The sequence below is a fragment of the Rattus norvegicus genome, chromosome 9 (assembly GCF_021556685.1).
Source record: "Rattus norvegicus strain SHRSP/BbbUtx chromosome 9, alternate assembly SHRSP_T2T, whole genome shotgun sequence".
NCBI classification, from domain to species: Eukaryota; Metazoa; Chordata; class Mammalia; order Rodentia; family Muridae; genus Rattus; species Rattus norvegicus.
In genome coordinates this window covers 44,156,344-44,300,522 of record NC_141542.1, presented here as the reverse complement: position 1 = coordinate 44,300,522, position 144,179 = coordinate 44,156,344, and the positions used below count along the sequence as shown (strand labels likewise).

General features: G+C 36.8%; 1 protein-coding gene, 1 long non-coding RNA gene and 1 pseudogene across 3 annotated transcripts; 2 read left to right on the top strand and 1 right to left on the bottom strand.

Annotated features, from left to right (window-relative positions):
• The first annotated feature begins 68,006 nt into the window (after positions 1–68,006).
• Positions 68,007–120,506, top strand: LOC148003667 (uncharacterized). Of its 2 annotated transcripts, XR_015629946.1 has the most exons (7): positions 68,007–68,125; positions 74,495–74,562; positions 74,880–74,916; positions 82,626–82,729; positions 102,279–102,401; positions 104,032–104,413; positions 118,532–120,506. It is a non-coding gene; the product is annotated as an uncharacterized LOC148003667 (long non-coding RNA). The 2 variants fall into 2 exon arrangements; XR_015629947.1 differs by lacking the exon at positions 82,626–82,729 and having other exon boundaries at positions 104,032–104,119.
• On the bottom strand, positions 81,988–82,295 carry Rplp1-ps3 (ribosomal protein lateral stalk subunit P1, pseudogene 3; annotated as a pseudogene).
• A 17,431-nt stretch (positions 120,507–137,937) lies between the features above and the next one.
• Positions 137,938–143,562, top strand: Spata31e1l1 (SPATA31 subfamily E, member 1 like 1). Its single transcript, XM_087568153.1, has 2 exons — positions 137,938–138,155; positions 139,444–143,562. The coding sequence occupies exons 1-2, from the start codon at positions 137,970–137,972 to the stop codon at positions 143,362–143,364; spliced, it is 4,107 nt and encodes a 1,368-aa protein (XP_087424279.1). The 5' UTR covers positions 137,938–137,969; the 3' UTR covers positions 143,365–143,562.
• The last annotated feature ends 617 nt before the right edge of the window (positions 143,563–144,179 follow it).

Sequence of the window (144,179 nt, the reverse complement as noted above, 5' to 3'; positions counted from 1 at the left end):
TTAAACTGAGAAAAGGGCCCCAGTGGAGGAGTGAGAGGAAGGACTAAGGTAACTGAGGGGGTTTGCAACCCCATAGGAAGAACAACAATATCAACCAACCAGACAACCCAGAGCTCACAGAGACTAGATCACCAACTAAAGAGTACACATGAAATTACTCATGGCTCCAGCTGCATACATAGCACAGGGTGGCCTTGTTGGACATCAATGGGTAAAGAAAAGCTTGGTTCTGTGAAGGCTCGATGCCCTAGTGTAGGGAATTGCTAGGCTAGGGAGGCAGGAGGGAATGGGTAGGTGGTTTTGGGAACATCCTGATGGAGACATGGCGGGTGGGATAGGGTATTTCTGGAGGAGAAATCAGGAAGGGGAATAATATTTGAAATGTCCATAAAGAAATATCCAATCACAAAATGACAAAAGAAAGATTTTATTTTGTTAATTTGTTAAAAATATTTTCTGTATCTTTGATCTGGCTTTCCTTTCTGTTTTCTCTCCTTATTATTTGTAGGTTTCATTGTTTCCTAGTGCCATTTTAGCTGGATTTTTATACCTAGATTTTCTTTCTGGATTTCACAATGTTTTTTATTGACTTATTAATTTCTAACTTCTAACTTTTCACCAAAGTTGGAAATTCTTGTTTCCGTTCTTACAATCAGTTAATGTGGCTTATCTCTGAAGATTTTGTTTGACCTTCTAATATTGTAATGTCCAGCTTTGTTTCAATTTGTATTTTCTTTAGTGGTTCTATGTCTATATTTATGTTTTGAATTGTTTTTGCTATTCCATTCAGCTGGATATGTTTTTGTTTTTAATGGTCTTCATATATGCATTTATTAATATCCTCATAATTGCTAATTTGGCATCTTTGTCTTGTGCTTAAGCTAAGATGTATTTCTCAGGGATAACTACAGTTTACAGGTTTATTGGAGAAGCATATTTTCTTGGCTATCTTTTATTGATACTGGGATATTATTTTATTGATTTTATTTATATTTATTTTATTTTATTGATTTATCTTTTTTTATACTGGGATTCAGGAACATCATGTTATGCTATATGAGGCAATTCTTGGTTTATATATCTTCTCTTGTCTTTGTTGAGGGGGTAGTTTTTGTTTCATTAGTTGCTGGGGCATACATAGATTCTAGACATGTTTGGTGGCTACAAGGTCTCTAATAGAGTTAGTAGATGATACAAAGGAACTGGAAACATGAAGAAGTAAGGATTATTTGTTCCTATAGCATCTGCCTGTTTGCATGTAGTAACATCCTCCAGACTCTGAAGCAGATAAATACTAAATTCAAGTTCAGACCCAGTAATAGATTCCTGTCTCAAAAAGGGGGCAGGGGACAGGGCACAATAGAAATTTACCAGGCTATAGCCCTCCACAAATTGATAGTAAGGCCTTATTGCTGAAGACAATGTCTATACAACTCATTGGACACGGAGAACTTAAGCTGGTTATTGTCTAAGCCCTCAATCTTATGTAACAGTGTTAATGCTACTGGAAGTTATTTTACATGATACCACAGGAGAAATGTAGCAACCAACCCAACTGCAAACTCATCCATTTACAAGGGTGACTTGCCTGCAAGATGCACTAAGTACAATAGTATCACAAAGCTTGTGGGACTAACCAACTAATATCCGATCATATTTCAAACCCAATCCAGATGGAACCTATACCATATACTCTTCAGTTGGCTGAAGTGAACATGAATAAACAGAAGATCTATGACAAAGCCAAATAGTTTGATACTGTTTTGCTCCCCTCTGCTGTTTTTCTGATTTGATACTCTAAAGGAACATAGCAATGACGTGACTCACAATGACATTCTGCTACACTCATTCATCAGTGCTTTGTTCTACCATCATCACACAATCTTCTTCCTGGAGCTGTTTTGAATGAATGCAGAGACCCAAGTTGAACAATGTACAGAGAAGGAGAGCTGGAAGTCCTGCCAAACCATGGGTAGGGGGAGCCAGAAATTCTATAAGACATAAAGGGGATAGAGGATATTAAGGAAATGAGGCTCTCTCATCACAACAGTACCAATATACGCATAACTCACAGAGACTGTGGTAGCATACATGGGGTCTGCATGGAACGGGTCTGTGTCAAATGGTGCCCTAGAGCTAAAGGTAAAGTATAAAAATACCTCATCCTTAATGCAGAAACTATTTCCTGATAAGCATTTATGAATGAAAAAATATTTCTCACTGAATATATAAACTATCCTTAAGGATAGTCTCCAGGAACAGCATACATGGCCAAGAGGAAAGGAACTAATTGGTACCTTTAGGGTTTCTTTGTCTCTGTCTCATGTTTTGCCATTGCATTTCTTTTGTTTTTTATTTTATAGAAGTAACTTATTTATAGTTGTGGGTGATATACACATTGCATGACTACCAAAATGTAGATTTTAAAAATTCTGTGGCACAAATGCCTAAAACTCTGAAATCCAGTGAATATTTAAAAGATATAGTTTCATATCCTTATATTGATTCAAGTATTTAAATGCATATTTTGGTACAAAACACCTCAAGTTTTAATTTAAGATTTGATTTTCTTTGTATAAGTATGTATGTATGAGGACATGAGTGCAATGCTTGTGGATGCTAGAAGAGAGCACCTAATTACCTGGCGATGCAGTTACAGGAAGATATGGAGTACCCAATACGGATGTTAGGAACTGAACTCAGATCAGGTGAATTCAGGTCCTCTGCAAGCTCAGTTAGTGTTCTCAATATTGGTCCTCCTGTCCAGACGCACAACATTTTTTCATCACAAAGAAACATTTGACTACCATTCATTGCATGAAGATGAATATTAAAAGTAACTGTAAAGTTGAGCTCATTGTTAAGGGAAAATCAGAATCGTCACTTGTATCTCTCCAGGCAGAGGAAATAGTGTATATTATTCTCAAACTAATAAGACTGAACAAACTGGCAGAGTGTGTCTGGATCATCTGTGAACATGCTATTAATGGATTAACATGTGCTCTGCAATGGTTATGCTTTTCACTGGCTGACATTCAGGAAAAAAGTAGCTGATACTGATTGTTTGGATGGAACAGAAATTTAACTGAGAAAAATATTAGATGATCAGTTCCATGAGGAGGAATTCAGTCTGCAGATATTTGTCACCATAGCTACAGAGGAAAAGTTTCTTCTTTGTGTTAGATCATCTTTTATAATTTCCACTTTCACATTCTCATTTTCAATTAAGAAAATTGTCAGGAAGTATTACAAAATGGTTAGGGAGGCAGCTCCATGTGCACAGTTCTTGCTGCACAAGCATGAGGGCCTAAGTTTGTATTCATGGACCCATATAAAATGCCAAGTAGGGTGGCATACTCTGAAATCCCAATAGTAGGGTGGGAGTGGGCAGAGACTGGAGGTATGTGGGATTTACTGTTCAACCAGATGAGATTAATCAATAGTTCCAGGTTCAGTAATAGACATTATCTCAATAAATAAGTTGAATCATGATTAAGGGACTCAGCATCTAATTCCAGACTTCACGTCCATGTGATTATACATGCAATGCACCCCACACACATAGAAATAAGAAAAATACCAGGTAGGATTGTTAAATTCTATTGAGCATGATGTCTCTACTCCACTTGAGAAACAGCAAGAGGAAGATTGAAAGTTCAAAGTCATCCTTGACTACATAGGGAATTTGCAACGTATAGGCCTCAAGGAATCATAACATCCTCTGCCTCCTTCTCCATTTTTAAACAAGAATAGGAATAAAAGTAAATAATTTACTAATTTTCACTCCTGCTAATCCTCCCTTTGCTGGGATTTCCATAAATACCAATGTTTATGTTTTGGCATCCTTTATAATTATTGCATTTTCTATTTTTATCTGTTAAAGTGTTGAAAGCTGTAACATGACGCCAAAGATAATTTCAGAATTCTTATTTGGAGAAACTGAAAAACTGTGAGACAATTCTTTAAATCAAAATGAGAAGAACCTACAGTGCTCATGAGACTTGATGAAGATCTGGGAGGCATGACTGTCAGGAGGCCTGAATAAAGGATTATTAAATTCAGCACAGAATGTACTGGTCTATATCCCAGCACTTGATTCTCAGTTACTTTGCATCTAATGCTTAGGGATACAGTGTTTTAAGAAGAGCAATTTTGTACAAATTCTTTAAATTTCCCATTAAGTTCAAACTCTTTCCATCTTTATCTAAAGAAAGGTTAACACATTTTTCTATGACAATAGGAATTTAATCATTATAAATGGAGAAATGTTCCTAGTGTTGACTTTATAGAATAACCATTATTTAAAGGAATATGTGCAGTTAAAATTAGAATAAGATTCCCAGCAGTTTGTTTTGTGTTAATTGTTTCTACTATAGTTCCCAGCTATGAGAGTCAATACTACATGCTTCTGGGAAGGTATTTTGTTAAATATAATTAGCATCTAAAATGAGAGGCTGAATATTGTAAGTAACTTATGCTTCATTCAGTCAATTGAATGTCTTAGAAAACTGTTGACTTGATAAAGAATAAACTATGCCTTTAAATACACATTTCTCAGGGCACAAAATTTTCTCTCTTATCTCATACATTTGGATTTGCCTTTCTCATAGTCAGTGCCTGAGAACTCTTCTCTGACTCTGCCATCAAGGTTCATATGTTTATAATATCCATCCTGGTGTAGATCACTTCCTGATACCAATCAGTGCAGTGATGTTTGACTATCCAGTGGCACAGACGTATCTTCTGGTTTGATTTCTGTTGCTGGCATAGAATGCTGAGTAACCTAGCTTTGGGGAGGAAGCAATCGTTTGATTCAATAGTTATGCATCATCATTAAGGAAAGTGAAGGAACTCAAAGGCAGGAATCTGGATCAGAGACCCTGGAGAAATACTGCCTAATACCCTGTTTTCTCTGGTTTGTTCAATTCTCTTTCATAAATAGCCTGTGCCTGTCATCATGTTGATGGTTCTGCCCACAGTGAACAGATCTATTCCAAATTAATTAGCCATAGAGGAAATGTCTCTACACACATGCACACAGACTGGTACAAGGGAGACCAACCCTCAATTGAGGTTTTCTCTTGCTAGGTGTCTCTGGTTTGTGTCAAGTTAACAAAATGTAGCCAGTAGAAAACTATGTTATATATATAAAACATTTAAACATTTAAAGTAATGTCACCTTAATTTTCTTTCTCTTCCAAAAAATATACATAAGGATAAATAGCATGCAAGAAAAAAAAACACATACACATACGAACACACATAAATTATGTAAGTTCTTGATCTTCTTCATTCAGTAGCATAGAACTATTCCTGAGGCAGGAGTGGGTTGGTGGGTGCCTCTTAGAGGCAAAGAGGGATGGGGTAGGGTTTTGCAGAGGGGAGACCAATAAAGGGACGATGTTTGAAATGTAAATAAATAAAATAACAAATTAATAAATAAATAAAAGAAACAGATTGTAAAATCTACTGAGCTCTCTGTGTCTCTCTCTTCTTCTGTAAGAAGCTTTTTATTGTGTTTTGAGGAGGAAGAAATATCAACTACTTTGTCTTCTTTCTTGCTTATAGTCCCTGATGTGTCTCTGTCAAACTGATGGTATCAAGTGCACTATTGAAAGTGTGCTGGTAAAAAGTGACTAAGGACAGTGAAGGTTGATCAAATGTATGTGACAAATAGTATGGCATCCTATCCACCTCAGCTTATAAACATAGCATTGGAGGAGGGAAATTGGCAAAATTTGCACAGGAGAAGAAAGAGTAGAAGGGAACAGAATGTACTCGTGGAGTTTGTTATTTATGGTATATATAAAATGCTAACTACTCCTGTCTGTCATCTCAATGAACTCTTAACATGGACCAATAATATCACTACCTTAACTTTATAATAAAAATGCTCAAAATTACAGAAATAATTTGTTCAATACCATTTAAAAAGGTCTTCATTAATCTAGGTTTAGCATTGTTATATGCATGTGGCCATAGGACATAAATGGACAGAAATTTCTATTATCATTTTGATCTATATTGTATAGACTTGAAAAAACTGACAGTAATCAGGAGTAGCACACTGTTTAAAAGTTCACTATATTCAACTGTATTGGAGGTAAGAAAATCTATGCACTTGGTAAATTACTTAATAACATGCTTTACAAAGCTGGTCAAAAAATAAAGGCAGAACACAGATTTCTTTGTGGCTGAACTTTCTGACATCTTTAATTTTATAGACAGTGTTATAATTCTGTTATTCTAGATACAAAGTAGGCGTTCTCTATCTTTAATTAGAAAGATGAATACATATCAAACTGGAGCTCATTTCTACCTGGTTCACTAACCAAATTTGAAGAACCATGGAGGTGATTCAATGGCAGATTGTTTGCCTATCAAGTTCAAGGCCATATGTTCTATCTCAGCACAATAACCTATAACAAAATATGAACAGATAGGAACTGTATTTTAAAGAAGCAAAACAGTAAGGTGGCATATGCCTGATTTGGATTATGTGAACTTCCCTAAGCTAGGAAAATAGAAAACACAGTACTTGGCTTGACCTGGTTCACACAGTCATTACTCTTGCAAGACGTTTTATTTTCAAAGGCCAAACTTCAAGCCTTACTCAAATCAGTTCATATCAAGGAAACCATGCTTTGCTTTAGGACGTATGGGTAGATAAGAACATACAATGCCTAAGATAACAAACAAAACAGGATTGTAGACTACAGCTTTCCATTTAGGACCTACATATGAGGCTCATGAATGTAATCAGTGCTGCCTGTTCTGTTTCCGAACTTATTTAAAATCACTGGGATCTTGGGGTCGTTATTTTTCCTTTTGTAGCTTTACCTCTGGCAATGCAAATTTTGAGTTGTAGGTCATGAGAAATTCTGTTGGGCACAGTGGTAGAGTTTCTAAGAGTGTTTGTATAGTTTGACACAAATAAAAAAGCCACCCCAGGGACTATGCCTATTCTAAAGGTACTTTGGACACGTTCATATTTATTTGAAAACAAAGCAGTTATCATAGTATATTGGATCAGTAGAATATGGCGCTTACAGGCAAACCTCATTATCTGAGTTTGATCCCTGAATCCAACATAATAAAAGGAAACAAACCAAATTCCACAAATTGTTTCTTCATCTCCACAAGAATGCTTTGATGTGTGTGTGTTTGTGGGAGGGGTGAACACACATGCAATGTGTGCACTTATGACTGTATGTACACACAGCAAACAAAATTCAAAACTAAATAAATTTAATAGAGCATTTGTTTGGGTAATAGGTCTCTGAGAATTTTAATTTACCAGAAGAAGATACTTATCTCTTCTTTATCTTACTGGTATACTCATTTGTGACAACAAAATACACTGCATTCCTCTATATAGTTCATAAAGGGCAGCAGTGATCTTAGAAGATCTAGAAGATTGTCAAGAACAGACTACTATCAGAATAACATTTCACAAATAGTAGAATTGCTTGGCAGGATAGCATTGGGTCTACTTACTCTCTTATAGGTATCTTCCCTCTACTGTCAAACAGAGAAAAAACCAAAATGCATAATGTTATTTTTTAAAGATTTCAATGTTTTATTGGATATTTTGTGTATTTACATTTCAAACGTTATAACCACCCCTCTCCCCGTCCCCCTCTTCCTTCCTCCTACTCTATGAAGAACTTCCACTATCACCCGCCCACTCCCACCACAACACCCTGGCATTCCCCTACACTGGAGAAATGAGCTTTCACTGGACCAAGGGCTTCTCCTTCTATTGATGCCAGACAATGCCATCCTCTGTTACATAAGTGGCTGGCACTATGGGTCCCTCCATGTTTGGTTGGTAGTTTAGTCCCTGGGAGCTCTGGAGGCTCTGGTTAGATGATATTGTTGTTCTTCCTATGGGGTTGCAAACTCCTTCAGTCCTTTCTCTAATTCCTCCAATGGGGTCCCTCAGCTCAGTCTGACAGTTAGCTGCAAGCATCCTCATTTTATCAGAAAGGCTCTGGCAGAGACTCTCAGGAGACATCCATATCAGGCTCCTATAAGCAAGCAATTCTGAGCATTAGCAATAGTGACTAAGTTTGGTGGCTGAATATAAGAAGAATCCTCAGGTGGCACACACTCTGGATGGCCTTCAGTTTCTGCAGAGCACTTTCTCTCCGTATTTCTGCCTGTGTGTATTTTGTTCCCCTTCTAAGAAGTAGTGAAGCGTCCACACTTTGGTCTTTCTTTTTCTTGAGTTTCATGTTGTCTGTGAACCTATAACTGGGTTTTCAGAGCTTTCATGCTAAAATCCACTTATCAGTGAGTGTTCTTTCATGACTGAGTTACCTCATTCAGGATGCTGTTTTCTAGTTTCATCCATTTGCCTAAGAATTTTACATAGTCATTTTTTTTTTTAATTTTTTTCATCTTTATTAGCTTGGGTATTTCTTATTTACGTTTCGATTGTTATTCCCTTTCCCGGTTTCTGGGCAAACATCCTCCTAACCCCTCCTCCTCCCCTTCTCTATGGGTGTTCCCCTCCCCATCCTCCACGCATTACCACCCTCCCCCCAACAATCACATTCACTGGGGGTTCAGTCTTGGCAGGACCAAGGGCTTCCCCTTCCACTGGTGCTCTTACTAAGCTATTCATTGCTACCTATGAGGCTGGAGCCCAGGGTCGGTCCATGTACAGTCTTTGGGTGGCTTAGTCCCTGGAAGTTCTGGTTGGTTGACATTCTTGTTCATATGGGGTCTCAAGCCCTTAAAGCTCTTTCAGTCCTTTCTAAGATTCCTTCAGTGGGGGTCCCGTTCTCAGTGCAGTGGTTTGCTGCTGGCATTCGCCTATGTATTTGCTGTATTCTGGCTGTGTCTCTCAGGAGAGATCTACATCCGGTTCCTGTCAGACTGCACTTCTTTGCTTCATCCATCTTATCTAGTTTGGTGGCTGTATATGTATGGGCCACATGTGGGACAGGCTCTGAATGGGTGTTCCTTCTGCCTCTGTTCTAAACTTTGCCTCTCTATTCCCTCCCAAGGGTATTCTTGTTCCCCTTTTAACGAAGGAGTGCATTTTAGTCATTGTTTTTAGTAGTTGAGTAGTGTTCCATTTTATAAATGTACCACCATCTCTGTATCCATTTCTTCAGCTGCTGCCGGTTCTAAATAAGGCTGCTATGAACATAGTGAAGCATGTGTCCTTGTTATATGTTGGAGCATCTTTTGGGTGTATGCCTAGGAGGGGCATAGCTATGTCCTTAGGTAGTACTATGTCTAATAATCTGAGGAACCAAAGACAGATTTCCAGAGTGATTGTACCAGCTTGCAATCCCACTAACAATAGAGGAGTCTTTCTCTACATCCTTGCCAGCATGTGCTCTCACCTGAACTTTTAAACTTAGCCATTCTTACTAGTGTGATGCAGTATCTCAGTGTTGTTTGATTTGCATTTTCCTCATGACTAAGGATGTTGAACATATCTTTAGGTGCTTCTCAGCCACTTGATATTCTTCGGTTGGGAATTCTATGTTTAGCTCTGTACCCCATTTTTAATAGGATTATTTGGTTCTCTGGAGTCTAACATCTTGAGCTCTTTGTATATATTAGATATTAGTTCTCCATCAGATATAGGATTGGTAAAGATCTTTTCCTAATCTATTGGTTGAAGTTTTGTCTTAAGACAGAATTTTACAAAGACTTTTAATGTGATGAGCATAGCATTTCCTAGGGAGAGATCCTTGGATAGAAAGTTCCTATCAACCTAAGATCCAAATGACTGCCATCTCAAGAGAAGTATCTGTTTTCCAACTTGGATATAAATATAGCTCAAGAATAGAACATGTTGACTATCCCAAGTCATTCAGGATCCTCATATTATATGTGTGTGTTCTTAGTTCACAGTGTGTTGTAGACAACATTCACCAAAAATAAGTGTTAAAAAGTAGAGCACTGCTTTTTTTATTAAATTTAATTCTGACAAGAAATCAGTTGTGGTAGTAGGAGCAAAGGAGTAGAAATATTTATATAGTATATTATAGTAGTGATAGCTTCAACATCATTGGAAATATTTTGACCAGTAAATAAGACTTTCAGTCAAACACCAAAAGGTCTGGAGAGGAGTCATGTCAAAGAAACAGGACAACTTTTTGCCTGGAAATACATAAACAACATAGAATCTCTATCTGTAATATGGTTTAGGAATTTATTTTATTTTCTTTCTTGCATATATTCTTTCCATCAAAAATTGAAAATATCAATGTATCATAATGAAGTTCCCTTTCCTTGCCTTATGACCTCATATTCCTTCTTGATGCTAGTAAATTATATGGCAAGCAAGTGGAATATTGATAAATGGCTTCCATACTGTGACTCCATATCTCTCACCATAATTATGATGAAATGTTTTTAACATCTGCTCTGAGATTTTATATATAATAACCTTTCCCATTTCATGTACTGAATGCTCAATAAAACCAAACACTCCCAAAGCTTTCACATCAGAGAAGAAGGGTTCAAGAATGGGGTGCCTGTTCCCAATAACAAATATGAACAAAGGGGCTGATATGCTAGCTCAGTGGTTAAAGAAGTTTTCCATCAAAGCTGAAGATGTGTGGATTTCTGGAACACACATGGTAGAAAATTTTATCCTGGTGAGTTGTCCTCTGATCTCTAAAATTATAGAATCACAATAACCATCAAACACTCAAACACACAGAAGGCTAAAAGGGACTATTTTGAAGATTGTGTTGTGTAAACAGTGTATCTGGGCTTATACATCATGAAGAGTTTATGGCTTTTTGATACATGAAAGAAAGACAACTTAGAAGAAAAGCATAATCATAAACTCTAAAATGGCACACATTATTAAAGATTCATTCATGCTTTCATGTATGTATGTGCATCATTTGAGTGCCTGGTGCTTACAGAGACTAGAGGAAGGTATTGAATATCCTACTTGATATAGGTGCAGGAAACTGATCAGGAATCTTCCAGAAGAACAGTAAGCATTCTTAATCTCTGAGCCATGTCTCCAATCCAGCTTATATAGGATTTGAAACTAAATTAATATTCACTTGCTATAGGGTGGTAAAAAACAAATGGTAAAATTCCTACTACCATAAAGCTACAGGAAAATTTATATATCTATGTTCATGTTTGTGTGTGTACACATTTGAGGGCAATAGAGGTCATCCTTGGATATCTTTTCTTTAAGATCCATCCTTTCTGTGAGTGTGTGTGTGTATGTGTGCATGTGTGTTGAGATAGTTTCATATTGGTTGTCCTGAAGCTCACTGATTAGGTTAGTCTGTCTGTCCATTATGTCTCAGGGATCTTCATGTCTCTACTTCCCTGGTGCTAGAATTAGAGCTATGCAACAGTGTGTTTACATTTTAACAAGAAGCTTGCGATCAAATATTGATCCTCATCTTCCTGTGATGAGGATCTGATACACTGAGGCATCTCCCCAGATCCAAGAAAAACGTGTTATAAACTACTTATGCTGTAATTAATAATGAAACACTGAAAAACATTCCAGAGAAAGCAATTTTGCCTTTTAACATCCAAAATCTTAATTCTGCAATATAAAATAGCATACTTGCGGGTCTACCTTGTGTTCTGGATTTTGTGACTCATAAAAAGGCACAGAAGGCCTATTTATAAGGGTCTGGCTCCAAGGGACCTTTGAAACATCTGCCCCTGTTCTTACTCAGGTACAGGATAATCAGAATAAAGTAAACTTAAAAAGGTAAACAAGATTTGTTGGGCTACAGGATCCAATAGAGGCAAGAACAAAAGCCTCTATATACTATACCCTCAGACAACCATGCAGCATATAAGATTGGGGGCCACATATGGTATGCCCCTCCAACAAAAGATGCAGTAAAAAAGTTAGATTGGCTGGAGTTACCTCTGTCAAACACAGGAGCTTATACTGATGGACAAAGAACAATGTGCAAAAATAATAAAAGTATTACAAATAAAAACCTCCCTTTCTTAGAAAAGGTAACTCACACGGGGCCACTGTGGTATCCTATAACCAAGGATCAAAGAATACCAAGATTAGACAGATAAATACATTTTATGAACATACAAAAATGTGAACTTTTAATGTGCCAGAAGTTGATAACAGCTGTAGCACTATTGGCCTGAAATTTTTTTGTTGGACCTAATGACAAACAGCATCCTGACCATTGAAGTTGGTCACTGGTCTGGACATGTCTATTTTCCTAGGCTACCTTGAAGATTTACTTTCTGTCTAGTTCTCTTAAAATGACAAGATTCTTAAAGGGTGGATCATAGGATTGATGGGGAAAAATGATTGTAGAAGATAACTGTTTTGTCATGGTTTATAAATGATGACTGAATTTATGACCAAGAGGATGTTAAAATACATGTCCAGGACCAAAAAATTATGATATATGTTTTCAAACAACATGAATCTATCCCTACTCTACTGAGTTCTGTATAAGAAGCACTTTGACTGCCCATCAGTCAGGCTGCAATATTACCCAGACCGGCATGAATGATTCTTTCCTCTCTCACCAACTCCTTACCTCCTTTGTGGGACCTAGTCATCACTGGAGTTGGCCATGAACACTTAAACACTTGGCCTGTTGAGTCTCAGATTCTTGGTCGCTTAAGCAGTATAAGGAGTGGGTTGCATTTGGTAGAAAAGGCCTTAAAAATAATCAGAGTAAGTGTTTATCCCTACAACGTGTGTATCACTACTATATTGGCATAAATACAGGCAGGTCACTGTTGTAGATTGCAGGGATTGTAGTTGGGTTAGAATTTACCTTTCTTCTCTATTACCAAGAAGAATACTTTGAACACTAGCAAGTAGTGGTGAAGGCTCTATTTAGCACAGCCAAGTCTATATTCAATTAGATATATTATCTTTGATAATAGGGCTTTATCACAAGGTGTTAGGGAACAACCAACAATCTTAATAGACAACATGTTAGGGTATTTCCATGGAAATAGTTTGGCTAATGAATCAATTAGAAGTAATTTATATCTAATTGGAGCATTGTCTACCCTATTATTGGATGACCCCATTTATACTGCTTCATATATATATATATATATCATATGCTATATGATTCAATATATAGATATATAGATATATAGATGGATATGATTCTACACTATTATGCTTCCACATGATCTCACAAAATTTTCCTTAGAGTTAGTGGTTCTCCCCTATATTTCCTCCTTCATCCCTCTCTTGCATCCTCCTCCCCCATTTTACTTTCTCACTAAAGTCTTCCCCCTTTTTACCTATTAATATATATTCTATTTACCCTTCCTTGGAAGATCCTCTTCTCATCCCTAGTTCATTACTCTATACCTAACATCTGTGGTTATGTGAATTACAGCAACATATCAAAAGTTTAAAACTAATATCCATATATAAGATGATACATACATTATTTTTCCTTTGTGGTCTGGATTGCCTTCCTCAGGATAATGGCTTTTTTTTCTAACTTTTTCTTTCATCTGTGAATTTAATTTTCTAAACTAAAAATAGTATGTGGTGTAAATATTCCACATCATCCATTCATTATCCAGTCATCTGCTGATGGATATCTATGCTGAGCCCAATTTCTGACTATTATGAATAGAGGAGTAAATATCACTGAAGAAGAATGTAGAGTTATTTGGATATTTGCCCAAGAGTGATGCAATGGATCTTGAACTTTCTGCATGCAATTTTTCTTGTTCACGTAATTTTAGTATAAACTTTTTATACTTAATCAGATTTATATACGTAGAACTTTTACCTGGGTATATTGTTTTCAGCCTCTCTTAAACAATGAAATTATCTGAGCGTGTTTACCCCTTCACATGTCAAGAACTAGCTCAGCAAAGTAACGATTGCTTACCCAGATAAACGTCATGCTTTCTAGCCTGCCACAAATGGGGACAACCTGTATTTCCCCTGCCCAGCTGCACTTGATTCCCCTGGGGCTTTGTAGATATGTACATGTTGGTTCCGCATCACATGGACTGATCACAGAGGATCAGTTTCCTGCCTTAGAATTGTACTCCACTCACTCTGTCTTTAGAATTATTCTGACTTGCAGGTAATAGCCTGGTTGAGTCACCTACAGAAACAATCCTCTTTGCATTACTATAATTTTTTTTTAAAGTCACCTTTTACCACACAGCCTTTGAAATCATTCAAGCGTATATTAAGCAGGCCACCCCCTCTGACCAGTTACATTATAGTTTGCACCTTTTTATTTATGCTCTCTATGTATTCACATACACTTTCAGCTCATTTTACATTTCATTGGAGCTTCACATTGAATGTACCCACATGGAAACTATTAGCAGTGTATACTTTTACATGCATACCATGATGCTTCAGGGCTGTACCATGCTCAAACTAAAAAATGGGCTTTCCTAAGCTTTCTATACGATTTCTTAGCTTTAACCATATTTAGCTTTGTTTCATGCTACACTCAATCCCAGTCTTCATAAAAGGTACATCTCCAAGGTGAGTCAGTCATAGAAATGAGTGTGCTGTCTTCATTTTAAATATAACTCTGCTTTTCTCCGTGACAAATATGGTAGAAATTTTCACTGAGTTATGAAACCACAATATAGTTTTAGGGAGAAAAACTGAATTACAGTTTCAACAGTGGGCTAATAAGTCAATCAGTAGCAAAACCACTTTATTAAAGTGTAACAAAGATTGACACCAGAGAGAGAGAGAGAGAGAGGGAGAGAGAGAGAGAGAGAGAGAGAGAGAGAGAGAGAGAGAGAGAGAGAGAGAGTTAGAAGAAAACTGGCAGATAGTTGATGGACTATTCTTGTAAAGAAAATAGTGAATTTCTTTCTGTCTTTGGCCTTTCTCTTTCTTTCTAAATCTCCTATCTCTTATGTACCATTTTTTATTTTCTAGGTATTATTTTTGCTTATCATGTTTTTCATGTTTTTTTACCTCCATGTTTGTAAATAAATCACTTCTGCCCACTAACTTTGCAATTAAATTAAAACAAGGCTCTGGTTTGGCATTAGATGCTAGGAAAGCTAGATCTCTTAGCATATTCTCTCCCTGTCTGATGTTATAGATCTCATATGCCATCCTCTGCCTGAGTCTGCCACCTGGAGCAACTGCTTCCGAAGCCTGCAGTGCACTTCTTTACTTCTTTGGGGCACTGTAACTTCAACGTCTACCATCTTCCTTAGCGAGGCTATCCAACCTCTTTTTCCAAGGCTTCTCTGATATCTGATATTATATATATATACTGATATCAGCAGTGTTCATTCCCCACTCTAAGTCAATATTATCTTCTGTTTCTTCAAACTGACCTTCAAACTTCTACCAAATCGGATAGCTTTGCTTCTCATTCCTGAGCCAGTATATAGGGTTGGCGTGTGACACTTTCCAAACCTTGGGATTACAGGACTATCCTGCTACCCCTATATGGATTCCTCTTGTATATTTCTGAACACATTTCAATTTTTTAAGCTATCAAGTTCCACTCCATATGAGAACAATTTTGTTATTGCAACAACCATTTCTTCATTTTCAGAAAACAGAAAATGTAGTGAATTCTCCTCTATTCCAGCACTTGGATCTACACCTTTCTGTTTGCTACATGCTTTAATTTGTCATCAGTGTCCATATCTGTGTATCAGCAGTGCATCTGTGTCTTAGAAGATATAGTAACATCTTTTAGGAGTGTTTGAAGATCTTTATTTGGATTTAAGTCAATATAAGCAATGAACACTAAAATGTTTGTGCATTTGGATACTGTATAAAATATGTAAGCCTCTTTAATTCTCTTATATTACTTGCTGTAGGCTTTCAAATTCTAATTTTTCATAATGTACCATTCTAATACATTTTAGTGTAGAGATTTAAAGTATAACTAGATATGCATTGTAACCATCGCTGTATCAGTAGGTGTGGTTTATGACTCTGAGGGCAAGAATTTCAACTCTTTTAACAATAAAAGTTTCTTTTTAGAGTCACCTTATATGCATTAAAATGAGGAGAGCCCTCCTCAAAATAGCAATACAATTATAGCAATTATCAATAAATTGGGCATTTTATTTTACTACTTCAGAAAATATCCTTTATTTACTTATAGTCATCTATACGCCTAGCTTTAGGTAACCACTGTCCCAAACTCCATCATTTCAGTTTAATATTATCTTTTTAAAGAGGTGAAATGATTCAATATTTAATACCTTACAATACTTTTCATTCAGTGTCATGATTTTGTGTTCATTACACTTTATATACTAATACGTCCTTCTTTCTTGTTCATCTGTTTGCATATTAGTAAAGTTGTCCTTCGTTGTGAAAAGAAAAATAGCACTCAGCATTTTTATTTCAACCGTGAACCCTCTTAAAACTTGGAATGTTTCTTTTTATAATCATCCATGTATTTCCCTTTACATACATCCAGGGACTTGTTTTAACATTCCATATTCTAGCTAAAGTACTAGTTTCCTTTTAATATGTGAACAATGACTAAAAGTATGAGGGATTTATTTTAGCTTAAGTTTTTCATTCTGGCAGAAGTGTGTGGCCAATGAGACACACACATTGAATAGCATTACTCTTAGAAACGAGAGAAAATTCACATTCAAGAAGGAATCCTAGAGTGGAATACAGCCCACAAGAACATGTCCTCAGTAACGGGCTCCTGAACGGCAGACACTGCCTACTTTTCACTCTCTCTCTAAAAGAGCATCAGACTATGAGTCTCTGTACTGTCCCATCCATTCAGTCAGAGTTCTCATGGTCTAATTGTTTCCTGACTTATCTCCCAAACAGATCCAGAGAAAGGAGCATTAGTTCTTCTTTAAATGCTAATCTAATCAGATTGACAATCAAAATTAAAGATGACATATGATAAATTTTAAAGGAATGCAAATGTATGATAAATTTATATAGTGAATTAAACTGGCAATTTGGATCGCTTATTAGATTTGAATTCTTTATGGGCTATTTCCTTTCAGCTCAGCATGATAATTATCAGAGTGCATTTCATCAGCTCATCTCCTGTGATTCTTTGTGCCTCTTCTTGTTTCAACTCAGATATGTTATTGTTTCCAGATTAAAGTTCATATATTCCATATTAAAAGGAGTCATGTAGACTTGAAAGAGAAGTGAGCCTCTTGCTGCTCAGTGCTAGGGACTACCAAAGATATGCTCAGGCCAGGCATAAACTATGAAAAATTTTAAAACATTGCTTAATGATTTTTGCAGTGTGATAAACGGATGTTTTGCAACTTCTAAAATACCAAGCTGCGAGTTTTACCGGGTGTCAGGAACAGTGTCTGATAAGCTTTACTTGCTGTTAAATGTCAATGTCCTTACCTTATCTGAGAGAGTATATTATCTAACAGCAGTACAGGTAACGTTAAGTGGAATCATTACTTCACAAATGTGTCATGACATCGTGACTTTCAACAATATTAAGACTATTCATATTAGTGTAAGTGTTTTGAATGAGAGCTTGCACACACACAGAGACACAAACACACACACACACACACACACACACTCACACTCACACAACTTAGCAAGCTGTGTTGGCATATCATCTTACAATAAAATGGCCAAGAGCTCTGTAACCTGGGATGAGATTAGGTCAAAACTAATGTTTCAGGTTGCTCCCATGAAATATGGCACTTGAGGCAGGAATTTTAAATAGTGAGACATCATCCATTTAGGGCAAAATCCCATGTAGAATAAAATTCCATCTGCAATGTAACAACCAGAGTATTCCATGTGTTTCTAGGCAGCATATGAATCACTGCCAAGAAGAAGTTTCAGAAACTAGAGCCAACCATCACCAGCTATATAAAACACAGCCATTTTTCTTTAATAATCATGCCACTTCCCACACGATCATCTGTCAAGTGTTGGTCAGGCCTGCCTGGTCTTGTGTGAGGAAGAAAGAAGTATTAAATTGGATGAGGAGGAAAGCTGTTGAAATTATATATAAAAATGAAATTGTTCCTTAATACCTAAGAGTGAACTAAAAAAGTTCTGGGGTTTTCCTGAAACATTACATAAGCAGAGAACTGGGATAACTGATGGCATTTTTAAAAGCCACCAATAGAGAGGAATAAGACCTTTTTCTACACTAAAGCCTGTCAAGGGCAGTCTATTCATTCTGTCTTTGACCATGAATAAAACATACTAGTAGAATCATGTGCAGCTTATTTTTAATAATAAGCAGTCGAACTGCACGATCCCTGTCCTATATAGCCCAGGTTATCGCAATTCTCTATAGGATTTCACATACTACTTAAACCAAGATACATAAAATAATTTCTACTGTAGTGTGATCAGGAAGACAAATTATTTTGCTTAACTAATGGAAAAAGAATAGAATAATATGAGCATGTTAATGATGTGGATGTAGCTTCCAAAACATTTGTGTGTACACCTGAAATAGTAGTAAAAGCATTTTTACAGTGTTCTTCTTCTCCACAGATAGAGACACTGTTCTGACCAGACTGGGGAAAATAGTCAAAGACTACTTAAAAAAATATAAAGTCAAGAAAAACACTTTCTAATGATATGCTGTCATACTCATATATCAGTGGCTAGGCCACTGATTAAAGAGTGTGATTAAACTGATTTAACATTATTAAAGAGACTAACTCTGGCATAGAGCTGAAGAAGATGTAGAGACACACTACCAACTATTAGGAGCTCAGAGAACCTCTTAGAAAAGGCAGAGGAAAGATTGGAGGAATCAGAAGGTATGGATGACACCAGTAGAACAGGTCATGGTCACACATTTCTGGTCATTTCAGTTTTAAAAATATAATCCAGTTATTGGATGGCCCAGTCTCAGTCTCCGTTTCATCCTCATCACTGCTTTTCCTATAGACAGGATAAATTTTGGGCTGACGTTTTGTGGAAGGGTTGATGTCCCTAGTGATCTATTGGGCTTCCGGGCCACAGGAAGTAGCCTCTTCAGGATAAATATCCCCACTGTTGTCAGTGTCGACTAAGGTCACCCCATTGTTTCCTGGGAACCTTATCCAACCCAGGTCTCTGGTGTGTTCTGGAGATAATTCTCACACCTTCCCCTACCATCTACAGATTTCCATTCATTCTCCTGGCCCTCTGGCCCTCTAGTCCTCTCTCCTGTCTTCCCCACATTTGATCCTGAGACCTTCATCCCCTCTGTAACCAGATCACTTCTTCAATTTTATTCCTCCTTTTAAGGGAAATTCATGCATCCTCTCTTAGGCCTTACTTCTTGTTTAGTTTCCTTGGATTTGTGGAGTCTGGCACAGTTATCCTGTATTTTATGGCTAATATTCACTTGTAAGTGAGTTTACACTAAGCATGTCCTTTTGGATCTGGGTTAACTCACTAAGGGTGATAGTCTCATGATCTATCTACTTGCCTACAAAATTCATATCCCACATTTTCTTTATCCATTCTTCAGTTGACAGATATCTGATTGATTCTATTTTCTGGCTATTACAAATAAAGCTTCTATGAACATAGTTGAACCAATGTCTTTGTGGGATGGTGGAACATCTTTTGGATATATGCCTATGGGTGGTATAGTTAGGTCTTGAGGAGGTACTATTCCCAGTTTTCTGAGAAACTGCTAAATTGAGTTTAAGAGTGATTGTACAAATCTGTACACCCACCAAGAGTGGAGGAGTATGGCTCCATGTCCACACCAACATGTGCTATCTCTTGAGATTTTGCTCTTAGCCATTCTCCCAGTTGTAAGATCCAATCTCAGGGTCATTTCCTTTTTCATTTCCCTGATGACTAAGGGTGTTGACATTTCTTTAAGTGCTTTTTGGCCATTTGCGATTCCTCTGTTGAAAATTCTTTTTTTTTAGCTCTGTATTCCATTTATAACTGGGTTAATTGGATTGTAGGTCCCTAATTCTTGAGTTCCTTATATATTTTGAATATATAAGATGCACAGTTTGGTGAAGATCTTTTTCCAATCTGTTGTCTGCTGTTTTGTCCTAATGATGGTATCTTTTGACCTACAGAAGCTTTTCGGTTTTATGTGGCCCAACTTGAGACCCGTCCCATGTGCAAGCACGAATCCCTGACATGATTAACAATACTCTGTTAAGCCTGCAGATAGGAGCATAACATAGTTCTCTGAGAGGCTCCAACAAGCAGCTGACTGAAACAGATGCAGAGACCCATAGCCAAACTTTGAATAGAACTCCTGGGATCTTATAGAAGAGTTGGTGGGTTGGAGATTGAGGGCCAGAAAAAGCATTAGGAACTCCACACAAAAACCAATAGAGCCAACTAATCTGGATCCTTAGGCAGAGTCTCAGAGACTGAACTGCCAACCAAAACACATTCATGATCTAGGCCTTGCCCCAACACCCAACCCCCAACCCCTGTGCATAAGTTGCAGACACGTAGCATGGTCTTTATGCAGATAACCCAACAATTGTAGCAGGAACTGTCCCTTAAACTGTAGCCTACCTGTGGAATACATGTTTCCAACTGTACTGCATTGTCTGAACTCAGTGGCAGAGGATGCACATAGCCCTCTCAGATAAGACTGGAGGGGGACATAAGGGTAGGGAGTTTGTGAGGGGGAAGTGAGATAGGAACAGCAATTGGTGTGTAAACGCTATATATTATTATATCATATATAGTATATATAGTCTATATTATATAATATGTTTAAAATGGATCATGATTTCAATAGCTGGGCACTACTGAAATTGATTAGAAGTCTGATTATAAATGTAAACTTTGAGACCTATTTTCATTTTCAGCATAATTATTTATGTTTTCCAACTTAAAAGAAATTTAAAAATAGTTCTGCTTTTTGCTTTTATATCTGCACAGACTAACTAGATAAAAAAGAAGAGATTTGATGCAGTCACATTCAAAACGCTGTTCCTTCCTATTTCCCTAAATGCCTCTCCCTGTTCTTCTATTCACAGATGCTTCTTTAATTATTATTGCCTGCATATATATATACATATATATATATATGCACATTTATATTCCTAAATATAACCTGTTCAGCCCATATACGTTTATTATATGTATGTTTTCATGGTTAACAATTTCTTATTAGGTAAGTTGCCATGCTCTTTCATGGAAAAGATCAAATTACCCACTCCTAGCTTTCTTAAGTTGCCTATCCTTTGTGTAAGCTTGAGGCTTCATGGGCTTTCCCTTGGCCAGTTTGGAGTAACAACTGATGCTGTATTGGTTCTGATCACATCTGGGTAGTCAATGTTGGTGAGACTTTATGGGTGTAGCTTCTGATGTTCTAGGACAAAAAATCTCACAGCAAAATATCACATTTTCAGGCTCCTAAACTCTATTGCCCACTCTTTCACAATGTTGCCTGAGCCTTAGTTGTTACACTGAATCCATTATTTCTCTTCACCCCAACTCAGCATTTTGATTTCTTGTGGCCTCTGTTACAAAGAGAAGTTGGCTAGCTGAGCACTGAAGAATACACTGATTGGTGGGAGTAATAAATGTACTTACACTGTTTTAGAGATTATGATGGTTTATTGTTAGTGATGATAGATTCTCCTTCAATGACCATTACTTCCTTCTCACTGACTAGTTTTCAAAGTTTCTCTTACCAGACGTGGACTCTCACTTGTTGATTCTGTCTTCTGTCCGACAGAAGAGCTGTTGGTTGTCACCAAGCTAGGTATGCCACTAATGCACCCTTAGGGTTATTCTGCTATGCTAGTTATTGATGGGGTTCCTAAATGTCATGGCAAGTTAGGATTGTGAAATGGTTGGCTCTCTAGAAAGAGGTAATATAGACAAGGTAAATATAGTCGAATCAGGGAACAAGATAAAGGGAATAGGAAGGTACAATTAATTTGATAGGGAAAAGAGCAATAGGGGCTCTTTAGGGAGGAAGAACTAGTAAATACAGAAGGCCTTGATACAGCTAAAATAACAATAAGGGATGTCTGAAAAAAGCCAAAAGGATTCACACTATTAGCTATTTACTCAAAAGCAGTATAGAATGCATATAATTGGTGTATTAATACATATATACATATATATTAATACATATATATTAATACATATATAGTTTTAATGATTTTTTTTGTCCAAGATCACAGTGCTACAAAGTCTACCTAATAAAAATAATCCCATTTTATAACCCCACATTCCTTCTGTGTTTCTAAAAATGTACAAGAGGAACACATCAATGTCCCTAAACACGGGTCAATTGTTTTCACCTTTTAGGAGAGGATGTGCACCAGGTGATCCAAAATAATATGCTCACACATCATGTATGAAGGATTATTTTCAAGTGTGTACAAGGAATACACATACACATTTAAATACATACAGAATATAGAAATAGCAGTTAAAGTTTACGAAACATGCCAGTATAGCAGTAGGATAGGCATATGAATATCTGAGCGTTTGGACCTATGTATGTAGAGGTCAGAAGAGGACTTATATTGTCTTGTATCATTTTTCCTTATCACTTTGAGATAGGGTCTGTCGCTGAACCAGAAACTCAACTTTGGAAGGCTGGTTGGCCAAAGGGCTCCAAAATTTGTCAGTTTAAGGTCTACAGGAAAAAGTAGACCTGCCTAGCTTTTAATGCAGATACCCAAAATTCAAACTCAGGTCCTCTTATTTACCTAGAAGTACTCTTACTAACTGAGCACTGTGTGTATGTGTGTGTGTGTGTGTGTGTGTGTGTGTGTGTGTGTGTGTGTGTGTATGTGTACAAGACTAGGCACCTTCTCGACATGGAACACATGTATGTCAGAAGACCATCTCACTGGCCACACATTTATCTTTGCTTGAGGCAAGATTTCTTCTTCCTTCTCTGTATACTAGCTGTCTTACAAGTTTCAAGGGATTTTCCTGCCTCTTTTTCCCATCTTTCCACAGGAATGCTGGAATACCATCTCCATACTAAGTCCTCTTCAAGTATATTCTGAAGATGCCAACTCATGTCTTCCCAATTTGTGGCGGTGACTGGTCTACCTACTGAGTCATTTCCCCAGCTCCACTCTAGGCCTCCCAACCCCAGGATTCTGGTTGTGTCATCAGATAACATTTTACAATGATGGGATGAAAACAGAGAGAGACGAATTTTGCTCGCTCTTCTTCCAGTTCAGATTTTTTCTACATGTCATCTCTTAAGGAACCCTTCTCTGATAATTCGTATTAGTATCTTTGTTTAGATTTTTTTCCCTGAAGTCTAGATCTACAAGTCTAACCACTTTTCTCCAAGGAACAACCTGTGGTGCCTTAGTAGAAATTGTCTCACACAAACCCATTGCATAGTAAATGATCCAATAAAAAAAAAGTCACATTGGTTCATGTGATACTTCCCAGCATGCTTTATATTGAAGTAATCAGTAACAAGTTTCACAGTAAAATGAAAGCTTTAATAACACAAGAAGATCTGCAAATGTTGAAAAAAATCTACAAAAAAATGCAAACAAAGACTGGCTTTATAACTTTTGGCTTCTTCAGGCGTCAGTTGTGGCTGAGAGATGAAAACAGTTTGAGGTGATGCCTAGAAATCTTTGCATTATATAAAAGAATATAACCAAGATTAGAATTTTAATTTTGAAAGAACCTCCTCACAATAACCTCTTGAATCAAGAGCAATACATTTATTTACTTTAGGCTGCAAATTATCTACTGACTAGAATTAAGAACAAATGCCTGCGGGGATTTTTTTCTGGCATTTTAATGAGAACAGTTACTGTTCTGTTCATGTTTATTCCCTTTTGTGCTGTTGCTATGTTCCAAGTGTTGAATACCCCTTCATTTTACTTTTTGCTATAAATTCTACCATTTTCTCTGTGACTACAGAGCAGTAGACATTTTATAAATGTGTTTGCAGCATACTAACCAAAACACCATTATATTCATATTCCAAATTATGACCTGAGCCACTCCTCCTCAATTAGTCTATCCTAGAGAGCTCCTTATTTCAGTGACTTTTAATTAAACTGCTTCCACAATTAAGAATTAATCATTCGATACCTTCCTTGATGCTCCAACTCATAGGTGTGTACATTAAAGTGGTTGAGGATTTATTGCCTGTATCTTTTTACTCATGTGTACCAACTTAGTTGTCATGATGTGATTGTTTGCATGTTTAATGGAGATTACATCAGTGTATGCCTTGACTAATATCTATTTCAAAGTTTGTAATTTTCTTTATGATGGAAATAGGATTGTTGGGGCTGGTTGTTTTCTAAAATACAGATACACCATCAATAATGTTTGAAAATATGATGAAAAAAATCGGCCAGATATAAGATACAGTCTTATAGAGGCTGTGTAATTTATTGTTAAAGGGGTCTTTTTTGGCTCAAAAAAGAATAAAACTGTATAAATGATATTGCTAAAAAAAATAAAGACAATGCTTCCAAATCAATTAATGGATAAAACCTTAGATTTATATTTTCAATACTAGTGAACTTTCTATTAGAGGAATAAAGTGGAAAATTAAGTAACTATGAAATGTTTACACATAGAAACCATCAAAATATGAATTTAGAAAGATGTTAAAGACAGAACTTAATAGTTTCAGTTTTCCATATGATCAGGCAAAAACGATTGGGAGGATTGTGAGGTAAAACTTCTTTTAATGTGATAAAACATCGTGAGCTACTGTCCAATTTAACTTCCTCTATCATAAAGTCAGCAGTTCTGGCCCATGATGGCAAAGCTTTGAAATTTTTGCAAAGTTAACAGCTTCTAGAAAATGATAAAGAAATAGACTGCTCTTGCCTGTCCCCATTCAAACTATTTTCAAATGAATATAGGATTGGGTTTAAACAAAATAAATCCTAAAATACTCCTATTATATCAGCAAATATAAAATTAATGACTAAACTATTTCCTAGTACAGCATCAGAAAAATTTAGGCTATGTTTGGGAGTTATATTGGATTATTAAGATGAATACTCGCTGGATAAAACAAACATAAGGTGCAAGATCCCACCCACTCTATGTAATTCATTAAAAAATGAAGATATGTACATAAAGATATGAGCATATTTGGAAAGTTTCTAAGAAAGTATTAACTGCAATTGTAATTTTTAATTGACACTGGGCAAAATATATACAGAGATATAGGCACATAGAAGTTACATTTATAGTATTATCATGCATAGTTATCACAGCTCAGGTATGACTGTGTCTCAGATACCCTAAACCAGTTTTGCCCAGTTTACTTAGGCTCTAAATAATCAGCTCTACTTGTAAAATTATTGTTATGTGTTTATTGATTAATTGAATGTTTTAATGTGTTGTGATGCTGTGTGGTACTGTGTGTGTAAGGCAGAAGGCAACTGTAGGACGTGGTTATCCTCTGGCCCATAGATTGTCAGAGTCTAATGCAGATTGTCAGCCTTTGGCATACACCTTCACTTGATGAACTATCTCTTTTGAACTATCTTTTTCGGCCCATAATTTCTCTTTTGGATGAAAAACTTTAAGGGGAAAGAGATATTTTTCTACCGAGTCCTTAGTTACTATGCTCAGTGTTGTACTGAATGCATTATGATTTTCCCCTAGAGTTTACTTCAGTCTTTGTCACAAGTAAATGACCTACCACTGTGATTAGCATTTTAAGGATAAGTGGGGAGAAAAGTTTATTCAACAAAGTATTGAAAGCTAGAGAAATTGAGAATAAATGACTATTGACCACCCACTCTGGAAATATATCTGTCATTTTGCTTTGAGTAAAAGGAAGTAAGTAGTGTAGGCTAAGTGTGAATATTTTATGACTTATTCATTAAGAAATTTTCATTTCGTTGAGACCTCTACATTTTTTGCTACCAACAAACGAAAAGTCAAGAGGTGGGCATACACACATAGCCTGGTAAATACTCGGATTTGGCTCACAAGTATTTTTTTTTATTCCACCACATGTTGAGTATAGTTTTTTTTTATTCTTTTCTTTTTTTTTAAACATCTGTTTTTCTGAAAGCCTGAATTTACTAATATAATTCTGTCTCCTGGGTTATTTGAACTTTGAAGCACAGCTCTTTTCTTATTATTTTTACAATTTACTTATTTTTTGATAAATTCATTTCATGAGCATGTTGACTAGAATTTTGTAATCCAAGTTAGACCCATAAAATAAAATTAACATTTGCTATCAGAAGCAAGAAACAAAATAACTCTTTAGAAATGAAATTTTATAACCGTAATAGACAATTAACAAATAAGATTTCAGATAATACTTTTAAAATCTCATTTTGACAAACAAAACCAAAAGCAATTTTGACAATAATTCCCATCTTTTTCTCTAAGCATTTTTCGCTACTTTCCCTTTACTATTTCTGGGCACAAATTTCTCCTACGGACAATAGTAATTGAATTGTGTAAGTCATGGGTTCAGAGGGGCAAAATGGCGATCCAGAGAGCTCTTACTAACCATCAAGCATTTCCCTTAGTTTCTTCTAAGAAGCACCAGGCAATTAAGTCAATTCATCTTCCCAGTGCTTATATTAAATTATACTGATGTGCTACACTGAGTCCCCCTAAGTGACGACTACATATCAGTTAGTTAGTAGAAAAAATGTTTAGAATTGTAAACGATCACTTTTACCCTCAAATTTGCTTTGCTCACACATTCTATTGTTCAATCAGTTCTGCACAGAACTATCATTATTGTATATTTAGGTCATCAAATGAACCTCTGATCACATTCTGTTATTGCTTTTTGCCTTAAACCTTGCATTCAGTTTATTGAAACTCAGGAACAAAACAACGGACACTTGGTCGGTAATCTTGCTTTTTATGCATGAGTAAATATATAAAATAAAATTCACAGCCTGAGGCTCCAGACACATATATAGCAGAGGACTGCTTAGTCTGGCCTCGCTGGGAGAAGATGCGTCTAACCCTGCTGAGATTTAAGTCCCCAGGAAGTAGGGAGGACTGCTGGGATAGGGGTGTGGGGATGGGGATATCCTCTTGGAGATAGGGGATGACCTGCAACAATCAACTGTCAGAGGAGGCTGACCTGGAGGGGATAATGAGTGGACTGTAAAGAAAGAATAAAGATAATTAAAATACATTCACAGTTACCAAATTTTGTTAGGTGTTTCTCACTGATAAGAACTGGGTCAGGAAAAGAAAACTGTGACATCAGTATTTTAAATCGATAGGAGAAACACAAAATTTGGATATGAAAGTAGGAATTTTTAATTATTTGTTTTATTTATTGACATTCAATAAATGCCCTTTTCTCTGGGGCATCAAGTCTCTACACTATTAGGTATAGCATCTTCCAGTGAGGTCAGACAAGGCAGCCCAGTGCTACGTATATGGAGGTGCGCAGACCCTTGGAGCTTCCAGGAGTTCAGGTTAGTGGAAACTATAAGTTTTTCTGTGGGATTGCCCTGAGCGAGTTGAGACAAGAGAGAAGGTAATGGGACTTTTGTAATGTTTGATCTACTCTATGATTTTTGAATACTATCAACACACTTATCTCCTCAAATGTTTATCACTCATTTCTGACAAAACTTTACAAAGTTCTCATCCCATGGGAGAGTAGAATTACAGAATCCGTTATTGCAGATTTAAAAAGAAAAAAGTACCTTCGCCTTATTTGATTATTTCTACGCATTCTACGGTTTTTGAGCCTAGCAAGCCGGTCAAGAACTTTGGTAAAAGAAAAGAGAGATATTTTGAAGGCAAACAGAGAAGACTGTGAAAATAGGAAAGAAATGATAGAAAGTAGAAAGTATGTAATTAACTAAATTCCTTTTGAGCAGGACAGATGGAAATCTGCCATTGACCTACTTTCCACACTTCTATTTTTTTCCGTAGTGGGATCTATCTTCTTCCGGCATTCAAAGAAGAACACAGTCCCTTAATTAGCTTATTTTAGTTACCATCCTCGAGATCTCAGCAGCTTTTCCTGTCCTTCTTTCTACACGTATTTTTAACATCTTCCTCTGCTCTTCCATCAGTAAGATTTTTTTCCTAAACATTAAGTTGAAAGAATGGTAGCTTATACATTATTTTAAATTTGGAATATTATTTAAGTACTTCATCAATAAAACTGTTGATAGTTTTAGAAACTGCATTCAATCCTGTTTTCCAGGGATGTATAAAATCAAATCAAACAGAAATGTTTTTAAACTGGTCCTTCTTAATCTTTCTAAGATGGATCCCATCTATTCAACCCAACTGATTTATCATATCAACTGGAGTCAGCTCACAGTTTTTAATAATAAAAAATTGATTCGTAATTCTTAATATTGTTCTTTAAAATAAATACTTTAGTTTTTGCTCTCTTGCTCTTTCCCATTGTTCCTGATCACTTACCCTCTTCCCACTCCCTCCACCTCTCCAAATGGTCATGACCGGCCTCTCCCTCTGGTCCCTCTCCCTCTGGCCCCTCTCTCTCTGGCCCCACTCCCTCTCCCTCTCCCTCTCCCTCTCCCTCTCCCTCTCCCTCTCCCTCTCGCCCCTCCCTCTCCCTCTCCCTCTCCCTCTAGTCCTTCTCCTTCTCCCTCTGGCCCCTCCCCTCCCCTCCCTCTCCCTCTCCCTTTCCTTCTCCCTCTCCCTTCCTTTTTCTGTCTCTAATACCTTCTCAACTCCCCTCCCCATGCCCTGAATAAAATCTATTACATACTAAGAAACAAAACCTTCCATATTTTAACTTGTATTTTTGTTGTTGAAATTCTGTCTGCATACTGAATCTTAGATATATCAAGTAATTGGTATACTTATTTTAAAATTATTTTCATAAAGATTTATGCTTCAAATTATTTACACTAGTTTCATTATAGTCACTTTTATTTTTTCATTTATTAATCATCTTTCAAAATGACTTTGTAATAAAGAATAAGAGAAAGTGAAACAAAAAGATCTCTTAAATAGCAGGAGATAAGATCACTGGTAGAAATTTAACAGTCTTGAAATCTTATTGGCGGGGCTGGGGATTTAGCTCAGTGGTAGAGCGCTTACCTAGGAAGCGCAAGGCCCTGGGTTCGGTCCCCAGCTCCGAAAAAAAGAACCAAAAAAAAAAAAAAAGAAATCTTATTGGCTCAGTTATTCAGTATTTCCTGTATAGTGTTATTGAATACTAAATTAAAAATGGATAAATGTTAAAATTTGTTTATGTTAACATGATACATATTTTTATTCCTAGGTGATTGACCTTTATGAATGTTTATATATAGCAACTGTATTATATCCCATTCCTATAGCATTCCAGACATAATGTAACAGTGATGAATTTAGCTAATCATTCTGAGTGTTGGGATTTAGTTTGGTCTTTTCTTGGGAAGTTCTGCTACCCTCACTTAGGATTATGCATGACTTTGCAGTCAGCGTGTCTGGCCGGCCTTCTGAATGGTTTCCATTCCACCTTCCTCTTTCTCAGTAGGTGATTAAAACTTAGTATTTTGACCATGACACATCTGTTAATAATTCTGATTCATCATAGAAAGGTTTCCATATTCCTGCGATCCATGACTATTTGTTTAATTTTTTTTCAGTCAATACCATCTCCTGCATCCACATTGCTCCCCTTTCTCTAAAATGACAGCCGATCTGTTTTCCCCTGTATGGTACCTATTGGTTTGTTTATTTGTTAGCGCTTTGAGTGATGGATTTTCTTTTTTTTTTTTAATTAGGTATATTTCTTTACTTACATTTCAAATGTCATTCCCCTTCCTGGTTTCCTGTCCATAAGCACTCATTACCTCCCCCCCTCCCCCTCCCCCTCTCCCATACGGGTATTCTCCCTATACATCCCCCTTATCACGCCCCATATTCCGCTGTACTGGGGATCCAACCTTCGTAGAACCAAGGGCTTCCACTTCCACTGGTGCCCCAACAAGGCTATTCTCAGTTGGAGCCCTGGGTCAGTCCATGTATAGTCTTTCAGTAGTGGTTTATTCCCTGGAAGCTCTGGTTGGTTGGCATTGTTGTTTTTATGGGGTTGCAAGCTCTTTCAACTCTTTCAATCCTTCCTTTAATTGCCCCAAGGGGATTTTCTTGTCTAAAAATATGCTCTATTTAATAGGGAATTTTAATTTTTCTATGTTCAGAAATTTAGCAGATGAAATCCAATAGCACATAACTCAGAATTAGTTAAAGAATATTCTTTTGAATATTGCATTTTATTTGTCAAGTCTTTGCTTACTTGGCATTGCTTGTGTGTTGGGAATTTAAGATGGTGTGGTAAAGTTTTGCTTGTTCCAGATAATAACATCTATTCTTATTGTGTTTTGAAAACCAAAAGCATAGATATCTGATACCATTCCATTTAAATTATTAAATTTTGTGGAAAATATGTTTACAGAAATTATCATGTTCATAGAAATCATATTATAAAATATGTTTTAATTGTTCCCTATATTAAAATGTTTCACATTTCGAATTATTTATTTAGCAAATGGAATATTTAAAACATGTTGCTTAGCATTCCTATTAAAGCCTTGTATAAGGGGAAGACTGATTTCAACTTGAAACATGGAAAAATAATATAGTCTGTGGATTATGGATGATAAAAATCAATAAAAACACACTTTTTGCAATATAACTGTATTTGACAAAATATTTGCCTAAATGATCAATATTAATGATTTTCCACTGTGACATTTTCTTTGTGAACACAGCCTATAATTTTTAATAGTGCAGAAATATAATGTAAATTACTTCATCTTTCATATAATGATATTTTATGTGAACTTATTTATTGACATCAAGGAGAATAGAATTAAAGAAACGGCAAAATATTGTAGTTGTCTTCAACATCCATATTTTCAGTCATGATAATCAGAATAATTGATGTTATTTTTGCACGATTAAATTTACCCTGATTTATATATGTTTGTATAGTAAAATTTCTAAGAGAATCTGTATCCTCATGATATTTTCCATTTATGTATTTCGGTCCTGATCTTATAAAAATATTTAATAATCTTGCTGAGTTTTAAAGGTCTCAAGCTAAGTAGGCTTAATGTATTGAGATGTTGTTGTATGAAGTAAAGCTTCAGTGAAGATATATCCATATTTTAGATTGTATACGTATATGGACTAGAATTGACTAAGTTTTTCAAGCATGGTCCCAATGACTTAAAGGTATTTATTTAAACCTCACCTTGTAAAGATTCCACAAAGCCTGTGTTTGATACACAGTTCATTAGGAACATCCAATAATAAGTTGTAGTAATTAGTCAGGAGCTATGTAATTAAAGTCATAATAAATGAAAGCTTAAAATATGGACACAGCACTTACACAATGCTCACCACATCCCTGAATGTCTTGATGTCATTTAGAGTTTGAGCTGAAAACTCAGCTCAAAACCGGAAGAAAAGTGGCAAGAGGACATTCAACAGGAAGATCGAAGTCAACTCTTCCTCCTGCTGTCTGTTGACTAATTCTTGGGGCTATCTATTTGATATGCTATATTTAGTTGTCCTTTATAGAACTGTAAATACTTGTGTAGAAAGCTAAGGGAATGTAAAGACAAGCCCAAGTTCACACAAAATGCACACTCCAAGACTCACAGATTAGTGTTACAACCTTGACTCTGGTGTTGAGGCTAAACCACAAATGTTTCTCAGGGCCATCTTACAAAGAAAAGAAAATTTATAATGAGCTCATAAACATGAATGTGTCAGAGTGGTCAGCACTGACTCTACCAATTTGGCTAGCTAATCAGAACGGTTCTAACTCACTTTTATTTTGATTGGACCTAAGTGAAGCTATGGTTGTGGAATTTAATAAAATTGACCAACTTCAGGTTATAACAGGGTATGTAGTCAGCATGATCCTGCTCTGAAAGAAGCTATATTTTTACATCAATGACTGACAGGCATCAAATAAAATGGCTACAGCTATGCTAGGTGGGCAAGAGTATCTATCTATCTACCTATCTAGATATACATATATATTTATACAAATATATATGTGTGTATATATACATTTATATAATTATGTATATATGCACACATTTATAATTTGAGTGACTATTAAAGAAGATATTTATGTGTTAAATTATATATTGTAGCTAGAAATAACAAATTATTAGTCCAATCTTCTACATTTTCCCCATAAACTTAGAATGAACAAAAATTCAGTCAAATGTAAACAAATCAGAATAAGGAAGGACAGTCATTGCAAAAGTTAAATTTAAAAAAATTAAATAAATCAACTGCTCCCAAACCCCGTGGGAGAGAGAGCTCACCGCCTGGACAGGTGGGCGCTCCTGAGACTGCAGAGCGGAAGAGACCACCAACACTGCCCACCCCTGCCCACATCCCTGGCACAAGAGGAAACTGTATATGGCCTCTGGGTTCCCTTGGATAAGGACACAGGAGCACCAAGTCCACTGCGTCTGAGACACCGCCGGAACCTGAAGGGACCGACCAGATGAACAGTTCTCTACACCCAAATACTGTGGGAGGGAGAGCTAAACCTTCAGAGAGGCAGACACGCCGCGGAAACCAGAAGAGACTACACTCTGCCCACATCTCTGATTCCAAAGAAAAACACCTAATGCCATCTGGGACTATGGTGCACGGGGGCTCCCGGAGATGATGGCGCCAATCCTCCTGGTTGCTGCCCCCATGGAGAGCTCATAAGCAACACCCCACGAGCAAACTTGAACCTCAGGACCACAGGTAAGACGAACTTTTCTGCAGCAAGGGACCTGCCAGTTGATCTCAGGACACAGGCCCACAGGAACAGCTGAAGACCTGTAGATAGAAAAAATTACACGCCCGAAAGCAGAACACTCTGTCCCCATAACAGGCTGAAAGAAAACAGGAAAACAGGTCTACAGCACTCCTGACACACAGGCTTATAGGACAGTCTAGCCACTGTCAGAAATAGCAGAACAAAGTAACACTAGAGATAATCTGATGGCGAGAGACAAGCACAGGAATCCAAGCAACAGAAACCAAGACTACATGGCATCATCAGAGCCCAATTCTCCCACCAAAGCAAACACGGAATATCCAAACACACCAGAAAAGCAAGATCTAGATTCAAAATCATATTTGATCATGATGCTGGAGGACTTCAAGAAAGACATGAACTCCCTTAGAGAAATGCAGAAAAACATAAATAAACAAGTAGAAGTCTACAGAGATGAATCACAAAAATCACTGAGAGAATTCCAGGAAAACACAATCAAACAGTTGAAGGAATTAAAAATGGAAATAGAAGCAATCAAGAAAAAACACATGGAAACAACCCTGGATATAGAAAACCAAAGGAAGAGAGAAGGAGCTGTAGAAACAAGCATCACCAACAGAATACAAGAGATAGAAGAGAGAATCTCAGGAGCAGAGATTCCATAGAAATCATCGACTCAATTGGCAAAGATAATGTAAAGTGGGAAAAGCTACTGGTCCAAAACATACAGGAAATCCAGGACTCAATGAGAAGATCAAACCTATGGATAATAGGGATAGAAGAGAGTGAAGACTCCCAGCTCAAAGGACCAGTAAATATCTTCAACAAAATCATAGAAGAAAACTTTCCTAACCTAAAGAAAGAGATACCCATAAGCGTACAACAGCCTACAGAACTCCAAATAGATTGGACCAGAAAAGAAATTCCTCTTGTCACATAATAGACAAAACACCAAATGCACAAAATAAAGAAAGAATATTAAAAGAAGTAAAGGAAAAAGATCAAGTAACATATAAAGGCAGACCTATCAGAATCACACCAGACTTTTCGCCAGAGACTATGAAAGCCAGAAGATCCTGGACTGATGTGATACAAACACTAAGAAAATACAAAGCCAGCCCAAGTTACTGTATCCTGCAAAACTCTCAATTAACATAGATGGAGAAAACAAGATATTCCATGACAAAACCAAATTTACACAATATATTTCTAAAAATCCAGCACTAAAAAGGATAATAAATGGTAAAGCCCAATATAAGGAGGCAAGCTACACCCTAGAAAAAGCAAGAAACTAATCGTTTGGCAACAAAACAAAGAGAAGAAAAGCACACAAACATAACCTCACATCCAAATATGAATATAACAGGAAGCAATAATCACTATTCCTTAAGATCTCTCAACATCAAAGATCTCAACTCCCTAATAAAAAGACATAGAGTAACAAACTGGATACGCAATGAGGACTCTGCATTCTGCTGCCTACAGGAAACACACCTCAGAGACAAAGATAGACACTACCTCAGAGTGAAAGGCTGGAAAACAACTTTCCAAGCAAATGATCTGAAGAAGCAAGCTGGAGTAGCCACTGTAATATCAAATAAAATCAATTTTCAACTAAAAGTCATCAAAAAGATAAGGAAGGACACTTCATATTCATCAAAGAAAAAATCCACCAAGATGAAGTCTCAATCCTAAATATCTATGCCCCAAATACAAGGGCACCTATATACGTAAAAGAAACCTTACTAAAGCTCAAAACACACATTGCACCTCACATAATAATAGTAGGAGATTTCAACACCCCACTCTCATCAATGTACAGATCATGGAAACAGAAAATAAACAGAGATGTAGACAGACTAAGAGTAGTCATGAACCAAATGGACTTAACAGATATTTATAGAACATTCTATACTACAACAAAAGGATATACCTTCTTCTCACCACCTCATGGTACTTTCTCCAAAATTGACCATATAATTGGTCAAAAAATGGGCCTCAACAGGTACAGAAAGATAGAAATAATCCCATGCGTGCTATCAGACCACCAGGGCCTAAAGCTGGTCTTCAATAACAATTAGGGAAGAATGCTCACATATACGTGGAAGTTGAACAATGCTCTACTCAACGATACCCTGGTCAAGGAAGTAATAAAGAAAGAAATTAAAGACTTCTTACAATTTAATGAAAATGAAGGTACAATATACCCAAACTTATGGGACACAATGAAAGCTGTGCTAAGAGGAAAACTCATAGCTCTGAGTGTCTGCAGAAAGAAACAGGAGAGAGCATATGTCAGCAACTTGACAGAACACCTAAAAGCTCTAGAACAAAAAGAAGCAAATCCACCCAGGAGGAGTAGAAGGCAGGAAATAATCAAACTCAGAGCTGAAATCAACCAAGTAGAAACAAAAAGGACAATAAAAAGAATCAGCAGAACCAAAAGTTGGTTCTTTGAGAAAATCAACAAGATCGATAAACCCTTAGCCAGACTAACGAGAGGACACAGAGACTGTGTCCAAATTAACAAAATCAGAAATGAAAAGGGAGACATTACTACAGATTCAGAGGAAATTCAAAAAATCATCAGATATTACTATAAAAGCCTATATTCAACAAAACTTGAAAATCTGCAGGAAATGGACAATTTCCTAGACAGATACCAGGTACCGAAGTTAAATCAGGAATAGATAAACCAGTTAAACAACCCCATAACTCCTAAGGAAATAGAAGCAGTCATTAAAGGTCTCCCAACCAAAAAGAGCCCAGGTCCAGACTGGTTTAGTGCAGAATTCTATCAAACCTTCATAGAAGACCTCATACCAATATTATCCAAACTATTCCACAAAATTGAAACAGATGGATCACTACCGAATTCCTTCTATGAAGCCACAATTACTCTTATACCTAAACCACACAAAGACCCAACAAAAAAAGAGAACTTCAAACCAATTTCCCTTATGAATATCGACGCAAAACTACTCAATAAAATTCTGGCAAACCGAATCCAAGAGCACATCAAAACTATCATCTACCATGATCAAGTAGGCTTCCTCTCAGGCATGCAGGGATGGTTTAATATACAGAAAACCATCAACGTGATCCATTATATAAACAAACTGAAAGAACAAAACCACATGATCATTTCATTAGATGCTGAGAAAGCATTTGACAAAATTCAACACCCCTTCATGATACAAGTCCTGGAAAGAATAGGAATTCAAGGCCCATACCTAAACATAGTAAAAGCCATATACAGCAAACCAGTTGCTAACATTAAACTAAATGGAGAGAAACTTGGAGCAATCCCACTAAAATTAGGGACTAGACAAGGCTGCCCACTCTCTCCCTACTTATTCAATATAGTTCTTGAAGTTCTAGCCAGAGCAATCAGAAAACACAAGGAAATCAAGGGGATACAGATTGGTAAGGAAGAAGTCAAAATATCACTATTTGCAGATGATATGATAGTATATTTAAGTGATCCCAAAAGTTCCACCAGAGAACTACTAAAGCTGATAAACAACTTCAGCAATGTGGCTGGGTATAAAATTAACTCAAATAAATCAGTAACCTTCCTCTACACAAAAGAGAAACAAGCCTAGAAAGAAATAAGGGAAACGACACCCTTCATAATAGACCCAAACAATATAAAGTACCTCGGTGTGACTTTAACCAAGCAAGTGAAAGATCTGTACTATAAGAACTTCAAGACTCTGAAGAAAGAAATTGAAGAAGACCTCAGAAGATGGAAAGATCTCCCATGCTCATGGATTGGCAGGATTAATATAGCAAAAATGTTCATTTTACCAAAAGCGATTTACAGATTCAATGCAATCCCCATCAAAATACCAATTCAATTCTTCAAAGAGTTCGACAGAACAATTTGCAAATTCATCTGGAATAACAAAAAACCCAGGATAGCTAAAACTATTCTCAACAATAAAAGGACTTCAGGGGGAATCACTATCCCTGAATTCAAGCAGTATTACAGAGCAATACTGATTAAAAACTGCATGGTATTGGTACAGAGACAGACAGATAGACCAATGGAACAGAATTGAAGACCCAGAAATGAACCCACACACCTATGGGCACTTGATTTTTGACAAAGGATCCAAAACCATTCAATGGAAAAAGATAGCATTTTCAGCAAATGGTGCTGGTTCTACTGGAGGTCAACATGTAGAAGAATGCAAATCGACCCATGCTTATCACCCTGTACAAAGCTTAATTCCAAGTGGATCAAGGACCTCCACATCAAACAAGATACACTCAAACTAATAGAAGAAAAACTGGGGCAGCATCTCGAACACATGGGTACTGGAAAAAATTTCCTGAACAAAACACCAATGGCTTATGCTCTAAGATCAAGAATCGACAAATGGGATCTCATAAAACTACAAAGCTTCTGTAAGGTGAAGGACACTGTGGTTAGAACAAAACAGCAACCAACAGATTGGGAGAATATCTTTACCAATCCTACAACAGATAGAAGGCTTATATCCAAAATATACAAAAACTAAAGAAGTTAGACTGCAGGGAGACAAATAACCCTATTAAAAAATGGAGTTCAGAACTAAACAAAGAATTCACAGCTGAGGAATGCCGAATGGCTGAGAAACACCTAAAGAAATGTTCAACATCTTTAGTCATAAGGAAAATGCAAATCAAAACAACCCTGAGATTTCACCTCATACCAGTGAGAATGGCTAAGATCAAAAACTCAGGTGACAACAAATGCTGGCGCGGATGTGGAGAAAGAGGAACACTCCTCCATTGTTGGTGGGATTGCAGACTGGTACAACCATTCTGGAAATCAGTCTGGAGAATCCTCAGAAAATTGGACATTGAACTACCTGAGGATCCAACTATACCTCTCTTGGGCATATACCCAAAAGATGCCCCAACATATAAAAAAGACATGTGCTCCTCTATGTTCATAGCAACCTTATTTATAATAGCCAGAAGCTGGAAAGAACCCAGATGCCCTTCAACGGAGGAATGGATACAGAAAATGTGGTACATCTACACAATGGAATATTACTCAGCTATCAAAAACAATGACTTTATGAAATTCATAGGCAAATGGATGGATCTGGAAAATACCATACTGAGTGAGGTAACCCAATCACAGAAAAACACACATGGTATGCACTCATTGATAAGTGGCTATTAGCCCAAATGCTTGAATTACCCTTGATGCACGGGACACATGAAACTCAAGACGGATGATCAAAATGTGAATGCTTCACTCCTTCTTTAAAAGGGGAACAAGAATACCCTTGGTAGGGAATAGAGAGGCAAAGGTTAAAACAGACACAGAAGGAACACCCATTCAGAGCCTGCCCCACCTGTGGCCCATAGGTATACAGCCACCCAATTAAACAAGATGGATGAAGGAAAGAAGTGCAGGCCGACAGGAGCTGGATGTAGATCCCTCCTGAGAGACATAGCCAGAATGCAGCAAATACAGAGGCGAATGCCAGCAGCAAACCACTGAACTGAGAATAGGACCCCCGTTGAAGGAATCAGAGAAAGAACTGGAAGAGCTTGAAGGGGCTTGAGTCCCCTTATGTACAACAATGCCAAGCAACCAGAGCTTCCAGGGACTAAGCCACTACCTAAAGACTATACATGGACTGACCCTGGACTCTGACCTCATAGGTAGCATTGAATATCCTAGTAAGAGCACCAGTGGAAGGCGAAGCCCTGGATCCTGCTAAGACTGAACCCCCAGTGAACTAGTCTGTTGGGGGTAGAGCGGCAATGGGGGGAGGGTGGGGAGGGTAACACCCATAAGGAAGGGGAGGGGGAGGGATTAGGGGGATGTTGGCCCAGAAACTGGGTAAGGGAATAACACTACAAATGTAAATAAGAAATACTTATGTTAATAAAAAGTAATAAAAAAGTTAAATAAATCTGTTAGTTTTCTTTCAAATTCTTACTCTTATATTTTATGCCCTCATTTTTAAACTAATTAAAAAAATTTAAGCATTCTTGTCAATGAGTATTTTCAAGATGACACATATGTGGAGAACAAGATTGTAATATGCAAAGTCAATATATTACAAAGAAAAATGTATAAGGAGTCATATAGAAGAATAAAAATAGAATAAGAAAAAAATCTGAAAATTTAATAATTACATAAAAGAGAATTGAAATCAGATTTATTCTGCATCTACAAAGACTTGAAAGGAATGGATATCAATTTCTGTTGGTCTCAATAGACTTTTAAAATTTGACATTTTCTTACTGTGGGGGAGGAAGGGTTTACAACAGTTAAAGCATTCCTTTGTAATCTATCATTGAGATAAATTATGGAAGGAACTCAAACAGTACAGAAACTTTGAATCAGGAACTGATGCAGAGACCACAGAGGAATGTTGCTTACTGGGTCTCTCGTCTTGGCTTGCTTACTCTCCATTCTCTCTTATCTGTATACATGCCCATAAGCATCCACTTATTCATGTGCTGTCAAAATAGAACAACATGTATATCACTTATTTTTTCATTCTACACGTATTATTTAATATGCACTGGGCATTTCAAATTTCATTGCTTTTAATCTTTCAATAGTCATTAATCTAAGGAATGCTTAACTTTTATGTTAAGACCGCAAGAAGATAAAAATTATAAAATTTGCCTGAAGTCATGAGACTTATAAATGTCACAGTTTGAATGGAGGTTCTAATGCTGACATATTCAAATTTATCTCCTCTGTTTCTCTGTCTCTGTCTCTTTCTTGTGTGTATGTGTGTGTGTGTTATGAAATATATATAAATCTGTATTTTGAAATACTCTGCAACAACAATCACCAACTTTACTAGGACTAACAAAATCAAGCAGGGAAATACACAAGGCTTGGAAACAGAATTCACCTAACCTAATTTTTGCTCATAACTATAATTTCTCAATTCACCTAAGTTCACATAAGTGTTCTTTGAATTAATTAATTGCACCTTGGAATATTCTTGATTAATTGCAAAATGAAATTTAAAATGCCTATTTGTCACAATTTATAGGAAGAACTGTTTCAATCTAACTTCTTGTCACATAGTATAATTGTAAGGATCAGATAATTTTAGTATAATTTGTATAGTTATCTGTGACTAATATGTATGAAACTAAATACTAATATTTTTAAGACAGGAAAACACATACTCACATGTATTTGTATTAATAACTCATGTTCGTTTATGTAAATAAATGATAATAATGCAACTTCAGTAAGGGTGTTTGTATATATATATTTGGTATATAAATAGACATATTTATATACCAAAATAGAACAATATATATATAAATATATACATATATATATATATATATATGTGTGTGTGTGTGTGTGTGTGTGTGTGTGTGTGTGTGTGTGTATACAACATACTCAGTTTATATACTGAAGCTGTAACATTTGTTTAATCTTGATTGGAAAAGTGTAATAAAAAATTCCTTGAAGAAAGAACTAACATGAACAAATTATCTAAAAATTGGTATTTTTGAAAAATAGAATTTCCATTCTATGGCACTTTATAAATAAGGAAGATCATTCGGAATAGGTACATGAGAGAAACTTGTTTAAGTTTAATGTGCTCACAATACTGACAGCAACATTAAGATTTTGAATACTATATGTATAATTTCAAACTAATAAAATAAACATGAGTCACCCATACATTATGAATGCCTTTTATAAATAAATATATACTCTTCATGGCATTAGCATTAACTCCTTGTGACTTGGTGTTATTCTTTGAGGCATTCTTTTAAAATGTGAAATGGAAAATCAAAGGATTTAAAATAATTTTGCCATATCATCTATTACAGTTAGAAGTATATAGATGGTAAAATTCAAAAACCTCATTATAAGAAGATTAAGAACTGTGCTCTGTGCAGCACTGAACTTTTCATTGAAGAGTATAAACTGAAATTAAATGATAAGATTAAAGACGATGCAATTTGAAGGCATAAGGAAGAATTTTTGCTGTATTTTTAAATGAAACTTCAGAATATCGAGTTGCTTCATTTTCTACTGAAGTAAATACACAACTAGAAAGGTATGTCAACATTTTACATATATTTTGTTTCATCAGTTGTGATAGTTGTGAATTTCTTCTTTAATGCCAACTCTAGAAACAGTGTACATATTAATTATTATAGTGACCAGCAGATTAGGTGTATAAAGCCCTAATAAAATTCACTGCTGTGATTTCAATACACCTATAATTTATACTTTTAATCCAATGTTTTCAGCCCAAATGAATGGATCAATTTTGAATGAGAACCAGTACAGACCATAAAATAACTCGATGTAAATGTTGCATAATTCAGAAATCTTCAGTTACATATCTGAAGTATTCTCTTTTGGCAGCCTCTGAATTCTTTGAAAGAGAGCAGATGCATAGATTTAATCTCCTGTGGACACTTTCTGGATTCTCCTGAGATGTGGGATCGAATTAGGCTGCAGTTTGCCTCCTGACAGATCCGGTCTGCATGCCATCATTCTGATACCACTCTCTGTCAACTGCCAGTTTGGTAACACGATTTGCCTCACTAATGCTTGTCTATCTGTTAATTTGTGATAAACCCGAGGTGATGGTGTCTGTCAGGTCAAATTTCTTATGACAGTGTCTGGCAGAAATTTAAAACAGGAGTATAGATGAATCATCAATGAATTTCTCTTCTAACATCAATCATAACTATTATTTTTATTTAAACTTCTACAAACAGATATAAAATTTTGCTATGGAAACAATGCCCTTGTCTTTATTCCAATGTTTTTGCCTAGTATGTTGGTAGATTGTTCTAGCAATAGAAGCATTCGTGCATATTGATGGAAAAACAAAGGAAAGCATTTATATTTTCTACTTCCAAATGAAACTACTTCAAATTATTCTTAGAAAAGGAAGATAAAAATATATTTGAAATGTATAAAAAGATGTCACATATTAACATTAGTCTGCACCTTACTGTTTGCTACACTTAGCATATTTTAAGAATGTTCTAGACTGCTAAATTTCATTCTCTCCAGAAAGCACTACTGTTCATAAGTGCAACAGAAATCACTTATAAAGCAAAATTACTATTTATTATCATGCCATGAATGAAATGATAAGATATTAAACAGATGGTTTGATTCCTAAGGGAAGAGCTGTTCCTCTATCAGTTCTGAATGTTCAATGCCCTTTTACCCATCTTAGGAATGTTTTCTGATGACAATTTACATATTAACAGTGAATGAATGGAAAAATTCTACAGAAGTCAGGACATAGCTTTTAAATTAAAAGAGTTTTAACCTACAGCATGCATAGGAATTGGTAAAGACATATTGATACCATCAAAGTGATGAATATGGGAACACGTGAAATACATAAATGAAGGCATTCATTTAAATTGTCAATATTAATTAAGGAAAATATAAAAACTTTGAAGTTGTGTGAGTTTCACTAATGTAGGCAGTATTTAGAAATATATTACATATTATGAAAAAAGTTTCTAAAGTTTTAAGCAATGATAACTCTCCAATACTTCTCCAGTTCCTCCTCAGAACAGGATGTCCCCTAAGCAACATTTTCACAGTTATTAATGGCCTAATTTATGTCAGAGAGCTCACATAGCAAAACCAAAATTTAAAAAGTTCTAAACTCAACTCGAGGTTTGAGATATAATATTCACTAACGCTTGGTAATGATGTTGATGTTACTTTTAAAATTCAAAATAATACATACTGATAGCTACGTTGAATATTTTAATCAATTACTGTGAATATCAGTGAGCTAATTCTTAGGCATCAATATTCTTAAAATTCTCCCTGAGAGGTGGTGATAGTATGAACTAAAAATTACTCATTTTGCAAAATCAAAAGTGAAATATATTATACCTTTAAAATATATGTTCTGTAGACTTTGTTTACTTATTTATATTATAGAAAGTAAGATTGCCATTTATTAAAAGAATGCAGCTAAAAACATTGTATTAGACTGCATCTATCTATCTATATATATATATCTAACTTTTATTCCATAAAAAAACAAAACCAAATGTACTTTAGAGCCATCTATACCACAGAGTTTACAGAATACTTCAATGTGGTGAAGAAAGGTGGCTTTATTAAACCTACTTTTTCCCATCAAATATCAAGAGGTACCTCAATCTCATCTTTCTCAATTTCTGTACCTGAATTCGCCACAAAACTTATGTAAACACAGTAGATATTGTGGAGAGCAGTAGAGTTGAGGAGAGTAGAGCAGCACAAAGAGGGAGAAGGAGGCAGTTTTCCTAGGAGAAGCTTACACCACAGATTGAAGAGAGAACGAGCTACAAATGGGCAAAGACAGAGTGAGCAGGAGAACGAGAAGGAGCCAAAAGATTAGAAACAATCGCTACAGTTAATTTGAGGACAAGCAGAGCAATTCAGAGGCCAAGAGAAAAGCAAGATTGAATAAGTCAGTCAGGAAAGGAGTTTGTGTCAGAATGACTGAGTTGAATCAGCCAGCTAGAGTTCAGAAAGATCAGTAAGGGTGAGCTTATTCCGTAGCAAATCTCAGAGACGGAAAACATTCCGGGCCTAGATTATATTGTACGGAGGCTAAACGCTTCCAGGACAAGGGCAGTCAGCCTCCCAGAGAACAACTACTACAGGAGAATAAAAGTTAATTTTGCATACTTATTTCCAGTTATGATTACTTAACTATTTTTAGATATGTCACGTCCCGTTTTTAGGTAAGCATAGCTGTGTTTTACACTTCAAGTTGTTCTTAAATTCACAATCTGACTGTCTTAGTTTTCTGATTGCTGGAACAATAGGTGACTAATCGATTCTTAAGTGAATTTTGGTAATTTCAATCTAAAGAGTCTAGAAATATTAGCTGAAATGCAATAGAAGAGGACTCTGCTCGCTAAGCTCAGCAAACTGGTAAAATCAAGGCAACATTAGTTCACACTGCCGATGTAAGCTTTGAGGTTTGAAACCTCTATTCTCTTACTACGTTATATTTTTAATAAAAAAATTTACATATGTATTTTCTTGTCCCCAGAATTTAAAGGTTCCACCACCCCTAATAACATCCCAGCAAGGAAGAATAGGCTTACACAGGCTGATACCCACGTCCTACATAGCTTCCCTCAAGGGTTAATGAAGCCTGCAACACATGCTTTCCCCTCTCCACCTGGCTGAATGTCTGAAAGCACGCTAGCTTTTGTTTCACAGGACCCAAGATGTGAATGTAAACCACAACTTCCTAGAGGTCTGTTTAATCGCTCATCTTTTCATATCTAGCCGTTTTCTTAAGACATAAAATGCTTTGAATCGAATTTGTTACTTAGGGGTAAATTTGCTAATTAACTTTGTTTTGCACAAAAGTTCATCCTGAGAGTTTGAGATGTCCTTTCAGTTTAAGCATTATGAAACAAGCAGACTCTGGTGTCAGAATTCTACCAGTTTTGCTTTTCAGGAGCTTACCGTAGATGATTCTTGAAGAGGATTTTTCTTCTGCTCTCAAATCTCCCTAAACCTTTGAACTGCGGAAAACACTTTCCGCAGCAAAGATTTTAGGATCAGTGATCAAGAAATGAGAAATGCAACTGCTCAGCCATTGGAGGCTAAGGCTCACAACCAAAAAGACAAAATCCACACAAGGATTTTGTGGACCCATGGTTGTTTTTAATTTCCCCATGGGTGGTGCTATCTTGCTATCTTATGCCTTCTAAAAAGCCTTGAGCTTTCTAACCCTTTCCTTTCCCTAGATGACATTACTTTTCTTAGTGTAGCGTAAGCTATCCACTGTTTGTCAAATAGAAGCAGAATAGATGTTATATCAATATTTCTGAAGAATGTAAAAGAGCATATGATTTTATCAGATAACTAAGATATCAGCAAAATAATTGTTTAATTGAATAGTACACTTAGGTTGCAAATATATACTTGGATCCTAAATTCTCACATTATTGCAGAAGTCAAGATTACTCCAGATAGCCTAAAATTGAGCCTATATTGCAAATGCACACCACAGTATTAAAGACAAAGACAAATACTCAAACACACCTGAAAATTAGTTAACAAATAATTGAAGTAAATTTTAATTGTAAACAAGAACTTTAAAATGTAAACTTAAAAGTTTTAGTAGTACATTTTTCTGAAGATTTGATTTTTCACTCCAGCCAATAACTCTTTTCTTTTAAAGTGTTCTCCTTATTTAAACACATACAATTTATTCCTTTTAATAAAGTCTATTAGTTTTATTGTATTTTGCTCTAAGAAATATTTACTATTTTGAATCTTTTCTCTTTCTTACCTACACTCTCTTTTTGTAATGCATAAAATATATTACAGAATTAACTTTAGATTACTTTTATAAATATCTATAATCTCTATCAAACAGTTTTGAAATAATTCATAGGAAAATTTTCTTACTAAAGAAACAGTTATTTTTAAATGTTCCATATGCATTTAATTACATATGCATATATTATAATGTACATACACATCTCTGCATGCAGGCATAGGTACTTTCAGAATTTCTAAATCAAATTGTTTTCTATTCCACCTGGCTGCTTTTCAAAGTTTACAGGCACTTTTACTCCCACTAGAAAATTTCTGTTCCCCCTACTACTGCCGTTTGAAAGGAAACTCTTTTCTTTTGTGTTGATGTAATGAGAGTGTTGCTATGTTACCTAGGTAGAGCTTGATGTTAATTAGTTTCGTTGAACTTACATCACACATTAAGAATAAGTAGGCATATTGGTAATTTTCTGTATTTTAAAGGAGACACTGACTGATATCTGTTGATACTCCTTCTGAACCTCTAGAGTGAATTCAGCACATTTTCTCTCCGATGCTATTGTCGCTGTTTGTGTGCGCTATGTGCTCACGTTATGCTGGATGTCTAACGTGAATCTCTTAATCTTTTGCTAAGTCGGCTTTGCAGTTTGAGCCCTCTAACTTCGTACTGCGTTAATCTGTGATAGATAAAGCACATATGCACTTACACAGCACCCATGCAACCACTCTATTAGTCCCTTCCGGCAAAAACCTCTTAGATACTAATTTTTATTATCATAAATAGAAATATTGACAAATGAAGGAGTATGAACTATTGGTTTTTTTCTTGGTGATGGTAAAGGAAAACCCAGAGACTGAGGTCCTTGTAGCTTCGCCACCTCACATGACTGTGTTTGTATGACTGATGGTGTTATTTGCAGAAAGAGGCCTGGGCAAGTATAATCCACAGTCATATCTCTCCATGTGCTTGATAAGACCCTGAGAGAGCTCCTCGGCTCTCTGGGTTTTACAAGGGCTCTCTCCAGTTCTACAAAGCCCCGTAAGCTTCTTGCCTCTAAGAGCCTTGCGTGTTACCCGCAATGCAAATGCAGTCATCCCTCTCACGACCACAGGAGGCCAAATGGCCAAACTGCTGGCGCTCAGCTAAGGGCCCTCCAATGTCTATTCATCAAAACTGCTAGAGCTCAGGAGATCTGTGCCTGTCACTTAGTAACCGAGCAAACCTGAAAGGATGGCAGAGTAAACACTGCTATCTCATTCCTTTCAGTTCTCTTCTTCTGTTTGTTTACTTTGTATCTATTTTGTGATTCTAACAATAAATCCAGAACCCTGTTGTTGCCAGGAATGTGCCCATCATGGAGCTCCATCTTTTGACTTTTGATTTCTGAGGCAAAGTCTCATTAAGCGATGCTAGCTATCTCGGAGCTAACTCTGTGACCCCTGCAGGCACTGAATTCTTTTGACTCATTCTCCAGGGAGGGGGTACAACACCAGGGCCTACTTGATCAAAGATAAGTAACAAAAATAGTTTTAATGTGTATATGTCATCCCAGTTCCTCAATGGTAATATCTGTAATGATAATGATGTAGTTATCAAAACCCATCGAGTGCTGTTTATTAAAAATTATTAAGCAGAAGTATAACATTTCCTCATATATGTATTCTGTCTCTGGGACATAAGCAGGAATGGACATCAAATTGTTGCTTTTCTCAGATATCCTGCAGTGGTCACAGACACGAATTTCCTCATTATCCCTTTGTTCTTCATGATGGAATCTCCTGAGAAGCATCGACTAATTATTGTGTGTTCACATACTCTGAAATCTAAGCCATGTGTATTATTAAAATGTGGGACTTCTGTAACGGAATTATACAATGAGTTTGTGGCCTTTATGAATGATAAGTGCTCGTATAAAGGAGCTAAACAGATACCTTCTGTCTGTCTGCCATCTGTGGAAGGCTCCTAAAGTGTCATAAATGAGTCAGAGCCACGAACAGAAACTGCATCTGCCTCAGTTTGTGTTGTAGTTTATACACTGCCTAATCTATGGTATCATTCCGATGTAAGGTATCTCCGCATTTTCATTGGACAATATAACAATTGCAGTGTGTAAATCTATAACCTACATGTCTATTACATCTATACTCATGTATAAATAGGTAAGGATAATTATGGGTACAGATATAAAGAGGTATGTAGTATAGTATTAATATAATATAAATATCCGTGCACATATAAACATACATATGAAAATATGCTACATATGTTACTCATAACTGTATGCCCTAGAAATCAATAAAGACACCTTTCTTTTCCTTTTCATAGCTACACAATAGCCTGCAATTTCGATTTACCAGACTTGTTTGACAAATCTTCAGAAAAAGTGCACATAAGCTGTATTCAATATTTGAATATTGCAAACCTGATGAACACATATTTTCCTTCTTCTGGGAATAAAGTTTTGGGGCATGTATAACTTTTTTAACTATTGCTGGGTTTCCTCTCATAAAATTGCATATTTTAAGTTGCCATAAACAAAGCACATTACTCCTCAAACTTATGTCAAGTTCATACTGCCTTATTTTAAAATGTTTTCCATTTGTTTGTTAAAATATTAACTAGCTGAGGGATTTTCAGTTGTATGTTTTTATTGAAGTCAAACCACTGCTCCCTGTCTGGCTTCCTTTGAAATCTACTTGAAAGCTTCTGTAATTGCCACAAGATATATGGGTGCAACATAGAATAATGTGGATAAAGTAAATACCTGCAACCAGTGTAAGCAATACTCAGGTCTTCTTAGCATTCTGCTGGTAACTTAATGAGAAAAATCACTTACCTGAGCATCCTGCTTCATTTGAGTATCCTCCTGCAATCAGGGGATTCAGGAGTTGTGTTCTCCAAGCAAATTCTTTCAATGGTGCTGAAACCAGTACAAGTGAGTCTGAGGTCAGTTGTGGTATATAGCCAATTCCAGAGTTTACTCAAAGAATCTTTTCTATTACCAAAAAGTGTTTCCATGTTTTTAAACAATTTATGACATTATTGTTATTATTATTATTATCATTATTATTATTATTATTGCTTGTGTGTTGTATCTGTGTGTTATATGTATGTACGTGTGTGTGTGTGCATGTGTAGTGTGTGTGTGTGTGTGTGTGTGTGTGTGTGTGTGTGTGTGTGTCTACCCATGTAATGGCAGGATGTTTATGGATGGTGGTCAGAGGTCAACCTTTTGTTCTCTTCCTCTACCATGGGTTCTAGTAAAACCCAAGTCATCTGCATTGTGCTGCCAATATATTACCTGCTGATGTATATTCCCCATTTGAATTGCTTTTTATTCTCTTGATCTCTTAAGTGTTCAGTTTACTTAGTCTCAACTTTATGGTCCTTATGTCATGCAAATTAAGTATCCTTCAAGCCTTTGTTGTGCTCTACTTTTGAAAACTAGTGTCTTGGTCTACACTTGGCCCAATATAGGCAGCGATAGCTGTTCTGTAGCCAGTATCCTGGTCTTCCCTGAAATAGCCTCAGCTAGGTTAGTTAGGTGATTGACATTAGTCAATCACTTTTAAATTCAAACTCATGTGCAGGGCGAAGGCATAGCTGTTGGGTTATCCTTTAAGAGAACATCATTGTGGTGGAAATGTGTTAATAATAGGATGTCCAACTCATGGCATGCCATGTAACAAAAGGTTACACAAAGGGAGCCAGAGAAGGAGAAATACAGATGAACTATACAGAGGCACAAGGAGAAAGATAGATGTACACTCCCAGTGACTTGCGTTCCTAAGCCAGTCCCACATTCTGATTCCACCAAATGATAACTTCATGAGTGACAGTCAATTGGTATGCTACTACTCGAATACCAGCTGCTCAGTTCTGCAAACATTCAGAAAAGTAACATTAAATATACTGGGCCAGTTAATTTTAGAAACATATGTATATGTGTATGTATATATTCACATGTGAATGTAACAACAATTAATAAAAAAGAGGCCACTGATTTAAAGGAGAGAGATAAAGGATAATTTGGAGGTTGAAAAAGAAGAGGAGAAATGATGTAACTATACTATAATCTCAAAAATAAATGAAAGAAAAATCCATGATTGAATTAATCCATTCAGGAAATCAGATCATCCACAATCCAGTCATTTCCTGGAAGTCTTAGAGTTAGTAACAATTAGTTTAAAAACACATTTTTAAGTTTTGCATTAACTAATTTATTTACTGTGTATCTCCAGCAGATCTTCCTCTTCTTCCTCTCCTCTAAGAACCCCTCTCACCCCACCTTCTTCCTATCTTCCCTCCACTTTTCTCCTCAAAAAAGCATATGGGATATCAACACGCCTTGGAGTATGAAGTTACAGTAGGACTAGGTCCAGCTCCTCTGATTGAGACTAGACAAGGCATCCAGTTAGGGGAAATGAATGTAAAGTCAGGCAACGAGTCAGATATACCTCCTTCTCCTGCTGTTAGGGGTCCCACATGAATACCTGCCAAGCTGCCCACTGTTAGGAATGTGTAGAGAATCTCGGTCCATCCTATGTATGTTCTTTATTTGACAGTTCATTCTCTGTGGAACCCTATAGGCACAGGTTAGTCCTTGACGTTTCTGGCTCCTTCAATCCTTCTTCCACCTATTCCACATGATTTCACAAGCTCCAGCTAATGTTTGACTGTGGGTCTCTGCATCCATTTCCATCAGTTGCTGGTATGACAGTCATGTTAGGCTCCTGTGCAATTATAGCAGAATGTCAACAGCAGTGTCAGAGGTGGGCTCCCTCTCCTGGCATGGGGCTCAAGTGGGGTTAGGCATTTGCCTGTTCTTTCATGTTGTGTTGCACCTTTACCCATGGACAACTTGTAAGCAGGGCAAATTGTGGGTTTAAGGTTTTGTGGTAGGTGTGGTGTCTCAGTCCCTTGGTGAAAGATTTTTCTGGTTATAGAAGATGGCCATTTAAGGTTTCATATCTCCTACTATAAGGAGTCTTAGCTAGGGTCTTCCTCAGGCTACTGAGAGTTTCTACTGTTCTAGGTTTCTGACTTCTCCCGAGATGCCCTCTCCCACTGATTCCAGTTCTCTTTCCCAGTACTCTTTCTGTTTCCCTCTCTGTCCTCCCTCAACTTGATCCCTCCTATTCCCCTCTTCCCCAACCCAGCCACCTTCCTGCATCCACCCCCAATGCCTAGTCTATTTCATGCTCTCAGTGAGATTCAGGTGTATCATCTTGAGCCCTTCTCGAGTTTCTTTGGTCTGTGGATGATACCATGGTTATCCTGTATTTATCTGTAATACCTACTTATATGTAAATAAATATCATGTGATTTTTCCTGATATGTGCTACCTCCTTCAGGATTTTCTTTTCTAATTCCACCAATTTGCCTGCAAATTCCATAATGTCATTGTTTTTAAAAGCAGAGTAATAGCCCATCATGTAAATATACAGCATTTTTCTTCTCTATTCTTTGGTTAAGGGGCATCTAGGTTGTTTACAGTTTCTCGTTATTACAAATAAATCTGCTATGAACATACTTGAGCACATGTTCTTGTAGTATAATGGTGCCTCTTTTAGATATACGCACAGGAGTGGTAGATCTGAGTCTTCAGATAGAGCTATTCCCAATTTTCTGAGAAACTGCCACATTGAATCCCAAAGTGGTTGTACAAGGTTCCTCCTCCAAGAGCAATGAAGTAATGTTCTCCTTGTTCCACATGTTCGACAGCCTGAGCTATTGAATTAACATTTTTTTAAATCTTAGCCATTCTGACAGGTGGAACATGGAATCTCACATTCACTTTGATTTGCATTTCCCTGATAACTAAGGATGTTGAACATTTCATTATGGGTTCTCTGCCATTAGGGATTCCACAGTTGAGAATACTCTGTTTATCTCTGGACCCAAATTTTAATTGGCTTATTTGTTTTGTTGATATCTAATTTCTTGAGTTCTTATTATATTTGGGATATCATCCCTCTGCTGGATGTAAGGTTGGTGAAAATCTTTTATCATCGTGTAGGCTGCCATTCTGTTGTTTTGATGGTGTCCTTTGCCTTACAGAAGCGTTGCAGTTTCATAAGATCTTATTTATTAATTGTTGAATGTAGTGTCTTAGTTGTTTGTGTTCTCTTTAGGAAGTTGTCTCCTGGGCCAACAGGTTCAAGACTATTCCCTACTTTCTGTTCTATCAGATTTAGTGTATCCAGTTTTTTGTTGAGGTCTTTGATCCAGCCGGACTTGAGTTTTGTTCAGGCTGATAGATACGTATCTATTTGCATTCTTCTTGGTGCAGATACCCAGTTTCCACCGTTTGCTGAAGATGCTTTCTTTTTTCCTTTGTATTGTATTGTCATCTTTGTCAAAAATCAAGTGTCCATAGGTGTTTGGGCTTATTTCTGGGTCTTCAATTCAATTCAGTTGATGAAACTGCCTGTTTTTATGGCAATAACATGCGTTCTTTTTTGTTTGTTTACTACTATTGCTCTGTAGTCATACAGCTTGAAATCAGGGATGGCGGTACCCCCAGAAGTTCCATCAGTGATAGTTGGGCCTTGCAGCCTCTCACTATTAATATATGGTATTTGATGTGTGATTTAAGCTTTAGCAATTAATTTTATGAATGTGGGTACCCTTGAATTTTGGTCATAATATTCAGAGTTGAGAGATCATATTCACGGCTATTTCCTTTGATGAACATGAAGTATCTTTCCAGATTTCTTTGATTAAATCTATTTTATGAGATATTAGAATAGTTATTCCAACTTCCTTCTTGGACTCGGTTTACTTGGAAACTATTATTTCCAGCCCTGTACTCTTTAGGTAATGTCTATCTTTGTGGCTGAGATGTGTTTCTTGCAGTCAATAGAAGGATGGATCCTATTTTCACATCCACTTTGTTAGCCTGTGTCTTTAAATTGGGGAATTGAGTCCATTGATTTTGAGAGATATTAATGAACAAAGATTGTTATTTCCTGTCAGTTTAGTGTTGGTGTGGGAAGTGTGGGAGGTATGTGAGTGTGTGTTTGTGTGTATGTTTGTGTGTGTGTGTGTGTGTGCCTATGTGAGTTTGGGTATCTATGTGTACACATGTGTACACATGCATGTACACACACTCATGCACATGCTTCCTTTCTTTTGGTTTGCTGGTATGGAGTTTATACTTTTTGTATTTTTATAGCCATCTTTTGTTTTAGGTTGTAGAAATTTTCTTCTATGATTTTTTTGAAAATATTTTCTTGGTCTAATAGCTGACATTCTGCTCCTTCTTCTCTTCCTATTATTCCTATGTTTGTTCTTTGCATTGTGTCCTAGATTTCATAGATTACATGTTTTGTGTAAGGAACCTTATTATATTTAGCAATTGATTTCATCCATTGTTTCTTCTATGCCTGCAACTCACTCTTCCATCTATTTTATTCTGTTGATGATGCTTATCTCTGTAGTTCCTGTTCTTTTACCTATGTTTTCATCTCCTGGATTGCCTTAGTTTGTGGTTTCTTTGTTTCTGTTTCCATTTTTATGTTTTGATCAGCATTATTCATTTTCTTCACGGGTTTGATTGTATTCCCCTGTATTTCTTTAAGGGATCTATTCATTTCTGTTTGAAGGCTTCTCTAATCTTCATAAGATTGGATTCTAAGGTCATTTTCTTGTGCTTCAACTATGTTAGAATATCTAGGACTTGCTGTAGTAGGATAGCTGGGATACTGCTTTTTTTCCCTGAAGCTACTTTAGGCTCTATTGGCTCTTTCATTAATACACTGGAAATACATGTGGGAATACACTAATTAATACTTAATTAATGTTAAGTAATGCACTAATTAATTCCTCTAATACATTGAGAATACACTAATAGAAACTTTCTAAATGTGATTATTAGTTGGAGCAGTGAAATTTATACTTCAGATATGGAAGTAAGTATAGTTTGATGCAAGTGTGGGAACCTGAGAGGGTTTAAAATTTGCTATATGCAATGTTTGGAGAGCGGTGCATGAACATAGTGCTGTCAGGTAGAGGAAATGGGCTGCAAAGTGCATCCTTTAAAAGAGGAATTAGTGTATGTAACACAAACTAAGCACCTTACTGGGTTACTAAGCTTTATCCCATGCTTGCCTGCTTCACTTCAGAATATACTAGTAGACCACTGATTTAACTCAAATTAAAAGCTAAGAATTCTGTAAGGCCATATGTGATATCTACAACATGTATTTTTTTTTGCTTTGGATTAACCTATGCCCCTGATTGCTTTTTGTTTTTTAAATAATAAATATGAACAAAACAAAATTCTATAGGAAAGAATTCATTTGCCTTATATATCTAAGTCACAGCCTGCCACTAAGGGAAGCTAAAGCAGGAACTCAAAGAGAGCAGGAACCTAGAGACAGACACGGAAGCAGAAGCATAAAAGAACTGTTTGCTTTGCTTACATTCATGAATGGATGGTTCAGTCGGTTCTCCTGTACATCCCCACCCACCGGCCCAGGAAAGACACACCCCACAAAGGGGTAGGCCCTCCAACCTCAATTATTAATGAAGACAATGGTCCACAGATGTGGCCAAGAGCTAAAAGGATGGAAACATTTTCTCGTGAGATTTCCTCTTTACAGGTGACCCTATATTATGTCAACTTGACAAAACACCAACAAGTAAAATGCATCTGTCTGAGGTTTCCTCCAGTATGTTTTTAAAGGACCTCGATTTATAAACAGTGAAAAAACAGCACTCAACTCAAAGTAATAAAAGAGATGGCTTGTTTTGGAGCCAAATATGAATGACTATCACCAGAAGCAGAGATGGGTTTTCTCAAAGTATCATTTTGCAGTAAAATATCAATTTTATGAAGTTCCAATAGTAACATTACAAAGAAAATGATCAAATACATTGATGGAAACATTAACTAGCTTGGCCACAGCATAATGGAGAAAATTATGCTATAGGCCTTAGATGCTGGCCAGCAACCTTCTCAGCACTATGGTGGTTGGAAACCAGGGGTCAGTTTGTACATTGTAAATGATTCGTTAATGATCATAAAGATGTTAGTTCATGTGCAAAGGAAAGTTGTTATCAGTTAGTAAAGGGTCTAATGATGTCACATGATAATTTGGCTGTTGACTTTGTAACATTCCAATCTCTCCACAGCATTGAAGTTCTAAGCTGTCAGTCTACCTCCGCAGTTACAACTTCTTTCCAGGAATTCTTATTTAACACTGCAAAAATAAACCCTCAAAAACTGTTAGCATGTTAGAACATAGTGCGTGGGACAACTTGAGTCTCTCTTCCCAGGCCATAGATACTCATATTTGACCCAAATATGATGTCATTTATTTCTTTCAAGGCAACAGTTGTCTTCATATCAATAATGCAAAATTTGTCAGAATAAAGACATGTGAATATGCTATACTTAACATGATCAAAAAGTGTTCTTATCTGTACAGTATTACAACGGGAGTTTTATCATACAAAATGACATAGGATTCATTTTAACATCTATAACATTTGTAATCAGCACACTTTATATGAAAATCATACATCTGGGCAGGCCTGTTATTTAAAACTGCCTAAATAAGATCTTTGTGACTGTATTTTCATGAGATAGAGTTGAAATTCAGAAAATAACAATATTTTAGGGTATCGAATTTATTTTAATTAGATAAAAGGTTTAAAACATTTGTTTTTGTTAATCATATAGATCACTCATCCTACCAATCCATAGATTTTAACTTTTGCTTCAAAAGTAGACTGTGTGTCTGTTCAATTGTTTATGTGCAGTTTGTGATGCTGACTGTGATGGGTTTCTTTATATGTTAAGTGTATTTATGTTTCCTAGGTAACCTTAAAATGCACAGTTTAGACAAACACATTAGTAAGCTGGTGTCATTCAAGTGAAAATTGTTAGCAGTACTACTTTTTCTCCCCAAGCTTATGTCATATGATGTCTTTTCCCTCTGGGCATAACATGATGCTGTATAGGACTGAGCAAAGTAGCCATGATATCCTAAACTGAGTAACGCAGTGTTAGGCAGGCCCATGGCAATGCTGATGTATATATTGATAAAATCAGAAAATAAATGAGTAAGGAGACCCTCACGTGGAATTCTAACTATTGTACCTACACACCAGTTGTAAGCCATCTTCTTTGGTTGTTTATTATATAAGAAGTAGAAGGCTAAGTGAATTGGATGTGTCCATGGCCTAGCTACCATTAAGATAAGGTCAGGGATGAAATGGGACTTCATAGTATTGCAAATTATTTCAGTGTTGCCCCTTATCCTGTAACCACTCACCTATACACCACACATAGCCTTTTAAATGTACTGATTTACCATACTGGACTCAGGTATCACCACAGTTTGGTTTGACATTGTTTGCATCCCTGATAAATAGATGTCTTTCCATGTGTCCTAGTTAAAGTAAATATGATGCCTTATGTCCTTGTCATATCACAGCATATCCCATTAAGTACCAATTTAATAATTAAAATTATTAGACATTGATGCCTTAAGAATAACATTAATAGACAAATACATTCTACCTTATCTAGAATGTATTTTCATATAATCCTAGACAGATTTAATAAAGACAAATGTATAACAACAGTGCATTTCTGATAAATTATATAACTTTTTAACCCATAAAAATGCAAATGTATCCTGAAAAGGCATTAGAAGTGTGTCAATGTTCTCACTTGATATTATCAATAATTATTATGGTCTTAAAATGCTATATTCAATGGAAATGGATCGCTTTGTCAGTTGCTAACCTTTCTATAGAATTTTAATCATGGCCATTATAAATCATTCACATCTGCAATTTTCATCCTTTTCTAAGGAAAAACTAAACTCATGGAAATTGCAAATGCTTGCATTTAGCCTAGACTTTCTTTAAGTATTTGCTCCTATGTGTTGTATTTTTTGTATTTCCCTTGTAAAATTTTGTTCTATTGATATGATGCAGAAGCAAATTTTCCAACAAAATCATGTCCATAGCATTTCTGAAATAACAGGACACACCCACCACAAAAGAGGAGAGTTTACACTCAGGCTGAGCTTATTCAAATCACACAAGTCTCTATTTCCGTACCTCTTGGCTGTTGGAATCTGACTTTTTCTACTCTAGTGGGATCACATCAGACATAGGTCAAACTTCTTCCCAGAGATGAGTATCGAACTATACCAACTCAGAATATTATCAATCAATCAATACAACCATCATTCAAATTTATACAGAAATCATGAAAAATTATCAAGCTCAAACTCAAGCTAGAAACAATGTCATGTGTCTGTAATCCCCACACTTCAGAGGCTGAAGTTGGAGGATAATGAGTTTGTTCCCAACCAGTGGTACACAGAAAGACCTTGAGTTGTGAGTGATTGTCCTTCCAGCACCGGCCATCTTGGGTTTCTTAGCTGTGTCTGCTTGCAAAATCGTTTGAGTTGGGGTTGTTGATTGTGTAGATTTCCTCATAGAGGTGAAGGTCATGAGATACTCTTCTCTGTATCTAGCCTGTGTTGCTTAAAACTCATTTATCTAACTATGCCTTATTTGTATGTAACTACAGAGGAACACTCATCCCTGCTGAGCATAGCCTTTGCAGGTGCAGCCTGTTGGGAGAGGAACAACCACAGGTCTCTAAGCAACGCCTCACCTGTGTTCTACAAGGAAGCCCGGTAAACACATTCTTTTTCCAGGGTGAACTTTGCATGCATTTTGCCTCCTTTTATCACCAGGACCTTTGAACAAAACAATAAACTTATGTCTCCTCCTATGAATTAATTTTAGGACCAGTGTGTTTCAAAGTCAATAACAAAAATGGAACTGCTTATGTCAGTCTATCTAAAGTTAACCGTAGCACAAAGCTAATAGAAACATAATCTTATGGGTGGTTTCTTCACACTAAATTTCTCCTATTAGAATTTATCCAGTTTTCCATATATATATGTATGTATGTATGTGTATATATATATATATGTATATGTATATATATGTATATGTATATATATAAATACATATGCACACACACACACACACACACACACACATACACACTCAGTCTTGTGAGATTACCTCACACCTCACACCAGGGACTTAGAGGAATCAAGTTGACCCAAAATTCTCCTCCATGCAAAGTAACTTTAATGGTGTCAGAATGCACAATGCCAATAAGCAACTGAGAAAAAAAATCATCAATATTCCAATCTAACTGCGATGCTGATGAACCACAACAATGATCAGAGTGGTAAGAAAAGTGAGATACCTACGAAAGGGCAGTATTGAACTTACAGTTCGGTGGTGAAAAGCAATGCTGTAATTGTACTTAGGGCCCATTTTATAGTAAGGAAATTATGCCTAGTACAGTAATCACAGGCAACCACTTGCTTGGAAAGAGTCACATTGAGGTTTTTTTTTTTTTATGATTTGTGACTATTGTGAGGGTGTCTTTTCCCTAATTACTTTCTCAGCCTCTATTCTGTAGAGGAAGGGTACTGATTTGCTTGATTTAATATTATACCAAGCCACTTTGCTGAAGTTGTTTGTCAGTTTAGGAGTTTACTGGTGGCCTTTTTGGGATCACTTAAGTATACTATCATATCATCTGCAAATAGTAATATTTTGACTTGTTCCCTTCCAATTTACATCCCTTTGACGCCCTTTTGTTGTCTGATTGCTCTGGCTAGGACTTCGAGTACTATATAGACTAGGTAATGAGAGAGTGGGCAGCCTTGTCTAGTCCCTGATTTTAATGAAATTGCTTCAAGTTTCTCTCCATTTAGTTTGATGTTGGCTACTGGTTTGCTGTATATTGCTTTTACTGTGGTTAAGTATTAGTCTTGAATTCCTGATCTTTCCAATACTTTTACCAAGGAGGATGTTGAATTTTGTCAAGTGCATTTTCAGTATCTAATGAGATGATCAGGTGGTATTTTCTTTGAGGTTATGTTCATGGTTTTCCATATATGGAACAATCCCTGAATCCCTGGGATGAAGCCTACTTGATCATGATGAATGATCATTTTGATGTGTTTGTGGATTTGCTTTACGAGAATTTTATTGAGTATTTTGGCATTGATACTCATAAGGGAAATTGGTTTGAAGTTCTCTTTCTTTGTTGGGTCTTGCTGTGGTTTAGGTATAAGCATAATTGTGACTTCAGTGAATGAATTGGGTAGTGTTGCTTCTGTTTCTATTTTGTGGAATGTTTGGAGAGTATTGGTATTAGGTCTTTTATGAAGGTTTGTCAAACATCCAGAAGCCCCCAGAACTTCAGGGGACTAAACCATCAATGAAAGAGTACACATGGTTGGACCCATGGCTCCAACTGCATATATAGCAGAGAATGGCCTTGTCCGAAATCAATGGGAGTAGAGACTTTTGATCCTGCTGAGGCTAGGTGCCCCAGTGCAGGGTAATGTCAAGGTGGGGAGGCAGGAGGGAGTGGGTTGGTGAGTGGAGGAGAACCCTCATAGAAGAAGGCAGAAGGGGATGGGTTAGTGGGTTTCTGGAGGGGAAAATGGAAAAGAGGATAAAATTGGAAATGTAAATTTAAAAATATCTAATAAATGATAAAAGAAATAAAGAGAAGAACTAAAAGCATAAAAATAATTCCTCATGAAAGCAAAAAAAAAAGAAAGAAAAGAAAAGAAAAAGAAAAAAAGAAAAAAGACAAAAGACAAAAGAAAATGACATTTTGGCAACACTGTGAAGTCAAGAGACCCAGAGCTGAGGAAGACATCTAACTGTATTCTTGATCCTTAGCTTTATAGACACAGATAAGTGTCTTTCCAAAAAGGCTGCTGTTTTTCAGTAGATGTCCACCATTAATTACAAAGCCACCATTGGTCTGCCACAGATGAACAAAATTCAGAGAACCAGTGATTCTGGGGAGCCTGGCCCTAGTTCACACATCTACAATATATTCTCTGCACCTACATTTCAGAATCATTATGGAAGAGGAGGCAGAAATATGGGAATTCTCATAGGACCAGGTCATCTACTGAAAGACTTTGCCATCTATATTTGGCATGAAAACTATACCCATGATAATATTATTGCCTAGAATTCATTCTTACTAATAGATAATCACAGAGCTATTTTGCAGAAAATATTAGTCATTGCAACACATATTTATGTGGGTGTCTGGATTAGGGTTTTCTATTATATTTTATAACAATGTTTCTACTTTCCAGCTTAAGCACTTGACTGCTACCTTAAATAATTTACACCCTGAAGGATGTTCCCTATTCACATACTAGTTTATTGCAAGACCAGGTAACCTATAAAATAATACTACTAAGACCATATTTCCCTCCATACTGAGGAAAGTTTAAGTGCAAGAAGAAAGTTAAAACAGGAGCTTAGATGCTGCTTTTGCTAAGATACATGCGAATGTACTCCCTTTGCCTATCAGACTATCAAGTTTCTTTCCTTTAAATTCTAACTTTATAATATTTAACATGAGTACAGCAGGCTACAAAGTGAATTTAACTCAAAGAAAAAGATAAAAATGCTTTCAGTCTCTAACTATCATAGGCATAGTTACAGACAACACATTTAATGAAGTTCAAATAGTAGAAATAATAAAAACCATAAACTCAATTCCTTTTTTTTTTACAAAAACTGTATAAGATCCTATTCCATCTATATTATAAAATAAAATCTATGTGGAGATAACCTGAGTTTTATAACTATCCTTCAGGAAAGAATAAGTTAACCTCAATATACTCTGTAAGGTGGCATGGTGAGGAGGAGGTAGATTATTTTCTCTTAATTTTAGCTACACATGCATACACGCACGCATGTGCACGTACCTGCATGCATGCTCACACACACACACACAGACACACAGACACACACACAAACACACAGTCTGGAATGTTAGTTTTTATTAATTTTTATTAATAAATTTTATTATAAATAAATAAAAAATTACAAATAAATTTTATTAATTTTTATTATTTTTTAATTATTAATTTATGGCTCTTTGTATGCTAAACCTATGAGTGTTTCTTATTCATATATGTCTTGGAAATAGAATGCAAATAACAGGAGAATTTACAAAGTTAGTATTACTTGTGGCATTTTTTTGCACTTATGCTCATATATTGATAATTTGCCATGACTATCATCTTTAAGCAAAGAACACTGTACTACAGGCAATGTCTCTTTAACAATTGAAACTGTTAGACTTTGGCATTTAAGGAAAATGTCTTCAAACAAATGCAATGTGCTTTATGAAAAAAAACACATTTTCATTAGATGCTAAAAGACACATTTAATGGAGATATATATATATATATAAATATGTCCTGTTACTATGTCACTCATTAAAATGAACAAATGTGGACTTATTTCTAAAGAAAATAATTAAAAGTGATGTATGTTCCTGAAATGCCTTCAACTTTAATTATTATAATAAAAATATATGCAGTGGAAATAACTCGAATGGTTTGTAAGTTGCTAAGCATCCTCTGATTTGGTTTGTAATATCTTTATAATGCTGATAGTTGTTGTAAGTTGATTTTCTGCACAGGAAGAACAAAACAGCTCATTTCTTCGAGATAGAAACATAATGGATTTTGCATGAGCAAAAGAGGTTGAGCTTAAAACTGACTTCCAAAGAGGAATAGATAAAGAATATTTTATATACAACCTTTCTGGAAAACGATGTAAAATAAATATACTTGGAGAAAGACACAAACAAAGTTTTAAAAAAGGAGGAAACACTTCTACCTGAAATTCAATAGTCTTCCATTTCAAGAATAGAGTCTGGTCTAGGAGCCATAGGGAAGCTATGCGACATCACGGAAAAACTATGTGGCATCAGAGGAAAGCTATTTGCCTTACAGAAAAGGTATGTTTGAAGCTTAAGTACCTAAATCCTCTGTAACACGCTATGTTTTTACATGGCTATTTATTAATCTGCTTCATTGCCTAAAACTTGTCAGACCTTGAAAATAATTTTACTGTGGTGCTTTATATAAGAAGTTATTATAGAATTTTCCACGTAGTACATATTTCTAAATATTTTGTTGTGTGTAAGTTTTGGGTTTTCCACTTTCCTTACCACCTTTCATAACTAAAATTTTAAATATTTCCAAACATTTGCTTTATCTTTAGTTAGTTTAGGTTTTTGGTTTTGGAGTATTACTTTTTATGGTCCCTCCAGAACACAGCATGTTGTTAGAAAATTACCTGATTGTTATGCTTCCCAACACGTGCATGCAGTTTCACTTTTATAATTAGATGCATAATTAATCACATTATTCTTGGGTATTGAATTGTGTATGGATTTTCCATAATGTAAACAAGTGAAATTAATTTCATGTGACTATACATATATTGCTGTCAGTTTATTTGCAAAAAGTATATAATATACTGAAAAGTGGCTCCAAAGGCAGAACAAAATGCTGCATATGGTAAAACTTCCTTGACTTCTTGGCTTTCCCAGTGGACAGTATGCTTATTGCTGCTAAAAACGTAAAGGCAAAATCAGATAAGTGGAAGAGGTAAGTTTTTCCAAAGATATTTTGTCCTTAGGTTTAGATTAACATTTCTTTTTTTTTCTTTTTTTCGGAGCTGGGGCCCGAACCCAGGGCCTTGCGCTTGCTAGGCAAGCGCTCTACCACTGAGCTAAATCCCCAACCCTAGATTAATATTTCAAAATACTATGAGTGAACATAGACACATTTCTTTAAAAAAATTGGTTATTTCAACAATTGGTTCTCTGTTTCTAAGCTAAAGAACTCGTTCACCCTCTGAGTGAATATGAGTCTTGAAGAAGCAGCAGTTCCCAAGTGTTCCTGAGTATTATTTTTCTCTTAAGATTTTTCACTGATCATAAAGATAATATTTCCACAGATTTTGCCACAATACTTTTATAAGCTTCTTGCCAATAATGACAATATCCTAAAGAAACAACTATGCCCCTTTTCTTGGCTATAAGAAACAATGAACCCTAAAAATGGTAATTTCTCCAGGAAATTCATGTTGAATGAAAGAAAATTTTGGAGAGTCCTAGTGCAAACTACAGCATAAATGCTTCTCATGGAAAGGGATGCTACACAGCTATGGTTTGGGTTTTTTTACTAAAAAAGTTATTTTTTTTTCATAAAATATATTTTGTTCGTGTTTTCACTACCTCCCAGTTTCTCCCATAATTTTTTTCCTTTCCATCCAGCCAACTTATTTTCCTTTTCTCTAGCACACTTTCAAAAAAAGAAAAGAAATCAATAAGCAAAAACAATAATAGAAAAACAAGAAAAATCAACAAAAAGCAAAACCTCAAAACATATGAGAGATCTTCAAGAAAAAAATACAAGAAACAAAACAAAGTAAACTAAAACGAAAAAGAGTCCATAAAACACAAATGAATTCATTCTGTGTTGGTCCTAAACATACTCCTAAACACAAGGCCTGCCCTGAAGTACGGTTGATATTTCCAGTGACGCTCCACTGGAATAGTCTGATTTGCCCTTTGCCAGCAAGTATCAATTGTTGATAGCTTCTTGATTGGGGTTAGGATCCTGTGTCCACTTGCCCTTTTCAGGGCTGAAACTCCATCTGCCTTGAACCTGTGTGGGTCCTTTGTTTGGTGCCTCAGTCTATGTGAGTTAAGACGAATTATTGTATGTGTCTGGAACACAGTTTCCTAGGAAACCCCCTCACCTTTGATTCATAATTTTTCTTCCTCCTCTTCCACATAGATCAACTAAGATAGATGGATAGATAGATAGATAGATAGATAGATAGATAGATAGATAGATAGATAGATAGATGATAGGTAGGTAGGGAGATAGATAGATAGATAGATAGATAGATAGATAGATAGATAGATAGATAGATAGATAGATAGATCGACAGACAGACAGACAGGTAGGAATACAGATAGATTCAATTCAATTGCAGGTCTTTGTGTTCATTCCCATCTACTACAAGAAGAAGCTTTTCTGATTGTGGCTGAAAAAGACCGCTCTGCTCTATGGATACTGCAGAATGGTGTTAGGAATCATTATATTCCTATATAATAGTATTTGGATTTCTCCTAAGTTTGTGATGTATCTAGTCTTAAGTTCTTGGAGCAGGTATGGGATCCATCTCATGGAGTCTACATCACATTGAAGTTTTCAAATCATTGGCTACTCCTATAATACTTGTGTCACTACTACACCAGTCTATCTTGCAGGTAGGTCTCTGGTGTGTTTTGCAGAGTGGGAAGTTGGATGTGGTTGGTGACTACAAGTCACCATGCCTGTCCTCAATGCCTCAATTCCATTCTCTTCTCCAGGAAGGCCTTACAGACCATTATAAATTAGCTATATACACAAACCATCCTCTATTTTAGCTTAACACAATGCAGTGCTATTTCTTTCTTCCTTGTTCTATCGTATGCTTTGCTTTCTTTCTTATCCTGCTGAGGACATACCAAAGAACCACATCAACCTCTCTGGAATGGAACGTCTCACAGACGGTATGAACTCCCATCCAAGACAATTCTCATAAATAGGGCCATAAGCCAATCTGAACCAGGTACTTCCTCAACTGAGTTTTCTTTCCTAAGATAACACCTCACAACCAATCATAAAGCTGTTTATTACACCTAAAATAGACACGCCAGTATTGCCTCAGTAATGATTTCATGCCTGTCAAGTGAGCATTCTGGCATGTATGGTCTACCTCTTAGTGAGATTATTGTGTTTTCTTCCAAGTATTCTGTATGCTGTCTTCTATCACTATGGATTCTAGCAAATAGGAAGTATCCAATGTGTTCCAACTTTAATTTTCTGTGTCTGGCAACATAATTGGTATGGGTGTGCCCAGTATCTAGCGCTTGTATACAAATATTGTGGTGAATTTTACTTATGAATGTAACACAATTTCCAACAATCTAGGGAGATAATCTTAGTAAGGAATTGTATTGAATTGGCCGACTTATAGACATGCCTGTGGAGGACTGTCTAGACATGAAAAGATGTGCCCTCAATGTAGATTGCACTTTCTGGGAGCATCCAATGCACAAAGAAGAAGTCTGCTCTTGACCACTTGCCCTTGCAGGATGACTGGATAGTTCATCTGTCCCATTGCTGCTTTGGATTATTCCACCCCTTTTTATAAGAACCAGACTCTTTAGTGTTCCAACATGGTCTGGGAAAAATTTGCAGGCATGGTCCAGGCTTTCAGTGCCAGACTAGGACTGTTGAAGTATGCAACCTCACAAAAGGACAAACTACCCGGCTCTTAGCATCTATGATGTGACAGCCATTGTTGAACCACTTGGACTAAATTGCATAAACAAATCGAACAATGAAAAGAACTTGCATTCTTTTGGGGATCAGGGGACTCTCTGGATAACAGCTCTCAAAGACACATAGTGTGCCTGCTGCTTGAGGTTTTACTAAAAGCCCACTGCTGTGGGAACAGCATTTTTTGCCCAAATTGCTACCATTTACTGCTTAAAACTTTCACATCTAATGATTCACTGCCCTCCTACTTCCTGTGTTTACTATGTTCAGAACATTTTAGTTACCTTCTTCCTCTCCTTTCTGCATGCCGAGCCTCTGCAAATATGACAAATTAAGTACAGCCATGTAAAACCCAAGGTAAATCTGGATATGAGAAGGAACACACTGCATCTGCCTTTCTAGGCCTGAAGTATTCCCTCATTCTGTTTCATGTTTCTAATGCAATTTAATAAAATTTCCATTTTAAATGCTTAATAGAATTCCCTTGTGTATGTTTACTGTATTTTCCATTTCGCTTACTTTTAAATTTACTTCTACTCTACTTTTATCATTTAATTTTCCTCATGTAAAAATGGAAATCATAATAATTGTAGTTTTTTAGTCATGTTGTCCAAGGACTTGCAATACATATTGACCAATGCCTAATGCTGGCTAAAACAATACCAACGACTGCTGTATAATCCAATATTCTTTGTTTTCCTGTTGTATACTACTCTGTTCATTATCACACCAAATATTTCTCTAAATTACCCTGCTGTTATAGAATTTTTAGTGTTTATTTTTATCTTCTAGACATTTAATTTAGGCTACAAACAGAACATCGATTTTGCTGTCTTCACTTAAACAGCTACCATTAAAAATAAAAGCCTATTCATTATCAAAAGCTAAACAGGCACAGACTATTTCAAATATAAATCCACATCCAATTTCCCAAGGATTCAGTGACAGATTCAAAGGGCAAACAGAACAGACAACAACTTCTGAAGTGTTTAATATATTAATTACCAATTATTTTAATATAAATGGCATAATTTATCTATTATCATAGAATAATTCAGACTTGAACGTAAATTACTTTACTATCCTTAGAAAAGTATTGATTATTGATATCATCTGTTTCATATCATACTCTATTTTATATAATCTTCTAAAGCTTACTTACCATTCCCTGATAGAAAGTGTTTGACTCAATGGATATGTAGATAGTATGATAAATATAGACCTTTAGAGATCACACAGGTTTTAATCACAAAACACAATTTTAGTGCTGATGTCCTCTGGAGAGTGTTTGTATTATAATATTTTCCTAGTTGTATGATATACATATGTTGAATGCATACTATTTAAACATAGTAATAGTATTTGAAAAATATTCTTATTTTTAACTTAATTAAAATATAATTGTATCACACGTGCCCTTACCCTTCCTTCTTCCAATCCCTTCCATGTCTCCTCCCTCCAACATTCCTGTATCCCTAACCCATTCTCACTCAAACTGCCTATGAGTCTGTTTAACATTGTATATTATTTCAGAGCTAACTATTTTGTCTTAATTAAAAGATTCATTCCCAGAGGAGAATAATCCTTCCTCTCCTACCAGTGATTAGTTACATTTAGGATTTTTGCCCTTGGGGAGACACTGAGAAATTTATCCCTTCTATATTAATAAATCTATTGGTATTTCCATATTTCAGGTCTTGGATAGGCAGCCATATTGTTGAGATACCATATATGTAGCTTTCTTGTTCTTTCTACTTCTTGGTACTCTGGATCTTAGAATCTTTTCATACCCTCTTTAGCAATGTTTCCTCTCTCAACTTCTTTTTTCATTTCTTGTCCTATCTGCAAATGTAATTTTGAGGAATCAAATATACAATTATGCTATGCCAGAGATATAACTACACTCATTTATTTCATGACTGTATAAACAGAATGCCCAGTGCTGACTCCCCACCCACCCAAAAAGAATAAATAAATCATTCTAGGTATGTACCAACATTTATGGATTTTTCTAGTCAAAGTCAGGCATCTACTAGAAAAATCACAAACTTTATCTAAGTGTCCAAGGAAAAAGATCATGATTAAGGAAATAATTGAGAATAAAACCATAACCTTTATTCACTAGAAATATTAGTAACATTCAATAGATTTAAAATTTCTTGTTCTGGTAAATCCATCAAATGTCTAAAAAGCCAATGATAATAATATAACTTTTAATCTTTTTCTGTTTCAGTGGTAAGTGAAGGTTTACCTAAGTTTAGGTTTTTATTTCTGTAATTTTCATCTACTTCTTCATTTTACTACTTTTCTCATGGGTGATCTAAGGAGATCTGAGAATTGCATTTGTATTTTGGTTAGTGATTTTGCTATTTCCTTATGCTAATAATATGGTGATTTCCTATTTTTTTTTTTTTTGGTTCTTTTTTTTCGGAGCTGGGGACCGAACCGAGGGCCTTGCGCTTCCTAGGCAAGCGCTCTACCACTGAGCTAAATCCCCGGGTGATTTCCTATTTTAATAGAAGACATTACTAGTGTCAACATTTGACCGTTTGTGAAAAGCATAAAAATCACAAGTCACCCTTGACTAACTTTGTTGGCTACAACTTGAAATATAATTATCCTTGTCAGCTTTTCTACATATATAGGGAAAGCATAACATACAGCATAATATTTTAATTTGGTCACCAACATAATTTATAAACCTCAAGAGAAGAACCTATTTTTGTAGCTGCACATATACAAAATGATAAAAGTAGGTACTGTTAATTTACCTGCCTCCCTTTTTAGAATGATTTCATTAAGTTAAGCATTAATTCACTCTAGATCTACTGGTTGCAGACTCAATTTTTATTCATTGACTCCTTGTTTTTTCTCAACAGCTAATTTTCCCGTTCATTTAAAACATACATATATTCTTTTGACATATGATTATTGGTCACTTTTTTCAGCAGTTGTAATGCCCATTGCACTCTTGTGTACACAGCTAATCAAGAGAAATCTTGCTACTCATTACATTCCCTTCAAAATAAAGCACCATATTCTCACTCTGATGATTTATCTTCAATAGTCATAAGACTAACTCTGCTGATTTGGTTGCAAAAAAATGAGGTGGCATATGTTGAAAATTTGATAATGTCTCGAATGTGTTCATTTAAATCCTTTGTGACATTTAGGGAATTATGAACTACTGATTCTTGGAATGTATTTTCCAATCCAGAGTAATGATAACTGTCTCCTCACCTGCCATTACCTCCATTTCCTGAGTCCCATCTTTTTCAAGCATACAAATTTGTCCATCTTTCTAAGGCATCTTTTATACAGCATGTAAATTGTTAGCAGCTGGCTCTAGTTGAAGAACTATAGAAGACTTGATCTGTAACAGAAGTAGAAATAACCTATGTATTTTAGTTTATGTTTTGACATGACTTGATACTTTTGCTTCTCTTAGCATTTTAAATCCATTATATCCTTCACCTTAAAATTATGTAACAAAACCATTCATTTTGTGAATAAAAGTGAAGAGAAATAGCTAAGAACACAGGTGAAGAAGAGAAGTGTAATATGCTATATGTCATAGCAGTTAAAAGAGACAAAAACAATATTCAACAGTGTATGCAATCAGTTTAAAAGGGGACAGCAATTATTTTAATTTCCTGTGGAACAAAGCAACTCATGGTCTACAACTTAGAGGGACGTTATGTGTCAAAAAATTCTATGTGTTCAGTGAGAAATAAAGTATCTTAAAATTTCCCTTATCATTAGCACCCAGACAAGACGTCTAGTATGGAAGAATCAAGGCAGTTGCTAAGCAAAGCATAATGATGCATATAGGAAGCTGTTGTTGACCAGAACTGAATCCTCCCTAGCAGTTCTCTACAAAAATCACAGAGCAGATAACTACAGGGACAGACACTTCTTATTTATGAATCCTGGCAGGTGAAATGCTTCTAATAGCCTGGACCAAGTCTGAAAATTCCCAGCAAACATTTTAATCGGTATCCAGGTATGTTGGAGAATTCTAATGTCAGCAATTTAAAACTGATTTTGACATTTTTAACTTTAGTTACAGATAAAATAATAATAGCCAAAGCTCTTAAGTTTTAAAAGTTCTAACAGTTTCATGTAATCATCAAACTTAACATTTGTATATTGGTTATAAATAATTGTTATAGCATTTGTATTATGTGGTGTATATTATATGTGAGTTGTGTGTTCATTTATAAATTGTATTTCTATATTAATAAATTATAAAACAATATTTTTGACATTTCCAAGATTGAACAACACACATTTGAACATTTTAGATTATTAAATATCAATCCAATTCATTTGTACGAGTTAGCTACCTGTCGAAAATAATTATCAGAAAATTGAAAGCTAAAAAAAAAGCATGTAGTGCCTTCCTCATACTCTGTAGACTCAAATGGGGCCTCTGTCTAGAATCTCACAAGTCTGTCATTAAGAAGCTGCTGGGTTCAATTCCTCCTCAGAAGGCCTGGGTGTTTGTTTTTTGTCTTGTGTTTTGTTTTTCAAAATTGTGTGCTCCTGGCAGAATCCCCTGTCTTAAAGAATTGGAGTTTCCATCTTCTCCCTTTCTGTAACCTGGGCATTATCTTCAACACCTAACCATATGGCCTTTACCCAGGCTGTTTCATAAGATGCTGATCATTTCTTCAAAACCAGAGGCCACTGTCCAGTCCCAATCTTTATAGCTTTCACTCGGTTAGGTCAGGACATCTATGAACATAATACATATTGATTAATTCAAAATAAATGACTTTACATTTTGATTACATCTGCTTTGTATGTGATCCAGTTTTATGTGTGACCATTGATGAGAAAACTCTTCTCATATATGACCACAGAATAATTGACAAAAAGAATGAAAGACTCGTATTGATTAGCCTGATCATCCAAAAATAAGAGTGGGAAATAAATTTGTGGAGGAAGTGAAATATAGGAAAAGACACTAAAGAAGATTAGGAAATATGACCCAGAAAAATGACATTTTAGTTGAATACTAGACTGAATCTTGAAATTAGTTGCTCTCTCTTTATTGTTCATGGATTGTGGATTTCTCTTTGTTTCATTTGTTTTCCAGTCATTTAAACCAGAATAGGATGAGTAAAGTTTTATGTGATCCCGCTACTTACAAGAAATCTGTTCTCAAAAGTATTGGTCAATTAAAGCTGTATTATCTTGGTACCCCCCCCCCCCAAAAAAAAAACAAAAGAAAGAGAAAAAGTGAAAATAAAGAAAACTGTAGACTAATTTCTTTGATGAATATAGATGCAGTTTTTATCAAATATTTCCAAACTCAATTTATGAGCATATTTGAAGACAGTACATTATAACTAAGTGGTCCTCATCAAGAAAGGCAAAGTTAGTTCAAGGTACATAAATAAAGAAATTATAATATATAACACACTGAGGGACATAAACCACATAACTATTTCATTGATGCTGAAAAAGTATTCGACAAACTCCAACATGTCATCATCATATAAATTTTGGAGACTTTACTAATAGATAGAACTAACCTCAAAAATATAAATGCTATTTAGAACAAAACATAGCACACATGATCCTCATTGGGTGGAAACTAACAATATTTACTTTAAAACCAAGAATGAGTAAAATATGTTCACTCTCCTTTTTTATCTGATACAGTTCTCAAAGACTTATTCACAGAAATTACACAAAGGAAAGATATGAAATACACACAATAGGGAAAGAAGTAGTCAAAATCTCTGTCTTTAGAGATATCGTGTTTATTTCCTTAAAATACCCTACCGAGTCTAGTAGCAACCTCTTGGATCTAATAATAACTTACAGTATTGCTGTAAGATACAAAGCCAAAAAAAAATCTCTTTGCCTTGCATTTAACATACAATCAAGTTTTTAGGAGAAATATACTTCATTTCAAATACCTCCCCCAAAAATTAAGTTTGTAGGAATATATATATATATATATATATATATAATCAAAAAATCGAAAGACTTCTACAATGAAAATTTCAAGATACTAAAAACAAAAAAATAATCAAAGAAGATAATAAATGATGTAAAACATTGCATATTCCGGGATAGATGAAATTAATATCATAAAAGAAAATGTATACTACCAAAATTGATATACAGAATTAGTACAGAGACATTAAAATTTTTCCATATTATAGTTTATGAGTTTAGAAAAAACAAAAACACAACAGTTCATATAGATCTACAGAAGACTATAAATACTGAGAGAAATCCTAATGAGTAAAGACAAAATCATACTGAAGCTATATTGTTGAGCAGTTGTACTAAATATGTAAAAATATGTGTCATACTGGTATTAAATAAGACATGTAAAATAATGACATTCAGGAAAAGACCCAAAAATAAATTGACAAAACCATTCCTACATAATGTTTTAGAAAGTTGGAAAATATATTTTATTTTATTTTGTTTTATTTTATTTATTTTTAAGTCTTTGAGCAAAAACTTCTGAGACAACTTAATTTCTACATCTAGAAATATGAAATTACATATATATTATATGTAATATGTAATATATATATATATATCTCCTTCTTATTGTATCAAAATGAAGTCAAAATGGATGAAAGACCATATTTTAAAACCTGCAACACTGAAACTTTTAACAGAAAATAGGGGTTCTTTTTGGAATATTCTGGCAGGCAAGTTCATTCTCTTTTTAAAACATTTCATTGATTCTCTGTGAATTGAACATCACACACCCAACTCAATGGTATAGCAGAAGCCAGAGGCCTCGAGCAAGGCCAATGACTCATTACTCACTGTGAGGAACATTCACAAGTGAAGCATTGGGGAAAACGGACTGAGATACACTGCAGCTTCCATATCCTTATAATTTTTAAAAGCACTCCACAATATGGAGACCAGTTATTAATGCATGTGTGTGCCTGAAAAAAATAAAGGTTTTGTATAGCAAAGGAAACAATCATCAAAACAGCCTACAGAATGGAAGAAAACTTTTACCAGCGATACTTCAGACAAGGGGCTATTCCTAAAAATTGCAGCAAATTGTAGAAATTAAAAACCAAGGGAACAAGTGTGATGATTAAAAAAATAATCAAAGGAACTAAATAGATGGCTTGAAAAGAAAAATATATGATCATAAATGATTTTTAGAAGTGTAGAACAGTGATAGCCATCAAGAATATGTAACTCAAAATCACTTTGAGATAGTACCAGTCCCTAGTCAGAATAGCTATCATCAATATATGTGCCAAAAGTTTTTAGAGAGGATTTTAAAAGAATGGAAGCACTATTTATTGTTGTGGGGGTGCTAACTAATATTTTCTTTCTAGAAATCAATTTATTGATTGTTTAATACATTACTAAAACCACAGCTACCATATAACCCAGTTATTTCACATCTGAGCATATACTGAGAGACGTCTCTCCATAGTCTACTACAGATATATCTGCATCATTATAGCAAAGAATTGGTATTAATTTAGCTGTTCACCAACAGATGAATGGACAATTAAAATTTGGTATATATGAAAACTGAAATACTATTCACCTCTAAAGAAAATTGAAATGCAATTAAAATTAAATGCAAATAATGGACAAGGGTTGTAAAACAGAATATACAACCACTTGTTTTTCTAGTTCTTATTCTGACTTGGATTGTATTTTTCTGGTAGATTAATGCATCAAATACATTTAATATCTAAAGTGTAAATTTGGGTGTTTGGGGGGTATATTTTATTTATTTGCATTTCAAATGTTACCCCCTCCGCAAACCCCATATCCCCTCCCCCTTCCCCTGCTTCTGTGAGAGTGCTCCCCCACCCACCCACTCTCACCTCACCACCCTGGCCTTCCCTTACACTGGGGTATCCAGCCTTCATAGGACCAAAGGCCTCTCCTCCCGTTGATGCCTCACAAGGCCATCCTCTGCTACATATCCAGGTGGAGCCATGGGTTCTTCCATGTGTACTCTAGGTATGGTGATTCAGTCCCTGGGAGTTCTAGGTCTGGTTGGTTGCTATTGTGGTTATTCCTAATGGGTTGCAAACCCCTTCAGCTCCTTCTATCCTTTTGCTACCTCCTTCTTTGGGGTCCGTGTGCTTAGTCCAATGGTTGACAATGAGCCTCTGCCTCTGTATTTGTCAGGCTTTGGCAGGGCCTCTCAGGAGACAGCTATATCAGGCTCCAGTCATCAAGCACTTCTTGGCATTAGCAATAGTGTCTGGGATTGGTGTCTGTATGTGGGATGGATACCCATGTGTGGCAGTCTCTGGATGGCCTTTCCTTCAGTCTCTGCTCCACCCTTTTTCTCTGTATTTTCTTTAGACAAGAGCAAAGTTAAAAGTTTGGAGATGAGTGGGTGGCCCCATCCCCCAACAGGGAGCCTTGCCTAACCTCTGTATATGATCTCTACAGGTTCTCCCTCCCCTTTCTTGGAGATTTCAGGGAGCCTCTTGCTTCCTTACATCTGGGACTTTCTGGTGCCTACACCCAGCTTCCCATCCCACATTGTTCCGCATCTCTGTTTATTTTCTGACCCTCTGTAAATCATCCCTCCCATACCTGATCCTACCTTCCCTTTACCCCTCTCCCTCTTTTCTTCCTCCCAAGTCCCTCCCACCCTCTACCTCCTGTGAGTATTTTGCCCCCCTTTCTAAGAAGGACTGAAGCATCTACACTTTGGTTATTGTTTTGGCAAGATTTTTTTTCTTTCTCTGTAGCCCTGGCTCTTCTATATACAACTGGTCGGCTTGGAACTTACAGAGATCTGACTGCTGCTCTCTTCCATATGCTGTGACTGAAGGGGTGTGCCTCCACATTGAGGCAGAATGTATAAAATTTTACGGGAAACTCTGGTTTTTTGAAAGGATTTCTCAAAAAGAAGAGGAGGAAGAGGAGAAGGAGGAGGAAGAGGAGAAAGAGGAGGAGGAGGAGGAAGAGGAGGAGGAGGAGGAGAAAGAGGAGGAGGAGGAGGAGAAAGAGGAGGAGGAAGAAGAGGAGAAGGAGGAGGAGGAGGAGAAAGAGGAGGAGGAGGAAGAGGAAGCAATTTCTATCTAGAAATTGGTTGATTTGCAGACTTTGGTGTCTTGTTACTTATGGTGTGTGATTTTTTTTCTATTTGCAAGTTATTTTAAGAAAAACTTATAAAACTAAGAGATTAAAAAATGTATTACTTTCCATCTTGCTAAATATATTTTGTGTGGGTCAGCGGTTGAAGAAAGGTACCCTGAGTCCTGGTCGAGATAGGTAAAAACCCTGGGAGACCCCAAAATGGATGGCAGGTGCATTCCCATTCTCCCAGGGTGTACTCCCCCCACGGATCCCTGTGGAGAGGTTTGAGACAGACCAGTCATTTAGGGCAATGCCTCAAGCCCACTCCACAGATGGGGACATGACCACAGGTTACATAGGCCAAAGACAGATCAGTCATAGAGGACAATACCCCAAAATCCTCCTCTACAGGTGAGGACATAGAAACAGGACCACGCCCCCGAATATGTAGATGGTGTCTTCCTGAGCTCTCAGGCCAAACCAGTAGAAAGTACCTGCTGTCAGACACTGACCCACCCCACAAAAAAACTGTATTTAAGTTTCATGTTCAGAATTAAAGGTGTACAGGAATTCCATTCGTCTGAGAGTTTCTGTCATAAGAGTTGTAACACTGTTGCTTCGGGAAGAGATCTGCTCCTACACCCCTACCTGACTAGTCAGTCTCCTGCTGGCTCAACCTGGCCTAAGCAACCCAAGCAGCAGCCGCTCAAAGGAGAAGGACCAGCAGCTGGGGGCTGTGAAAGCTGTTCCCTCACTGCCTGAGTTCTCTCTCCCCTCTCTGAAACCACTCACCTAGCAGGGCCAGAAATTGCTGTGAAGATTCCCTGGGTACCAGAGCCCTACAATCTTGGGCTAAATGATTCAAATGAAGAAAATAAGATTAATTTTAGATGACTGACACAAGACTTTTCCTTGCATAAGCATGCACAAGGATAAAACCCTGCAAAAGTGGGAAAAAAAGAAGTAATCATGCATACAATAATGTTATGAAAATAGACACATGGGATTCAGTAAGTCATTTTGTATGCAACTGTCTTGTTTTATAAGGTTCCTAATTGATTACTCATTCTGTCTTAATTTTGTTTTGACTTCCCCCCAACCACAACTTTCCCACATATCTCTACTCCACTTTTGAAGAAACCATATACCCCAAATTATACGTGTTGTTAATCATTCTGGGGCTAGATTTTCTTATTCAGTATTTTATTGTTTAAATTGCTTCCACATTTGTGTATGTTTCATGACGTTGTCTTTAGTGTAGAATAATATCTAATTATGGTTATCTACCAAGCTTTCATTATTCCTTCATCAACAGATAGACAACTAGATTGTTTCAATTTCCTGGATTTTGTAAACACAGAAGCATTGAACACGGACATGCAGGTAAGATGTACCAATGGCTCGTTATCTGCCCTGGAGTTATGTGACTGGGTTATAGAGTAATCTATTTTAGATTTTTTCTTTTAGAAACCTCCATGATGATTCCCATGTGAATTGTATTAATTCACTCCAGTGAACAAAGGCTCTACTTTCCCCGGGATCCGGCAGCCTTTGCTCCATTTGTTTTCTGGATAATAGCCTTTCTGATGTGGTGTGAGATCCAATCTCAAAGTAGCTTTAATTTCCATTTCCCTCATGGCTAATGATGTTGAACATTTATTAAAGTATTTATTTTTTTTCTTTTTTGGTTCTTTTTTTAGGAGCTGGGGACCGAACCCAGGGCCTTGCGCTTCCTAGGTAAGCGCTCTACCACTGAGCTAAATCCCCAGCCTCTAAAGTATTTATTAGTCACTTGGATTTTGGGAGAACTCTCAGTTCACTCCCTTAGGCCATTTGTTTTCATTTGAGTTGCTTGTTTTCTTGATACGTAATATTCTAGGTTCTTTTTTTTTTATTTTTTATTTTTATTAACTTGAGTATTTCTTATATACATTTCAAGTGTTATTCCCTTTCCTGGTTTCCGGGCAAACAACCCCCTCCCCCCTCCCCTTCTTTATGGGTGTTCCCCTCCCAACCCTCCCCCCATTGCCGCCCTCCCCCCATAATCTAGTTCACTGGGGGTTCAGTCTTAGCAGGACCAAGGGCTTCCCCTTCCACTGGTGCTCTTACTAGGATATTCATTGCTATCTATAGGGTCAGAGTCCAGGGTCAGTCCATGTATAGTCTTTAGTTAGTGGCTTAGTCCCTGGAACTCTGGTTGCTTGGCATTGTTGTACATATGGGGTCTCGAGCCCCTTCAAGCTCTTCCAGTTCTTTCTCTGATTCCTTCAACGGGGGTCCTATTCTCAGTTCAGTGGTTTGCTGCTGGCATTCGCCTCTGTATTTGCTGTATTCTGGCTGTGTCTCTCAGGAGCAATCTACATCCGGCTCCTGTCGGTCTGCACTTCTTTGCTTCATCCATCTAGTCCAATTGGGTGGCTGTATATGTATGGGCCAAATGTGGGACAGGCTCTGAATGGGTGTTCCTTCAGTCTCTGTTTTAATCTTTGCCTCTCCCTTCCCTGCCAAGGGTATTCTTTTTCCTCATTTAAAGAAGGAGTGAAGCATTCACATTTTGATCATCAGTCTTGAGTTTCGTTTGTTCTAGGGATCTAGGGTAATTCAAGCATTTGGGCTAATAGCCACTTATCAATGAGTGCATACCATGTATGTCTTTCTGTGATTGGGTTAGCTCACTCAGGATGATATTTTTCAGTTCCAACCATTTGCCTACGAATTTCATAAACTCGTTGTTTTTGATAGCTGAGTAATATTCCATTGTGTAGATGTACCACATTTTCTATATCCATTCCTCTGTTGAAGGGCATCTGGGTTCTTTCCATTTTCTGGCTATTATAAATAAGGCTGCGATGAACATAGTGGAGCACGTGTCTCTTTTATATGTTGAGGCATCTTTTGGGTATATGCCAAAGAGAGGTATAGCTGGATCCTCAGGCAGTTCAATGTCCAATTTTCTGAGGAACCTCCAGACTGATTTCCAGAATGGTTTTACCAGTCTGCAATCCCACCAACAATGGAGGAGTGTTCCTCTTTCTCCACATCCTCGCCAGCATCTGCTGTCACCTGAGTTTTTGATCTTAGCCAATCGCACTGGTGTGAGGTGAAATCTCAGGGTTGTTTTGATTTGCATTTCCCTTATGACTAAAGATGTTGAACATTTCTTTAGGTGTTTCTCAGCCATTCGGCATTCCTCAGCTGTGAATTCTTTGTTTAGCTCTGAACCCCATTTTTTAATAGGGTTATTTGTTTCCCTGCGGTCTAACTTCTTGAGTTCTTTGTATATTTTGGATATAAGGCCTCTATCTGTTGTAGGATTGGTAAAGATCTTTTCCCAATCTGTTGGTTGCCGTTTTGTCCTAACCACAGTGTCCTTTGCCTTACAGAAGCTTTGCAGTTTTATGAGATCCCATTTGTCGATTCTTGATCTTAGAGCGTAAGCCATTGGTGTTTTGTTCAGGAAATTTTTTCCAGTGCCCATGTGTTCCAGATGCTTCCCTAGTTTTTCTTCTATTAGTTTGAGTGTGTCTGGTTTGATGTGGAGGTCCTTGATCCACTTGGACTTAAGCTTTGTACAGGGTGATAAGGATGGATCAATCTGCGTTCTTCTACATGTTGCCCTCCAGTTGAACCAGCACCATTTGCTGAAAATGCTATCTTTTTTCCATTGGATGGTTTTGGCTCCTTTGTCAAAAATCAAGTGACCATAGGTGTGTGGGTTCATTTCTGGGTCTTCAATTCTATTCCATTGGTCTATCTGTCTGTCTCTGTACCAATACCATGCAGTTTTTATCACTATTGCTCTGTAATACTGCTTGAGTTCAGGGATAGTGATTCCCCCTGAAGTCCTTTTATTGTTGAGGATAGCTTTAGCTATCCTGGGTTTTTTGTTATTCCAGATGAATTTGCAAATTGTTCTGTCTAACTCTTTGAAGAATTGGATTGGTATTTTGATGGGGATTGCATTGAATCTGTAGATTGCTTTTGGTAAAATGGCCATTTTTACTATATTAATCCTGCCAATCCATGAGCATGGGAGATCTTTCCACCTTCTGAGGTCTTCTTCAATTTCTTTCCTCACTGTCTTGAAGTTCTTATTGTACAGATCTTTTACTTGCTTGGTTAAAGTCACACCGAGGTACTTTATATTATTTGGGTCTATTATGAAGGGTGTCGTTTCCCTAATTTCTTTCTCGGCTTGTTTCTCTTTTGTATAGAGGAAGGCAACTGATTTATTTGAGTTAATTTTATACCCAGCCACTTTGCTGAAGTTGTTTATCAGCTTTAGTAGTTCTCTGGTGGAACTTTTGGGATCACTTAAATATACTATCATGTCATCTGCAAATAGTGATATTTTGACCTCTTCTTTTCCTATCTGTATCCCCTTGATCTCCTTTTGTTGTCTGATTGCTCTGGCTAGAACTTCAAGAACTATATTGAATAAGTAGGGAGACAATGGGCAGCCTTGTCTAGTCCCTGATTTTAGTTGGATTGCTTCAAGTTTCTCTCCATTTAGTTTAATGTTAGCAACTGGTTTGCTGTATATGGCTTTTACTATGTTTAGGTATGGGCCTTGAATTCCTATTCTTTCCAGGACTTTTATCATGAAGGGGTGTTGAATTTTGTCAAATGCTTTGTCTGCATCTAATGAAATGATCATGTGGTTCTGTTCTTTCAGTTTGTTTATATAATGGATCACGTTGATGGTTTTCCGTATATTAAACCATCCCTGCATGCCTGGGATGAAGCCTACTTGATCATGGTGGATGATTGTTTTGATGTGCTCTTGAATTTGGTTTGCCAGAATTTTATTGAGTATTTTTGCGTCGATATTCATAAGGGAAATTGGTCTGAAGTTCTCTTTCTTTGTTGTGTCTTTGTGTGGTTTAGGTATAAGAGTAATTGTGGCTTCATAGAAGGAATTCGGTAGTGATCCATCTGTTTCAATTTTGTGGAATAGTTTGGATAATATTGGTATGAGGTCTTCTATGAAGGTTTGATAAAATTCTGCACTAAACCCGTCTGGACCTGGGCCCTTTTTGGTTGGGAGACCTTTAATGACTGCTTCTATTTCCTTAGGAGTTATGGGGTTGTTTAACTGGTTTATCTGTTCCTGATTTAACTTCGATACCTGGTATCTGTCTAGGAAATTGTCCATTTCCTGAAGATTTTCAAGTTTTGTTGAATATAGGTTTTTATAGTAAGATCTGATGATTTTTTGAATTTCCTCCGAATCTGTAGTTTTGTCTCCCTTTTCATTTCTGATTTTGTTAATTTGGACACACTCTCTGTGTCCTCTCGTTAGTCTGGCTAAGTAACGGTTTATCTATCTTGTTGATTTTCTCAAAGAACCAACTTTTGGTTCTGTTGATTCTTTCTATGGTCCTTTTTGTTTCTACTTGGTTGATTTCAGCTCTGAGTTTGATTATTTCCTGCCTTCTACTCCTCCTGGGTGTATTTGCTTCTTTTTGTTCTAGAGCTTTTAGGTGTGCTGTCAAGCTGCTGACATATGCTCTTTCCTGTTTCTTTCTGCAGGCACTCAGCGCTATGAGTTTTCCTCTTAGCACAGCTTTCATTGTGTCCCATAAGTTTGGGTATGTTGTGCCTTCATTTTCATTAAATTCTAAAAAGTTTTTAATTTCTTTCTTTATTTCTTCCTTGACCAGGTTATCATTGCGTAGAGCATTGTTCAATTTCCATGTATATGTGGGCATTCTTCCCTTATTGTTATTGAAGACCAGTTTTAGGCCGTGGTGGTCCGATAGCACGCATGAGATTATTTCTATCTTTCTGTACCTGTTGAGGCCCGTTTTTTGACCAATTATATGGTCAGTTTTGGAGAAAGTAACATGAGGAGCTGAGAAGAAGGTACATCCTTTTGCTTTAGGATAGAATGTTCTATAAATATCCGTTAAGTCCATTTGGCTCATGACTTCTCTTAGTCTGTCGACATCACTGTTTAATTTCTGTTTCCATGAACTGTCCATTGATGAGAGTGGGGTGTTGAAATCTCCCACTATTATTGTGTGAGGTGCAATATTTGTTTTGAGCTTTAGTAAGGTTTCTTTTACGTATGTAGGTGCCCTTGTATTTGGGGCATAGATATTTAGGATTGAGTGTTCATCTTGGTGGATTTTTCCTTTGATGAATATGAATTGTCCTTCCTTATCTTTTTTTGATGACTTTTAGTTGGAAATTGATTTTATTTGATATTAGAATGGCTACTCCAGCTTGCTTCTTCCGACCATTTGCTTGGAAAGTTGTTTTCCAGCCTTTCACTCTGAGGTAGTGTCTGTCTTTGTCTCTGAGGTGTGTTTCCTGTAGGCAGCAGAATGCAGGGTCCTCGTTGCGTATCCAGTTTGTTAATCTATGTCTTTTTATTGGGGAGTTGAGGCCATTGATATTGAGAGATATTAAGGAATAGTGATTATTGCTTCCTGTTATATTCATATTTGGATGTGAGGTTATGTTTGTGTGCTTTCATTCTCTTTGTTTTGTTGTCAAGACGATTAGTTTCTTGCTTCTTCTAGGGTATAGCTTGCCTCCTTTTGTTGGGCTTTACCATTTATTATCCTTTGTAGTGCTGGATTTGTAGAAAGATATTGTGTAAATTTGGTTTTGTCATGGAATATCTTGGTTTCTCCATCAATGTTAATTGAGAGTTTTGCTGGATACAGTAACCTGGGCTGGCATTTGTGTTCTCTTAGTGTCTGTAGGACATCAGTCCAGGATCTTCTGGCCTTCATAGTTTCTGGCGAGAAGTCTGGTGTGATTCTGATAGGTCTGCCTTTATATGTTACTTGACCTTTTTCGCTTACTGCTTTTAATATTCTTTCTTTATTTTGTGCGTTTGGTGTTTTGACAATTATGTGACGGGAGGTGTTTCTTTTCTGGTCCAATCTATTTGGAGTTCTGTAGGCTTCTTGTATGCCTATGGGTATCTCTTTTTTTAGGTTAGGGAAGTTTTCTTCTATGATTTTGTTGAAGATATTTACTGGTCCTTTGAGCTGGGAGTCTTCACTCTCTTCTATACCTATTATCCTTAGGTTTGATCTTCTCATTGAGTCCTGGATTTCCTGTATGTTTTGGACCAGTAGCTTTTTCTGCTTTACATTATCTTTGACAGTTTAGTCAATGATTTCTATGGAATCTTCTGCTCCTGAGATTATCTCTTCCATCTCTTGTATTCTGTTGGTGAAGCTTGTATCTACAGCTCCTTGTCTCTTCTTTTGTTTTCTATATCCAGGGTTGTTTCCATGTGTTCTTTCTTGATTGCTTCTATTTCCATTTTTAATTCCTTCAACTGTTTGATTGTGTTTTCCTGGAATTCTTTCAGGGATTTTTGTGTCTCCTCTCTATGGGCTTCTATTTGTTTATTTATGTTTTCCTGGAATTCTTTCAGGGATTTTTGTGTCTCCTCTCTATGGGCTTCTACTTGTTTATTTATGTTTTCCTGGAATTCTTTCAGGCATTTTTGCCATTCCTCTCTGTAGGCTTCTACTTGTTCTCTAAGGGAGTTCTTCATGTCTTTCTTGAAGTCCTCCAGCATCATGATCAAAAATGATTTTGAAACTAGATCTTGCTTTTCTGGTGTGTTTGGATATTCCATGTTTGTTTTGATGGGAGAATTGGGCTCCAATGGTGCCATGTAGTCTTGGTTTCTGTTGCTTGGGTTCCTGTGCTTGCCTCTTGCCATCAGATTATCTCTAGTGTTACTTTGTTCTGCTATTTCTGACAGTGGCTAGACTGTCCTATAAGCCTGTGTGTCAGGAGTGCTGTAGACCTGTTTTCCTCTCTTTCAGTCAGTTATGGGGACAGAGTGTTCTGCTTTCGGGCGTGTAGTTTTTCCTCTTTACAGGTCTTCAGCTGTTCCTGTGGGCCTGTGTCTTGAGTTCACCAGGCAGCTTTCTTGCAGCAGAAAATTTGGTCTTACCTGTGGTCCTGAGGCTCAAGTTCGCTCGTGGGGTGCTGCCCACGGGCTCTCTGCAGTGGCAGCAACCAGGAAGACCTGTGCTGCCGTTTCCGGGAGCTTCAGTGCACCAGGGTTCCAGATGGTCTTTGGCTTTTTCCTCTGGCGTCCAAGATGTGTGTGCAGAGAGCAGTCTCTTCTGGTTTCCCAGGCTTGTCTGCCTCTCTGAAGGTTTAGCTCTCCCTCCCAAGGGATTTGGGTGCAGAGAACTGTTTATCCGGTCTGTTTCCTTCAGGTTCCGGCGGTGTCTCAGGCAGGGGTCCTGCCGCTCCTGGGCCCTCCCCCACGGGAGCCCAGAGGCCTTATACAGTTTCCTCTTGGGCCAGGGATGTGGGCAGGGGTGAGCAGTGTTGGTGGTCTCTTCCGCTCTGCAGCCTCAGGAGTGCCCACCTGACCAGGCGGTGAGGTCTCTCTCTCTCACGGGGCCTGCATATTCTAGGTTCTTTAGATAGTCTAGATATTAAGCTTCTCTCAGATATATAGTTAACAATTTTTTTCTCCTATGCCTAAAATCTTTGAGGATTTCCTGAATAAATAAAGCTATTTCCAGTAGGATAAAAATCACTTTTTTCTAACCATTTAAGTGACCTCTTTCTGACTCATATTTTAAGAATTTGTATATTTAACTGTCATATAAGACACATTTCTCTTTGTAAATTCCCAGTAAAACTAACTTCAAGAAATGCTAGAGCTGTCTAGGAATCTTGCTCCCTCCCTCCCTCCCTCCCACCCTCCTACCCTCCCTTTCTCCCTCCCTCTCTCCCTCCCTCCATTTTCTCCCTCCCTCTCCCTCTCTTTAAAACAGGTTAAACTCCTTTATTGGGCTTTTTAACAAAAGCAGTTCAGTCAAAAAGACCAAAGCCCATGTCATCATCTGATTCCTCAGATTCTTCCCATTTTGCTTCCAATTTCTTCTCCTCATCTGGGGCAGCAGTGGCATCAGGGCTGCCAGCAGGCAGGGCTCCAGCTGCTGGAGAGGGCCCACCAATTACTAAAATGCAGATGAGTCTCCCAGTGTTGACATTGACCAAGGCCTTTGCAAACAAGCCCTGGTTCAAAGCTGACACTAGCTGACCTCCTTGACTCTCACCTCCTCGTTGTGTAGAGTGACGGTCTAGGGGATGTACATGAGCTCAGAGTTGGAGGCCATGTTGTGAATTGCAAACCTGGAGCTTGTTGCCTGATATAATGAAGTCCTCACACCAACTTGGCCTAAGCTTCCTCAGAAGGACTAGGTCCCATAAAGGAAGGCCATTTTTTTGGCAACAATTGACAAGCCAGTCAGAAGTGTGGGGATAGGGGTGGCGTGGAGGGGTGGGTTTAAAGTTAAGAAAGCTTACACCGAGGAAAACCTGAATTGGTCTTCAAAACTCCATATGCGCAAAAAAATGGTCTATTTGTCAAATGTGACTGGCTCATCTTATGAGTATTGAGACATCTTAAATTAATAACTGTTGTTTTGTTTTGTCTTTTGAAACAGTTTGACCCACTTTGTGAAACAAAGGCAGCATCTTGCTGTACTGGGATGGGTGTTGCTATTCTCTGTTCAGTTGTGTGGCTGGAGACACAGGCTGAAGACACTGGGTGAGGAGTTATAACGTAAAAGAAATGAGTGTCTCTCTACCTCTTCTAAGTCCTGTATCTAGCTTGGGTAGTAGAGGCCCAGAATACCAAGCTAGAAATGCTTCAAACCTCAAGACTAGAGGTGGATCTAATATATTAGGATTTCTCAATGAGGGGTCATGAGGAACAGCTTGAGGTTGATGGGAAGGAAGGATAAAGACTCCCCATATGTAAGCCATGATTTTTTTCTTACTGTACTCTTACTGTAACATTATTGAAGGAACAGCATTTGAACAATAAGTTCTTTTCCCTCGAAAAATTGACTAGAGATATATGAAACACAATTGTTAGACATTGTCCAAACTGATAAGAAGATAGTCCTTCTTTGCATGGTAAGGTTCTCAAAGACAGGCTGATGTCTCTGAAGGGAAATGAAGCTGATAAATGACTAATACTATAACCATCAGGGCTTAGGCATTGTTTATATGATGCCTGCCAGAACCAGAAAATCATTGCGTTACAGATTGGCCTATCCCAGGCAGGAGACAGGCCACATATATCCACGACCTGGCAAATCTCTTTCTTTATGACCAGGATGAAAATAAACTTTTGAAAATGTGCTCTCAATAGGGCGTTACTCCCTTCACTTCCTTTTCATTCTGGTTGAGGGGCCAAATGTTTATAATATAGCAACCTGTCAACCTAAAAGAGGCAAAATGTGGTCAGGATATCATAAACCATATGTAGAAAGGAGAGCAAATAAGAATAGAAGAGAGGGGCTGGAGAGATGGCTCAGCAGTTAAGAACACCGACCTGCTCTTCCAGAGGTCCTGAGTTCAATTCCCAGCAACCACATGGTGGCTCACAACCATCCCTCTTCTGATGTGTCTGAAGACAGCTACAGTGTATTCATATAAATAAAATAAATATTAAAAAAAGAATAGAAGAGAAAATATGGGCTAGGTAGTGGATCTAAAGAAGAAACTGACATGATTTCCTTTGTGTCAGTTCCCCAGAAGAAAGATCAATGAGCTCTCTATAACCTTGTGGACTAATCCAAAGATTGATTGGTTCCCATGCTTTCTCTTTCACTTAGAAATCAGGTTGAGGACATTCACATTCTCTGACATTCTGGTCTAACAATTCCTGTCTATACCTGTTATTAGGGGAGGGGTAAAGGTCACTGCCTAGCTTGGGGTTAGAAGGAGGCAATTAGCGGCCTCCTATGGGACTGCTTACCACTTTCCTAAGATGGTTTAGGCGCATGTGATAAATGTGCCCTACCATACAGCAGCCAGTAACATTTGCAGGATTACAATAACCATATGAGCAAAATGGGTTGAACCTGGGAACCATGAGGTTACCATTCCACATTTCTTATTAATATGTTAGGGCAGAATATTCTATCACACAGTATACTGGAGACCTCTACGGAATAGACATAACTCAAAATTTAGGTATCCAAATGGAGTTCAGAGGAGAGACATAGAGTAGAACCTGACTACTTTCCTTGTCCCTTTGAATGTAGTAAACCCAGGGCAGTACAAGCTGTCATCTGGATATACTACAATTGAATAAATCTTAAGAGTTATGACAGGTTAGAATGTTACAATCTGTCTTCAACAGCTTTCTCGTGCATTTAAAAATCTCTATGCACATTGAATAAACTGTAAGCTATAAAACCATGAAAAAAAGTAGTACTTAAATTTCTCAGAAAATATTGAATTCTTTCTTAACATGGTTCATCTTATTCTGCGCTTACAGAGTTCCCACTTTAACATCTCATTACCAACAGTCATAAGAAGCAGTTTATCTTCCCTCAAGATGAAGAAATAGATTCCATGAATTGCCTAAGGGATGCCTACATAATCATACTGCCTATCACAGTTTAGTGGGTTACCTGTGCACTCTCATTCTGTTCTCCCCTTCTACTGATACCTGGTTGAATTATATGGAAGATCTTGGGCTAACATGAGCAGACTACACTTTCTAATATTAGAACGTGCAGTTGTGTACACATAAAAGAAAAGGGGACTTTACCACCCCATGGTGGACTGAAAAGGATGTCCCCATAGGCTCAGATGTTTTTTAATAGTTGGTTGCCAGTGGGTGGCACTGTTAGAATAGGTTTATGGAATATGCCCTTAGGATGGGTTTGTGGGATATGCCCTTGTTGGAAGAATTATGGCACAGGAGGATTTATAAACCACAGGCCATTACAAGTTTACGCTCTATTTGGTGCCTGCTATTAAAGATGGGGACCCTAATCTGCTGTTCTATCCAATGTCTGCTACCTTCTACTTTCTTTCTTATTTGGGAGGGCTTTTATCTCTTTAGAACCATAAGACAAATACACCCTCACATTTGTAAGTTTCCTTCGTCATGATGTTTTATTATTACAATGCAAAATAGGAGTATACCCCAATGTTGAGAGTTATGATTCTTATGATTAAACTGATAGTTAATAGCTATTTGGTTTTAGATGTTACTTGAAAAGTTGCAGACATGCTACAAAAAGAGAGAAGATTTTAATTTAGACAGCTCCTAGATTAATTGCTTATATTCTTATATTCTCTCTCTCTCTCTCTCTCTCTCTCTCTCTCTCTCTCTCTCTCTCTCTCTCTCTCTCTCCAGTCTGATTAATATCTATTAAAGTTCCCCTACGACTTTTGGCTTTCAGTGCATCCTAGGTTCTCCAAAGATCTTGATAATTGATATGCAATGCTCTCTGGACATAAATGGTCAGTTATTTGTTCCAGTTTTCCAAATCTGGCATCACGCCAAGCCTTCCAGACTCTCCGAGCAGGCTACTCTTTTTCTGTGAGCATGTGGTTAATTCAGGTATTTCAGTACTAGGTGGTGCTCTCAATCCAGAGATGTAATTATTTCATTTTTGTGTGTTATCTCAGTCTCAACACTAGAGGGAAATCCAATTCAAAGTTGTCCCAAATCAGTGTTTGCTGTGTTGTACAGTCTGATTCGGAGGAAAAGATAAAAAGAGCAATTCCTTCCACAGCCTGGGGCAGGCCCAAGTGTCTAATCTGGAGTCCATGGCTTACTGTCAAGTATTGTAGCATGGTGCCCAATTTGAGGCAGAATATTTATGACTAGGACAGCCCTAGGGTCCTGCAAACACCTTACTATAGATATTACAATTCCATATCATATCTTTCAGATCAGACCATTGTAGGATCCTATTGCTATACAGGCTAGCTACCTTTGACATGGACTTGGGACTCATGACCAATGCAATGAATCACAAGTATACAGGCTAAAGTAGAAATCTGATAATCTGAGCCAATGTACTTCTCTAGGCCACATATGTAATCATGTCTAGCTCAGAGTTTGTTTGGATTTACCATGTGTTAGACTAAAGGATCACATGGAGTTCAAAGCGGGGACTCATGCTTTCTATCCTCTCTTGTGCTTAGGAAACGCAAGTGATGCTGCCTTTGGTTGGGGTTGTGTTGGTCCCTTGTTTATCAAGATGGATTTTAAGTGATGTCATACATTATTATCAGTCTCAAGGACTTGCCCAGTTTTAAATGTATTTCCATGATCATGCTATCTCAAAAACAATTATCGGAAAATATCTACATGATTATTAGTTTTATTTTCAATGCTCTACACTTTTTTGGTTGTCCTATGTGTTTAGATTATTTTGGAGGCTGAGGAGACAGTTCAGCAATTAAGAATGTCTTCTGTATTTCCACAGGATCTAAGTTTGACAGTACCTATGTTAGATAGCTAACTGTTTCCTATTATGACAGATCCAAAAGATCTGACACTCTTTGGGTCTTTTCCAACACTGCATTCGATTCACAACCTCTCCCTTCCCCACACATATGCACATATTAAAAATAATAAAATATTAAAAATGTGTTTGATCTGTAGTTAATTTACTCTTTTCACTTGTTTTTGTAACTGGATTGCATTGCAGTTTCAGAATATACTTTACAGGCTGGAGAGATGGCTCACCTGTTAAAGGCTAGATTCAGAATCAAAATCATAAAGACTATGCTTTACATATTTTCGAATATTCCAAATTTAATGTCAACTGAAGAATGCTCAGATAGGATTGTATGTTCATTTAAAAATGATGAGGATATCTTTTCTATTAGAGGTGAATAGGATGTACAATATGTACCAGCTAGATCAATGTGATTCAAAGTGATGTATATGAATATACAGAAACCATGATATAGATGATAAACATATACAAATATATAGATATATACAGATATTTATTTGCTTGTTTATATAAATATGAAAATAAGCATCTCCAAAGTTTCAAATATTATAATTTAAAGTTAATCTAAATTGGTTCAGAGCTGTAGGGTTTTTTCACTTAACATAATATTACTGTCATGTACTCCAAAAATATTTAAATATATGCTACTATATGAAGACCAACTTGTCTTTGTGGTAGATAACAAAATTTAAAACAATCATAGTCTCTTGTAATAGTGTGGGTGTTATCTCATTGTAAAGTGTTTTACTTGCCAAATTTACTGATGTTGATAATATAGACATAATTTAGGTATATTCATAAGGAAAATAATACATTCTTACTATCATAATTTCAGATCTTTTCACTGGGTGTAAGTGTAATTTCAATTATTTTTATTGTTGTCATAGAATTTATTTGAATCTTATTTGAGAACAGATTTTCCGACAATAGTTTCCCCTGTACTTGTACTGATTAATTTATATGAATGGCTGAGTACTTATAGGTTTGTAGGTTTTTTTATTTTGAGTTTTTAAACAAGATTTGTGTGTGTAGCCGAGGGTGGACATGAATTCATGGCTCCTCTGTTTCATCTGCCCTAATGTTGTGATTAAAATATATATCTATATCTATCTATATCTATATATCTATATCTATATCTATATCTATATCTATATCTATATATCTATATATCTATATATCTATATATCTATATCTATATCTATATCTATATCTATTTATATATATATATATATATATATATATATATATATACTCTTCCATTGTGTGAATGTATGACATTTTCTGTATTCATTCTTCTGCTGAAGGACATGTGGGTTTTTTCCACCTTCTGGATATTATAAATAAGCCCGCTATGAACATAGTTGAGCATGTGTTCTTATTAAACATTGGAGCATCTTTGGGGTATATGTCCAGGAATGGTATAGCTGGGTTCTCAGGGAGTAATACGTCCAATTTTCTGAGGAACTTTGAGACTGTTTTCTAGAGTGGTTGTACAAGCTTACAATCCCACCACAATGGAGGAGTGTTCCTCTTTCTCCACATCCTTGCCAGCATCTGTTGTCACCTGAATTTTTGATCTTAGCCATTCTGACTAGTGTGAGATGGAATCTCAGGGTTCGTTTGATTTGCATTTCGCTGATGACTAAGGATGTTGAACATTTATTTAGGTGCTTCTCAGCCATTCAATATTCCTCAGCTGATAATTCTTTGTTTAGCCCTGTAGCCCATTTTTAAAAGGGTTATTTGATTATCTTGAGTTTACCTTCTTGAGTTCTTGTATATATTGCATAGTAGCCCTTTATTGGATGTAGGATTGGTAAAAAAAAAAACAAAAAACAAAAAAAAAAAACTTTTCCCCAATTCGTTGCTTCCTGTTTTATTAGAGGAAGTATTGAAAGAACTGAAGGGTTGCAACCCCATAGGAACAAGAATGCGAACCAACCAAAGCTTCTGGGCACTAAACCACTACCCAAAGACTATACATGGACTGACCCGGGCTGGAGCATATGTAGCAGAGAATAGCCTTGTTGGGGCACCAGTGGAAGGGGAAGCCCTTGGTCCTGTCAAGGTTGAACCCCCAGTGCAGGGGAATGTTGGAGGCAGGGTTATAAGGGGAGGTGGATGGGGAGGAATAACACCATTATGGGGGAGGGGAGTGGATATGGGGCTTATGGACAGGAAACAAGGAAAGGGAATAGCATTTGAAATGTAAATAAAGAAATATATCCAATAAAAATAAATAAATAAAATGCAAAAAAAATTGTCTTTTGCCTTACAGAAGCTTTGAAGTTTTATGAGGTACCTTATACAATGTAGTGCTACTCAGCAATTAAAAACAATGACTTCATGAAATGCTGAGGCAAATGGATGGAACTAGAAAATATCATCCTGAGTGAGGTAACTAAATCAGAAAAGAATACACATGGTATGTACTCACTGATTAGTGAATTTTAGCCCAAAAGCTTGGAATACACATTATACAATTTACAGAACACATAGAGCTCAAGAAGAAGGAAGACCAAAGTGTGGATGTGTCAGTCCTTCTTAGAAAGGGGAACAAAATACTCACAGGAGGAAATTTGGAGACAATATGTGGAGCATGGAATGAAGGAAAGGCACACAGAGAGTGCCCCACCTGTGGATTTATCCCACATATAGCCACCAAACTCAGACAATATTGAGGATGCCAAGAAGTACATGCTGACAGGAGCCTGATATAGCTATCTCCTGAGAGGCTCTGTCAGAGACTACAAATATAGAGGCTGTGGCTTGTAGTGAACCATTGTACTGAGAACTCGGTCCCAAATGGAGGAGCTAGAAAAAGGACTGAAAGAACTGAAAGGTTTTGCAATCCTACAAGAACAAAAATATCAACCAACCAGAGCCCTCAGAGATACGAGGAACTAAACCACCATCCCAAGAGTATATGAGGATGGACCTACACCTCCATCTACACATGTACCACAGGATGATCTTATCTGGCATCAATGGGAGGAGAGGCCCTTGGTCCTGTCAAGGATCAATGCCCCAGTGTAGGGGAATGCCAGGGGAGTGGGGTAGGAGGGAGTGGCTAGGTGTTAAAGCACTCTTATAGAAGCAGGGGGTAGGGGAGATATCATAGTGGCTTTCTGGAGGTGAAGCCAGAAAGGGGGATAACATTTAAAATGTAAATAAAAAATATCCAATTAAAAAATATATATATATAGTCACCAAAAGCTCAAATCTCATGGATTTGTACTTCTAGACATTGGTGGATTAGTCTATTATCACTGTGCTTATGTGTTTTCTCCTTAGAATCTGGTTTAGTATTTTTCTTTGACAAGACAGGAAATTTGTTTTCTTTGTGTTATCTCTTCATGTTATTGACTTCATATTCTCCATGTGCATGGTTTTTACAGCTGAGTATGTGTATGGGTGTTGATGTTTTTAATACTATATGCTCCTCTAGTTCTCAGTCTTCTGACATTTTATGTCTACAGGGAATGCTGTATGTTCTCAACACTCACTATGCCAAATGCATTTCCTGATTTTGCCTCTGGTGCTCTTGTGTCAGATTATGTTGTTATTTTATTTTATGATTTTCTAATGATTCTAAATATTTAAATATTCCATTCTCCTTCCTTTCTTTTTATTTTCTTCATTGTTTTCATTTCAGCTCAGTATTGAAGTTGTCTCAGTTTTTATTAGTCCAGTCCAGTCCAGTCCAGTCCAGTTATTTTTCCATGTTGCTTACTTTCATCCTCTACAACACTTAATTTGAAATATGTATAGCCATGCATGCACGCATGAATACATACATACATAATCTTATATTTCCTATCTCTTATTTTCAATATTCCTAATTATGTAAATCATAGAAGTACTCTACTGTGATTATCTTCTTCCTCCTCCTGTGTATGATAGGTAATTCTCATCTATAGATAATCATTGGTGAAGCTGAAAGAGTATTTGTAACTACAAATTCTGTAATTGATCTGGGTAAGGTTCTCATTTTTACAAAAGATTGCTTACTTCTAGCAATTAATCAAATTATTATTTCTCCCACTTAATACTCCAGCAGTGGTGCTCCAAATAAGTTTGTTTCTGTGTAATTCTGTCTAAATTCAACTAACATGAGACATAATGCATTTTCAGTTGCCCATAAACAAGAATTTTATAACAGGTTGAAAAAGTCAGGTTTTGGGGTTGGGGACTTAGCTCAGTGGTAGAGCACTTGCCTAGGAAGCGCAAGGCCCTGGGTTCGGTCCCCAGCTCCGAAAAAAAAAAAAAAAAAAAGAAAAGAAAAAGTCAGGTTTTTGTATGCTTAACTTATTTTGTGTAAGATAAAAAAATGCTGGGCATCAAACTCGTTATGTATCAGAACTGGGATTAGATCATTTTCAATACACATGGCAGGGAAAAATCACATCACATCACTACGGTGAACTCCAAAGAACAGTGTTTTATGTAATGACTGCACTAATGAAGTTGATTCCTATTCACTAATTTACAAGTGATTATGTGGTAGGTAATATGTTCACAGCCTTTAATTCTATGGCTAGTGAAAAATCTAACTAATATGAACTCTCTCTCCTGCATTTTATTAAAATTTTATTTTATAATTTAAATGATTTGTCGATAAATTATTACAGAGACAGGGTGGAGAAATGGATCAGTGGATAAGAACACTGACTGTTTATCCAGAGGTCCTGAATTCTATATACACCTATAATGGAATCTTTCATCCTCTTCTGTCTAATACAGTCATCTGTCATGCAGGCATATATGCAAATAGAGTATATATATTCACACTCACACACACACACACACACACGCACACACACACACACACATATATAAAGACTTTTTAAAATATGGTGAACTTTTAAGAAATATTACAGAGGCACAAGTTCATGTTTTGTGATACAACTTGCAGTAATGAAGTATTCCTCCAATGATACTATCAACGATTTTTATGAAAATATGTAGGCATTATTTTAATAACATGTTTATATTTCTCATTAGTTTTATTGAAATCTGAAGTTTAAGTTATTACACAAGAGAACTAGCAAACAAACAGAACAAGCAAATAGATAAAGCAACCAAAGTGAAATAGCAGTTATTTTTATATGGGTTAAAAAGCAAGCACATTATTGGATGATTATACATTCATTATTTTCTGTTGTGTATTATGTCTGCAAATCAACATATATGATAAACCTTGTCTTATTTATACACATTATCAGGTCCAGACTTAGTTAGATTTCACTCAGGTTTTTAAAAGTCTTAATTGGTACTTGTACCGCATCAATAACTTCCTATTGCTTCTTGCACTTTTACCAAATAGTATAATAATCCTGCCCTCTTAAATGAAAGAAGCTTCTTTCAGGATTTATGTGCTCATGACCCGCTATTGTTCTTGTCGAGCTACCGTGACCTTCTTGGCTTATCATTCATTTAATAAAATAAATTCTCTTTTATGGTGGTACTAAGGCTTTGTATTTAGAAAACCAGTGACCTTTTCTCTCTCTCTCTCTCTCAAAAAAAAAATAACTGTTTTTACAAGTTTAGCCTTCTTCAAGTTGAAATTGCTTGAGATGTTTTGCATCTTTTCTTAACTGTAGGAGAAGGAATAGTATCAATAGCCGTAACCATAGCTGGCCTGAAACACTGACAAACTGCATGAAGGCTGAAGATATACTTGTAGTGTCGGTTTTATTAAATGAAATGTCACTCACTGTCTGTCAAAGGTCAGTGCTCATAAATGAATAGCTTATATCCCAGGAATACTTGCAGTCTCTAAGACTGTCAATATTGTATATTATGCAGGATTTTTACACAGACAATGGTGCTGGTAGCATCACTTCTGCATGTATCGTCATTAGAGCTGAAGGCAACTTTCTTAATATTTTTATAATGCTCTTCTCTTTTGCACAGAATTTTCAGTAAAATTTCATTGCTTCAAATGATAAGATTGCTAATAGTTTAAACTGTTCCTCGCAGCCACATTTGCAGTAACAGATATTTCTTCCAAGTACTTGTTACATAAAAGGAGGAAACTGTCTTGAAACAGGCACTTGCCAATTGTAAAGGCTATGATCCATAGTCCTGTTGTGCATTTTGATTAATGAGCATTGTAAGACTTCCCTGATCATTGAAAACCAAATTGATAAAAAGCCTTTCAAAATACCTGTGAGTATAAATGAAACAGTTTTATGAACCAAAGTCAAGTTCAGTCTGCAATGTTAAATGATAAATCCCAGAAAACCCCATAAATTTAAATATTGTATCATTCTAAGAAATGTGATAAACCTTATATCACCATTTTCCTTCCTGCGTGGAATGCCAATCTTGCTTTGTCCGGCACATCCAGTTTGAACACACTACATATATGCTTGTTTTTAGAAGTTATTTTTATTATCAATTCTGTTTTTCTAGAATTTTAATGTCTGTGATTTTTAAGTCAACTATATGTAATCAACTAATACTATCCCAAAGTCCTTCCAAAATTTACCAGATTCAGTACAGCGGTATTATATCAACACACAGAGTAAATACTGCATTATAATTTGTTTGGAGAAAAGCACCCATTTGTCTAGCATTTTATTACAGTATCTTATTTTAGTTGTTCTATCTCATTTTGCATTGTATTACTACTTTAAATATGGCAGTGGTGGTTGAATAAGAATGGCGCCCATAGGCCTAGACTTTGAATACTTAATCATCAAGAAGTGACACCACTTAAGAGAAATTAGGAGGTAGGATTTTATTGTGGTAGGTGTGGCCCTGTTTGAGGAAGTGTGCCACTGGGGTGTGGTTTGGGGTTTCAGAAGCTCAAGTCATACTCAGTGGCTGTCTTTTTTCTAGCTGCCTGTGGATCCAGATGAGTAAGTCTCAGCTCCTTCTCCAGTACCATATCTTTGTGCATGCTGCCATGTTTCAAAACATGCTAATGATGGAATAAACCTTTGAAACTGTAAGCAAGCCCCAATGGAATGCTTTCCTTTTTAAGAGTTGCCATACTCATACCATCCCTTTAAAATAATAGAACATTAACTAAGATGACAGTTACATTTCAAATTTATGATATTTTCTTCATTACTTGTTATTATATATATATATGTACACACACATATATGTATATAAACCCCCATGGTCTTTCTCATTGTTGTTATTATGCTGTTTATATTTAGAAAGCAGTGTTCATAAGACTTTATAGGTCTAGCTTCTGACGTCTCTAGGAGACACAGTCTCAGAGCAATCCCTCTGATCTTTTCTATTTGATAAGAGAGCTAAAAGTTATAATAATATATACATAACTAATAACTCATGTTCCATTTTATTCTTTTTTGGTAGTTATTACTTTAGCATTTAAGTGTTATGTAAATAATCAAAGACATGGGAAAACATTGAAAGAGTCTAGATATTCACAAAAATTAATATATTTAGTTGTATATTTTTCGAATCTAAACTGTCCTTTTTGTCATCTTATATGGTTCTAGAGATGTTAGTAATTACAATAATGGGTGGGACCTTGGATTTAAGGTGAGGGAATGATACAAGCGAGGAATGAGCCTGTCATCTGACTCATGCTATTCTGGAAAGTTATTGATTATAGTTTCCAGCGTAAGAACATTTCATACATCATTTATTATTACCAGCGACCATTTTTATTACCTATATGTCAAAGAAATGAAAAGTTTCATCGAGCTTGAGAAGGGGATGGCAGGAGTGTATGTTACAATTGTGCTAGATTGTATCACAAATTACAGGAAAGAGAGCTCCTGGATGTGAGGTTGAGGGCACATTTCAAAGCAGAAAAGTATGCTGACAATAGTATTCAAAGGTGGAATTTATTTCCCATATCTACTTCATGTAGCTATTGATTATTTGAAAGATATTCTTTCTAACATAGTCCTGGGATTCCACTTGTCTTCCCACTGCTTTCAAACTAGCTCTGTCTCAACAGGAAACAACGTACCTTCTAGAAAAATCAATGAATGTAAAAACTGAATGCTGAATCTTATACTGCCTTAACAGTTTCCCAGTTGCTTGTGGACTGATATAATTCTTGAGATTAGAGGCTAAAAAATAAATAAGATAGATAGATAGATGATAGATAGATAGATAGATAGATAGATAGATAGATAGATAGATAGATAGATAGACAGACAGTCAGATAGACAATTATGCCACTTGGGTAGTCAATGCTCTTCAAAAGAGTCATAGATATGTAGAAAAATTTTAGTACCAGCCATGAGAAAGACCCTTTGTTAACATTAGTGTAGCTCAAGATATTCACAAATCAGTATTCTTGCAATGCTTGATTGCCTTCCATAGCTTAATGTAAGCTCTTGTTGCTGAAGATGCTATCTATGTATTTCATACCCAGGACTCAGAATATTTGAACTGGATACAACTACCTGGAAGTGTTCTTTCTAAGGTCTACTTTTTCATAGTACCAGAAGGTGCTATTCAGGTTGCTATATTAGGAAATCAATCAATTATCCTGTCTAGCTATGATGCCTATGGACCACAACAATAACTATCATGGTAATATATTACTAAAGATGAAACATTGACACTCATATTGTGGTTGCAACCAATAGCTGTCTAATTGGAGTTAGGCTTGGCTGAACAGGAGATAAATCTTCCCTCGTATTAAAACCGAGCCAAATACCTGAAGTTTAGTGAAGTTGTGGATCTTCAAGGAGAATCTACTACTGCAACTTTACGACAGCAGCATAATTTCTAACTGGACTCTAAATACATATCTTTATTGACCAAGCTAAATGTAGCTCTCATCCTTCATTTAAGAAACTTCTCTTTGCATCAGATTCCACCATCAGAGTAAACCACAAATAGTCCAAATGTGAGAACAACTAATTGTTGGGTACCCATTCCTGATAAATACATCTATAATGAGCTCCTCTACCTGAGACCCCCAGAAACATCAACGAAGGAGAGGCAGAAGTATTTTAAGAGTAAGAGGACCAGTAAATCTATTGTGAGATTGTGCCTTCTTGAAATGACAGGAAGGCTACATTTATAGTACTTCCTAAACAAGACCTGACAGATAACAACACAAATACATATGCTAGGAAGAACATCTCTGTAGACAGAGAACAAGAGGCGGCAACGTAAGATATCTGAGAGGAAAAGTATTAGACACTAATATTAAGACCTCAACCATGAAACCATATAAACACAAGCCAAACTTGTTCAAAAAGTAATTTACATACTTATGCACATATGTATATGTAAAACAGCTAGAATTAAAGGAAAAGAGACCATTGGTAGAGAGGGAGTAGATGGACATGAAAGGACTTGGAGGGAGAAAAAGTAGGGTAAAAATGATATAGTTGGGGGGAGGGCGGCAAGGGGGGGAGGGTGGGGAGGGGAACACCCATAAAGAAGGGGAGGTGGGAGGGGGATGTTTGCCCGGAAACAGGGAAAGGGAATAACACTCGAAATGTATATAAGAAATACTCAAGTTAATAAAAAAAAGAATGATATAGTTATATTTTAATTAGAAGAGGAAAATATTGAAAAAATTATGCAAGTTGTAGAGGCTCACTTGCATCATATCCTAAGCCAGAAAGGGATTAGGAGCTTTTAAGGTCAAATGTGGTATATCTCAGAATTGTAGATTGCAAAACTTTAATACTAAAGAAGATTTGCCAGACTTTGTACTTTATAAATGTATAAAATTATTTGTGCAACATAATCCTGTGCTCAAATTCATTCTTATAATTTTCAAAAACTGGGATTGGGACCCTACAGTGTACCTTTTTAATTAACACCATAGATAAGGCTTGTGTTAATGCGGTGTTAGAAATTTGGAATATTTTTTCAAATGGTTTTGAGGAAGAATAAAACCCTCAGGAAAAGCAAAAGAGCTCTCCGTTAATGCATAATGAGGACAAACACCTGTGTTTCGTGCCTAGCACCTTAAGAATCTGGTATTGTAGGTAAAGCATATCTTTGATTCTAGTACTTGAGAAATAAAAGACAAAGTCACGTTCAGCTATATGAGAAGTAATATATTTATGGACTAGCCTGGTACAGATGAGACTTTACCAAAACAAAAAAAAATTAGAAAGGAAGGAAGAAAAGAGAAAGAAAGAAAAGTGAAAGAGAGAGAGAGAGAGAGAGAGAGAGAGAGAGAGAGAGGAAAATAAAGAAAAGAAGGAGGAAGGAAGGAACGAAGGAAGGAAAAGGAAGGAAAGTAAATCTCACTTTTTATTTTTAATCACGTGTATATGTATGTGTCTGTGAGCCTCTATATTTCTATGAGGGCAGTGCCTATGGCAACTGTAAGAGAATGAAGAATCCCCTAGAGTTGGAGTGGTTGTGAGCTGCCTAGGTGGGACAAGAACAGCATGTGCTACAGGCTTTGAGCAGCTGAGTGAATTCTCTGCTACACAATTTACACAGTATATTGATTATTCATGCATTTAATTTTTTATTTGGGGACTAGTAACTGAACCCAAGGCCCTGTGCATGCTAGGTAAGCATCCTTCTCAGCTGAATCTTATTTTTTTTAATTTAACAGTTAAAATTATTTTTCAGTAATACAATTAGTAAAAACAATGACATTTCTTGAAGACCATAGTTGCTTATCCCTCTAGCAGCATCATTAAAACCATGCCCATTTCATACCTTTGCCAAAACACATCCCCTTTATTTCTTTAAGTAGGCTCAGCTGAATGCCTCTTAGGAAAGTACATATGCTACATCTCTTAGATATGAGTCCTTCCACTATATCCATAGGAAAAGTCCTTCAGTCAAAGGAATCTGTGTTTATACCTGTCAAAATAATTCACTAGTATTCTTTGGATTTTCTACATACCATTTCTTCCTAACCTTTATTACATGTGAATATGTATACATATATATATATATATATATATATATTAGATAAAAAGATAGAGATAGATAGATAGATAGATAGATAGATAGATAGATAGAAAAATGGATGGATAGATAGATAGATAGATAGATAGATAGATAGATAGATAGATAGAGATTCACTTTTATACTTGTTGCCAGTTTGTTTAATACATATATTCACCATAACACTTTAATATCCAAGAAGTCATTAATGAATTTATTCTGCTTTCTCCTGGAGTTCATAGGGCAGGCAAACCCACGAAACCATTAGACACTCATCATACAAATCTGGACTAGATGATGGGCACTTCAGATAGTCCTTTTAAGTGTATGTTCCGTGCTTCTCTACTTGATGCTCCTTAGTGCAAATTGAGTTTTCAAAATAATTTTTAATACTTTGTTCTTGTGGAGAAAAAGTAGCATCAAAGCTATCGTTTTAATAAAAAGCAAGAAAACTTGCAGAATTTCCAGATCCTCGGCGCTTTTATGCTTTCCTCTGGGCAATACTCTTTTCAGATGTTGACAGCGTAAAATTGGTTCAGCACTCAAGTCTTCTTTCTGCAGATTATTTCTATGGATAAATCAGCAGGCTGAATAATTTCTTTCTCCTTTAGCTAGTACTGTGGGACAAGTATTCCAATTACTCCAGGGGTTTTTGTGACATTAAGTGAGGCAATTCAAGAAATCACTCACAATACCCATTTTTAAGATCTCCAAGCATCTTGTATTTAAACCCCGAATGCTTTCTTCTTACTACCCCTTTCTCTCTTTATTTTTTAATATCCTTTCATTTCTTAGCATTTAAGCATGAATGCTTTCAGAATAGAGTGAGGTTAAATCACGCTTTTCTTGGTGGGTGCAATTTTGTTCATGAAAGAATAAGGAAGACCAAGACCTCTGATTACGTTGGCTTACTCCCCATCTTCCAATACGAGTAAAGCAGAGAATGTTACAGGCATTTTGACATGTTTGCATTCAACCCTATATTTTTTATTTTGTATAAGACAAAACTAATACTTAAGGCTTGGAGATAACAATGATGATTATTATATTGTCAACTTGACACAACCTAGACAATTCTGGGAAGGGGCTTTCAATGAGGGACTCTATTCTCAAATATGTTGAAATTTGTATTAATTGTATTAACTGATGTGGAAGATCCAGACCACTTTAGGTGGCAGCATTCCCTAAGCAGGGAATTCTAGTTTGTAACAGTATTGAAAACTAACTGACTACTAAGGGGCATGCATACATTCACTATTTAAATGCCCTTAACTGTGGGTATGACAAGCTACTTTATGTCCCTGTCTTAACCTTCTTCAATTATGTGCTGTTACATGAAATCACGAGCTGAAACTAAACTTTTTATCCCATAACTTTTTCTTAATTGGAGTACTATATCCCAGCAACAAAAATGAAACTGGGACAGTCAACATATTTTATTTTATATACTCTATTTCACTTATTTATTTTTCCATTAACACCCATGAAGTGCTGAACAATAAAAAAAATAAAATGTAGGATGTTCAATGACTTGGTTATGTGCATCTGTCGTCTAAGTTCTTTGAAAATTGAGGAAAAAGGAAGCATGGGCAACATAGCAATATATATCCAGAGAAATTAAATAAACACAAATAATATCAGGTTATGTTTCTATTTTAAAGGAGAATGAGTATAATGTTGTACAAAGCATTTGGCAAGAAATATTAAGAAATGCTGAGAACTGTAAATCATATAGATAGTTCAGTAGCTGAAAGTAGCAAGAGAGGTATTTTATATTGTGTTCAGAACAGGCATCATCACTAATTCTTTTGCATTGAGACAGATATTTGTACTATAAACATACATATATACATACATACACACATGTGTATGTACATACATATACACATACACACATGTACATATATACATATAGACAGACACACATGTACATACATACACTCATACATACACACATGTAAGTACATACATATATACATACACATACATACACATATGTACATAATATATGCATACACATACATACATACACACATGTACATACATATATACATACACACATACATATATTCAAACATGCATACACACATACATATATTCAAACATACATACACACATGTACATATATTCATACATACGCACATACATATGTACATACATACATACATATATATACACATGTACATACATATATACATACACACATACATACGTACACACATACATTCACACACACATGCATATATTCAAACATGCATACACACATGCATATATTCAAACATACATACACACATGTACATATATTCATACATACACACATACATATGTACATACATGCATATATATATACACATGTACATACAGACATACATACGTACATACATACACATACATACATACATACACGTACATACATACATACACACATACATAAACACATACACATGTACATACATAGATACATACATACATACACACGCACACACACATACATAAACATACCCGTACATAGATACCTACATACGTACACACATATACATACATACATACACACACAGGTACATGCATACATGCATATACACATACATACATACATACACACAGGTACATACATACATACATGCATTTGCACATAGGTATGTACATACATACATGTATATACATACACATATGTATGTATGCGCACACATACACATGTCCATGCATACATGCATACACATATGTACATGCATACGTACATACATACACACGCACACATAATACATGCATACATACATACATACATACATGCATGCATACATGCATACATGCATACATACATACACATGCCCACACACAAATACATACAACTTGAGTTCTGGCTCATACTTACAATACCACCATCTGAGAAGGACTGGCATAACAATTTGAAGACAAACTTGGATACATGTAGCACTGTCAGAGAGGGAGAGAGAAAGAAAAGAGAGAGAGAGAGAGAGAGAGAGAGAGAGAGAGAGAGAGGGAGAGAGAGACAGAGAGAGACAGAGAGAGAGACAGAGAGGAGGGAATGGAAGGGAAGGGAAGGGAACGGAAAAGGGAGGAGAGAGGAGAGGAGAGGGAGGGAGGAAGGGAAGGAGGGAGGAAGGGAGGGAGGTAGACAGAGACAGAGACAGCAGAGAGAAAAAAAATGAATTATTGAGAGATAAGAGAATTATGGAAAATATCTGATTACAAGAATATTTGTAATTTTTTCCACCTGCATAAAACAAAAAGACAGAAATAATACATTTATACCCAAAAAATAAAAATGTTGTTTTTGCTCAGTTTTGTAATTTTCTGTGTATTATGCAGCAACATTTTTCTGAGTTTGTGGCCAGGAAGGCTGTCCTAAGTTGAAAGCTTGAAAAAAAGTGCAAGTGCTCCGTGCATGGATAGGGAGCAAAGAGAGATACAGGAGACAGTGTTTCATGATCCCTTGATTTGTATATTCTCTTAGTGACCTAAGGACTACCCACTGGAGAGCACCTCCAAATGTTCCCCTATTTCTAATCAGCATTACATACAGAACACAGCCTTTACACTTCGAAATTTTGGGATATCCAACATCTGCACTTGAGCAATGGTTTCTAGGAAAGAAGTTATTAAGGCAAGAATGAATTTGGCGGTTTAAGAGAGCAGATGTGTTAAGTGTACAGACAGCCATTTTTAGCAAGGCACATGATGGTGATGCAGAAATCCAATTGGAAAAATTGGATCCTCTCAGACAACACAAAATTAGTAAATATTACCAGAGGGTCAATTTTGAACTACAGAATTATAATGGTGGCAATTGTGTGAGTTACAGAGTCCCTGTTCCAAGTTTTACCTGGCCTCAGACTCACATTCCTCTTGTCTCAGTTCCCAAAGCTCTGGAGTGAATTGCAGATTGCTCTAATTTGTCTTCTTTTTTTCACCCTAACAAACATCTTCCTAAGATATCGCTGATATCAAATATATAATATAGATGCATATATTAAAAGATAGATATAGGTGGTGGATATAGATATTTTAATGTGCAACGTTGTTCAACCATGACTACTAAGCATAATATTCACATCATATCACAAGGAAACACAGGAAGTAGTTCCCACCATCTTTCTACTCCATCTCCCAATAGCCAATGAGTTTCAGTATAATTTATATTATTGGTATAATTGATGACTCATGGTTCATACTTCCCTGAACACATAAAAGAGTGGAAGAATCAGTAGAACAAAGAAAAAATTTAGCCATCTAGTAGCCATAAATATCTGTGAGCAACAGAAGTGGATTATTCAAAGAATACATTTCATAAATTTTGCACATAAATTATATTTTAAATACAGTCCCAACAGTTATATTTATGTCCCATTTATCGATAAAGTATTTTACAACCTATTATACTTTCTTTGTAGCTACATTTCTGAGAGTGTTGTACATCCCAAGAATGTAAATTCCTAGGTAGAGTTTCTCTTTCATTTGATGAAGCACTTTTCTTTGGTTGTACTATTCATTTTGAAAAATAAAATGTCACAGTACTTTTATTATCACATAAATCTAACTCAGTAATAAAAGTAAGTTTTCATAATTAAACACATCACTTTCTAGATATGTTTGCTCTATCTCATCTTTTCTGTTAAGTTTGAATTTGTTTTTGGTGTCATTTTTAAAAGTAAAAAAATACCATTGTATCTATTGCTTATTTTCACTTATTTTTATGTTTTGGATTATTTTACATAGGATGGCTTGGTAAAGGAAAGTATTTGTCTGAAAGAAGAATGGGCTGTTTGTAGTCTCATCTAATAATCTGTGTTGATACAGTATCGTACAGTAGACATGATGGTAGAATGGTTCTCTATGGTGTCATTTTGTTTCATGTACCAGAACTTAAATTTTTCCTGCTGATAAGAAAACAATGAGCATCACCATGAGTTATTTTTATTGCAGATCTGAAAGATGAACCTTGTATAGATCTGTCTGAATTGTTTGAATTAAAGTGACAACAGGGCAGCCAAATGTGGGACCTACTGTCACACAAGCCATAAAAGGATGCACATTGAATATTAGCAGGTAAGTTTTTTCAAGGACCACTAGAAATTGAGACTTCTAAAATATAGCACGCTCCATTTTAAAGACTTTCAAGTTATTTTTAAATCATAATGCTGCATGTACTCTATATTCTACATCATATAACTATGAATGGGGTCTAGTCATTTATACTGCATATGGAGAAGAACTTTTTTTTTTAATTTGGCACTATACTAAATGGATTAGAGCGTATGAGGATAAACAGGTCTAAGGTAGATTAGTAGTTTTTGGGAGAAACCTCATTGGCTTATGAATATAAAACAAAGGGATAATTAAAAGGAAAAAACACTATAGTGCATAAATAATTCGTTCCCTTAAAAAAAGAGGCAATTCTATCTTCATCAACAGCAATGTTTCCTAAGCCCCACGGAAAACATCCCTGAGCTTGTGTAGGTATTGAACCTTATTACTGCACGCAAAGCATTCGCCTTTGGCAAAAAAGGAAGGGGTGAGAATTAAATCTTTGAAATAGCTTCAATTATAGCAGCAGGATTAGTATGTGCTGTTTCTCTCTGAGTTCTCACATGGATTTAAGATCTATTGTTTTTTTTCCCCCCATAAAGTTTTAAAGTGTCTCTTTCCTGAAGAGAAGAGCATTATCCTTAATTAAAACTCCTGAGAGAGCTTTGGAGGTCTGCAGTTCAGATTGTATTGTTTGAGACTTTCATTTAAGAATTTAAGCTCTTCCTGTCACCTTGCTGATTTTGCTTCAAGATTGCTTATTTGAGGGGCATAGGAATCAATTTAGTTCCAAGTAGTTGGGTAGCTTTTGATACAGTTTATAATAATACCTCCGTAGGCAGACACGTGAAAAAATGAGATTTTACTGTCAGAGAAACCCAACAAGTCCACTGATTATTCACACAGGACAGTTTATTTTAAATATGTGTGTATTACATAAACACTCCCGTAAAATGACATTACTTGATCTGTAGGTGCTGATTTCCTTGAAATTTACTCAAATAAGCACAATAATGTTTACTGGACCAAAGAACCATGTTTTGATAAAAGCAAATATGAGCTGCCTACGTAGTCAGATGGACATACATAAGTCAAAGAGCTTGTTCTCATTCTGCAGCGAACATTTTCCTTAAGCAACCACCAATTAATTCTCTAAACTTGACGCTTTCATTTGGAAAATATATTCAAATTTAACCTCTCTCGAGGTCATGTAATTCTGCCACAATGAGTCCTATTCTCTCTAAAAGAAATCTCTAGCTATCAAAAGTTCCACTGAGCAATTAGCTGAGTGAGGAGGAAGCTTACAGAACCATTTTTTAGTTGTATATGTGATACAGAAGTAACAAACAGAATGTATTAAGAGCTAAAAATGAAGTGAGAAAGAATGAATGAAAGTAATATGAGAGAGAGAGAGAGAGAGAGAGAGAGAGAGATCTAAACAGAGAATTGTTCTACACAGAAAGGAATAAAAATGGCCAAGAAATAATTCAAAGCATGTTGCTTGTCTTTGGTAGCAATTAAGGGAATGACAATCAAAAGAACTTCGAGATTTCTTTTTAATCCACTGAGAGTGGCTAAGATCAACAAAATAAATGAAGAGACATGCTGGAGAGGATGTGGTGACAGAACAACTATTATTCTTTGTTGACAGGAATGAAAACTGGCGAAGACAATCTGGAACTCAGTGTAGAGAACTCTCAAAAAAAAAAAAAACCTAATAAATCTTTCATTGGACACAGGTATACTACTCCATGGCACATGCTCAAAGTACTCAAATATCGTATTTGATATTTGACCACCGTGACCATGTCCACTGACACTCTAATAGCTAGGAAAGGAGGCAACGTAAAAGCCATACCACGATAATTGTGTGATAAATATGTGGCAAAAAGATATAGTAGAATTCTTCTCAACTGGAAATGAGCATTTAAATGGATGGAACTAGAAAATATACTAATGAAGGTACACCAAACCCAAACAGAAATATGCCACCTGTTCCCTCTTATTTGTGAAGCCTGGCACCAAACCTTCAGGTGTGTATTTCCAACCTCTCATCGAAGAAATTTCTCTTTTCAATGGATGGGAATCATTACAAAAAACCACACCTCATCAAAATAAAGAGAACAACTAGTCGTGGAGCATCAAGGCCAAAGGACTACATACACAACACGAACTCCTTCGCCCAAGGCTTAGGGAAGAGCATGGCCACTGTATGGAAAGATTATAAGAGCCAGAGGACCAGGAAGTATACTTAAGATGTGGATCCTGGAAAGCTATTCCCCTGATAGCACAACAATATGGTTGCCTCAACTAGTACAACACCAGCAAATACACAAATACAAAAGGGGGGATCTCACAGAGATGCACCCCTAGGAAAAGAACTACAGGAAACCAAGAAATGCTGAAGGCAGGAAAACTAGGCTTAGCAAGAGGTGAGCTATAATTGGTATTAAATACCAAATGGTCAGCCTTGAAATAACATACAAACTAGTAATATTAAAAGGACTAACCAAGTTGTATCTATATATTTATGAATATATATCCCAAACCCTTAACCTTGCCAATACCACTTACATTAGTAAAAAATAAAAATAAAAATGGCATAGACAACTAAGAAATGGGAGAAAATATCTAAAAATTGTACACCTGATGAACAGTGAATTATATAATTCACATAAAATTAGGACTCAAAGCACTCAATAGTAAAAAAACAAATGGTCAAATTTAGTATAGGCAAAAGATCTAAATAGATAATGCATAGACAAAGATATGTAATAGTTGATAGGTATATTTAACAACAGGGATAGAGACTCAATATGGCAGTGCTATTTATCTGATTTAGACTAGGCTGGTCATTATGAAGAACACAAGAACATAATGCAAGAAAGGTAAAGTTAACTGAACTTTTGTTTACCACTGATAAGAATGAAAATTACATCAGTCATTATAAGATACAGAAGGGAAGCTTGTCAAAAACTTAAAGCTAGCATTTCCATTTGCTCCTGAAATTCACTGCTGGGATTTATTTTGAGGAAATGAAATCAGCAGATAATACAAACTCACATGATGCCAAGTTTAAAGATGCAGTCCTCACAATAACAAGACCTCGGGTATCTACCTAAATGTTTGTCAATGGATGAGCACTGACATTTTATCATCATATATACACTGCAACACTGCAACATCCCTGTCAAACACTTTTCTATATTTTTGTTGCAAGCATTCTACTTCTTGCTAGACCAATGTTCATAGTTGTCCAATTCAGCAGGTAATTTAGCAAATGTTGGTGGATAAGAAAGTAGTCGAGCTTTAAAAGAAGTGACAGTCACTGACACCTTCTACCTCCTTAGACTTGCCTCTAAATTCTATCAATGCCAGCCTTCTTAAGTGAAGATCTGAAAAAGAATTAACCAGCCAACCACTTTTGAAGTCATTCTCTATATATCCATATAGTTAAGTTGTATTTTATAGAAACATTCTATTTTTATCTCTTTAACAAACAATTCCAATATTGATATTCTCCATAAAGGGGGAAATGTAACTCCAAATTAGACATGGTGTTTTTCAAACTCTTTGAAACAGGACATAGTTATTTGATTCAGGATGACTTCGACTATCAATCTCCCTTCTTCCTGGGATTAGAGTGGTGGGATTAAAAGTATCCAGTGCCACCACACTCTGCAGGCTTGAGGTTTTTAATGTCCCTGCTTTTTTAGAAGCCAGTCCTAGAGTGCATCAGCTTTTCCAGACCCCATTTTAGTCCCTTGTAACAGAGCTGCAAAACGCAGCAACCAATGAAGAAAATGAACCCACACTCTACTCAATATTACTTCTTAGATTCAAATTCATCCACAGCAAATGTTTAGTGCTAGTAAAATCATAACTTTTGTTATTTATTTTATTCCAAACTTGAATGTGTAAAGTACATAACTTACAAACACGTTTGCTTTAATATCTTTTTTTGAAAACTATAACGTTAACTTTTCAACAGTCTATTCCTTTCTTCAACAAAACCCTCTGTGCTAAACTAGTGTCCTCATATCTTAATTTCAAGTATTTTATTCAGAGAAATACTTTTTTTCTCCCAGAGCTACCATTTACAAGGACATAAATGGCTTGAAAAATTTACTTTTGACCAACTAGCCAAACTGAGTGCTGCAGATCGATGGAGGACTGTGGAAACAGTCACTGTAAAACAGAACCAGAAAAAATCAGAAACTAAGAATGTTATTTTTCTTCATAATTTACAAATTTATTCTAGAGATCAATATGGTGCTGTACTCTCCTAATCTCTTCATTTCTCTTTCGTTCAGAGTCCAGGGAAGGCAGAGCAGAGAGCATGTATCCACTCATGTCTCTTCCTCTAATACAATTTTTAATTACTAGATAACACAAGAACCTCATGTCAGAAAGCAGATACTACAGTACAGCAAAATACAAGCAGCCAGCTCCTTGGTTAGAAAATGACAAGAAAACAGGGCCCCAAAAGGACTAAGATAAATTTTCTCTTCTTTATCACTTATTCAACCTCATTTATGTGTAGAAACTAGGCCAAAAGAATCCCAATACATATGGCCTATTGCTATTGTTTGTTTCATCCCACAGGTAAGATAAATCTCAACTGCTGATGCCACCATGCAATTCATGATGGTAGACACCTATATAGCAGTTGAGCCCTGGGACAGTGACTTGGTTACTTCTCAGTGGGGAAGGAAGCATAGAGTGAGGAAAGCCAGCATTCCATTGACTTTCTATTTTTATTTACTCTTTACTCATTCCACTATGTCTATCCATGGATTAGTGTTGCTCACATTCAAGCAACAACTTGTTCCTCAGTTAATCCTCTCAGGAAATGCTCTCACAGATACTCCCAAGCATGTCATGAATGGCATAGCATTTAGGAAGCGAGGGTGGGGTAAACAGTTTAGCTTAGGGTTTGATCCCTAGTTATAATTATGTAATCACTGAGAATCCACACTGATAGGAATTGAAGCCGCACATCACAGCCTATCAATAGTCAAGAACAGAGATAAATAAGTGTTTGCATGCTGCATACTTGGTTGTGCACAGCTCGATTTCCATACACGTACAGTTCAGGATCTTCAGGCTAGGGAATAGCACAGCTCATACTGGGCTGGGCCATCACATGCCCATATTAATTAAGTCAATTAAGAGAGCCCCCCACAGACTTGCACATAGGCCTTTGCAATGTAAACATTCCCTTACTGAGACTGTCTTCTCAGGTCAAAAAGAAAATATTTGTGGAAAAGAAAATGGAAAATGAGCTCTTTTGACCAGATTTATTTAATTGTCTAAGCCTTGGCTATAATGCCAAGGTATTTGTTTGGTCTGCTTAAAATTGCAAAATACTATCTGAATACAGTCATTTTCTCAGATTTCTTTTAATGTTAACGATTTGTGGTCCATAGAGTCTCCGAAGCAAATACTTCATTGTAAATTAAGTTCATAAAATACATAACAAATCATCATAGCTCCATTGTGACACAGTCTAAAGATGTAAGTTAGGTGAAGAATCTAAGCATATTTTTTTTTAGCAATGCAACATTTTCCATAAGCCTTTACTTCCATTTATTGTCTACCATTCTTAGTCTCTTTCTTTAGTCTTTTGGTGAGTTTTCAATGTCTTTAACCCATTAAATGTGTATTTCACCCTTTCAGTTTCTTTCCACTTTAAATATTTTTAAATATTTAAAAGGTAACAAACTAGGTAAATATAGGCTAAATGTATTATATAGAAATCAAGTATTATATAGAACTCAATTTCTTTAAGTTCCTTATACACAGGGACTCATCTGCCAAACGTTTTGAAATGCTGACTAGTTCCGATATCTGATGAATTGGTATTTATAACTAATATGAATATTTCACTGTTTAAAATTGTATGTCTATGGGTAGACTAAGAATGCTATTTTAATTTTCCTCAAAGGTAGACTCCTCCTTACTTCATACTTAATTTATTTTGCTCACATGGATGATTAAGCCTTAATGAAGGAAGTAATTTGCACTTAATTGAAATAACTCAAAGTACATCTGTTCTCAAGAAAATCTTACAAGAGAGGGCTCTTTCCACACAGAACAGTGAATTGAAAATAAAAACCATTACATCGGAAGTGAAGAATCTTGATGGTTGTTTACACAATCCAGAGAGATTAAAATATAGAATCCAGAAAACACTGTAAATGGTACATTATAGTGAAAAGGAATTGTTACAGACTCTTGGGGAATAAACATACTGAGTATAGACTGAATCATATAAACAAAATCCGAAAAGTCATTATTAAATCAAATAATATTTTTATCAAGCAAGGCTACATCATATAGAACCAAGATTATTACCTGGATATTTCCTTGATTTCTCAATATTTCTAACAAATATTGGGGCTACAATCAAGAGTATTAGAATTTCAATCTTTCTAACAATCTGATCAGAAAAACAACAATTTGATATTTAGAAAATCTTACATAGTAAAAAAATACTTTGTAAAAGTAATCAAAATAATAACCCAAGAAACAGATATTAGATATTAACACATTAAAAGACTTACATTTTAAGTAAGTAAAAAGATGCTCTTGAGTAGAAGAATTAACACTGCTTTATGGGAAATAAATTGTTATCTTTCTTTTGTGTTTGGAGTGTGTGTGTGTGTGTGTGTGTGTGTGTGTGTGAATGTGCGTGTGCACACACCACAGGGAATGAGGGGGGGGGAGAGGGAGAGAGGGAGAGAGAGAGATTTTCTATCTTTTAAGAAGGTTTACCCACATGATCTGACCATTTCCTAACATAAACACGAGCCTAGTGGCAAGGAGTCCAGCATTCATTTCATTGACATACTGTTTAGAATGTAATAGAATTTTATGTGATGCAGTAAAATATGATTTTGATGTTTAAAGCCCTCAAATATTAACTACAACATCTAAACAATTATTTTGACTTGAAATATAATCTGCATGCTTTCTTACTCAGAATCATCTATAAATATTTTCTGATGATAAATACCATTTAATATTTACCAATTTAGTTTACTGAGCTAGCATATGTAAGATATCTGATTTTGAAAGCAAATATGTCACATGATATTATAAATTTATAATCTTTGGGAAGACACTGACTATAGTAATGACATTTTCTCTTCCTGTGGGTTGAACTCTGCTTTAAACCCAGTTGGCCATGAGTCTCTCAGCATTAAAGATAGTGTTCTATTTGTAGTTTCACCAAACTTTCTTTTATCATCATAATTCTAGGGCTTTATCTTAAGTATATTCGTAGACAGAGCTTTTAAAAATTATACTCAGTGAGATAACATTCAAGTTCTGAATCAGTGTTTGACTCTTAGGGCCTGGACATCAAATATTTATTAAAAGCTTCCAAAAGAAGACTGAATATAAAAAAGTAAGAAGAGCTATAAGTTATATTAATCATTTTCAGCACAAAGAGAGAGAGAGAGAGAGACAGAGACAGAGACAGAGACAGAGACAGACAGAGAGACAGAGAGAGTCAGAGGCAGAAAAAAATAAAGATGTTACAAGAATCCTAAGAAGCATGAAAATAAAGAAGGAAGATGTGATTTCAAAATGAATAGACAGGAAGTATGCTGTTTATGATTCACTCCTTCAGATGAGCAAAGTGTGGCTTGGAAAGGGAGCCTTCAGCAACGCAGTTTACTTAGAGAAATTGAAAAGCAGCAGTATCGTACAACACAATTATAGATTAGATCCACACAACTTCTAGTCCTCACTAACATTAACTGAAGATGATAGGAACTGTTTTTGAACTGTTCTGCTGTGACCTCACACCCAATTAGATCCAAAGACATTGATAATAGAGACACCATTGTTTCCTGGCTTGTGGCTCTAGATACTAGATATGAAGCTAGTCAACTTATGCCTATACCTTGAACATGACATTCTCAATGTCCACACTAAGAAGACAGAGGCAGGAAGACACACACACACACACACACACACACACACACACACACACACACACACACACACAAACACGGGGAGGGAGGGAGTGGGGAGTGAGGACGGAGAGAGAGAGAGAGAAAGAGAGAGAGAGAGAGAGAGATCCCTTAAACTGTAACATAGTGTTCTATGATAAAAGAGTAGGGAGAATGCCATCATGAAACCACTGAACTGAAAATGGGACCCCCGTTGAAGGAATCAGAGAAAGGACTGAAAGAGCTTGAAGGGACTTGAGACCCTATATGAATAACAATGCCAACCAACCTGAGCTTCCAGGGACTAAGCCACTACCCAAAGACTATACATCTACTGACCCTAGGCTCCAACTGCATAGGTAGCAATGAATAGCCTATTTAGAGCACCAGTGGAAGGGGAAGCCCTTGGTCCTGCCAAGACTGAACCCCCCCCCGACCCCCCGTGAACATGATTGTTGGGGGAAGGGTGGTAATGGGGGAAGGATGGGGAGGGGAACATCCATAGAGAAGGGGAGGGGGAGGGGTTAGGGGGATATTGGCCCAGAAACCGGGAAAGGGAATAACAATTGAAATGTAAATAAGACAGTGAACTAGACTGTTGGGGGGAGGGCGGCAATGGGGGGAGGGTTGGGAGGGGAACACCCATAAGGAAGGGGAGGGGGGAGGGGGATGTTTGCCCGGAAACCGGGCAGGGAATAACACTCGAAATGTATATAAGAAATACTCAAGTTAATAAAAAAATTTATTTTGTTCGTCTAAAAAAAAAAAGAAAGAAATGTAAATAAGAAATATCCATGTTAATAAAGATGAAAAAAAGAATTAAAGTCAGGAAAGACATTAGGGAGACAAGTCACTTCAAGCCATGGCACTGTCCATCCCTTATCCCTCTGCTCTATGTGTTGTTTGATTTAGTTTTTGAATCTCTAAGTTTTTTCTTGATCTTCTCTTGGAGCCTATTTGTGATTTTGTTTTAGTCATGAAACCAAGAACTACAAGAGGGTATCTGGATTTCCTCAGTATCACCTGGAAACCATGAATGGATACCCTCAAAATTCAATAACAGTGACATGAACTTTCTTAGAGAAGGGGAGGCAGAGGGGTTAGGGGGATGTTGGCCCAGAAACCAGGAAAGGGAATAACAATCAAAATGTAAATAAGAAATACCCAAGTTAAACAAGATGAAAAAAAGATTGGGGAGACTGTGGCTGTTAATCTAGTCTAGTGTCCCTTGCCATTGCCATTGCCACGGGCACTATTTTGTTCGTTAATAATGCCCACTGGCTTTATCAAGAAAGACTTCAGGTGCCAGTGCTACATACGTACATAGCCCCTCCTCAAAGCCAGTCTCTGCCACTCTCTGCTGTTAGATCTAAGCCCATACCAAAGTCAAGAGATCAAACGTAACAGCAGTCTTGAAACTACTGTCTCAAGAGAGGAATTTTTTCTACCAATGCCAGTTGGTTATAAAATGTATAGAAAATATCTAACATACCAAATATTTACATATCTAGATAAACCTATATATAACATAAAATACACATGAAACCACCAAAGGAGCACAGTTTTCTAATAATTGACTGAAGTAAAATGGAGACCTATGAACAGTCTAAAAGCCAATTTAATTCATATTTAATGACAATTAAGGTCAGTTAGCTATAAAGAGTGTTGACAGAAAACTGAGAAAATCAAGAAAGTAAAACATGAATAAAATGAAAAGTTCAAAATGGAGTTAGAACTCATTAGAAACAGTAAATATATTTTTTAACTTTCATACAAAAATTCATGCTTTTTATTGAAAATGGATTTTTTAATACAATACATTCTGATTGCAAGTTTCTTCTCCCCCACCTGAGATCTTCTCCACATTTCCTCCCACTCCTATCCAACTGCTTCCTAAAGGACTGATTTCTATAAAACAAAAGGGCATATAAGGACTGTTGACTAAATAAAATTAAGAATGGTAAAGTAAAATAAAAACTGGAAGAGACAAATAAAACAAGGGGAAAATGCCAAAGGAAAAACAAATACACGAGAAATGCATATAGATGTGGAGACATGGGCTTACATAGACTAGAATCCTATAAGCACACAAAAGTGAGTGACATAGTATATATGTGAAGGCCCTTCAATATTAAAAAAGAAGCCCTGAAAAACTCTTATGAGGCAAGGAATATTCCAAGATGCTCTCGATTTTGTTTTGTGTTGTCCATCTACTCCTCATAAGGAATTGGTCTAAAACAGTGGTTGCTTTCTCCACCCAGTGAGCCACCACTGGAGAGGAATTTTCAATTCCAAACAGGTTCTAGGTTAGGGATGGAGGCTCATGTTCATATCTCCTATCAGAACTGAGATACCATATGGAACAGACATGCAGTCCTTGTGCATACCATGACAATCTCTGTGAGTTCAAATATGCATCAGTCCTGCTATATTTAGAAGTCCTGCTATCTTATTTCCTTGATGTTACTCCTCCTCTATGCCCCTTATAGTCATTCTGCATCTCATGTTTCTGGGTTCTTTGAGGCCCCAAAGGACAGATGAGATGGAAACATACTATTTAGTCCTCTCCAAAATCTTTTACTCTCTGTGTATTTTACAGTTGTGAGTCTCTGTATTTGTCTCCATTTACTACAGAAGAGAGCTTTTCTGTTAATAACTTAGCAAGTCACTGGTTTATGAGTAGAGCAGAACGTCATTAGGAGTCATTTCTTGGATACATTTCTTTAGCAGAGCAGTAGGGAATAGTTTTTTTTTTCCCTAAGTCCCTAGCCTATCTGATCTTAGTCTCTTGGCCACCTGAGCAATGTCAGAGATGAGGTCCCCCTTATAAACTGAAACTTCAATGCAATCAGATATTGGTTCATTACTCCCACAAGCTTTTTGCCACTATCACCTTGACGCTTCTTCCAGGCAGGTAACAACTGTAGATGAAAGGGTTTCTGTTGAGGTGGTATTCATTCACCTTTGATAAGGTGCAGAGTACCTTCCCGGAACATGAACAGTAGTCAGTATGGTAAAGGCTTTATGCAGGCACCAGCTTGGCTTCTCCGTTTTCAATGAGCTGTACAGGTGTTGCCTTCTGGAAGAGCTCCTTCCCAGCAGTTTGTAGAGAATAACATTGGCCTTGGCAATGGTTTGAGCTATTTTTGGGTTCCTATGTGCCCTTTTGACTAACTAGTCAATTATATGTAAACATTCATGTCACTGGAAGCTTCTTTTGGAGATTTCCATTTGGAGTTATGGCTTCCCTTATTCGACAATTTCATTTAGATCACTTTCATAAACGTGTCAATGTTCGGAAGCATCTAATGAATTGGGTTCCTGTAAAGCTCCTGAAATGGGGCATAGTTAGAGCTGCCCCTCCTTGCATTTCCTCTCATGCCCTCTTTCCTCCTCCAACCACATGTGGTCTTCCCACTCCTGTCCTCACTTCAGTTGTCCATCCACATCTATCTAGACTGTCTTTTCTTCCTAGAGAGATTCATCCATAACTCCATCACCTGTTTTCTTACTCTATTCATAACCTCTATGATTTTATTAATTGTAGCTTATTTATTGAAGAATTAATAGCTAACATATAACATTCACATGTAAGTGAATTAATGCCCTATTTTTCTTTCTCCATTTATGTGTAAATTTCATGATTAGATTTTGTTTAAATGTTGAGTCCATTATAGAAATGTATCACATTTTTTATTATAAAATAGTAGGTTGAGAGTAATGTAGGTTGTTTCCAGTTTCAAGCTATTATGAATAGAACAGCAATGAACATAATTAAGCAAATTTCTCTGTGGTGGGATGAAGCATCCTATGGTTATGTGCCCATGAGTGCTATGGCTGGATATTGAGGTAAAGTGATTCTCCTTTTCCCAGGGAACCACCAGGCTGATTTCCATAGTGGCTATACAAACTGCCACTCCCAGCAGCAATGGATGAATGTTCCCCTGAATCCACATCCTTGCCAGCATGAACTATCATTTGTTCTATTGATCTTGGCAATTTTTACTAGTATAAGATAAAAACCCCAAGTAGATTTTATTTCAATTCACTTGTTGACTAATTATGTTGAATAGTTTTTATGTTTCTCAGAGATCTGAGTTACCTCTTTTAGAAATTCTATGTTTAGATTAGTGGCCCTTTTAAATTGAGTTATTTAGTTTATTTGGTATTTAGTTTTTTGAGTTTTAAAATATATTTTAAATATTACCTGTCTACTGTATGATTAGTTGATTAAAACCATTTTAATTTTCCATAGTCAGCCATAATAATGTCCTTAGCCACACATATGTTTTTAAGTTACATGTGTTTCAATTTATTAAGTACTGTTCTTATTGCTCTTCCTATTTTGTTGATAAAGTCTTTTCCTGTGCCACACTTCAGAATTTTTTTTCTCCTCTATCAGATACAATGCATTGAGGTTTTTGATTCATTCAAATTTGAGTTCTGTGTAGAGCGATAAGCATGGCTCTATTTGCATTCTTCCAGAACAGACTTTCACTTTAACAATTATTTTGAACTAGAGAAGAGAGTTTCAATATTACATTCATGACAGAAAGATCTAGAAAATTAGACAGCACATTTGAATTTATATAGACCGTAAAACGAATGAGAGAATTTGAAAGTTGTGATACGGGGTTGGGGATTTAGCTCAGCGGTAGAGCGCTTGCCTAGCGAGCGCAAGGCCCTGGTCCCCAGCTCCAAAAAAAAAGAAAGAAAAAAAAAAAAAAAGAAAGTTGTGATACATAAAATCCAGTGAAGCAACTCCAAGAGTATGAGCTAATAAAAGAAGGAATCGTCAGGTATAGGAAGCAATGTATGCTTACAACTTCCCAAATATCATCTTATAAGGCCTGAATAAAAATGATATGTAATGATTTACCTAATAATAATCAAATATAATAATTATGTACCAGTCTGTAATATATGATTTATATTTTATGCATTATGTATCTATATAAAAATTAATGATGATTATCTAAAGTCATAAACAAGAGAATAGGTTTTAAAAATATATAGGCTGGAGGTAAGAGGACGGACATGATATTTTGTGTAAATGGTAAAATAAATCATAAGAGGATATGATCATTTCATACAAATCAGATAAAAACTCTGAAAATTTATAGGGAACACAGGTCTTAAGCAATAAAGATTGAGTCAAATGAATGTTGTAAGTTACACATATATATTCATACATCAAAAGTCTTAAATATATTGAAGAAATATTAAGACATACAAAGATAATAGTGATAAAAATGCTTCAACACACACAAAATATTCCATTATGAAAATGTAATATGGAAAACTGGTTTTGTTGATTCTTTGTATAGTTCTCTTTGTTTCAACTTGGTTGATTTCAGCCCTGAGTTTGATTATTTCCTTCCTTCTTTTTTTTTTTAATTAACTTGAGTGTTTCTTATTTACATTTCGAGTGTTATTCCCTTTCCCCGTTTCCGGGCAAACATCCCCTAATCCCTCCCCCTCCCCTTCTTTATGGGTGTTCCCCTCCCCATCCTCCCCCCATTGCCGCCCTCCCCCCAACAATCAGGTTCACTGGGGATTCAGTCTTAGCAGGACCCAGGGCTTCCCCTTCCACTGGTGATCTTACTAGAATATTCATTGCTACCTATGAGGTCAGAGTCCAGGGTCAGTCCATGTATAGTCCTTAGGTGTGGCTTAGTCCCTGTAAGCTCTGGTTGCTTGGCATTGTTGTTCATAAGGGGTCTCGAGCCCCTTCAAGCTCTTCGAGTTCTTTCTCTGATTCCTTCAATGGGGTTCCTGTTCTCAGTTCAGTGGTTTGCTACTGGCATTCGCCTCTGTATTTGCTGTATTCTGGCTGTGTCTCTCAGGAGCGATCTACATCTGGCTCCTGTCGGCCTGCACTTCTTTGCTTCATTCATCTTGTCTAATTGGATGGCTGTATATGTATGGGCCACATGTGGGGCAGGCTCTGAATGGGTGTTCCTTCTGTGTCTGTTTTAATCTTTGCCTCTCTATTCCCTGCCAAGGGTATTCTTGTTCCCCTTTTAAAGAAGGAGTGAAGCATTCACATTTTGATCATCCGTCTTGAGTTTCATTTGTTCTAGGCATCTAGGGTAATTCAAGCATTTGGGCTAATAGCCACTTATCAATGAGTGCATACCATGTGTGTTTTTCTGTGATTGGGTTACCTCACTATTTGCTTCTTTTTGTTTGACAGCTTTTAGGTGTGCTGTCAAGGTGTTAGTGTATGCTCACTCCAGTTTCTTTTGGGAGGCACTCAGACTTATGAGTTTTCTTCCTAGCTGTACTTTCATTGTGTCCCATAAATTTGGGTATGTTGTGCCTTGATTTTCATGAAATTCTAAAAAATCTTTAATTTCTTTCCTTATTTCCTCATTGACCAAGTTATCAGTGAGTAGAGCATTGTTCAGCCACCATGTATATGTTAGCTTTCTGTCATTTTTGATGTTATTAAAAACAGCCTTAGTCAGTGGTGAATTAATAGGATGCATGGGGTTATTTCAATATTCTTTGTTTATTGCATAGTTTTAATTACATTTCAAAAGTTATCCCCTTTCCAGTTTCCCATCAATAGACCCACTATACTATCTCCCCACCCCCTTTTTCTATAAGGGTGTTCCCCAACAAATACACCCACCACTTCCCACCTTCCCGACCTGATATGCCCGTAACATTAGACTAATGATGTTGAACATTTCCTTAGGTGCTTTTCAGGGACTTGATATTCCTCAGACAGGAATCCTTTGTTTACCTCTGTACTCCATTATTTAGTAGGGTCGACTCTCTAGAGTCTGACTTCTTGAGTTCCTTGTTTTTATTGGATATTAACCCTTTATCTAATGTAGATAGGTTGGTAAAGATATTTTACCAATCTGTTGGTGGAAAGTTTGTCCTAATACAGTGTCCTTTGCCCTGCAGAAGTTTTGCAAATTTATGAGGTCTCATTTGTCGATTCTTGACCGTGGAGCATAAGCCATTGGAAATTTTCCCAAGTGCCTGAGTGTTCAACGCTCTTCCCCACATTTTTTTCTATTAATTTGAGTGTATCTGGTGTTATATGGAAGTCCTTGATCCACTTGGACTTGAGCTTTGTACAGGGCAATAAGAATGGATTGATTTGCACTCTTCTACATGTTGACCTCCAGTTGAACCAGCACCATTTGTTGAAAATGCTATCTTTTTTTCCATTGGATGGTTTTAGCTCCTTTGTCAAAGATCAAGTGACCATAGTTGTGTGCGTTCATTCATGGGCTTCAATTCTATACCATTGGTCAACCTGCCTGTCTCTGTACCAATATCATGCAGTTTTTATCACTATTGGTCTGTAATTCATCTTGAGGTCAGGGATGGTGATTCCCCCAGAAGTTCTTTTATTATTAGGATAGTTTTCACTATCTTGGATATTTTTTGTTATTCTAAATGAATTTGAAAATTGCTCTTTCTAACTCTTTGAAGAATTGAGTTAGAATTATGCTGGGGGTTGCATTGGAACCTTAGGTTGCTTTAGTCAAGATGGCCATTTTTACCATATTAATCCTTCCAATCCATGACCATGGGAGGTCTTCCCATCTTCTGAGAACTTCAATTTCTTTCTTCAGACACTTGTTTTTGTCATACGGGTCTTTCACTTGCTTGGTTAGAGTCACACTGAGGTATTTTATGTTATTTGTAACTATTGTAAAAGATGTTTCCCTAATTTTTTTCTCATGCTGTTTATCCTTAAGTAGTAGAAAGGTATTGATTTGTTTGATTTAATTTAATATCCAGCCACTTTGCTAAAGTGGTTTATCAGGCTTAGTAGTTCTCTGGTGGAACTTTTGTGGTCACTTAAGTGTGTTATCATATCATCTGCAAATAGTGATATTTTGACTTCTTCCATTCCAATTTTTATCCCTTAGACCTCCTTTCATTGTCTGATTGCTCTGGCTAGGACTTTGAGTACTATATTGAATGAGTAAGGAGAGTGTGGGGAACCTTGTCTTGTCTTGAATTTTAGTGGGATTGCATCAAGTTTCTCTCCATTTATACTTTGATGTTGGCTACTTGTTTTTTGCATATTGATTTTACTATGTTTAGGTTTGGGCCTTAAGTTCCTGATCTTTCCAAGACTTAACATGAAGGGGGGTTGAATTTTGTCAAATGATTTCTCTTCATCTAATGACATGATAATGTGATTTATTTTTCTTTCAGTTCGTTTATATGCTGGATTGTGCTGATGGATTTCCATATATTGAACCATCACTGCATCTCTGGGATGAATAAATAATCAAGATAGTCTCACTTACCTGCCCACAATCTGATCTAATCTTATATGGACCATTTTTTTGTTTATTTTTTCGTTTCAGAAGAAATTATTCTCTGTCAACTTGATAAATCTACTGAAGGTAACATTTAAATTCCTCTAAAAAAGATTGTACAGAGGGGTATGCCTATCACTTAGGAAATTTACTGAAAGAATGAAGAACTCTACTACATAAGTGAATTGTAAATTCAGATAAAGAAGATAGTAATAGTCAATTCTAGATTATTTGACAGTGGAATAATTACTAAAGCTGGTGGTACAGACGTGATGCAGCTTGGGCACTAGTAAAATGAAGTGTTCAAGCTTACATGTAGAGACTGATATTTTGAAGACAAGAAACAATTCAGTTAGCTAATGCTGGCCTTGGACTTGATACATAGCAGAGATGGACATTGTACTGCCTTCCTTCCCCCAAAGCTGGAGAAACATGTATGACCCATCACGCCAGGCTGCCTTTCATGTTATGGAAATACAAAGAGAGGGGAGATTTTAGTATAATAAAAGATGAACTTAAGCCCTTTGGTTGCTTTACTAAGTCAGTATACCCCTGTTTAAAATTGGTTATCGTTGTTCTCTCTAATTTAGTAAATATTTTTAAGCAGACAGAAGGAATGTATTTAACAGCATTGTTTAACTGACCACACATATATTCCTAGTATTGTTGAATATTATAGTACTCACTTTATTAGGACAAATGTAAAATTCCTGCCATTACAACTTCCAAAGGAATTGTATGAAGTCACTATACCCCTGAAACTCAAGCCAGTTAAAGACACTATAAGAAGATAAATCTATAGCTTAACGATTTGATGAACAGTGATTCAAGAATACTTAACAAAATAACACCAGTCATTATTAATAGATGTAAATTGATGCGCAACATGATTACATGGCATTTATACCCAGGAAGCAAGACCTGTCTTGTTTATACTACTCAATCAATATGATAAAGTATAGTAATTAAATTAATGGGAATATCATGATTATGTATATGGACGCTGATCAAGCCCTTGACAAAATTTACCATCTTTTCATAGTTTGAAACCAACAAAATTGGTGATAAGGAATATAGTAAAAATGTATGAAGTCCATATTTCAGAGTAACACAGTAATCATAATATCTGGCCTAAAATTGAAACCTTCCTCTTGTAAAATCTTGGATAAAGTAAAAGAAGCTTACTTTTACTACTCATAGTGCCAGATATTCAGAGAAAGTATAAAAGGACTATTAGTAATGTGACAAAAGACTTGAGCATCCAGCTTGAAGGAAGAATGATTTATAATGGCTCACGGCTTAAGGGGATGCCTAATGATCAGTTTGCTCTACTGGCTTGGATCCTGTTTTGAGACAGAACATCCAGCTAGGTAGATCTACCACCTTAAATTTCACCAGCTTTCTAAGTTGTGGTTACCAGATAGGGTATAAGACTCTAGGATATGAGCCTAAAGGTGTATTTCATGTTCAAAATATAGCAAGTTCCAATTGGTAAGGAAGAACCCATTTGTCTCCATCTACAAATTATATATCTTATTGGGAATACCCTAAAATCCCAGTAAGTAGACTCAATAAAACACGGCAGTCCTATAAATATGTACTGTTTTTTGCTTTCTGTTCAGCTAAGCTAAATTTAATGTGAAAATTTTGGGACTTAGGATAAACGGAATGTGAAAATTTGGGGTTTCCGAGAATTCATGTTCTATCCAGGATGTGTGGAGAGACACACGGTATGTAACATATGGAGTAGAGTCTGAAGAAGATGAGTACCTTAAACTTGTGACTATATCATTCTTAGTCTGGAGCTTTTCAACCACCTAAAAACAAATGTTTAATAATAAATGAGAAAAAAATCTGTTTGACTCCAATCAATTTTGTGCTGCAAATTTTTAGCACTGTATTAATGAGCTTTTGTCACTACTGTGTCTAAATACAGTCTAGGAGAGAGAAAGAAATGTCTGTTTTCTTTGGGGGCTGCGGATCACAGCTAAAGTAGCAGGGAAGACAAGCAGTACTGGGAAATAGGTCTTAACTATGGTGGTGGGAGCCAGGAGTATGTAGTTGCTTCAAACTTTCAGATAGAATGCAGAGAGAATAGAGATTAGATAAAGGCTTTATTCCAATGGGTGACACCAGAGACACACATTCTCCAAATAATAAACATCTCCAATTCATAATGAGCCCATGGCTATACAAAACAGGGCCACTGTTTGCATAGCAAAGAATTCAAACCCACAAACCTATGAGGTACATTTTGTAATCAAACATAATTAAGACACACACACACACACACACACACACACACAAAACACATGAATTAAAATGGAGGTATAGCTCGTGTGGCCATGGATTTGAGTCCCAGCATTGTATTAAGGGAATTTTGTAAAATAGATAATGCCAAGATCATCCTATGCTGTGAGTTTAAAGTCAGCCTAGGATATGTAAAACCTTGTTTCCAAAACAAAAAGAAAAAAAACAAAACAAAAGTAAGGTTATCTACTCTCATTAGAAACCAGATATCTAGTAATTGATGATGATGATGATATTTAATATAATGACACAAATAAGAATAATAAAAGATAAAATAAAAACAAGTTTGAAGCTAAGTTTGAATTCAAGTACCTTTGATGACCATCTCACTACAGACGGGAAGTTGAACTCTAAGGTACTGTCCTTGTCTTTGAACTCTACATGTACCTACAACCAAGTGAAATGTAGTCAAACTGAAATGGGCACATAAAATATCTTTATAAAATGGATATGTAACTTTTAAAAATGCATTTCAATACAAGTGTCTTAGTAAATACACATGTCTGATGCACTGAGTGTCTGAAAAGGCTAGCAGCACTTTCAAAAACTACTCATATCATTCTTGTGTTTTGTAAGAATGAACAGCCTTTTCAGCACAGTACACGGAATAGCTGATTAGTGAAATCATGCTTGTATGTGCACACAAAAGCAACACAGCAAGAGACAGAGAGCAATGAACATATTTCAATAGCATCATGGAACTGTCAACATGCTGGACCTCATCTCGTTACATGTGTAGTGGAAGATTGAATTTTTTTTATCTTAGTAAGGAGGCATCTACACATAATAAGTCTATGAAGAACAAGTTTTGGCTGTTGTTTCAAGATGATATTCTAGGTCTCATGGTATCTCCATGAGTTATTTCATGTTCAGTTAAATACATAACTTCCCTGGGCCCAGACTATATCCTCTGGCATAGACAGTCATCCTACTAAAGCTTTGAGCTCTCACATTTGTCTCCAATGACCATGCTTTCTATGCAGCACTTCTGTGTTCTTATTAATTAGAATAGAAAATGTGAACTAGAGGATAGGGAAGTAGGGAGGATCTGAGAGAATTTAGAGAAGAAACTATAATTAGAATATATGACAGAAAAAAATCTATTCTCAATTAAAACAAAACAAAATGATCCAAGTTTGTATTCTCCAGAAGAGCAATATCTGTGCCTATCCACTGAGTCATCTTTCCATCCCTATGTTTCTTTTGTGATGAAAACATTGTGACGAGCAATCCAGGACATGTATTCAGTAGTTCCTCGAGGAACAAAGCCCAGCTTTCTTTGCTTCTGTGTTTGCATGCAGTCTTAGAATACAATATCCTTTAATAATGAGAAATAACTGTGTGCATACATACAGAAGCTATTTAACAATAATTTACACTTCTCCAAGGAAATTCTCAGGGTTTCCAAACCTTCTCCCAAACTGATCACCTGACATCCTAAAAGCCATCACAGACACTAGAATATTCATAAAAAACACTGTCACACTTACTGTTTATTTATTTATTATCTTCATTGGGTACTTTACATATTTACATTTCAAATGTTATCCCCCTTCCCTGTCTCCCATGCCCTCTTCCTCCTTCCCCTCCTTCTATGTAGATGCTCCCATTCCCACCCACCACTCCCACCTCAACATCCTGGCATTCCCATACACTGGGAAACAAGCCTTCACAGGACCACGGGTTTTTCTTCCTATTGATGCCAGACAATACAATCCTCTGCTACATATGTCGCTGGAGCCATGACTCCCTCCATGTGTATGAACATACTGGAACATGTGTCCTTATTATATGTTGGAGCATCTTTTGTGTGTATACCCAGGAGTGGTATAGTTGGGTCCTCAGAGAGTACTGTGTCCAATTTTCTGAGGAATCACCAGACTAATTTCCACAGTGTTTGTACCAGCTTGCAATCTCACCAACAATGGAGGACTGTTCCTATTTCTCCACATCCTCATCAACTCTTCCCATTCTGTGTGATAACAGATCATAGAACCCGTGCTTTTGCCTTGCATCACAAATTGAGAAAGTAACACCTGACAGAGAAAACAATATGACAGACTCAAGCTCCCAGGATTAAAAAATGATGTTCCAAAAATATTTGGGTTCTCAAACTTTAAAATAGCACAGTTGTCATAGGGTTTTCATTCAATGGTTCTTTTAGTGAAAAGGTATTTATAATATTAACTACTAATATTTACTGAATGTTTCTTATGACGTGCCCTATATTCACTTAAACTTCATAGTTCTTCTCATGCAATATTCATAATATAAATTCTACATGGTTTATGCTAGCAGTATATATCTTGTAGGGAGACAGAAAACAAAATAAATTCAGTATCTTCCCCAAGATCACATAGTTAATAAATTGTAAGCTGGCACTGGAACCCCAAGAGTTCCAAATATTCTAAGACTTTTAGAAGAAAATAAAATGCATCTAAGGAAGTTTTCTATCAAAAACTAATATGTAAGACGATGCTTCAAGAAAAGAGATGTTATGAGGACTAAATAGCAATTCTCTCTGCTTAAAGAGTCATTGAATCACTTCAAAAATCTGATGCAGAAGAAATGAATATGTAAAGTAAGATTAATCTATGTCCTATGCAATTTTAATAACTTCAGAATAAGGATGCAATTTATTCACATTTTATTTTAACCATAAATTTTTGACATGTATAATTTTGGTTATATTTTTCCACCTATACCTATTTATAGTCTGATAAATTATTATTATTTACATATTTATATTTTTTTAATACCAGCACTAACCAGTTGATAGATTAGCTATGATTTGGAAGTTTCATTTAATCTGTAGTTCCTTTCCTTATATTTTAAGAACTCAGGGTCATTGTTCTGTGAACTACTATAAAGTCTGAATTGGGCACTTTCAGGAACTTGCTTTCATTCCTCCCACACCTGACATTTCTGTGAATTGTACTGCATACAGGGTCTTGATTGGGTATACAGTAGGTGCATTTCTCAGCATCATAAACCCATTAGGATAAGCTTAGTGATGTCAACTTTAACCTACAAATTGATTATCAAACCAATCAAATAAGATTATCAACTCAAACAAGAGATACCTATATAGGTATGTCTCTAATGGTTGTTTGCTGGAAGGATCTCCTTCACAATGAGTAACATTTTCCAGCAGTGGTCCAGATAGAAGAAGGAAGTCTGAGGAGAAAGTAAAGATTTTTGTCTGCTCACCTTTGACCCTTGTTGAGGCTTTGGATGCTGCCAACATCCTTCATTAACACTAGAACCCACCTTCTAAAGGCTTACTAGGAGTCCTCCAGCCCTTCAGTGTCAGAGTCTCACTGCTGAGGCATTCAGTCTCATGGATCAAGCAGCTGTTACATTATCAATTTATCTAGTGTGCAATCAGCCATTACTAAACTATATAGTCTGTATCATGTGCTCAGTTATATACATAACTTTCATAACTCTTGTTGAGAACTGTGGGTAATAGGAGCATAATGGTAGATAGTTCACTTTCAGTAGTGTAAATGGCTAATAGTGTTTCCTCAAATATTTTTTCACTGAGATTTGTGGAGCTAATAATTTAGGTAGCTTATATGTCTCCATGATAGAATATTTTGTAAAGAGTAAATTCATTCAATGTTTCATCAACTTCAGTTTGTTTTTGTTTTTGTTTTGTTATTGCAGGAGAGATTTTTTGTTTTTCTGTATTAAGCAACTTTGAAATATTTATCTGATTCCTCAATAGCCTTTTAAGTATTATTAATTAGTCAAGAAGTTTTCTAGTATCATTGAATGATATATACAAACAGAGTTAATGCTTTATGCCAATGAAAGCTATTTTAGTGAATAGTGAAAATAACCTTAAAGTTAGCTCTGAATTTTTTTGATAAGAACTTCATAATCTGGTTGTTTTAATTTATTTCGGCATGAAATATATCCCAAGTATATTTTGTATACTTTCAATACTAACTTTAGAATGAATCACTTGTTTTGGTGATTTTTTTATTTTTGTAGTATAATTGATACTTGAAAACCACAATCTAGTCATTATCTAGATGTTCTGATTATCTCTGTTTTAGGTTTTTGGAATATAACTAATTACAAGCTTATAGACTGTGAAGTTCTTATATAAACTAGAAAATTCCAGCAACTATTTCTATACTAGGCATTATGAGGAAGCAGACCTCTTCAAAATTGTCATTTTCTCTCAGTGATTTTATTTTCAGACTTCTGACCTCCAGATCTCCAGAAGAATGTGTGTGTGTGTGTGTATGTGTGTGTGTGTGTGTGTGTGTGTGTGTGTGTGTGAGAGAGAGAGAGAGAGAGAGAGAGAGAGAGAGAGAGAGAGAGAATGCATTTTAGAGCACAGTGTTAGTAGAGGGTTGATGTTATAGCCAAATGAAGCTAATATGATATTTGGGGTACCTTATTGGTTTACTCCTCGAAATAACTAAAGAGCTGACATACTCTGAAATTGGATAGGAGAGACAAGTTAAAAGACATTTAAAGAAGATAGTAGGAAAATTCTAGTATCCCTGGACAGAGAGCTACTGATAGACAGACATTGAAAGCTCTGCCATGGGGTTGGGGATTTAGCTCAGTGGTAGAGCACTTGCCTAGGAAGCGCAAGGCCCTGGGTTCGGTCCCCCCCCCAAAAAAAGAAAGCTCTGCCATTGTGGGTTTAAAATGAAGTAAGAGATGATATGGGGAAAGATTAAATCATCTTACGTATCTTAAAGAATATCTTGATTATGAACACTTTTTGGAAAATTATGGAAATTAAATACATTAAAATTATTTAAGCAGGTGAAGTGGAAATAATTTCTACAGGTTAAGAAAAATACAACATTTTGAAACAATAAGTCTCTATGTAGATGATGACATTTCCAAAACCATGTTAAAGTTTAACTGTTTTATTCCTGCTTTTATGGAATATGTGAAAGGAGGAGGAAAAATGGAGGATGGACGTATTACATAAAATTGATCTAGATTTTATAATTACACATATAGGTAAATGAAGAAATGCACTAACAGTAATGCTTAGCATGGATATTATGGTTATGCTGGACATGTTTTCCAATGTTGAAGAGATTAACAGAACAGTTTAGGAATCCATACAGCCTTCTCAGCAAGAGCCAAAATTAGACATGCAAGTTTTTCTCTTTTTATTAGATATTTTTTATTTCCATTTCAAATGTTATCCTCTTTCCCAGTTTCCCCTCCAGAAATTTGCTATCCCATCCAACCTCCCCCCTGCTTCTATCCCAACCATCCATTCTCTCCTGCCTCTCCACCCTGACATTCTCCTACACTGGCGTTTTAAAGAAAGTTCTGCAGAGAAACCACTGTCTAAAAAGGTGGATCACTGCTGAGACATATATACTCACAGATTGGTGTCTTCAGTGGTCATTTAAGTCATAAGTGAGGTGTGGTTCCCAGCAGCAGATGGGAACATATGCAGAGACCCACAGCAGACTTTCTGGAGAGAAAGTCTAAATTGCAGATCTCTATTAGATACCTCCCCTTGCAGTTTGGGGGACCACATGGAAGAGGAGGAAGAAAGACTGTAGGAATCAGAGGGGATGGGGGGCATCAGGAGAATATACAAAGCCAAATCAATTAAGCAGGGCTCACATGAGCTCACAGAGAATAAAACGAAGATTATATCATTTTTAGAAATACTGTGAATGAGGCTGGACAAACCAAATAAAGAGGACCATCATCTCTACAGAAAGGAGACAGCCTAACTACAGTGCTAGTCAATGAACACGTTATGCCCTTAAAGAGAAAGTAAAATGACTCTAAGGGTATCTACTTGGATGCAGATGATAGGAATATGGGCTAAAAGAACAATGCTTAAGCCATTCAATGCTTAAGTCCCAAGAAGCCAAGGTTAATACAGTCCCCAAAGACATGTCAAAATTGCCCGAGGGCTATGGGTAAAGTTCCTTTACCTATGAACTTGTTTAGGCATTTATATCAAGATATTTGGTAGAGAGTATAAATCAGTAGACCATCCATAAGGCAAAACAAGACAGCCCTTGTTTTAGGGCAAATCTATTTATTAGTGGTGCATGTAAACACATATAGTTCAATCACAATGTTATCAGTATGTGTATTTGTGGGCACACATTATATATACATCATATGATATATATATATATATTATATAATATATTATGTATACACACACAAACACAGGCACACATGCAAATATATACCTTAAAACATAATTTCATTGAACCATCTTAATTAGAGGTATATGTGTATCTCTCTCTGTGTGTGTGTGTGTGTGTGTGTGTGTGTGTGTGTGTGTGTGTGTGTGTGTTTAATATTTATGGTCTTAACTGAAGGTTAATACTTTTAAACCTCCTTTAGGTTTAGACTGATATGGCTCTGGTGGGGACAGAATGACATGCTTCCTCTCCCTGGGAACAGGTCTTGTGTGAGCCTCCATGAGTGTTGATGGCAGCTGTGGGCATAAGGCTTGTTCATGTCATAAAGAGTAAAAAGCCCATGGCTCACTGAGGAACTAAAGATGTGCCTCATTATTGCCTGTGGAAAAGAACTAGAGGATCCCTTTCACAAATATTCAAGGAAGCCTGCTGGTCTACCCTACATATTTCTAATTATCTATTCTTCAAAAACATAAGCCATTTACAATTTCTATGTGACTATCTCCCTTTGTCTTTGTTCACAGCTGAGGTATTTATATCTTTGCCTACAGAGTAACTTTTACATGAAAAGTAATACAAACAAACATGTTTATTCCCTCAGATATTTCTGAAGAAACTTCGTTTACCTGACTCTTTAATTTTCTTTTTGCAGTGTGTGTGGGTGTGTGAGTGTGCATTTGTGTGCATGCATGTATGTGTGTGTGTGAGTGTGCATTTGTTTTTTTTTTTTTCTTTTTTTTTTTTTCGGGGCTGGGGATTGAACCCAGGACCTTGCGCTTCCTAGGCAAGCGCTCTACCACTGAGCCAAATCCCCAACCCCTTGTTTTTTTTTTTAACTTGAGTATTTCTTATTTACATTTCGAGTGTTATTCCCTTTCCCGGTTTCCAGGCCAACATCCCCCTAATCCCTCCCCCTCCCCTTCTTTATGGGTTTTCCCCTCCCCATCCTTCCCCCATTGCCGAGTTCCCCCCAACAATCATGTTCAGTCTTAGCAGGACCCAGGGCTACCCCTTCCACTGGTGCTCTTACTAGGATATTCAATGCTACCTATGAGGTCAGAGTCCAGGGTCAGTCCATGTATAGTCTTTAGGTAGTGGCTTAGTCCCTGGAAGCTCTGGTTGCTTGGCATTGTTGTTCATATGGGGTCTTGAGCCCCTTCAAACTCTTCCAGTTCTTTCTCTGATTCCTTCAACGGGGGTCCTGTTCTCAGTTCAGTGGTTTGCTGTTGGCATTCGCCTCTGTATTTGTTGTATTCTTGCTGTGTCTCTCAGGAGAGATCTACATCCGGCTCCTGTCGGTCTGCACTTCTTTGCTTCATCCATCTTGTCTAATTGGATGGCTGTATATGTATGGACCACATGTGGGGCAGGCTCTGAATGGGCGTTCCTTCTGTCTCTGTTTTAATCTTTGCCTCTCTATTCCCTGCCAAGGGTATTCTTGTTCCCCCTTTAAAGAAGGAGTGAAGCATTCACATTTTGATCATCTGTCTTGAGTTTCATGTGTTCTAGGCATCTAGGGTAATTCAAGCATTTGGGCTAATAGCCACTTAGCAATGAGTGCATACCATGTATATCTTTCTGTGATTGGGTTAACTCACTCAGGATGATATTTTCCAGTTCCAACCATTTGCCTACGAATTTCATAAAGTCATTGTTTTTGATAGCTGAGTAATATTCCATTGTGTAGATGTACTATATTTTCTGTATCCATTCCTCTTTTGAAGGGCATCTGGGTTCTTTCCAGCTCCTGGCTATTATAAATAAGGCTGCTATGAACATAGTAGAGCATGTGTCTTTTTTATATGTTAGGGCATCTTTTGGGTATATGCCCAAGAGAGGTATAGCTGGATCCTCAGGCAGTTCAATGTCCAATTTTCTGAGGAACCTCCAGACTGATTTTCAGAATGGTTGTAGCAGTCTGCAATCCCACCAACAATGGAGGAGTGTTCCTCTTCCTCCACATCCTCACCAGCATTTGCTGTCCCCTGAGTTTTTGATCTTAGCCATTCTCACTGGTGTGAGGTGAAATCTCAGGGTTGTTTTGATTTGCATTTCCCTTATGACTAAAGATGTTGAACATTTCTTTAGGTGTTTCTCAGCCATTCAGCATTCCTCAGCTGTGAATTCTTTGTTTAGCTCTGAACCCCATTTTTTAACAGGGTTATTTGTCTCCCTGCGGTCTAACTTCTTGAGTTCTTTGTATATTTTGGATATAAGGCCTCTATCTGTTGTAGGATTGGTAAAGATCTTTTCCCAATCTGTTGGTTGCCGTTTTGTCCTAAGCACAGTGTCCTTTGCCTTACAGAAGCTTTGCAGTTTTATGAGATCCCATTTGTCGATTCTTGATCTTAGAGCGTAAGCCATTGGTGTTTTGTTCAGGAAATTTTCTCCAGTGCCCATGTGTTCGAGATGCTGCCCTAGTTTTTCTTCTATTAGTTTGAGTGTATCTGGTTTGATGTGGAGGTCCTTGATCCACTTAGACTTAAGCTTTGTGTGTGCATGTATGTGTGCATGTATGTGTATGCATGTGTGTGCGTGTGTGAGTGTGCATTTGTGTGCATGTGTGTGTGTGTGTGTGTGTAAGTAAGAAGCAAATACAGATACCTTATTTTCTCTCTCTCACTACATGTTGTTGAATTGAGGCAGGGTCTTTTGTTGAACATGGAACTTCTTGATTCATTCAGTCTTGGTAACCAATTTACCTTAATGCTATCCTCTCTCAACTTTGTGGGAGCTGAAATTACCAGAAGCCTGCTACACCACACTAGATTTGATGCGAGTGCGAGGGAACGTGTAGCCTAGTTCTCAAGTTTTCCTGGTGAGGGCTTTTCCACTGCGCCATTTCCCTAGCTCAATTTCCTCCTTCTGAAAAGGATAATGTCTATAATTACTATTCTATGCTTGGCTCGCTACTGTGTTCAAGGAAGAAATATGCTCCATGCTAGCTTTGTTATCTCGTAAATACAAATTTTGACCACAGTTGGGAAATATTGAAATTCTCAATATCAGATTCAAATAATTCACATAAAACTGGGGACCTTGGGGGAGATGCAATTTAGATGAAATTTTCCACACTGTCAAAATAACAAATTTAGACTTTAATCATATCGGAAGGGTAATAAAGTCTACATGTGGTTTATCTGTTCTATCTTTTAGTTAGAAAGCTAACTACAGTAAGTTAATAGCAGCTCTTGAAGATCCTATGACATAGTCTATAGAAACTGAGGTTATATGAGAATTTTTGTACTGTTTTTTCCTTTGTTATTGTTGCATTTTACTTTCTTGTTGTAATGAAAATTGAATGCAGAGCCACAAAAAATGTGCAGCTTTTGAATGGCAGACCCAGAAAATGCAGAGGTACAGCAACGGGATCTTGATTTGGGCATAGAATTGCCAGACTTTTTCAACCAAGGATTATAATAGAATATCAGCTAATTTTAGGTCACTTAATTATAATTAGTTGTTCCAGTAGTGATAGAAAACTGCTATACACTGATTTCTCCTTTCTTCCATGTCAAATCTGGCTTTCAAGCCAAAGCAAACATTCTTTTGAGTCACCCCACAGTATTGATAGAACAGGCTTATAGTAACAAATCCAGGACTGCTGGAATAAGAGATTGCTGAAAACATGTAAGGGGATCATGTTGTTTGCTTAGCATTTACATTTTTGTAGCAAAATTTGTTACTTTTTATGTGTTGTTAAGAAATTGTATTTTAAATTAACTTTTTCTATTGTTTTAAATGCAATATGCACAGATATTTATATTAAACCAACACATAAACATATACAGATAAATTTCAGTAGAGTCTAAACTATAAACCATAAAATAAAATTATTGTTAAATTTATAAAAAAGGAGGAAAAGGAAGGCAAGTGAAAATATACTTCTCTAAATAGATCTTGTTTTGAAGATTTTCCTTTAAACCTGTGTAAATCATTTGCATAATTGTAATTTTTAGGTGTGTTAGAGGATCTAGTGTACCCCCTTCTCTCACCATAGCAAGTCCTGGTTAGGGTATCTAACACACCTGGAAAGCAAGATTCTGACCTAAAAATCCTGTCTCATGAAGATTTTAGAGGACTTTAAGGAGGAGATAAATAACTTCCTTAAAGAAATACAGGAGAAAAAGGTAAACAGTTAGAACCTTTAAAGAGGAAATACATAAATCCTTTAGAGAAATACAGGAAAACACAATCAGTCCAGATGAAGCAATTAAACGAAATACACACACAGGATGCAAATAGTGCATAGAATTGTTATTAAACAAGCATGCAAATATCCAGGCACCTTTCCCATGTGTGTGTATTTGTGTGTGTATGTGTGTGTGTGTGTGTGTGTGTGTGTGTGTCAGTCTGTCTGTCTGACTCTGTGTGTCTGTGTTTTTATATGAGTTCGACCTCAGTCATTGCTATATTGGAAGATCCTACTCTAAATATTATAAAATGAACAATCATCATCCAGATATTTGGACACACATTGAATTGGTGAGACTATGAGAAGTAAAGATGTTTTACCTAATGGTATAAGGAATTTAATTGGTTTAAGAAGAAGTGGAAGACTAGAAAATATCTGAAAAATAACATATACATATATTTTTCTTTTGATTTAGCAATTTCACTGCTAATAATATATCACTAAGATACATGAGAAAATATGAAATAGTAAGTGTAAAATTTATAGCCGTGAAATAATGAAAAGCCCGAGGTAATTAAATAAACATCACACAACACAGCCATATATTGTCACGATACATGGAACCATAAAATGAGGACTATCTCTGAATATCTTTACACATGAATTGGGTTTTTATTGTCCAGGATAATCAGAAAGCATACAGTTAATATTAATTAAAAATAAGTTAAAATATAATTCCCTAACCTGAAGAAAGAGATGGCCATAAACATACAAGAAACTTACAGAACATCAAATAAATTGGACCAGAAAAGAAAATTCCCCCATCACATAATCAAAACACTAAATACACAGGACAAAGAAAGAGTACTAAAAGCTGTAAGGGAAAAAGACCAAGTAATATATAAAAGCAGACCTATCAGAATTACATCAGACCTCTCAACAGAGACTATAAAAGTCGGAAGATACTTAACAGGTGTCATGCAGACCCTAGGAGAACAAAACGAAATTTAAACAAAATCTTTCTACTAATACAGATCTACAGAGAATAATAGATGGAAATCTCAACACAAGAAGGGAAATTATGCCCAAGAAACACCAATAAATTGATCATCTCACAACACCACCAAAACAAGAGAACCATGCAAACATAATACTACCTCTAACAACAGAAATAACAGGAGTCAAAGAGCATTGGTCTTTAATATTTCTCAGTATCAGTGGACTGAATTCCCCCATTAAAAAAAAACATAGGCTAACAAAACAGATATGTATAACGAATGCAACATTTGACTACATATAGGACACACACATCAGAGACAAAGACAAATACTACCTCAGAGTAAAAGACTGGAAAAATATATTCCAGACAAATAGTCTCAAGAAACAGTCTTGGATAGCCATTCTAATAACTGATGAAATAGACTTTCAACCAAAAGTTATCAAAAGAGATTGGAAAGGATACTTCATATTCTTTAAATGAAAAATCCACCAAGATGAACTCTCAATTCTGAACACCTATGTGGCAAATTCAATGGTAACCACATTTGTATTAGAAACATTACTAAAGCTGAAAACATACATTGAATCTCACAAAATAATAGTGGGAAAATTCAACAACCCACTCTCACAAATGGGCAGGTCATGGAAACTGAAACTAAACAGAGACACAATGAAAGTAACACAAGTTATGGGCAAAATGGGTTTAACAGATATCTACAGAATTTTCACCTCAAAACAAAAGAATATACCTTCTTCTCAGCATCTCAGAGAACCTTTTCCAAAACTGACCATGTATAACTGAACACAAAACAAGCACCAACAAATATAAGAAGATTGAAATAAGACCATGCACTCTATCAGATCACCACAGTTTAAGGCTGCTCTTCAATAACAACTGAAACAGAAAAGTCCATATACTTATGGAAACTGAACAACTCTCTACTCAGTGATAACTTGGTCAAGGAAGATATAAAGAAAGAAATTAAAGACATTCTAGAATTTAATGAAAATGAAGACACAGCATACCCCAACTTATGGACACAAAGAAAGCGATGTCAAGAGGAAAATTCATAGCACTACGTGCCTTTGTAAAGAAATTGGAGAGATCCCACACTACAAAATTAACAGTACATCTGAGAGAAACAAACACACCCAGGGGAAGTAGATTATAAGAAATAATCAAACTCAGGGCTAAAATTAACAAATTACGAGAGAGAGAGAGAGAGAGAGAGAGAGAGAGAGAGAGAGAGAGAGAGAGAAGAGGGGAGGGAGGGAGGGAGAAGGGAGGGAGGGAGGGAGAGAGAGAGAACTATACAAAGAATCAACAAAACTAAGAACTGCTTCTTTGAGAAAAATCTACAAGGTAGATAAACTCTTAGCAAAACTAAGTAAAGGTCCCAGAGACAATATCCAAATTAATAAAACTGGAAATAAAAAGGGGAAAATAACAACAGAAACTGAGGAAATTCAAGAACTTATCAGATCCTAATACAAAAACCTTTACTAACAATAGTGAAAAATCTAGATAAAATGGATGATTTTCTAGACAGATACTGCATACCAAAGTTAAATCAGATCAGGAAAGCTACCAAAACAGTCACATAATCCCTAAGGAAATAGAACTGGTCACTAAAAGTCTCCCAGCCAAAAAACAATCTGAAGGCCAGATGGTTTTAGTACAGAATTATATCGGACTGTTAAAGAAGTCTTAATACCAATAATCCTCAAACTATTTCATAAAATAGAAACAGAAGGGACAGTACCTAATTCATTCTGGGAACCCACAGTTACGGTGATTCCTAAACCACACAAAACTCTAACAAAGAAAAAGAATTTCAGACCATGTTTGCTTATTATTATCAATGTAAAAGTACTCAATAAAATTCTCCCAAACTGAATCCAAGAAAAATCGCATGATCATCTCCTTAGATGCTGAAAAAGCCTTTCACAAAATACCACAACCCTTCATATTAAAAGTCTTGGGGGGTTGGGGATTTGGCTCAGTGGTAGAGCACTTGCCTAGGAAGCACAAGGTCCTGGGTTCGATCCCCAGCCCCGAAAAAAAAAAAAAAGAAAAAAAAAGAAAAAAAAAGTCTTGGAAAGGTCAGGGATTCAAGGCACATAGCTAAACATAATTAAAGTAATATACAACAAACCAACAGTAAATATCAAATTAAATGTAGAGAAACTTGAAGCAATCCCTCTAAAATCAGAACAATACAAGACTGGGCACTCTCTTCCTATTTATTCAATATAGTACTTGAAGTTCTAGCTAAAGAAATTAGATAACAAAAGAGAAACAAGCTGAGAAAGAAATTCGGGAAATAACACCCTTCATATTAGTCCCAAATAATATAAAATACCTCAATGTGACTTTAACCAAGCAAGTGAATGATCTGTATGACAAGAACTTAAAGTCTCTGAAGAAAGAAGTTGAACATCTCAGAACATGGAAAGATTTCCCATGCTCATGGATTGGCAGGATTAATATAGTAAAAATGGCCATTTTACCAAAAGCTATCTACAAAAAGAGGTCAAAGTTATGTATAGTGGAAAGGAAGCAGTCAAGGTATCACTGTTTTCAGATGATATGATAGTACAGATCCCCAAAATTCCACCAAAACACTCGTAGCCCTGATAAACAACTTCAGCAAAGTGGTTGGGTATAAAATTAACACAAACAAGTCAGTAGCCTTCCTGGATACAAAGAATAAATAGGTTGAAAAAGAAATTAGAGAAAGAACAATCTTCACAATAGTCACAAATAATATAAAGTATCTTGGTGTAACTCTAACCAAGCAGTGGAATATTTGTATGACAAGAACTTCAATGAGGAAGACATCAAAAGATGGAAAGATCTCCTATGTTCTTGCATCCTTTTGATTGACATAGTGAAAATGGCCACTTGGCCAAAAGCAATCTACATATTCAATGTAATCATCATCAAAATTTTAACTCAGTTCTTCACAGAGAGAAAAAGAGAATGTTCAATTTCATCTGGAGTAATGAAATACCCAGGATGTCAAAAACAATTCTCAACAATAAAAGAACTTCTGGGGGAATTGCCACCCCTGACCTCAAGCAGTACTACAGAGCAATAGTGATAATAATCACAAGGTATTGGTACAGAGACAGACATGTCTGTCAATGGAAAAGTATGGAAGACCCAGAAATAAACCCACACACCTTTGGTTACTTGATCTTTGACAAAGAAGGAAAAACCATACAGTGGGAAAAAGGAAGTATCTTCAACAAATGGTGCTGGTCTAACTGGCAGTGTGCATGTAGAAGAAAGCAAACTGATGCATTTTTAATTCCTTGTACAATGCTCAAGTTCAAGTGGATCAAGGACCTCCACATAAAACCAGATACACTGAATCATAGAAAAGAGAGAGTGGAAATATCCTTGAAAACAATGGAATAGGGGAAATTTTCCTGAACAGAACACCACTGGCTCAGACTCTAAGTTCAACAACTGACAAATGTGACCTCATGAAACCAAAAAGCTTCTGTGAGGCAAAGACCACTGTCTATAGGACAAAACAATATTCTATGGATTGGGGAAAGTTCTTTTACAAACTCCATATCTGTTAGAAGGCTAATATCCAAAATATGCAAAGAACTCAAGAAGTTAGACCCAGGAAATCAAATAACCCAATTCAAAATGAGGTACGTAGCTAAACAGAGAATTCTTAAGTGAGGAAATTTGAATGGCATAGAAGCACATAAAGACATGTTCAACATCTGTAGTTATCAGGGAAATGCAAATAAAAATGACGCTGAGATTCCACCATCCAACAATCAGAAGAGCTAAGATCAAAAACTCAGGGAACAGCTGATGCTGACATGGAGAAAATACATTCCTCCACTGCTGGTGGGGAACCAATGTGCTGGGTCCATGGAAAATTGGAAATAGTTCTACCTGAAGACCCAGCTATACCGCTCCTGGGCATATACCCAAAAGATGCTCTACCATGTCACAGGGGCACATGCTCTACTATGATCATAGCAGTCTTATTTATAATAATAGGAAGTTGGAAACAAGCCAGATGTCCATCAATAGAAGAATGGATACAGGAAATGTGATGCATTTACACAATGGAATACGACTAAACAAGGACATCATGAATTTTGCAGGCAAATGGATGGAACTAGACAATATCACGCTGAGTGAGCTAACACATTCACAAGATGACATACAATGGTATGTCCCCAGTGATAAGTTGATATTAGCCAAAAAGCTCAGAACACCCAGGATAAAATTCACAGACCATAGGAAACTTAACAAGGAAGAAGACCCAAGTGTGTGTGCTTGACTCCTACTTAGAAGGGGGAACACAGTAATTATAGAAAGCAGTGGGAAGGGGAACCTGAGTGTGAGAGGGAAGGGGGAAGAAAAAGGAGGGATCATGTATGAGGAAAAGAGGAGAGAAGCTTAGAGAGCCAGGAGAATGGGTAAAAATATTCTGCATCGTGGAGGACAGAATATGGGAATCACTAGATAGTCGCAGATACAAGGCATGTGAGAGGTTCCCAGGACCTAATGGGGATGACATTAGCAGAAATGCTTAAGAGCAGGGCAGAAGAACATGAAGAGACAATATCCAGTAAATAGACATGACCCCCATTTGAGGGCTGGGGCTGGTAGCCATCTCAAAATTTTTAACCCAGAATTTTTCCCGTCTAAAGGAAACACAGGTACAAAAGTGGACCAGAGACTGAAGGAAAGGCCATCTAGAGACCACCTCATCTTGGGATCCACTCCAGCTGCAGGCACCAAACCTTTACATGATTACTAATGCCAAGAAGTGCTTGCAGACAGAAGCCTCGTATGGCTGTCCTCTTAGAGACTCTGCAAGAACCTAAGGCAGGTGCAAATACCAAAGCCAAACATTGGGCTGAGTATGTGGTCCCCAGTGGAAGATTTCAGCACTGAAAGAGCTGAAGGGTTTGCAATCCCATAAAAAGAAAAATAATATCAACTAACTGGACCCCTCAGAGCTCACAGGGACTAAGCCACCACCAAAGAGCACACATGTGCTAGTCTGTTGCTTCTGCTACATATGTATCAGAGGACTGCCTTATCTGGCCTCAGTGGGAAGATATGTGCTTGGTCCCTATAGAGACTTGATACCCTAAAGAAAGGAGATGCTATAGTGATGGATGTGAGTTAGGGTTGTGAGCACCCTCTTAGAGGCAAAGTGAAGGGAGTATGTGGTGGGGTGGGGTTTCATGGAAATGGGATCGAGAAGGGGGACAATATATGAAATATAAATAAATAAAACTATTAATAAAAATAATTTACTGGAAAAATAAGCTATGATCTCAGAATGAAGAGACTTGGATGTGTAGTCAGAAAATATCATGAAAGTAATAATCCCTAAGAAACAATTCAACTTCCATAGAGAAGCCCATTTTGTCAAAAAGTAAGAACATGATGGATTCAAGCAGCGGAACTCTGGGACTCAGGCAGAGAAACAATATTAAGAAGGATCTGTCTTTAGCTTCTTCAACAGCAGGTTTTGGAAGGAGGGAGTAGGGAAAGCCAGGAGGTGGGTGGGGCTCCTGGGCTAGAGGATGGGGAGGGGCTGTGGCACTCTCGCTCCTGCCAATGGCCCTTTGTGATGAGGAGGCCTCATCTGTGTGATGTAGCCTGAGCCCTCTTGACAAGCCAGAAGCTGTACCCCAGGACTCAGTAGCCTGAGAAATGCACTGCTATTCAGAAGATGGAGACTCTCCTCCTTCTGATGAATAGCATTAGTGACTTCTGGATGAGCTCCAGCTCCATGTCCACAGTAATGGACATAATCTTTGCCATTCTGTGTGGAGTGGGGCTCTTTTTCCTACTGATCCCATTCCTGAAGGAGTATCCAGGGTCACCACCACCCGGGAGCAAAAAGAACATCTCAGAGGTGAGGAAAGCCTTGGTTGACACACAATGAAAAGGCAGACTTTTGTTCATGATTGTTACTTTCACGTTTCTTAGAAAGGTTTAGTAAAAAAAATTGACATTTAAAAAAAAACAGAAATCTAAGAATATGTATTTTTCTGGTTTTGTTTGTTTGTTTTCAAGTCTCAGGGGTGGGATATGTGGTTGTTCCAGCTTGTCCAGAGTAACTGACATTGATTTGCCTCACACTCTAGCAGGGGCATGATTCTGCCTTCAGTTGATAATTTCTGCATTTCTGTGATGATTGGAATTCTGGGGACTTTTCAGAGTTTCTATAAATGCTAAAGCCTTGAGAGTCATGGGGAGGGTTGTTGGTTGTTGATTGTATGCTATTGGTTGTTGGTGTTTCTGGTTTGTTAAGTAGAGGTGTGAAAAGAAGAAAGAAGAATTTGATATCCCGGAGGTCAAGATTAAACGTGCCCCAGAGAAACTAAACCTCTGGAACCAATCGGAAGTACTCTAACAGTAACATCCCCCCTTTTCCCCTCCATCCATTTTTTTCTCTCTTATCTAGTGTTAGGGGATTGAAAGGGTAGAAGAAAAGGATGGGAAAGGGTGAAAGAAAGAAGAAACTACAACATAGCTAAAGTCTATGTACAGAGAGGTGAGTGGAAATCTCCAGGCCTAGCAGCACATCAGTCTTTAGGCAGGAGAGAGGTGAGAGTGTCCTGAGCTGTCTGCCTGAGGCTCTTAGACCATATTTATAGGGTGGCAGAGAGGTCACTAAGGACGACTGTGCCTCCATGGACAGACTGCATTTCTGAGTTGGTGGGGACACAGGACAAGATCAGAGAAAGATCAGCTCTCCTCTGTTCAGGCGATTGCTTTTGTTTGTGCTGAGCTGATGTGAAGCAGGTGATGAGACCAAGGACGTCAGATCAGGGATTGCGTGCCCTGTGGTCCGATGAAGCAGATATCACCTGACAGCACAGGGTCAGCTACAGAGCTCAGTCTTGGGTAGGATCCTGTCTGGGGATCCTGTCTGAGGAACACTGACTTAGCACACCCATGGTAAGTGTGGTGGTATAGACAGCCCCTTCTGCTCTTTTCTCAACAAGGACAAAAGGATATGCGTTTATGCGCAGTAAGAATGAGTCATGGAGGGATGAGAGAGAGAGAGAGAGAGAGAGAGAGAGAGAGCGCTCTGGAAAATACAGATTTCATGTTATCCATGAGCACGGAGACCAGGCAGCTTGTCTACAAGAGAGAAAAGGGGACCCCAACTCATTTGTGTTGTTTCTAACTGGCAGGTGGTGAAGAGGAGGCAGAGCAAGACCAGGAAGAAAACTGTTACTGTAAAAGGTTCCAGAGATAGTCAAAAGAATTCTCTGGATATCCAGACTGCATCGCAATCTATGGAAAGCCCCATCCAGCATCCTTTTCTGGTCTCCTCTCCCCACCCCTTTTGGAACTCTAAGGAGAAACTAAATCAGCTTTCCCTCCCTCAGCTGTTTTCGTACCTCAAGGTCTTAGAGGCTCTCATACAGCAGAATTTTAACCAATTTTTATGGGGCATAACCTCTGTGCTCTCTGAGTCGGTTGTGGCTACTGCCTGGGTCTCCAGAAATTCCTCTTCGGGAGAACGTAAAACTGTGAGGTTTAGAGATGCATGTGACCTCATTCATGCTTTACCCCTGGATAAAGAACCTTCACAGGTTTTTCTGGACAAGCCATTGCCCCACCCATTTGTCACACCAAGCTTGGTAGGTATGACAGGGTTCCAGGAACTCAAAAACCTCCCCAGCTCTATACCAAACCAAACACTTTCTTCGTTCCAGAGTAGGTCCTCTAGACTATCATGTGCTACCACTGAGGTAGGGATACAGACATCACTTCCAACTGTAAATGAGCTCTGGCAACATAAACTAAATTGGAAAGACACTGCAGACTGCAATATCCAAAACTGTCAAGTCGCCATTAGCCAGCCCACTGAGAGCTCACCCAGGTGCACCCTGCCCACCAAAAATACCAGGTCAGCCTCCATCCCTCCTGAGCATTATCAAATGGTCCACCAGCACAAGGAGTCACAGCATGAAGAGAAGGAAATTAATGTGGAAGCACAACAAGGAACTCATTTCAGATTCCTCCCATCTATGGAACTGACACAGCTTCAGGGAGATTCCCAACCAAACAGTGATGGTTATTGCAAGAACTGGCCTGAACTCAACCAGCCTGCACAGCTCTCCATCCTCAACTCCAAAAGTTGCAACTATAGCCAGACGGTGGGGTCCGTGCTCACAGGGGATCCCAAACAGGAAGCCTTAGAAAACAGCAATCTACTTAGCACCATCAATGAGAGCCTCAGGGTTGAATTTCTGCCTTGCCCTTCAAGCAGCACCTCTGGGAAGGGTCTGGAAACTAAGAACCCTGCACTGAGGACAGATGAGCTGCTTTCTATAAACACCACTGAGGACCTTTTCTTCCTTGATCCAAAGACGAAAATGAAGCTTGAATTAAACACCATGCAGCTTCCTATGAAACGCACAAGGTTACCTTGTGTTTCCAGGGCCGAATACTTTTCCAAGGCTGCCACAATCCTGGAAAAATTGCATCACCAGGATCCAGGGGGGATAAGGGTAAAAACTGTATCATCTGCCAGGCTGCAAAGTTCTCTGCTTGAACACTCACCTCCCCAGGTTCAGCAGACCAAAAGAGCCCTCCCACCTACTACCAGCCATGGGTACTCAAGGTCTGATCCAGATCAATGGCAGAGATATCAGAGTGTTCAGCCCCATGCTCTCTGCTTCCAGGTACAACCCCAGCAGAGCAGGACTATCCAAGGGACTGGGAGATATATCCTGCAACCAAATACCAGCCCAGAAATGTCTAATGTACCCTGGAAGAAGTCTGAGGCTGTGGCCTCAGGACAACCGACCTGGAGTGCAACAACTGTGGACATTGAAGACAGCGTTTCATCATCATGGGCCAAACAAACCAACACATTGATGGTAAAAGAGCCACCTCATACATGGAGGGTGAATCTGGGATCTGGTGAGATTACCAATGGACAAGCCTTAAATACCAGTCTTGAGGACTTTGAGCCCATGGAGACCAAAAGAAGCCAAGGCCATCTCCAAACACCTGCCCCACCAAATTCAGAGGATGTGGATTTAAAAACAAAGGAGTATAGTAACAATGACTTGAAAGCAAACAAGCAGCCACAAGCCTGGTCTGTGAGCCCTCATCCAAATGAACCTAATACAGTACACCCTGCCATGGTAAGCTTGCCCTCACAGAACTCACTGCCCAGTCTCCAGAATGGATGGCAAGACCCCAAGGATTCTCAGGGCTTAGGTGATCTCCTCATGAGTAGTAATCAGAGTGTGGAGACTCAGGAGTTCAGAGTCCACAAGGATAAAACTGAAGCAAAGAATGACAATGTATTTCATCCCTCTGAAGAGAGGTCCAGTATTTTGAACCCTGGAGACATAAGCCAGGAAGAAAGGCTTGGGAGAATAAGTCCTTCTATCCCAAGTTTCACCCAGCTCAACAATACAGTCAAGACTGAGAGTCAGTCTTCCTTTAATATAGAAAGAAAAATCAAGGTTTCTTCTCAAAGCTCCTTCAAGATCATCTCAAGGTATTCTTCACAATATGAAAACCTCAGCACAGAATTCGAGGGGCAGGGGCATTCTTTGAATAATGAAATCCCCACACCAAGTACTAAGCAGACACAAGTAGTGGGTAGAGAAAATCTCATCTACAGTACAGCAGTTAAACTACAATCCCTCATAAATGTTCTGGTCCAGAACTTGATGAATAATTTAGATGACCAATCAAAACTGACCAGAGAACCTGTGACCCAGGTACAAGAGTATAAAATGGAATCATTGACATTCCAGCTGCGTGGCTCTACCTGCTCTTCCAAAGGTTCCTATGACCCAAAACATAGCAAACCAGCAGGAAGAATGAGCGGTAGCCATGTCTGCCCTAAGGAGCACAGCCACTCTTTCACATTCAGAAGAACTGGATACAAACCACAGTCAGGGGTTGATGCCCAGAAAGTCTGTCACCAACGTCTGAACAAATTAAAAAGAGAAACAGGCTTTGACCAGCACCGTACTCCCTTGAGAAATGACATTCTATATTGTTGCAGGGGAACTGGGGACAAGCTTTCTGACCAGAAAGCCGGTGACCCAGGTCAAATGACAACAAAAATTGGAATTGGAGGCTCTCCACACAGAAGCATGGTGGGGCACAACCATTCAGCTAGATACACAGAAATTAGAGAAAAACAGGAACCAGGTATTAGCCATAAAGCCCTTGACCCATGTGAAAATACAAAGAAAAGTATGGGCCATGGTCAACTTATGAGGTCCAAAGAGAACCACCCAGTCAAGGACAGGAAGACTGGAGGCCAGGAGCAGTCAGTTGTTGCTGCCCAGCGAAACCCTGGCCCAGATGAAATTAGAACAGAGAGTGGAAAAGTATGCTCTCCACATAGAAAGCCTAAAATATATAACCATTCACCTAGACATAGAGAAATTATGGACAAACCACAACCCAGTGTAAATGCCCAGAGAGCCTATGACCAACAGAGAAGAATGGCATTTGACAACCTCCTCACTCCAAATCAGAACGACCATCCATGTCGGCACAGAATACAGTCAAGTCTTTCTGACCTGAAAGCCTGTGACTCAGATCAAAGTACAAGGAGTGGAATGGACTCCTGTCCACATAAAAGCACCAAGTGGCACAACCTTTCGTTCCAGTACGGAGGAGCTGGAGAAAAAGTGCTGTTGCGTGTTAATACCCAGAGAACCCAAGACAGACATCCGGAGAGTGTGAAGAGAAGAGACTCTGACTACCTTCCCACACCCGAGAGGAAGGACAGTCCACACGGTTGCAGAGTAATTGGAGAAAGGCAGCAGTTAGGTCTTGCTGACTCTATAACCTGTGAGCCAGGTCAGATGAAAAGGAAGAGTAGAAAGGGGAGCTGTCCACATAGATGTCCTGAGGGGTGCAAACTTTTACTCAGATATGAAATAACTGGTAACAAACACCAGCCAGGCTTAGTCCTTAAGGTGTGTGATCCATATCAAAGTTCAAAAGAAGAAATAGACCATGGTCAACCTGTGAGCTCCAAAGTGAACCATTCAGCCAAGCACAGGAGAAATGGAGGCCAGGACCAGTCAGGTATTGCTGCCCAGGAAGCCTCTGACCTGAGGTAGACCTTACCAGCAAAGGTCAAAGAGCAGGTACCTCAGGCCATCTTTGCCTCCCCATACCAGGAAGCCTTCCAGAAGAGGTTCCATCTGCTCAGTCATTGTTTTCCCCTATGGTTTCTTGGTAATAAATGTTGGGGTTTTTTTCCTGAAAAAGAAATAAAAAAAATTATAATAAACACTGACAAGAATGCACACAAAAGATAACCCTTATTCACTCCCCTGAAAAGGTACCTGGTACAGAATTTTTGGAAAATAGCATGAGGATGCCTTAGAAGATTACATGCAAAACTACTGTACAATCCAGCTGTCTCACACATGGGTATAAAATCAAAGGATTCTAAGTCATCACACCACAGAGAAACTAGCACATCCATGCTTATATCTGCTCCATTCTTAATGCCAAATATAATCATTCTAGATGATGAGCATCCACAGATGAAGAGATAAAGAAAATGTCATATATTGTATATATGCCATATATGTCGTATATGACATTTTGTTCTTATATATGCCATATATATGTCATAAACACATACATGCACACACATACACAAAAAAACCCACGCATATATGTAAAGAGGGGTAATTAGGTTAAGAGAAATAACTAGACATAGAAAGACAAATTTTACATTTTCTACATATTTAAAAATAGATTATATATTATATAATACATAGTATACAATATAGGCCAAAAAGGCAGGAAAAAACTCTATACAAGGTAGGAAAAGGTCTAAAAAATGAGAAGGTAGAGGAACAAGAGTGGGGAAAGGGGAAAGTAAGTGGGGTGAAAAGGGCATGACATGAATGGCATGCGAGTA

Coding starts and splice junctions, on each gene's coding strand:
- Spata31e1l1 (XM_087568153.1), top strand. CDS start 137,970: ATGGAGACTCTCCTCCTTCTGATGAATAGCATTAGTGACTTCTGGATG. Junction 138,156..139,443: donor GCAAAAAGAACATCTCAGAG/GTGAGGAAAGCC, acceptor TCTAACTGGCAG/GTGGTGAAGAGGAGGCAGAG.